The sequence below is a fragment of the Mustela nivalis genome (assembly GCF_964662115.1).
Source record: "Mustela nivalis genome assembly, chromosome: 11".
NCBI lineage: Eukaryota > Metazoa > Chordata > Mammalia > Carnivora > Mustelidae > Mustela > Mustela nivalis.
The window spans coordinates 17,006,036-17,150,214 of record NC_139030.1 but is presented as its reverse complement, the minus strand read 5'-3'; the positions used below and the strand labels follow the sequence as shown (position 1 = coordinate 17,150,214).

The 144,179-nt window shown below is 38.3% G+C and overlaps 2 long non-coding RNA genes across 5 annotated transcripts; one reads left to right on the top strand and one right to left on the bottom strand.

The window, feature by feature from the left end:
- Positions 1–60,258: 60,258 nt before the first annotated feature.
- On the bottom strand, positions 60,259–64,858 carry LOC309843864. Of its 3 annotated transcripts, none has more exons than XR_014300383.1 (4): positions 64,788–64,858; positions 62,661–62,751; positions 60,796–60,993; positions 60,259–60,281 (listed from the first exon to the last, which is right to left on the bottom strand). It is a non-coding gene; the product is annotated as an uncharacterized lncRNA (long non-coding RNA). The 3 variants fall into 3 exon arrangements; XR_014300384.1 differs by lacking the exon at positions 64,788–64,858 and adding an exon at positions 64,385–64,539 and having other exon boundaries at positions 60,796–61,002; XR_014300385.1 differs by lacking the exon at positions 64,788–64,858 and adding an exon at positions 64,385–64,539.
- A 173-nt stretch (positions 64,859–65,031) lies between these two features.
- Positions 65,032–132,745, top strand: LOC309844214. 2 transcript variants are annotated; one of them, XR_014300549.1, is made up of 4 exons: positions 65,032–65,277; positions 119,484–119,775; positions 128,653–128,765; positions 132,404–132,745. It is a non-coding gene; the product is annotated as an uncharacterized lncRNA (long non-coding RNA). The 2 variants fall into 2 exon arrangements; XR_014300548.1 differs by lacking the exon at positions 119,484–119,775.
- The last annotated feature ends 11,434 nt before the right edge of the window (positions 132,746–144,179 follow it).

Genomic DNA, 144,179 nt, shown 5'->3' with positions numbered 1-144,179 from the left:
GGGTCAGAATATAGAGCCAAAGACTGACAGAGCAGCTAGAAATGTGGGGAGTCCTTAGAAGCAGGGGAACTACAAAAGGGTGAACTCTGCTTCTATTCAAATCCTTGGCCGACTGTCAAATTTCAGAGGCAACGGAGTACCCATGGGATTCAGGCTCAAAAAGCAGCAGTGGGAGGACATAAGAAGAGAAAATAGGCATACACAACTGAATGTGTGGGAGAACATGACGTATGCTGCAACATTCCAGGCAAAATAACTTCCTAACGATAGAAATCCAATAATTTTCTGAAGAACATGGCCAAATCCAGAGCTGTTACAGTGTATTATCTGTAATGCCCAGTTTCCAACCAACATTTCTAGACATCTGTTGCTGTGTAACCAATTTCCTCAAAATGAGATGACTTAAATAATAAAATATTCTTTAGCACCCAGGCCTCGATCTGAAAGAGGCTCTGGTGGGAGCCCAGGCTCTCGTACTGTTGCTGGCGACATATTTTCTGGGGGCTGCGGTCATCTGAAGTCATGATGGGCTGCAGGATTCACTTCCTGAATTAATTGCACGGTTGCTGGAATGTCTTAGTCTCATCTCTTCTCCAGTAACTTCAGATGGTGGTAGTTTCAGACGTCAAAGCACAGACTGTGCATGAAGCCTGCCTATTGGATATGTAAGACCAGAACTTAGAGTCTCTAGTGAGCATCAGAAAGCCTCTGTCCACTTCTTTATAAAACGTAAAATCCCATGTTGTAACTTTACTTATTTATTTATTTTTAGAATTTTGTTTATTTATTTGACAGAGAGAGACACACAGTGAGAGAGGGAACACAAGCAGGGGGAAGTGAGAGAGGGAGAAGCAGGCTTCGCGCTGAGCAGGGAGCCCGATGTGCGGCTCAATCCCAGGATGCTGGGATCATGACCTGAGCCACAGGCAGGCATTTAACAACAAAGCCACACAGGTGCCCTGTAACTTTATTTATTTATTTATTTTTAAAGATTTGTTTATCTGAACGAGAGAGAGAAGATGGGAGGGAAGAGGGAGGGAGAGAGAGAGAGAGAGAGAGAGGGAATGCATGAGTTGGGAGGGGCAGAGGGGGAGAGAGAGAGAGAATCCTAAGCAGAAACCTGCACAGAATCCAAAGCAGGGCTGGATCCCGGGACCCTGAGATCAGGACCTGAGTTGAAACCAGGAGTCAGATGCTTAACTGACCGAGCCACCCAGGTGTCCCCATGTGTTATATTTTTAAGCAGATCAAATTCATATAAAATAAGAATTTGTGTGTGTTGTAATCTTTGTTGGGATAATAGAATAGAGTGACGTTTTGTTTTTTAAAGATTTTTAAAAAATATTTTATATAGTTATTTGACCAGAGAGCGAGTACAAGCAGGGGGAGCAGCAAAGGAGAAGAAGCAGGCTTCGCACTCAGCAGGGAGCCCATCATGGGGCTCAACCCCAGGACTCTGGGATCATGACTCACACCAAAGGCAGACACTTAACTGACTGAGCCACCCAGGCATCCCTTAAAGATTTTTTTAAAAAGTTATTGAATGAATATATTGCCAACATTTAATCTAGAAATTGATTTGTGAGTCATACAGTTTAATTTTATAATTTGAATCCCAATAATGCTGGAAATTAATCCCTTGAGTCTGAGATTATGATCTCTTTATTTCAATATATTTTGAAGAGAAGATCTCTGCTCTTTATTCTGTGGCTATATATAATTTCTCTGAGTCCCAATTTCTACTTCTGTAATATTGAGATAATGGTATGCACTCATGGGATTGATACGGAGTTTCAAGGAGCTATCATGTGAAGTATCAGTATGTGTGAAATGTACCAGCCTACACAGGTAATGACTCAACCAACATTAGTCTCGTTTTTCAGTCTCCAGATTCTTTTCATAGCTTTTTATCCCTAGTAGAGCTTCTCCCGTTTCTCAGATGTTATGCAGCAATACAAAATAATTTTGGAGAATCACCGATCCTTTTATTTCACAACTGAATTATGTGTCCTTGAAATTATCCAGAATTCCTTTCCTGGGAAGCAAGTGGTATTAATGGAGATTGTTACTAAAAGGGAGAAACAGTGAGTGTTTATTCATTGGAGTATTTAAAGAAATTGCTAGTAGGTGCAAAGTGAATGTTAATTAATTAACTCCTAAAAATGGTGGTTTCTCTGCATGGTACCACCAATCTTCATTACTGTATATTTGGTATTAGATACCTAGTCCCTGAAAAAATGTTGATGCTATCAGACTTAACTGTTTTTTCTTATTTCTCCTCACCAAAGATGGTTGATTGGTTACAATCAGATCAGATTAGCCATCCTCCCCTATCCCCGCCCCACGGCCCCTGCACCCCCAAGATGGCTTACATATTGTTTTCTCTTCTCAATTTCCTGAATCCTGTTGCCTCTAGTTCTTTTCTGAGATTAAGGCATGGGCAACTAGATGTTTAGAAAAGATGTATTTTTTCCTATTATGCAAGGGGTGCTCTTTTTTTTTTTTTTCCTCCATGGAAAATGCTTTCTTTATCCACTAACCCTTTGTCCTGGCACGCCATGCATGCACACATAAAAGCTCGATCCTCTGATTTCCCCCAAAAATGAAGAAGAAGAAAATATAAGGCAAGTGCCATGAATGAAATTGAAACTCAGCTAGAAGGACAAGAAATCATGAAGCTGGTTTCCTAAAACCAATTCCCTGCCCTGATGATGATGATGGTGATGTAAACACGAATAAAGGAAACAAAAATGCTATCAGTGCCTCTCCAGTACTCAGAATCTTGGGTGAAGATAGACCGTGAAGCTGAGTCTAGAATTACCTCGCAATTGTCTTCCTCTTGTTTCCTTCCTGATTTTAGTTTTTTAGAAGAACTGATATATGGATGCAATAAACTCTTATACTGTTAGAACTGTATGGCAAATTTGTACTTCAAATGTGATCCCGACTGGCTGGCTGATGAGTCAGGGTACTGACAGAATGACGTTTATTCAGGGGACTTCACCAGCGCTAATGATCTAACTTCCCAGCCCTCTATGGGCTCAGCAGGCAGCTTTTGTTTCCGCACTGGAAATAGGTGGAATGATAATAACCAACTTGGTACGTAATGACGAATGGACTTTTTGTGGAAAAGATTCATGAATACGAGGGAAACCTAATAAAAAATGAAAGTGTCGGGCGCCTGGGTGGCTCAGTGGGTTAAGCCACTGCCTTCGGCTCAGGTCATGATCTCAGGGTCCTGCGATCGAGGCCCCCATCGGGCTCTCTGCTCAGCAGGGAGTCTGCTTCCCTCTCTCTCTCTCTGCCTGCCTCTCCATCTACTTGTGATTTCTCTCTGTCAAATAAATAAATAAAATCTTTAAAAAAAAAATGAAAGTGTTACATTTCAAGAATCAAGAAAAAATTCCAAATACATCATGGCATTAAAACAATAATAACAATCAACTAACCAACAATTAAAACAGGTATATAAAAAGGAAAGGAAAATCTGAATGGCCCTCAGATTTCTTTGTAACGTTAGATGCCAGAAGATAATGAAGCAATGATTAGAGCAGTTCCATGGAAAAGGTGATGCCCCCAATTCTATCCCTAGCCAATTTGTCATTCATTTGGAAGCATGCAAGAATTCAAGAATATAGCACTTACACACATTAAAAAAAATTCTTTAAGAAGGAAGAAAATAAATGAATCATCAAGATAAATGGAAAAGAACAGAAAAACAAATACAAAGGAATAAGAAAAACTTAACAAAGATTAAAAGACAATTTTATAAAGTAGAAAACAGAGTAGGGGCTCTTGGGTGGCTCGGCAGGTTGAGGGTCTGACTCTTTGTTTTGGCTCCGGTCATAATATCAGGGTTGTGGGATCAAAACCCACCTCAGGTTCCATGCTTAGTATGGAGTGTACTTGTTCCTCTCTTTTGCCTGTGTCCTTTTCCCCAATAAATAAATAAACAAAATCTTAAAAAAAAAGATACCCTGATCTTTAAAAAAAAAAAAGAAAAGAAAAAGAAAACTGATATATATTAAATTCCAAGAGCTTATTTTGCAAAAAACAAGAGTATAGAGAAAAGATTATGTAATCTAATTAGATTAAAAAATAAACATGTGCAAATTAAGCAAGGACAAGTATAAACAACTTAAACCAATTATACAAAAATACTTCGTAAGATTCTAGGCTATTAAACTTCAAAGTCTCATTAAAATATATAATTTTGTGACAAATTACCAAATTGACACATAAAAGGATAGAAGATGTCAATAACAGTAACTCTAAATCAAGAGATTGTCTGAAGAATGAGCCCCAGGAAAATTGTCAGCCTGAATGGTTTCATCAGTGCTTTATGGTCCTTCAAGAGATAAATAATGCTGATATTATTTAAACTTTACAGAAAGCAGGAACAAGAAGACCCTTGCAGTAGTTTTATTTATTTTTACATGGATAGTTTAAGCCTCATAAGCAAAACTTGAAAGAGATGGCACAGAATAAAAACAAACAAAAATCTTAAATTCTTTTATACATAAAGCAAAGATCTTAAATAATATATTAGGGATACAAATCCAGCAGTATATTTGATGAATAATTCACCATGACTAAGTAGAATTTATTCTAGGAAAGCAAGTATGGTACAACATTAGGAAATCTGTTAATATAATTCATGATATTAGTAGGTTAAAGAGAAAATGTTATTTTCATAGTTGTCAAATTTGTATTTGATAAAATTCAACATTATGATTAAAAAAAAACAAAATCTTAAACTTTACGAATAGATGAATCCATATTAAACATGAGTGAGGTTGGGTGGTTGATCTCCAGCAAACACTAGTCCCCAGTTTACCAAAGACACACTGGATTAGAAGTAGTCAGATGAAGTAAAACGATACCTAATGTCATTCTTCCTATTTAACGTAGTTTTGGAAATGCTTGTTCATGAAAATAGAAATGAAAATAACAATAACAAAAAAAAAAAGAAATGAAAATAACAGCAAATAAAAGAAGCACGAAAATTGGAAAGGAGGAAATCATTACTTATGGGAAATATAATGAGATCCGAATGAAAAACTAATACAATCAACTGAAACCAGGTATTGGAAATAATGAGTTCAAAAGACTTCAATAATTGTGTCTTTTTAAAAATAATTGTTTTACTATATAACAACAATAATTAACTAGAAAATAAATTGGAAAGCAAATCTCACTTATAGTAGCACCAAAAATTTAACAAATTACCTGGGAAAAGTTTAACATGTCCTGAAGCCAAAGAGGAATTTGACTATGTGCTCGTGTCCAGCTTTGGAAAAAGATCTGGTGCAACTTGAGTTTTTCCCCTTTACTCCTGACGTGACCAGTTAACTATCCTCAGTTGCATCCTCTTAAATAAAACCAAGAGACTATCTCACTGGGGTTTCATAAAGGTCAAATGAGACTAAGCACCCAAATATGCTCAATAAAATGTTGGCACATAGATTATTATTGAGAAAATTCTAGAACTGTACTGGCATATGGTAACAATCCATACTGGGCAAAGCTTATCAGTGGCAAAGATACGTATGCCTAAGGGGTATGCATAAGTTTGTTCTTTGTGCTTTTTGCTTTAATAGAGAAAAACTTTAATAGAGAAAAACAATTATACATCAAAAATAGAGGGTAGATGAAATACATTTTGTATATATTTAATATATTTAATAGAGATATATTTTATATATATTTAATATATTTTACATATAAATCATGTAACATTTACATTCATTAAAAAGTATGATATGGTAGTACATCCATTGAGAATGTGAATGTGAAGATTGTCAGTGAAAGGACAAATACAGAATTTATTATCCTACTTTGGTAAAAATTCTATATATAATCATATGCATTTAAGTGTAAAATAAAAAGTACAAAGATATATACCAAAATATTAGTAATGATTCTCTATGGATTTTCAGATTTCAGGGTCTTGATTTTTTGTTTTTATTATCTGTTATTTATTATCCCATAATTCTATCAAAAAATTAATTCTTCATCTTAGTAAGAAACAGATTGCTTGAGGGCTTCTTTTGTACACCACAATAGTTTGTTAAATCCTACAGGTCAACTCCCTCTTTCCTGACTGCTTAGGTAAGAATCTACTTGTCAGTCTTCCTCTGTGTGGTGTTTTTTGTTTTGTTTTGTTTTTAATCTACATTGGTGAATTAAAGCCCACCCCTCCAAGACTGACACATTTCTTTACATTGTCAGGAATTGCTCTGACTTGGGAACCAACGTCTCTTTGATGTGATTTGTACATTTCGGCTCTCATCACTCATTTAATAAATATCGACGGAGCACCCCGTTTTTCTGCTAAGGTGCTTACTATGAGCGGCTTGCTGGAGGTTCTAGAGGGATCTGTTAAATAACCCCGCTCTTTCGCCACGAAGTTTCTGAGCCAACTGAGAAATAAGACAAAAGGAGAGCAGATGGAGAAACAAAACGTGTTTGCTAACTTGTTATCAGCCCACAGCCTAGCGGAGGGTAGCTGGAACCTGACCCGCAAGCACACTTCCCCACTGTCTGGGAGGGGAGAGGAAAGTGGGGTCCACATCGCGCATGTGCAGGAGTGTGCAGTCGTTCCTCCCAGTTGAGACCCACAGATTAAAAATTCCCTTTAGGTGACATGTTCTGCCTCTCCTGAAGAAAAGCGAGGAAGGGTGTGGAGAGAAACCAGGTGTGTGATGCTAACATCTTTTGGTTTGCTTTTCCTGTGTAAGAAAAATACCAGGGGTGTGGATACACTCTCCAGGGAGATGTGGTTGTCTAAAAGAAAGTCGGCTTCTAGCAGAGTTATTCCGCCCCTTCTAACCACTATTCTTTTGGGTATCTTCCTGGGATCCCTAGGAAGGGGATCCCTAGTGATCTGTGCAGATTATGCCCCTGGAAGACTCTGAAAGGAGGCAGAAGAGTATATTAATTAAATGAACTCTGAGGCCACTCATTGCTCAAGGCTGAATATTCATTGATTCCCAGTTCTATTTCCCATTCCAAATTATATCTAGCCATATTTTCCAATATGGCCCACCAGAGATACTACTATAAAATTAAATGACAACATTGAGATATTCCCAATAATAAAATGTCAAGAACATAGAAATGCCCCAAATTGAATATAAACACTCTCCTACTATCAAATTCCTGGGGAGAAATTAGTCTAAAAATTAAATTGCTTTGCAAGTTCAAGTGCAAAGGAATTAAAGTCAGAAATCAAATTTGCTTGCCCTTGTGAATTAAAAGACTTAATGAAATCAAAATTCTCCCCTGTTTCTTATTTTGTTCCCTTTTAGCCAAAGATTGTCTTTTGGGTAGCATTGAGGTTCTTTTAGCAGATTTTACTAGAATGATTATGATCTCTTCAGGAGCTCAGAAGATGAATTAGTCCAATGCCAAATCTGTGGTGAACCTCAATTTTTTTAAAAGATTCCAAGCTGCTTATAAGATACTGATGATTATTAGCACTGGCTGCATCGTCACTGTATTCGGAAAGTGAGGCAATAGTTATAGGCAAAGCTTTGCTTCTAGCGCACAGCCGTTGGTGCTGTCCAAGTCCATGGCAGAGACTCAGTGGTTGCTGACAAGGACCATATGCCCCAATCTCCCTGGCAGCCCCCATTTTGCCAAAGTGGGGCAAAATTTCATCATCCTATTTGGAAAAATAAATTATATGACCATCCTATTGATGAAGGAGATCTAGATTTTAACTTTATCTGGAAGTCACTCAGTTTATGCCAGTTTTCTGAAGTCTACCACTTGTTAATTAAACTCAACTGGGAGAAAAATCTTGAAGTGAGAGATTAACTTCAGTAATATGCTGCCATCATCATATTCAAGGGAAGAAATCCACCTCCTTCCTCTGTGTCCTCTTACTTTATTCAGTTTAGAAATTTGTCATGGTGGTATAGCCAAGAACTGGGGTTCTTTTTTCTTTCCCCTGAAGTATTTTTTCCAGTTTTTTTTAAAGATAAGTTTTTTAGAGGAGTTTTAGGTTTACCATAAAAATTGAAAGGAAGTTACACTTCTCTAATAAACATAAATACTAGGCATCTTTTCATGTGCTTATTTATCACCTGTATCTCTATTGAAAGCTTTGTTCAAATCATTTGCTTATCTATTTTATTTTATTTGTTCATTTGACAGACAGAGATCACAAGTAGGCAGAGGGGCAGGCAGAGAGAGCGAGAGGAAGAAGCAGGATCCCCGCTGAACAGAGAGCCCGATGCGGGGCTCGATCCCAGGACTCTGGGATCTTGACCTGAGCCGAAGGCAGAGGCTTAACACACTGAGCCACCCAGGCACCCCCATTTGCTTATTTTTTATTGGATTGTTTGTTCTCTTATTATTGAATTTTGAGAGTTCATTATGTATTTCAGATACAAATTCTTTTTTTCAGACCTAATGTTTTGCAAATACTTTCTCCTGGTCTATAGCCTATTTGTTTGTTTGAAGCTTTTTTTTTTGTTTTCCACTTGCTTAAGAGATTTATTTGAATAGCAGGCATTTTTATTTGTGATGAATGAAATTATGTGTCTATAGTTCATGATTTTTGTGGCTTTGCCTGAACTAAGGTAACCAAAACTTTTGTATTTTCTCCTAGATTTCTCTTTTTTTCTCTTCTTTTCTTTTCTGAATTGCTTTTGGATGTTCAGATTCCAGCACCATTTGTTAAAAAGACTATTTTTTCCTTATTGATTTACTTTGTACTTTTTTCAAAATCAATATATGCATGGGTCTACTTCTGGGCATGCTATTCTGTTACATTGATCTATACATCCATCCTTATGCCAACACCTCACTCTTGCGACTACTGTAGCTTTATAGTAAATACTGAGATCAGTATGAAAGTAGTATGAGTTCTTTCTTTTTTTTTTTTTTTTAAAGATTTTATTTATTTATTTTACAGACAGAGATCACAGGTAGGCAGAGAGGCAGGCAGAGAGAGAGGAAGGGAAGCAGGCTTCCCTCCAAGCAGAGAGCCCAATGTGGGGCTCGATCCCAGGACCCTGGGATCATGACCTGAGCCGAAGGCAGAGGCTTTAAACTACTGAGCCACCCAGGGGCCCCATGAAAGTAGTATGAGTTCTTTAAATTTGTCCATGTCCTTCAAAATAGTTTAGACTCTTCTAGATCCTTTGTTTCCCTACATAACTTTAGAATCTTCTTGTCTTTGGTTCTCCTTTTTAGTTTCCCAGATTCCCTCCTCAACATCCCAGAAGCTAGAGTTTGAACTCATCTCCTGCTACAACACCAGACAGACAAGGGCTGGTCTTCTGATTTATTACCAGGAGGAGAATAATTGTGATCACATGCTCTGTATGAGTAGACAGGCTCCCGAGAAGAAAATAGAGGGAAAGGAAAGGTTGGTGTGTAAATCAAATGGACTTCTAAAACCAAATCCTAGAATTAGGCAGATTTTCACCTGAGCAATGGATCAGACAGGCCTCCCTCCACTCCTAGAGCAGAGAGGAATTCATTTTATAGCAAGGAGATAGTGAGTCAGAAAGAGCTTCAGCTATGCGTGTTTTTGCCATTTCCCCAAACTAATCATTGATCACCTGGGGGAATGAAGAATGGGTGAAGGCTTGAAGAGAGAGCAGTAAAGGATGATAATGCAGCTGCAACGGCATGAGACTGGGAAGAGAAGCTGTATACTCCCCACCAATGCTAACTTAACCCATTAGCATTGAGTGGGCAATCTTATTTTCCATTTCCATGGACATGGGGGAGACTAACACTTGTCTTTATGTATCTCATGAAATAAAGACTCATGTGTGTTGAGAGAGTGGCATTGTCATTTAAGAAACAAGCGAAGTTAGTCATAGTTTGTAGACAACAACTCCAGAGAAATTTATCTGAATTCAGTTGACATCTTCATAAGTCACTGTCACACAGAGGGACCTTCATAATTTTTAACGAGTTTTGTTTTTATTTTTGTTTTAAATAAAGCTTAGCTATAGGATACTGAAATTGATTTTGGAAAAAAAGGACACTCACTTCTACTTACAAAAGTAGTCATGGTAGGTTTATCCTCTCATCCCAATCAGTTTCATTCCTCAAAACACAGATTTTCCCAAAATATCTTCCCCAGTTATTTCTGGCTTTGGATGGATGTCTGGTATGTTACTGTCTCTGCCACATTGATCCTTTGCTGTGGATCTGTGGCTGAATTCTTCTGTACAGATCCCAAGACCTGGGCCAAGGGTATCGTCCATGAGTGCCCCACAGCTGGTCATCACAGTGCTCAGTTCTCCCCAGGATAAAGGCAATGCTTGCCCTGAACTTTGTCTTCTTGGCCCTGAGGAAGTCTTTCTCTTGTAGATTTCCTAGAGGTTTGTGTGTTTGTCTAATGAAAGCTATTCTTTCTATTCCAGAAGCTACCTATCTTTTATGAAAGCTCCCCGTGAACTTACCTCTTCTATCACTTCTACTCTGCTCCCCTCAACAAACTCCCTAATGTATACACGCTTGTCATATAGACCTGGAGAGCTCACAGCCTGCCAGTTTCTAAAAAGATTTACTCAAGGCTTGGATGAGATACTCTTTTATAGTTAATTTCTCTTGTCATTCTACTCTCAAAATAGGAAACAACTAATGAGGCTTAAGTGTGTTGATTTGCTTAAAACTTCTACAGCAACTCACTCTCACTACAGATATCATCTCAACAAGGTATTTGCGTTAATCCTCATCATGAACTGAAATGAGAGACCATTTTTTGTTGTTATGTTTGTGAGTAACCTATGGGTATAGCTGTTTGCCAGAAAGGCCTGAAAAGACTCATTCTCTGTTGACGTCGTTTTTGGCTTCAACTTCTTCTTGAAACATGAGAAATTTAGGGGAACTCCGAGGAATGAAAAAGAATACATGATAGTATTTTGGAAGGTCCTTACTAGAGACTGAGAAACAACAGTGTATAGTTGGTATTTACCAAGTGCCAGGTAAAGAGCTAAAGTCTTAACATTTAATTTCTCCTTTCCTGTTCGATTTTTTTCTCCATTGAATTTATTGTTTTCTCAAGTAATACTGTAAAAGGTTTTTCATTTATTTTGTTTGTTGTTGGCCCTCCTTTACTAGAGTGTAAGCTCAATGAGGGCAGTTACTCTTGTTACTGCCCTATTACTAGTTCCTAGATCATGAGAATCACTGAAAAGTTGTCTTAGTAAGCGTTTCATGTGACACAGTGAATACTGTGATTCTGTGTATGTTACACATTAGAAAATAGAGGTTTAGGTAGTTCATGTACCTTGTGTAAGGCCATACTTTGTAAATAGTAGAATCAGGAATCAAAGTCATGTTTGATTTCTGAATCCATGGTTGGACCACTTGTCTACACTGCCTCCCATCTCTCTCAATCCTGACAATGATAAGTCTGTGAGACAGGATTGCCCTTACTTTATAGTTGAGAAAGTTGAATCCTAGAGAGGTCAAGTAATCTAATGTGGGTCACACAGCTGACATATAGGGAAGACTGGTCTTAAACTCAGATAATTTTGACTCTAAAGACCATGCCCTTTTCCCCATGGAGTATTGGTGGGAGACTTTGAAAATTAGTATGGTTGTCCATTTTAGGCTTAGGATATGATGCTATTGAGAATAATATACGCTCCTCTGTGGCAGAAAAGAGAAGCTAAACGTAGTTTAAGTCAGAGTTATGGGATTGTCAGGTTTTATGCCTCAGGTTCTAGATTTCCTAGGGGTTCACCTCTTGCCATGTAGTGTCTCAGGTAACAGGGAGGCTGTAAGCCCCGCTTGTGTGCTTACCACCTCTTGCAGCAGAAATACACCCCTCCTCCTCCAGCTAGTGCCACTAAGACAGATTTGTTTGCTGTCCATTTACTATGGTAAGTCACCGATCTGAGTCCAGCTGGGAAGGCTGTACATTAACCAGCTAGTGTTGTGAAGGGTGTCGTAAAAATGATGAGGGAAGTTACTGGAGGCCCTCTCCATGCCCTGAAGGTACTAAGGATGAACTCTCTGTATTCTGTTTTTGTACGTTGTAGGCATGGGAAGATATCAAGTGCCTCTGAAATCCACCTGTCCAGATTCTAGCAGACACAAGCTCTTTAGGGAATATGGTACATAAGAAGTTAATAATGTTTGAAAATTCCTGAGCTTGTCAGAATAATGAATGTAGCTAATAAACATTCTAATTAGTTAACCTGGAGAAAAATCTTTGCCACTCTAAAGTAGACATTTTCATATTATCCTGAATGTAAACATTACCTTATCATAGACTGCTGTTTAAATGTTACTCTATATCTTTTCTTGGGTTCAGACGCTGCTATTGACTATGCAAAAAGCAACAGAAAAAGACTTAATAAAAAGTGACAGCAGGCAGCTCTCCCTGCCGGCAGAGATTAAGTGCTTAGCTCTTGGCATTTCAATTACCTAAAACTAATGGAATAAATATTTTACAATATTATTGCCTTTTGGGGGGTAAAGCACTCAAAGGGAAAAACATACATGAAATGGGATTTTGTTCTTTTCTTAATGAAATAATTGAAAATGGATTTAGTATCTGAATGTGATCATTAAGAAAATAAAGATACTAGAACCAGTATCAGCGTGAAGAGATCAGGACATAATTTTTTGTACGTGTGGCCTTCACCACTGTCATTTTGCCTCCAGCATAACTTTAAAATAATGCCCTCTAACCATATCCATAAAACCATTTTAGCTGAGCTCAGATGATTTTATGATGGCATAAATTTATTAGAGGGTAATTTTTTTTTTAAACACGAGGTTAGTCAAGAATTTCCATCTTCAGAGAATATTGCGTTTTGGGGTTGAGGTACGATTAAGTTTACTTTACTTGGCTCTCAGTGACCCTGCTTTTGCGCTCTTCCTTGTCCCCTGGCACATTTCAGGCAGGAAACACAAAGAAGCAACAGCTGCCTGGAGAATGTGTTTTCTCAATGAAATGATACTGCTTTATTGCCTGTAGGGAAGTGCAGGGGCTTCCCTACAAAGATAATAATGGATCTTCCTCATTGGTGTGAAATATAGGGCCCAAAGATAAATCACACACTGCTAATTTCAATGCTTGATGTCTTTGGAGATAGGAAAATGGCCTATTTTCCCTTTAGATAGGCCATCATTTTCACAAGTTAATAAAATAATGTCAAATCTGAATTTGCAAATGGGTGGCATACTCCATAATGTCACAGTGTATCTGATAAAGACCATCAGTTTATAGGAATTGTTTATAGAATTTATCACTAGTGTGTGTTTCTGTGTGTGCGTGTATTAGTAGGAAAGCTGATGGAATTAAAATTCAAAAATCCCCTTCACCTTTTAATAGACCTCTCCCTACGTGGTTGACTTGCTCGATGCTCATGGCGTTCCCTGGAGACATCCTGGCAGAGACGTAGATTTTACATGTTTTTGATATTTGTTATATCAGTGATAACAGCCGATGATTAGGTTATTAAGGTTATATTTACATATGTGGAGAATACGGCTTCAAAAGAGGGCTCTTGATATTTCATCCATTTTTTTAAAAAAGATTTTATTTGTTTATTTGACAGAGATCACAAGTAGGCAGAGAGGCAGGCAGAGAGAGAGAGAGGGAAGCAGGCTCCCTGCTGAGCAGAGAGCCCAATGCGGGACTCGATCCCAGGACCCTGAGATCATGACCTGAGCCGAAGGCAGCGGGCTTAACCCACTGAGCCACCCAGGCGCCCTCATCCATTTTTTTTTTAAACTGAGGATTTGTGTATATTGGCCAATATGCATGGAATGAGAATTATCTTTGAAATCAATTATTGGAAAAGATTATTTGAGCCCTTAGGAAAAAAAAAATGTATACTGGAAGAAAGAAGGGAAGCTGGTGGATTCTGAAAAACTGAGCAAAAATATTCTTGCCAAAGAATATATTAAATCTTGCAAGTTAATATAAATTATTATATATTTTTTATTATATAATTTTTATTCTATAAACTAAAAGCAAAAGATCCAATTGTGGCTCAGTTACATTAAGGAATCTCCTAAAATCTGTACCAGAATCCAGACCTTAATGACCTGGAGGTCTAATCTATGAGTGTGTCTGCTGAATCTGTTCTCTCCGTCTGTCCACCTGTTTGCAACTTGACTTCTATTAATCTAAACCAAACAGCATTCTCTCTCTCCTAAAGTCACTGCAATAAATAATCTTGGCTACTGTTCTTCTAGAATCATTTCTCAACTCAGCATCCAAAGTGATCAATTAAAGATGTAAATCCAGGGGCGCCTGGGTGGCTCAGTGGGTTAAAGCCTCTGCCTTCAGTTCAGGTCATGATTCCAGGGTTCTGGGATCGAGCCCCGCATCGGGCTCTCTGCTCAGCAGGGAGCCTGCTTCTTTCCTCTCTCTCTGCCTGACTCTCTGCCTACTTGTGATCTCTGTATGTCAAATAAATAAATAAAATCTTAAAAAAAAAAAGATGTAAATCCAATTCGTTGATTCCACTGCTCAGACTTTCCAGTGGCTTCTCATTACTCAAAAAAATTAAATCCAACCCCAACAGGTCCTGCCTGATTTGGTCCTGCTATCCCCATCACCTTGACCCCTACCACTGTCTAGTGCATTTTCTCCAAGGTTCTGGCCTCCCTGCTTCCTCTATCTGGAATGCTCCTGCTCTAGACCTTGGAAGGTCATGCTCATACTCCCTCTCTTCCCCGTGTTCTCAGTTCAAGTCCCATCTCCTCTCAGAGATCTGCTTGACACAAACCATCTTCACATGTTTCTTTGTAGAACTTTTTAGTATCTGATATTTGATTAGTTCATTTTTTTATTTTCCAATTTCTCACTACCTATAGGCTCTGAGAAAGGCTCTTATTCACTAGTCTATCCTCAGTTCCTGGAATAGTGCCTGGTACTCTGTATTCTCAATGCATATTTCTGAATGAATGAATAAATGGTCCTCAAAATTTTCCTAGGAACTTGAAAATTTTTTTCCCTACCTGAATACAGTACAACCTATTTTAACTCTTATCACTAGACTATACTCTCTTCACCAGTATGTTGATCTGAATGCTTAACTGGGAAACAATTTCATCCAATTTAGAGTGGCTAACAATAAAATAGAAAAACGTGCTATGAAAACTTGTAGTGTTAAAATCAGTAACATTTGTTTGTTTGTAATGAAACGATGAACTAAGAATTCTCAATGGGCTATGGCTTGTCCCTGGCAGTAATTATCCCATGAGCAGGGGGCCTCTGATGGGTTTTGATTTTGAAGCTTCACGTTGGGCCTCATGACCATCTATTGAATTCAGGGTTTATTGACCCACATTATTTGGCAGACCAGTAGAATGAAAATTATGGCCAAGAGTCTGTTCCCGCACCACCCTGGGTGCACCCTCACCCAAGGAGCAGCCCTACCTTATGTACATCCCCATCCTACATTCAGACACATTTCTCCTAGTTTATTACATTTTTCTTGTTCATATTTATAACTTAGGAACTTAAGCACTGAGATATCTATTCTTTCTTTCATTTTTTCAAGGTCAAGACTATCTTCCTAGGATTTCTTTCCTACTCTTTGCTTAAGGCTCAAATTACTTCCATCTATTTCCAGAAATCTCCTTCACATGTGTTTCCACACCTGTGACACTTGCTAGCTTTTAAAACTGATGTTTCTTATTCTGTACTGAGCATGTGGGTTTGAGTGCCCTAAAATGTTGAATGTCTTTGTTCTTAGACATTCTAGGAACTCTGTTATATAAGGCAGAGACCCAGATTCTCATGAAGAATGAAGGAAATAAAAAGGATCTGATATAAATTGTAGGGCAGGTCTGCCATCGCATGGATGGGTTTACACCAGCTGCATTTATTGACACCCAAACATTCTTTAAGATTCTCCCTCCCCCTGCAAATTTCCTGAGTAATAAATTCTCTATCTCTAAATGGCTTTGTTTACATGGTCATTTGGAACTGTGATTTCCGTTGGGTGTTCTCTACATCAGTTCATGTCAGTAGTATTCCATTTTCATTTCAAACCCCTGAATCTCACAGGATTTGTTAAAATTTCTTGAATATTTCTAAAGGATTTATTGACATTGGATCATATTTATACTATTGGTAAACAAACCATGTGGTATGGAAAAGTAATGAACTAATAGGTAAGTGAAACAAAATACAGAATCTAGAAAAGTTTCCAAGAATATTTGAGGATTTAGCATTTTAAGCGAGTAGAGAAAAGATGGATTATCCAATAAATAATTATTCAAAAATTTATGTTGAAATAAGTGACTAGGCACTGAAACAAGCTGAGGGCCTAAAATAGTTCTAGGTGAATCAATAACTTAAATGTAAAAATTATATGTAAATACAAGATGAAAATATGGTATTTTGGTTATTTTGAGGCTGAATAAAAGCTTCTAAAGTATAAACCACAAAAGACAAAGATGATATATTTGACTACTTAGATGATAAACTCTCATATGGAAAAAAATGTCATGAAGCAGTTTAAAGAATGAAAAAATGAGGAAAATATTTCTAATGTGGATCAGGATTAATTTCTATAAAATATTTAAAAACTCACAACTCTTATAAAGCATTTAAGAAATAAATTACTATCCTCCTTGGAAAAAAATATACAAAGAACCTAAACAGGTAATTCACAACAAGAAAAATAAAAATGACCAAGAAATGTAGAAAATGCATTCAATATTTTACAAAAACAACAGCTCCCCCCCACCATGTGTTAGATTTGTATATCAAAAAGGTTGATAACACAACATGTAAATAGAATACAGGAAAATGTACATTGTCATGCTCTGTTAGTAGAGTACAAATTACTACAGTATTTCTCAAGGGCTGTTTGTCAGATGGCAACAAAAAGAGAAAACTTGAATCCTTTTTGAAACAGTAATTCCTTGTCCCTGGCAGCAATTATCCCATGAGCAGGGGGCCTCTGATGGGTTTTGATTTTGAAGCTTCACGTTGGGCCTCATGATCATCTGTTGAATTCAGGGTCAAGATGGCAGAGAAGTAGTAGGCTGAGACTACTTCAGCTAGCAGGAGATCAGCTAGATAGCTTATTTAAAGATTGCAAACACCTGCAAATCCATCGGCAGATCGAAGAGAAGAACAGCAATTCTAGAAACAGAAAAACAAACACTTTCTAAAAGGTAGGACTGGCGGAGAAGTGAATCCAAAGCGACGGGAAGATAGACCCCGGGGGGAGGGGCCGGGTCCCGGCAAGCGGCGGAGCAACGGAGCACAAAATCAGGACTTTTAAAAGTCTGTTCCGCTGAGGGACATCGCTCCAGAGGCTAAACTGGGGCGAAGCCCACGGGGGGGTCAGCGTGGCCTCAGGTCCCGCAGGGTCACAGAAGGATTGGGGGTTCTGAGTGTCGCAGAGCTTGTGGGTATTGGAACGGGAAAGCCGGCTACAGAGACAGAGCCGACAGTAAGCTCACAGCTCGGTGTTATCCTTGAACCGGCCGCAGGCTTGGTAAGCTCGGAGCGCGGCCGGAGGTCAGGCAGACGGGAGTAACTGGGCGCTGTTCTCTGCAGGTGCACTGAGGAGTGGGGCACTGGGCTCTCGGCTCCTCCAGGCCGGAGACCAGGAGGCTGCCATTTGTATTCCCCGTCCTCCAGAACTCTATGGAAAGCACTCAGGGAACAAAAGCTCCTGAAAGCAAACCCAAGCGGATTACTCAGCCCGGCCCCTGGTAAGGGCGGTGCACTTCCGCCTGGGGCAAAGACACTTGAGAATCACTACAACAGGCCCCTCCTCCAGAAGATCAACAAGAAATCCCCCCAAGACCAAGTTCACATACCAAGGAGTGCAGTTTCAATACCAAGGAGAGCAGCAGAATTCCAGAGGAGGAGAAAGCAAAGCACGGAACTCATGGCTTTTTCTCCCTTTGATTCTTAGTCTTGCAGTTACTTAATTTTTTTTTCTTTTTCATTTTTTTTCTCTTCTTCTGCTAAAATTTTTTTTACTTTTACCCTTTTCTTTTTTAACGTTTTTTAACTACTGTACCTAATATATATATATATATATATATATATATATATATATATATATATTTTATACTTTTCTTTATTCGTTTTCTTTTTTAAATTCTTTTTGTTTTGTTTTGGTTTGGTTTTGTTTTATTTTCTTTCTTTCTTCTGAACCTCTTTTTATCCCCTTTCTCCACCCTCACGATTTGGGATCTCTTCTGATTTGGTTAAAGCATATTTTCCTGGGGTTGTTGCCACCCTTTTAGTATTTTACTTGCTCCCTCATATACTCTTATCTGGACAAAATGACAAGGCGGAAAAATTCATCACAAAAAAAAAAAAGAACAAAAAGCAGTACTGAAGGCTAGGGACCTAATCAATACAGACATTGGTAATATGTCAGATCTAGAGTTCAGAATGAGAATTCTCAAGGTTCTAGACAGGCTCAAAAAAGGCATGGAAGGTATTAGAGAAACCCTCTTGGGAGATATAAAAGCCCTTTCGGGAGAAATAAAAGAACTAAAATCTAACCAAGTTGAAATCAAAAAAGCTATTAATGAGGTGCAATCAAAAATGGAGGCTCTCACTGCTAGGATAAATGAGGCAGAAGAGAGAATTAGTGATATAGAAGACCAAGTGACAGAGAATAAAGAAGCTGAGCAAAAGAGGGACAAACAGGTACTCTTTGTACTGACCACGAGGGGGGAATTCGAGAGATAAGTGAAAACATAGATGAAACAACATTAGAATAATTGGGATTCCAGAAGAAGAAGAAAGAGAGAGGGGAGCAGAAGGTATACTAGAGAAAATTATTGGGGAGAATTTCCCCAATATGGCAAAGGGAACGAGCATCAAAATTCAGGAGGTTCAGAGAATGCCCCTCAAAATCAATAATAGGCCCACACCCCATCACCTAATAGTAAAATTTACAAGTCTTAGTGACAAAGAGAAAATCCTGAAAGCAGCCCGGGAAAAGAAGTCTGTAACATACAATGGTAAAAATATTAGATTGGCAGCAGATTTATCCACAGAGTCCTGGGGCCAGAAAGAGCTGGCATGATATATTCAGAGCACTAAATGAGAAAAACATGCAGCCAAGAGTACTATATCAGGCTAGGCTATCATTGAAAATAGAAGGAGGGATTAAAAGCTTCCAGGACAAACAAAAACTGAAATAATTTGCGAACACCAAACCAGCTCTACAGGAAATATTGAAAGGGGTCCTCTAAGCAAAGAGAGAGCCCACAAGTGGTAGATCAGAAAGGAACAGAGACAATATACAGTAACAGTCACCTTACAGACAATACAATGGCACTAAATTCATATCTCTCAATAGTTACCCGGAATGTGAATGGGCTAAATGCCCCAATCTAAAGACACAGGGTATCAGAATGGATAAAAAAACAAAACCCATCTATATGTTGCCTCCAAGAAACTCATTTTAAGCCCGAAGACACCTCCAGATTTAAAGTGAGGGGGTGGAAAACAATGTACCATGCTAACGGACATCAGAAAAAAGCAGGAGTGGCAATCCTTAGATCAATTAGATTTTAAGCCAAAGACTATAATAAGAGATGAGGAAGGACACTATATCATACTCAAAGGGTCTGTCCAACAAGAAGATCTAACAATTTTAAATATCTATGCCCCCAACGTGGGAGCAGCCAACTATATATAAACCAATTAATAACAAAATCAAAGAAACACATGAACAATAAGGGGACTTTAACACTCCCCTCACTGAAATGGACAGATCATCCAAGCAAAAGATCAACAAGGAAATAGAGGACTTAAACGACACACTGGACCAGATGGACATCACAGATATATTCAGAACATTTCATCCCAAAGCAACAGAATACACATTCTTCTCTAGTGCACATGGAACATTCTCCAGAATAGATCACATCCTCGGTCCTAAATCAGGACTCAACCGGTATCAAAAGATTGGGATCATTCCCTGCATATTTTCAGATCACAATGCTCTGAAGCTAGAACTCAACCACAAGAGGAAGTTTGGAAAGAACCCAAATACATGGAGACTAAACAGCATCCTTCTAAAGAATGAATGGGTCAACCGGGAAATTAAAGAAGAATTGAAAAAAATCATGGAAACAAATGATAATGATAATACAACGGTTCAGAATCTGTGGGACACAACAAAGGCAGTGCTGAGAGGAAAATATATAGTGGTATAAGCCTTTCTCAAGGAACAAGAAGGGTCTCAGGTACACAACCTAACCCTACACCTAAAGGAGCTGGAGAAAGAACAAGAAAGAAACCCTAAACCCAGCAGGAGAAGAGAAATCATAAAGATCAGAGCAGAAATCAATGAAATAGAAACCAAAAAAACAATAGAACAAACCAACAAAACTAGGAGCTGGTTCTTTGAAAGAATTAATAAAATTGATAAACCCCTGGCCAGACTTATCAAAAAGAAAAGAGAAAGGACCCAAATAAATAAAATCATGAATGAAAGAGGAGAGATCACAACTAACACCAAGGAAATACAAACTATTATAAGAACATACTATGAGCAACTCTATGCCAACAAATTTGACAATCTGGAAGAAATGGATGCATCCCCAGAAACATATAAACTACCACAACTGAACCAGGAAGAAATAGAAAGGCTGAACAGACCCATAACCAGTAAGGAGATTGAAACAGTCATTAAAAATCTCCAAACAAACAAAAGCCCAGGGCCAGACGGCTTCCCGGGGGAATTCTACCAAACATTTAAAGAAGAATTAATTCCTATTCTCCTGAAACTGTTCCAAAAAATAGAAATGGAAGGAAAACTTCCAAACTCATTTTATGAGGCCAGCATCACCTCGATCCCAAAACCAGACAAGGATCCCAAAAAAGAGAGCTATAGAACAATATCCTTGATAAACACAGATGAAAAAATTCTCACCAAATTACTAGCCAATAGGATTCAACAGTACATTAAAAGGATTATTCACCACGACCAAGTGGGATTTATTCCAGGGCTGCAAGGTTGGTTCAACATCCACAAATCAATCAATGTGATACAACACATCAATAAACGAAAGAACAAGAACCATATGACACTCTCAGTAGATGTTGAAATAGCATTTGACAAAGTACAGCATCCCTTCCTGATCAAAACTCTTCAAAGTATGGGGATAGAGGACACATACCTCAATTTTATCAAAGCCACTTATGAAAAACCCACCGCAAATATCATTCTCAATGGAAAAAAACTGAAAGCTTTTCCGCTAAGGTCAGGAACACAGCAGGGATGTCCATTATCACCACTGCTATTCAACATAGTACTAGAAGTTCTAGCCTCAGAAATCAGACAACAAAAGGAAATTAAAGGCATCCAAATCTCCAAAGAAGAAGTCAAACTATCACTCTTCACAGATGATATGTTACTATATGTGGAAAACCCAAAAGACTCCACTCCAAAACTGCTAGAACTGGTACAGGAATTCAGTAAAGTGTCAGGATATAAAATCAATGCACAGAAATCAGTTGCATTTCTCTACACCAACAACAAGACAGAAGAAAGAGAAATTAAGGAGTCAATCCCATTTACAATTGCACCCAAAACCATAAGATACCTAGGAATAAACCTAACCAAAGAGGCACAGAATCTATACTCAGAAAACTATAAAGTACTCATGAAAGAAATTGAGGAGGACACAAAGAAATGGAAAAATGTTCCATGCTCCTGGATTGGAAGAATAAATGTTGTGAAAAAGTCTATGCTACCTAAAGCAATCTACACATTTAATGCAATTCCTATCAAAGTACCATCCATCTTTTTCAAAGAAATGGAACAAATAATTCTAAAATTTATATGGAACCAGAAAAGACCTCGAATAGCCAAAGGGATATTGAAAACAAAGGCCAACGTTGGTGGCATCACAATTCCGGACTTCAAGCTCTATTACAAAGCTGTCATCATCAAGACAGCATGGTACTGGCACAAAAACAGACCCATAGATCAATGGAACAGAATAAAGAATAGACCCTCAACTCTATGGTCAACTAATCTTTTACAAAGCAGGAAAGAATGTCCAATGCAATAAAGATAGCCTCTTCAATAAATGGTGTTGGGAAAATTGGACAGCCACATGCAGAAAAATGAAATTGGACCATTTCCTTACACCACACATGAAAATAGACTCAAAATGAATGAAGGACCTCAATGTGAGAAAGGCATCCATCAAGATCCTTGAGGAGAACACAGACAGCAACCTCTTCGACCTCAGCCACAGCAACATCTTCCTATGAACATTGCCAAAGGCAAGGGAAGCAAGGGCAAAAATGAACTATTGGGATTTCATCAAGATCAAAAGCTTTTGCACAGCAAAGGAAACAGTTAACAAAACCCAAAGACAACTGACAGAATGGGAGAAGATATTCGCAAACGACATATCAGATAAAGGACTAGTGTTCAAAATCTATAAAGAGCTTAGCAAACTCAACACCTAAAAAACAAAGAATCCAATCAAGAAATGCGCAGAGGACATGAACAGACATTTCTGCAAAGAAGACATCCAGATGGCCAACAGACACATGAAAAAGTGCTCCATATCACTGGACATCAGGGAAATACAAATTAAAACCACAATGAGATATCACCTCACACCAGTCAAAATGGCTAAAATCAACAAGTCAGGAAATGACAGATGCTGGTGAGGATGCGGAGAAAGGGGAACCCTCCTACACTGTTGGTGGGAATGCAAGCTGGTGCAACCACTCTGGAAAACAGCATGGAGGCTCCTCAAAATGTTGAAAATAGAACTGTCCTATGACCCAGCAATTGTACTACTGGGTATTTACCCTAAAGATACAAACGTAGTGATCCAAAGGGGCACGTGCACCCGAATATTTATAGCAGCAATGTCCACAATAGCCAAACTATGGAAAGAACCTAGATGTCCATCAACAGAGGAATGGATCAAGAAGATGTGGTATATATACACAATGGAATACTATGCAGTCATCAAAAGAAATGAAATCTTGCCATTTGTGACAACGTGAATGGAACTAGAGAGTATCATGCTTAGCGAAATAAGTCAAGCGGAGAAAGACAACTATCATATGATCTCCCTGATATGAGGAAGTGGTGACACAACATGGGGGCTTAGGTGGGTAGGAGAAGAATAAATGAAACAAGATGGGATTGGGAGGGAGACAAACCATAAGTGACTCTTAACCTCACAAAACAAACTGAGCGTTGCTGGGGGGAGGGGGATTGGGAGAAGGGGGGTGGGGTTATGGACATTAGGGAGGGCATGTGCTTTGGTGAGAGCTGTGAAGTGTGTAAACCTGGCGATTCACAGACCTGTACCCCTGGGGATAAAAATATATGTTTAAAAAAAAAATTAAAAAAAAGGTAAATGTTTAATAATGATCATTATAGCACTGCTTATAATGCTATACAAAAAAGAAGTTTCAAGTTCAATGTCCATGAATAAACAATTAAATTAGATGTACCTCATATATAGTATGCAGCTATTAATAAGGATGTCAGCCTACATTATATAACATAGAATGGCAGCCATAATATAGCACTGAATGACAAAGTTGGATGCCCAATGACACGTATAATATGGTACCATTTATTTAAAAGTATGACATATATATGTAATCAATATGCTCCATTTTATGTGCTTATTCTTCAAAATAAGATGTTATATTTCCTTATAAATTCTTAAAATAAAATGCCCAAGTGTCCAGTTGGCCTCTAACCAGGGGGTCTTTTCCTCTTGTTGGGCCTCCCTCCCTTTCCTATGATGACCTCAGTAGGTAAACTTTTTCTTACCCATAGGATTAGTTCAGGCTACTTCTGGCTCACAGCCATGTTCCCTTGAGGCTGGAGATGCCCACAAATACAACTAAATACTGATTCCTTTGGGTAGGGCCATCAGTTACCAAGCCAAAGACTTGAGGGTTGTAACTTTTTCTGGATGGTTGATATTGTCAGATCCACAGCTGGGAATATATCTTAATTCCTTTCAGTCTGATGTGACCAAGACTAAATCTCTAGTTTTGATCACTGCTCCTGACCCTAGAGAAGATTCCTTCAAAAAAACACAGGTGAACCTCTGTTGAGTAAAGGAGGAATATTCCCACTGACACAGCTCTGGATACCTCTTTATCCTGATCCCCCACAGCCACTTGGGGAGCAAGTCAGGTTTGGTGGGTTCCAGTGTTCATCAGTTGTTGGCTCAATCCTTGGTGCCTGGAAGCACCCACTGGTCTTGTTTTTCTCTATCCTTGCAGGGATTTCTTCACAGTGGTCTTGCTGATCAGACTGGATTAACCCAATGTTTCTGTATCTTTCAATATATTTTTTTAAGATTTTATTTATTTATTTGACAGAGATGTCACAAGAGGCAGAGAGGCAGGCAGATAGAGAGGGGGAAGCAGGCTCCCCACTGAGCAGAGAGCCCAATGCGGGGCTTGATCCTAGGACGCTGGGACCATGACCTGAGCCAAAGGCAGAGGCTTAACCCACTGAGTCACCCAGGTGCCCCTGTATCTTACAATCTTAACAAAAATTGTTGAGCTTTGAAATTTCCCCTCCAGGGAGCTCTATTTATAGCATGTGTTCTTCACATATCTGAGCAGTGTTCAAACTCTGGGTACTAGTAGAATGTTTGGCAAAGAAAATATCAAAACTAAAGCTTTGCTTGACACCTTTGTCATCCAATGGGAGAGACAGGATGTTGCACACATAGTGAGAGAGAAAGAGAGTTATTTAAGGATATATTTTCATCCGAATTTCTGTTGTATTTTTTCTAGGTGATAAGATTTCCAGTGATTCTTTTGTAATATTTTTCCCTACATTTTGGTTTAAACAATGAGCATGTGTAACATTTAAAAAATAAACTATATGCAGTTTCTTAAACCTCTTCATGCAAGTTCTTGGTACCAGCATTTAGACAAGTAGTTCAATGCTCCTAGATATCAGTTAGCCCATATATAAAGTAGAAGGGTGTGATTATTTGTGGCTCAAGAAAATGTCCTATTTCCCTAAGAGAAATATTCCATAACAGTATCAATATGTCAGGGCATTCAGAGACATATCATATTTTAAAGTGTTCACTTTACAGAGAAGGGGACAGAGCTCCAGTGAAGTTGAGCAACTTCCTTAAGGTAACAAAGGTCATCAGGTTAGAGTTAGGACTACACCCAAGTCTTCTGATAAGACCCAGCAAGTGACACCGCATGCCACCACTCTCCATGCCTGTATATTTTTTGCTTTCAAAATAAGTAGTCTGCAAGATAGTCTTCGAGGTCTATCTCTGCTTTAAAAGTCAAAGACCCTTGAAAAAGTTAATGACCTAGAAGACACACAAGACAGCTTGGAATATGTTGGCATCACTAGTTCTTATTGACTTGAATGATCACACTTAGTCTGACCTACTTCAAAATAAGATCTTTTGTTTACCACTTACGAGATTTATTTCCTTTTTCTTTCCTTCTGTTTAGTTAAAAGGCATTGGAAAAAATGAGGCTAGTTCCTCACTGTTCAGCAGAGCTCCTATTTCCCTGCACTGACTATTAGACTGCGGATGGCTGTAAGGCTCTTTCTCGGCTGTCACTTAGGATGCATTTGGAAAGCGTATTTTACCTAGATTGCTTCAGCAAAGTCTTCAGCCCTCTCAGTAGTCATTAGCTTATTCTGCTCTTTTGCTTGTCTTGTCCTTTTCTACCCTACCTTCCTGAGACCACATTCAACTGAGGGGATTTGATATGTCTGGCTGCTCTGGTTTCACTCATATGCTCTCCAGAACCTTCTTTTCAGAATGGTTATTTTCTTTTGTAGATTTCAACAAAAGTCATTCAACAAAAGTCATTCAAACTCTGTTTCATCTTGATACTGGATTTCTCTCAAATATATATATCATTATAATACTAAAACATAGTGGCCAAACTTTCCAAAAGCAAAAGCTTTCAGGACTCACTTCAGTAAGTACTAGGATTGGAGCTAAGGGGGAACCACATGGCATGGCTGGACAGTTGGTCATCCTACCAGGATTCAGAAATCGTGAAATCCGGAACCCAATCTTCTGTTCTGCCCTTCTCCACCCTTTCTCCTCACTCTCTACCTTTTCTTCCTTTAACTTTTTTTATTAAGAAATTCAAGTTGTACAAGAATAATTGGAATAAATGTGAAATCAAACTTCCAAGGGTCTTCCATACTCCCCTCTTCAGCTGTAAACACTAATATTTTGATAGATATCTTAGCAACTATTTATCTATTTAATGTCATCTCTATATGGATATAAATGTATATGGAGATTTTTTTGTATTCAAGTAAATTGTGGTAAGTGTGTAATTCTATGACTCATTTTTTTCATTTAATAAGCCTTGGGTTTTTTGGATAAGTAGATCTCAGTCATTATTTTTATAATGATATTTATAATGATATAATTATTTTTATAATGATAATAATATAATAACATTATATTATGATTTTATGACATTAATTATACCTGTATTATAGTGGTACAGGTATACTATAATATATTTAACCATTTCCCTAAGAATAGCTATTCAGCCTCTTTTCAGTTTCTTGATACAAAATAATGTCCATTAAGATCATGGGCGAGTATTTCCTTGCAAATGTGCTGGATCAAGTTTATGTTCCTCATCAGATTTTCTTGGCTGTAGTTTTCACTGGGATGCTGTTGGGTGACCTCGCAGTTAGCTTGGCACTAATTGTATTCTTACAAATTGAGAAGGGAGCCTTGATCACTGCCAAATAGGGAACATTATGGAGCCGGTGGATAATTATTCTCCCTTTTTCCACCTGATGGGTTGTTGCCAGGTATAGTGTTTTCACATGCCCTCTCGGGAGATGTGTGGTCTGACAGAGCAACCAGGTGTGCTCTCTGGTAAGGCTGTGCTGTGGCCAAGTTCATAATACACCACTCTGTATTTGTTTTCCCTTATTCCTCATCTCATTTCTTTATTCCCTCTTCTAGTTTCCTTGAGATTGTATCCTCGATAGAACATTATATGTATATTTTGCCTCAGGATTTTCTTCTGAAAACTTGGGCTTAGAGAAATATATATCATAAAAAAATAGAATTTCTAGATCAAAGGTACGTGGATTTGTACTCATTTCATTACACCACCCTACTTTTAAATCAGATTTATCCAGATTTATAAACGTACATGTGTTTTTGCTTTCATGTTTCATTGATTGTTACCATTTCCATCATAAAAAGAATTATGTTATTATTATACATTGTAAAAAAAAAACTATATTATTACTTTTTGAGCATTCAGTGTGATAAAGAACCTCTCTGTGTATCTTTAGATGTAATGTTACCTGAAATTCTTTAAGTGATGTGTTTCAGTACTTTAATTTTGTAGCTAAATAAAATGAAGCCTGAATTAGTTCCTTATTCTTCTCTGAATTACACTATAAAATAGTTATTGCTCTCCACAGAAGTCATCTTTCAGAAAATATGAAGTAGCTCAAAAGAATGTCATTAGGATGCTCTATGTTGGATTTCTGTTGCTGGAAAGATGTTTGGTTATGTATACCTTCCCACCTTCATGATGGAGAGAGAACTTCATTAGCTTTTGCTCCAGTTTTAGTATATTGTGCATAGAGGAGAAGGAATTAAAGGATGTCTTTCTTCTTATCAGGTGTTCCAAGTGGAGTGGGTGTAAGCAAGTTGAGAAGTGGTTAGAATCTGGAATAACTAGAATCTCTCAAAACTGGGCAGCCAAGGCTGATCTCTGGCTTGTCAACTCACCATGGTCATTTTAGCACCATCTCCCTAGCAGTCCTGATCCACATCCACTTTTGTAGCTGCTGGCAACTTCCTGGCAACATGGAACATGGCACTCACTCCACCATATTGTTTACATAGTCTTGCAGGGGCTAGCAGTCCCTCTGTAAATATATTTTCAAATGAGCATATATGATTCAGAATATTTCCTTTTCTGTGTGAATTTCAGGAGCAGCAGATAACACTGAAGTTATGGGCCTAGATCTAGAGTGTGACAGGCTAGATCAGGTACACCCATCATACACTCATCCTGTATGGAGATCAGTTCATAAAGCAAATTTCTATTGCACTGTAAAGGCCAATTTTATAACTTCTCATCCATTCGCCCTGTGGCTGCTCTTCCAAGTTGGCCTCACGGTCGAGACTCTGAGACTTAGCTGGGCAGAGGGCAGGAATAAGAGCCTGGATTTCTGGGAGAGTCTCCAAGGGAGATTTATTTAGATGAGGAGAGTAGGCATTAAATTAAATGGATAAATGGAAATTAGATTGGATTTCCATAGTTGCCTAAACTGGGAAAATGGATTATATGCTGCTTTGGTTGACTCCTGAAACCGGTGCACTTGGCCAACTACAAGTGGGGGTCTTAACACAGATGCGGAAGGAAGGGAAATTTTTAATGGAGTAGAAATATATCAAGACTGCTTATCATTGCCAGAAAGCCAGATACACCTGTGTTGGCTTAGAATGAGATCTGCATGGATTTGCAAAATGGGAACCTCATTTAAATTCTAACCAAGGCTTAATGACACTGATGAAGCCAGGCCAGTTTTATCCTGTAATTGGGAAAACCAGGGCTCTCTTCAGCAGTTACCGATGAAGCACATCACTTTGCCATGCTTTACTGAAGAAACAGCAGCATCTATCTAACTGCTATCATCCTGGAAACCACATCTTCCCTCCAGAGAGTTGTCACTTCTCAAATTGCAGCTTCTTGCTGTTGACTTAGCCAGGCAGGTCATATAGCAAAGGAGAGAGAAAACGAAAAGTGCAAAGCACACTTTCCATGATTCAGCATTCTCTCTGACCACTTCTGATTTCTGACATAAACAGAAACTTTATGGTAAAATTGGAAGAAGATGTCTTTATTTCTTCTTAAAATACCTCATGTACATAGTTACAGAAAATAGTATGGAATGGAAGGGCTTATAAAGGAAAACAACGTTTTTCTTTGCGATATTAGCATCTGTGACTATTCTGGAATAAGTATATATGATACGTAACTGGAACGCATGTAATTTTGGCATTCTATTTTAGGAAATGTGATAAATTAAAGATGATTGTTTGAAACTGGTATGGGGGTCTATAGCTATATAGACCTTTCCTTTAAATCTGGGTGGGCTTTGTGACCCCTCTGAATAATTAAATGAGGTAGAAATGATTCTGTGCCAGTTTCAGGGCCTATGTCATGGGAGATTATAAGCTACTATTTCCTCTCTTTCTTTCTTTTTTTTTTTTTTTAAGATTTTATTTATTTATTTGACAGAGATCACAAGTAGGCAGAGAAGCAGGCAGAGAGAGAGGAGGAAGCAGGCTCCCTCTGAGCAGAGAGCCCGATGTGGGGTTTGATCCCAGGACTCTGGGATCATGACCTGAGCCGAAGGCAGAGGCTTTAACCCACTGAGCCACCCAGGCTCACCCTATTTCCTATCTCTTGGCATCCTTATCTTGGAGCCCAGTTTCCATGCTGGGAGAAAACTCAATCATCACAATGTAGGGATTCATGTGGAAGAAAAGTAAGACCACCCCCCCCCCGCCGCCAATGGATGGCCCTAGATGAATTTCCAGTCAATAGCTAACATTATCTTGCAATCGTGTGAATAAGCTACCTTGGACTTGGATACTTCACCTTTACATGAACTGCCCCAGCTAATGCCATGTGGAGAAAAAGAATGTCCTAGCCCCCAAACTGGGAGATATAATGAAAACAGTGGCTCTTTTGAGCCATTGGATTTGGGGGTAACTCATTTGTAGCAGTAGATATCGAGGGCAGGAGTTCTGGTATAGTGGAAGAGCACAGACATTGGGGACTTACAGATCTGGTTTCAAATAAGGACTTCAACATTTAATAGCTTTCTGACTTTGGGGACAACTATGAAGTGCCTCTCAGCCTTCGTTTCCTAGTCTGTAAAATGGCAATAATAATAATAATAATAATACATCTTTTAAAGGCTGTGCTGAGAATTAAAATGTAAAGTGGCTCTTAAATTTCCTGGAAAATAATAATAACTCAACACAGAAGCAATTATCTATTATTCATCAAATGGTTAACCAACTTCTTTGTACCTTCTTTTTCCTAAGCAATTCTTCCAGATCAGGGTACTGCTGAAGGGAATATAATTTTTGAAAGTCAATTTGGCAGTGTGATTTGAAACTTTAAAATGTTTATATATCTCTCATTAAGTAGTTCCAATTTATGACCCTATTCTAAGGAAATATTCCTAAATACTGGCTATAATATATCCATCCATGAAATAAGATGCTTAGGTAGTTTCCTGATCTCTGCATAGCACTTAAGGAAATTAATCCTGTGTATACATTTTTTTTTTTTTTTATTCCAAATGAAGTTCTGGACAGCAATGGTTGGGCATCTCTTCTCAAGGTAACACCATCACCAACAGACTCATTAGGAAAACGTCAGTAACTATAAGGAAAGTTAAAAACATATAAAATATTTTAGTAAGACGTGTTACTTTTATGAAGTGCCTTTCATTCAACAAATATTTATTCAATACCAACAAAGTGTTAGGTTGTGGGAGGATCCTAGGTGAAGAGATGAAACCAGAGCTTCTGCCCTCTCCTGGAGAGTCTGGTGAGTGGTCATTCTGGGCAGTCAGTTCTGGTGCTCAGTTTTTCTATAAATGTCTTCATCTTGATGGCTTCCTTGTCACAGTCTTTCTACTTAGGATGCTCTCTCCATCCATCCTGCATGACTCAGCTTGACCTCTACCTCCTCCAAATAGTTTTTGCAGGATCTGTGCTGCACACTTTTTAGTTCCCATGTCTTCCCATAGAGCTGACTTCTTGCTGCACTCAATGTTTACTTATCTATGGCTTGTCTCTGTGGTTACTTTTCTTTGTAAAATTCTGTGTGCTATTTTCACAGTTAGATTGAAAATTCTTCATTACTGCATCCCAAATATAATGTTTATATACATATGAAACACCTAGGTTTCTTAAAATACGGATTCCTTTTCAGTAGGTTTGGGATGAAATCCTAGATACTTCATAGCTAACAAGCTCCCAGGTGATGTTTTTGCTGTTAGACCTCAGACCACACATGAGAAACAGGTAGCAAAGTTATAGAGGGTAGGAGCCACCGTACTGCTCTATTTCTCCAGCACCTTGAACAGTGCCTTGGACATCAAAGATACTCAATAAGTATTGATGGTGGTGTGGGATGAAAGAATGAATGCAGACCTTAGAACAGTACTGGTCTAGGTTATGATATCAGTTCTACCATTTAACACTCTGAACAATCATGGGCACTGTACCTATTCATAAAACAACCTTGCAGAGTTTGAAGAGTCAAAACCAAATGATGAATTTTCAATCACTTGGCATAGTAATGGTATACAGCTAGGGGCTAACAAGTTTCTATTAATGGTGATGGAGGAGATTTGTGCTTTTCTAGACTTAGAAAGATTTCTGCAAATTTTATATCTTTGACTACAAACAAATCATATATCTTTGACAAAGATTTGGTCTTGTTCTTGTTATTATATACAAGCAAATAAATATCTTCAGGATAGAGAAGGTACTAATGTAAGTTTTGGCATGATTTTTAAAGATTGTTGCATGTCTATTTTATCAGTTCTGACATATATCCTAAGAATTAAAGAATAAGAAATCAAGCTAAGTGACAGAGTGCCAAGTGGGCTACTACATGTTGCTTCCAGTCCCTCAGAATAGAAAGCTACCTCAAAGACAGTCAAACCCTATCTGTAATACCAATGTCGACAGTGTCACTGTCCTTTTCCCGCTTCGTCGGTTTCTACACAGCCTGCTTGGCACAGATAGTGTCTTCATATTCTCCAGATGAAGTCCTGGCAAATGCCCTCAGAAGGATCTCAGAGGGTGAAGATGAGGGCGGTTGGCATGAGGCATTCAGTGCTCAACTAATTGCATTGGAAAAGAAATCGCATGCTGAAGAAATCCCCATGTTGTACTTACTGAGTCAGCTTCCCTCATCCACTGGCAGAGGAAGGTTGCAGTGTCTCCCAGATTCTTAGTTTGTATTCCAGATAAGAAAGTCAGTTGTCTTTCTTGCATGAAAAGTATTTCAGAGCAGGAAAATAATTAGCAAAGTCAAGTTTTGTGTTGTCTTTTTTTTTTTTTTTTAAGAATCATGGGTGAAAAATGAGAAGAAATGATAGAAATAGAAAAACACATTTACAAACCTTAATAGATCTAGATAATGGTCATCAATAGTTGCTAAAACCATTAGATAAGAAACATTAGATGGGAAACTTTGTAACAGATGGATCAGGCTGTCATGACCTGAATCCACTAATTAAATCTCTGTGTCGCTAAAAGAGGAGCAAACAGGACATTACTTTTTTTTTGGGTGTAAGGCAATAGGAAGTGTACAGAAACATTGTGAAGTATTGTTAACAAAGGAAAAAATCCATATCTGATCTGGCCTTTAGATTTAACTCCTAGTTTAGAGAAAATTTGGAGAATGTAGGCCATGTTAAATGACATCATAAGAATTTAATCAGCCAAATCCAGATATTCTGTAAGACAAATTATTTACCTTTAAAAAAAAAAATAGCACAAGGGGGAGGGAGAGTTCTTCCATATTAAGAGAGACTTTTGATATATATAATCTAAATGCAATGTGTAGACCTTGTTTGGATCCTGATCCAAGCAAATCAACTTTTCAAAGATATTTTAGATAACATGAATTTTATTGAATAAAAAAATAATTCAATGAGAACATTGAATTTGGACTAGTTATTAAGATGTCACAAAGAAATTGTAGGTCTCCCCCACTTTTCAAAAGTTCGCATTATATTACTTTGCATTTACAGAAGATCTACATTATTATTACCTGTTTTTGCTAACAGAAAGAGATCCAAAAAATCTTTGCTTTTACAAAAAAAAAAATAAAATATGAACAATAAAAGTAGCAGTTAGCATTTGTTTTGCAGTGAGCTGTTGTCAGGGAGGTGAACACCCGAAGCAGCGAGAGTGGCCCTGACCACTCCTTCCTTGGGAATGACAACATCTCAGCATCAAGCTGCCAGAGCTTTGAACTCTGTGAGCATCCGGGCTTTATCTTGATTTATTTTGTGCATCTGTTAGCAAGATGTGCCCTGAAAGGTATCAGAAAAACCTAGGAGATTATTTTTTGAATCTAGGAACATAAAAACAAATTCATATCAATTAACAGTAATTGCTTATTTGCTCTATCCTCTTCGAGTTTGCACGATTTTCTAATAGCAGAGGAAACCTGTATTGTTAATTTCATGGTAATATTATTGGAGTCAGATTTTTTTTACATAAGTCCTTATCTGTGGAAATGCTGACTGAAGTATTTACTGGTAAAAGATGTCCATCTTTATTAGAGATTAGCAACATACAAGTTCAGGGAAGTAAAAACTTCACTGGTTAAATTAGCAAAAATTGAAGCTTTTGTATTGCAAAGTGGTAGCAAAAAAGGGAGTAGACAGAAACTCATGCATTCGGTGGGAGTTTAAATAGTAAAGCCACTTTGGGGAGCAATTTGGCAATATTTAGCAAAATTGAGGTTGTATGTCCTCTATTTTAGGAATTCCAATAATTTTCAGAATTTCCTTTCCATCTGTGAGTCAGGTCATCTGGGCTGTGTGGAAGCTCTGCTTCCTGCTATGGGTCTGGCTGGACTTTGTTCCTCATTTTTCTACAGGGTTAGATCTGTCCCATGTTTTTAACTTTTTTTTAAATGAATAGGCTCTAATTTTTTAAAGCTATTTTAGATTTATAGTAATAGTACTGAAAGCCTATATAGCACTCCCCACACAGTTCCCCCGATTTTTTTTTTTTTTGAAGTTAACATATAGAATATTATTTGCTTCAGGAGTATAGGTCTGTGGTTCATCATCTTCTGTAATACCCAGTGCCCATTCCCGCACATACTCTCCCCAGGGTCCATCACCCAGTTTACCCATCCCTCTAACCCCCTCCCCTATAGCAAACCTCAGTTTTATTCCTATGATTACAAGTCTTTTATGGTTTTTCTCTCTCTCTGGTTTCATCTTGTTTCATTTTTTCCTCTTTTCCCCTATGATCTTCTGTCTTGTTTCTGAAATTCCACATATCAGATCATATGACAATTGTCTTTCTCTGATTGACTTATTTCACTCAGCATAATACCCTCTAGTTCCATCCACATAGTTGCAAATGGCAAGATTTCATTTTTAGTGGCTGTGTAATATTACTTTGGAATATATACACGTGTATGTGTGTGTGTGTGTGTGTGTGTGTGTGTGTGTGTCTGTGTGTATCACATCTTCTTTATCCATTCTTCTATCGATGGACATCTGTGCTCTTTCCACAGTTTGGCTATTATGGATATTGCTGCTATAAACATTGGGGTGCAGGTGCTCCTTTGGATTACTACATTTGTATCTTTGGGGTAAATACCAAATAGTCCAATTGCTGGATTGTAAGGTAGCTCTGTTTTTGACTTTTTGAGGAACCTTCGTATTGTTTTCCAGAGTGGCTGCACCAGCTTGCATTCCCACCACCAGTGTAAGAGGGTTCCCCTTTCTACATGTCCTCAGCAACATCTATTGTTCCCTGACTTAGTAATTTAAGCCATCCTGACTGGTGTAAGGTGGTATCTCATGGTGGTTTTGATTTGTACTTCCCTGATACCAAGTGATGTTGGGCATTTTTTCATGTGTCTGCTAGCCATTTGTATGTCTTCTTGGGAGAAATGGCCATGTCTTCTGCCCATTTCTTGATTGGATTATTTGTTCTTGGGTGTTGAGTTTGATAAGTTCTTTATAGATTTTGGATACTAGCCCTTTATCTGATATTGTCATTTGTAAATATATTCTCCCATTCTATTTATTGTCTTTTGGTTTTGTTGACTGTTGCCTTTTCTGTGTAAAATGTGTTTATCTTGATGAAGTCCCAATAGTTCATGTTTACCTTTGTTTCCCTTGCCTTTGGAGGTGTGTCTAGCAAGAAGTTGCTGCAACTGAGGTCAAAGAGGTTGCTTCCTGTGTTCTTCTCTAGGATTTTGATGGATTCCTATCTCACATTTAGGTTTTTCATCCATTTTGAGTCTATCCTTGGGTATGGTGTAAGGAAATGGTCCAATTTCATTCTTCTGCATGTGGCTGTCCAATTTTCCCTGTACTATTTATTGAAGAGACTGTCTTTTCCCCATAGGATATTCTTTCTTGTTTTGTCGAAGATTAGTTAACCATAGAGTTGAGGGTCCATTTCTGGGTTTTCTATTCTGTTCCATTGATCTATGTGTCTGTTTATGAGCAGTAGCATACTGTCTTGATGATTACAGCTTTGTAACAGAGCTTGAAGTCTGGAATTGTGATGCTGCCAACTTTGGTTTTCTTTTTCAACTTTCATTTGTCTATTCAGGGTCTTTTCTGGTTCCATACAAATTTTAGGATTATTTATTCCAGCTCTCTGAAGAAAATTGTTAATATTTTGATAGGGATTGCATTGAAAATGTATAGATTTCTCTAGGTATCATAGTCATTTTAACAATATTTATTCTTCCAATCTACGAGCATGGAATGTTTTTCCGTTTCTTTGTGTCTTCCTTAATTTCTTTCATGAGTATTCTGTAGTTGGCTGAGTACAGATCCTTTGCCTCCTTGGTTAGTTTTATTCCCAAGGTATTTTATGGTTTTGGGTGCAAGTGTAAATTAACTTGACTCCTTAATTTCTCCATCTTCTCTCTCATTGTTGGTGTATCGAAATGCAACTCATTTCTGTGCATTGATTTTTTATCTTGCCACTTTACTGAATTCCTGTATGAGTTCTAGCAATTTTGGTGTGGAGGCTCTTGGGTTTTCCACATAGAATATCATATCATCTACAAAGAGTGAGAGTTTAACTTCCTCTTTTCTGATTTAGATGCCTTTTATTTCTTTCTTGTTGTCTGATTGCTGAGTCTAGGACTTCTAGTACTATGTTGAGCAGCAGTGGTGATAGTGGACATCCCTGCTGCATTCATGACCTTAGGGGAAAAGCTCTTAGTTTTTCCCCATTGAGAATGATATTTGCTGTGGGCTTTTCATAGATGGATTTTATGATATTGAGTTATGTTCCCTCTATCCCTAAATTGTGAAAAGTTTTAATCAAGAAAAGGATACTGTGCTCTGTCAAATGCTTTTTCTGCATCTATTGAGAGGATCATATGGTTCTTGTCCTTTCTTTTATTTATGTAGTTTATCGCACTGGTTGATTTGAGGATGTTGAACCAAACTTGAAACCCAGGAATAAATTCTACTTGGTTGTGGTGAGTAATCCTTTTAAGGTACTGTTGGATCCTACTGGCTAGTACTTGGGTGAGAATTTTTGTATCCATGTTCATCAGGGATATTGGTCTGTAATTCTCCTTTTTGATGGGGTCTTTCTGGTTTTGGAATCAGGTAATGCTGGCTTCATAGAAAGAGTTAAAAAGTTTTCCTTCCCTGGGGGAATTCTTTTTTTTTTTTTTTAAGATTTTATTTATTTATTTGACAGAGAGAGATCACAAGTAGGCAGAGAGGCAGGCAGAGAGAGAGAGGAAGAAGCAGGCTCCCTGCGGAGCAAGGAGCCCGATGTGGGACTCGATCCCAGGACGCTGGGATCATGACCTGAGCCGAAGGCAGCTGCTTAACCAAATGAGCCACCCAGGCGCCCCCCTGGGGGAATTCTACCAAACATTTAAAGAAGAATCAATGCCTATTCTTCTGAAGCTATTTCAAAAATTGAAATGGAAGTTCCCCCTATTTTTAATATCCCATATTTATTTATTTATTTATTTATTATTTATTTATTTATTATCATTAGTGTATTTATTATCATTAGTAAGCCAATACTGATACATGGTTATTAGCTTAAGTCCGTAGTTTATCCATATTTCCTTAATTCTTCGCCTAGAGTCCGCTAACTCTTCCAGAGTCCTATCTGGATTACCATTATCCTTTTAGTTGTCCTGTCTCTTTGGGTTCATGGCTGTGACAGTTTAACTTCCCTTGTCTTCAGTGACCTTGACAGTTTCAAGGAGTTTTGGTCAGGTATATTATAGGATGTATTTCTCCTGGAATTTTTCAGTTTTTTTTTTAATGATTAGATTGAGGTTATTGATTTTGAGGAAGGAGTTCACAGAAATAAAGTGACATTTTCACTGCTATTTAAATTGTTTAAGCTGTGGCTGTCGGGAGCTCTTTCACTTATCTATTTTGCCCCTTTGATATATTCTCATCAGTATACTTGTATAATTTTTTCCCTTCAAGCACTTCCTTACCTTCTGAGTTGTAAGATGCTCCAGGAACATCTTAAATATTTCCTGCCTCAGTCCTAGAAACTGCCATTTATCCAGTATGCCTTGGTCCCTTCTTGGAAAATGATATTAGAAACTAAGGTATGGCTATGAGGTGTGTTCATTTCTACTGGGGTAGAATTTCTACCCTGTTTCTTGTAGCCCCTCTTATCTGCTAGAGCAAAAATACATGTGTATATACTAACCAATATTTATCCATACATATATAAATATTTTTATATGTAATGAAGTATATCTTAGGTTATACCTGAGTTCTTACTGAGGTCTCTAACCCCAGTGGTAATTCATTACCACATGGTCATGCTAGCTATTTCCCCTTGCTGGGAGGTAACCTCCCACTGCAAAAGTGAGAAACCTGGCTCTCACCACCCACCATCTCTTTGATATTCATTTCCAGTGGACATGCACAGCAGCTCAGAATTAATAACCCATAACTCATGGGACACAATTTTATGAACTAGAGTACAGTGCTTACATACATTTCCTTTTGCCTTTAGTCTTACAGATTCTACCCATTTCCAAGTTTACTTTGGCTAAACACATATCCCGCTTAACTTTTTCAGGAAGTTTGTTTCATGTATTTTTAATGCAATTAAATTGTCTTGTCACACTCTACATTGTTTCTTGGGATCCCCAACCTCCCAAATGAAGTGTTAAAATTTGCATTAATTAAGGTTCATTATTTTGTGTATTGTAAAGTTTTTTGGATTTTGATGAATATGTAATGTCATGAGCTGTCATTACTGTATTACACAAACAGTTTCACCGCCCTAAAAATGCTCTCTGTTTCACTGCTTTATCCCTTCCTCTCTTCTTCTAAACCTTAGTAACAATTGAACATTTCACTCTCCCTATATTACTTTTTCCTTTTCCGGAATGTCATATAATTAGAATCTTATAGTATGCAGCTTTTTGTAACTGGCCTCTTTCCCTTAGCAATAGGCTTTTAAGTTTCCTCCATGTCTTTGTCACTGGACAGTTTGTTTATTTTTGTCACTGAATAGTATTGTCCCTATGATGTATCAGTTTGTTTATATATTCAGCTATTGAAGGATATCTTGGTTGTTTCCAGTTTTGGGTGATTATGCATAAAACTGCTTTAAACTTTTTTGTTTAGGATTTTCTGCAGACATGTTTTCAACTCATTTGGGGAAGCAACTCGGAGCACAACTGCAGAATTATATGGCAAGACTATAATTATCTTTGTAAGAAAGTGTCATACTTGCTTCTAAAATGACTGTAGCAGTTTACATCCCTTCGAACAACTAATGAGAACTCCTAGTACTCTGCATCCTTGCCAACATTTCCTATTGTTGTTGCTGTTCTTCTTCTTATTTTTTTTTTTGTACTTTAGGTACTCTAATAAGTGTATAGAGGTATTACATTTTAATTTTCAATTTCCTAATGAGAAATGATGTAGAGAATTTTTTAATGTGCTTACTTGCCATTTGTGCTTCTTCCTGAGGTGTTTGTACAAATCTTTAGCTTATTTTAAAGTTGAGTTGTTTATTTTCTTATTATTGAGTGTTTAGAGTCCTTTGTATAGTTTGGAGTACACCAAACTACACCAAAAGTAGACTTTTGGTCAGATAAGTGTTTTGCAAATATTTTCTCCTCGTCCATGGCTTATCTTTTTAGTCTGTAAGCACCCATTTATTTTTACTTCTGGGACTACGTGATATATGATACAGTTACCTAATGGCAATGTCAGAGCCTCGAGAGAATATACCCAATCGTGCAATCTCATTAGAAACCCCAGATTATGCCAATTTGCTAACGTTGCACTGAGTAAAGGAAGTCATGTGGTCGAATTCTGCATTAATGAATAGGGGCAGTACACCACGCGGATGGAGGATGGGGAAGAATGAATACTTGTCGACAATAATATCATCTGCTATATCGTCTGTGGACCTGCAATAGCTTTCTATTACTTCATTCTATGTTTTATTTAATGATGAGCAATTCTTCACTCCGCCTGGAAGATCCTTATCTGAGAAAGCAATACAGTCTTTTCTTACTTATTTTGCATAATTTTCATTCCTAGACATTGTTCTCATTGCTCTCTCTCTCTCTCCTGAATGTTCTAAGTGTTTCTTTAATTTCTTCTTTTTATCTGATTATAAGAAGCAGCTGCAAAACAGAACCCTTACACGGCCACACCAGAACCTGGCTTCTTGAGAAGACAGCATGCCTCTGATTTCCTCCTTTGTCCTCATATCCCTCAGAGGAACAAGAATTTGGTGCCACATCAATAGCCTCTCAATCCCCTAACCTTGTTGCCCTAAATAAGGGAGCTGTACTTTGGGCTTTTCAAGGCCTTGCCATATAACACGGGACATTTCCTGGCATGTGAGAACAAAAAGGTACCTGCGATAGTTTTGACTATTCCACATATTTGATAAAAACTTAATGTATGGGTTATGGGTATTTTCTAACTTTAGTGAGGGTAGGATTTGCCTTGTCTCTCACATCTCTCTCTCCCTCTCACTCATTGTGTGGTTTTTGCTTGATGGTAGACATATCTTGGTTTCACCATTCCTAACTAGATGTCTCCCTGTTTAAGTATTATTAATGCATGCTTTTTTTTTCTAGAGTTTAGGAGTAAAAAGAAAAATTCTACGTAAGAAACTTAGGAAAAATGTCAAAGCTCAGAGAGAAATAAATAAGCTCATTACTTCTACCTAGAGATAACAGTGCTCATATAACTTTTCATACTTTAGTGGCCTCATAGGTTATAAATAGCCCTATAGACATGAAACCTACTTAATTTAGTTTAACCAAATATTTAGTTGTTCACCTGATGACAACAAAAACAAAATGATACAAAATAACAAAATGGTTAAGTGGTAAGTCAAGAAATATATATTAGAAAATTGCTGAACAACAAAAACACATTAGAAAGACAAAAAAGGTTTCTTCAGGTAGAGAAAAGGGAGAGAGAGGTCAGATAGGACTTGTGTTTTATCTTAAGATTTTCTGTATTATTTGATGTTGTAACCAAGTAAATGAGTTACTTATCATTTTGTGTGTGTGTGCAAAATCCTTTACATTTTTTGGAATACTTCTGTTATTGCAGACTTCAGCTTTTAAACATTACATTAAGTTATATAATGGAAATTAAATAAGGAATAATGCCTAAGTCTCTATTTTGGTTCTATATTTAAACAACAGCATTTCTTGGCACCTCTTGATACACTTTATCTTATTCCCCCCATTCTTCCTGATTCCCTCGGTTCTGGATCACAAGCCTCAGGTCTTATGCCTACGGCTGTGTTGGCTTCAGTACGTGTATTTGTCATTACCGTCATGTACGTCTTGTTTTCTGTTTCTCATAGACACTGTGTGGGGAACACGGACAGACTCCTTCACACCCTGGGATGTTCACGTCTCTGGATTACTACCACTAGGTTTCCCACGGTCTTCTGCCACTTCTTTCAGCAGCCTACAGTGAAGCGCTTCCCTCACTAGGTTCCTCATCACCCAGAGGAGGGGTCCTGAGAGAAAAAGAGGGCCAGTGTAAATGAAACTTTTTCCAGGTGCCAATTTCAGGCAAGTTTTGAGCCTTCTTGGGCCAAATTTTCTTCATTGACACATACACTGGGTAATCAGGAAGGTCCACTGGGAAATCTAAAATATTCAGGTTCTATGAGAAGGTGGGAGCAATGTTATCTATGTCATCTACTCTGAATTACCCAGACAGTGATGTCAGGTGATTTAAGGCCTGTATCTCACATCCGTCTCTGACAAGGACCTGCAGGGATTACACAGGTGTACTTCTAAAGAAGGCTTGAAATGAGAGGGGAAAGCACACACAGTTGTCACTGAAAAGGGAAAACACAGAAGCAAGATGGTTTGGCTACTATCAATTTCTGAACTTTAAAGATGTGAAGAGTGCATGGATGTTGCTGGGATTTGAGAAATAATTGGGAGGTTTATCCCACAAGTCCAATCTCTTTAAACATCTGGAGAGACTCCAAGATTCCTGGCAGGGGGGTGGGTAACAAAACCACTTGCTTAACCTTCCCTTCATTTCAGGAGCTTCTTAATTAGATCAAGGAATAACTAGTGAGGAGCTCTGCAAAGGGCACATCAATCATAAAAGCAGGATATATTCAGTCCCCCGCCCCCTCCCCTGCAAAATCCTGTATCCATTTAGGCTGAGGCCATGTCTCTGTAGGTTTAGAGAATTCATCTATCCCTTTGATCAGTATTCTAAGTTCAAAGGATTCCAAAAGCAAAACAAAACAAAACAAAACAAAGCAAAAGCTTGTGGCATTTGTGTTGTTTGTTTCGTATCCTTTGCTATATTATGTGGTCTTCTCCGAAACCATCCGAGGTAGGCATGGCACAGGCCTTGGGAGAGAGCAGGTGCTCCATAGTGCTAGCTGCTCCTTCAGGTTTAGCCACTCTCTTACCAGCTCCACTCCCTGGAATGCAGACTCTCATAGGCAGGACTTTTTCTCAATGATCCCTGCAGTGAGACAGAATTTTTAAAAAAAGGACTTGCTAGACACTTTATGTGGGAAAATGTATACTACGGGGCATGCACAATTTTGCTGCTGAGGCTGGCAAAACTAACCCCATTCTTATTTTGCCTGCCTTTTGCCCTTGGCTTTCAGGTCTTCCTACTTCACCAGTGCTCTCATCAAACATATGCAAACAAGATAGAACTATTAGCATTAACATTAGCAAAATGTAAGTTTTGCTTTCCTAAGTAAACGAGAGGACTCCAGCCAGCATACACTTTACTTGTTGTTATTTTTCCATCCACTTCCAATCATGCATTGTCTACATGGATGCCAGAGATTTGTTTTATTTTCCTTTTTTTCTTCCGTTATTTTATGTTGGCTTTGAGGCTCAGAAGTCATAACGCTATTGCGTGATTAATTTTGCTCCTCTATTACAATGGAGTTTTCATGAAATTAACTATGCTGTTTTCTTCCCAGTAATGTCCTTTGATGAATATTTTATTTTTCTCAATTGCTGTGTGGTCAACCTTGCTTGATGTTTTATGGTACCTTTTCAAATAACAAGATGTTTCTGAGACCTTTCAGGTCCTCTGTTGCAGCGGAGCAGAGCTTTGTGCCTTCTTAGGAAATCCAGAGGTCAACCAAAGAAGCTCTTCCCTCTAAAAGAAAATGCCCAATTTGGGGCCCATGGAGCGAAAACAAGTTTCACCTGGCCTTGAAAGGGTTACACTATAGAAGTCACCAGCATAGAGAAGAGGAAGTAAATGCATCTCCCAGTTGTGGAAGTGGGATACCAGCCCAGTGGAGGTCTATGTCCCGAGACTACAGAGAACTACAGGGGTTTCCTATTCATTCTCCCATGAGCACAGAGATAGCTCTAGAATATTTGCTGTAGAATCTCCCACTGGCTACTTTAAGGGCTGTGTCGTTGCCTCATTCTCTGCCTGGGCACAAGTTCAGCCACAAGAAAGACTATGTTGAAAATTGGCAAGGGCGAGTGGAAGGCAAGAGAAAGGAAAACAGAGCAGCTACTGATTGCCAGGCACTGTGTTTGGTACTTTAAAATTATATCTCATTAAATTGTGAAAGTCACCTTGCAATGGGATTATGATCCCCAATGTACAAGTGAGAACTAGGGCCCTCCGATAGGTCAAACAAGTTGTCTAAGGAGCCTAGTGTCTGGCATTTGAACCTTTGCTGAGTGAGTAATGAATGCATGAATGCTACACAACCAATACAGGGAACTGACAAAGAGAGCTTATCTTCTCTCTGATTTAAAGGAATCAGTATCTGTGGCAGAGCAGAAGACTTAGCAGACTGGGAAGGGGAGCTTATTAAACCAAGCTATTAGCATGAATAGCTGGCATGATGAGACGGGGGTCATATCTCTGATTTCTGGGTAGTACACTCTGTAGTATGCCCTCCATGAAGTCCAGAGGGTGTGGCCCTGCCCACCGTCCTTCCCACCCCACCCGGCTATGCCAGGTGCCTCTGGGAACTCACAGCACTCAGCTGAGATGCTTCTTGTGAGCCAATTGTACCCACTTCTGTGTCTGGCCAAGAACTGGGCTCAGGAATCAAGGCCCTAAGTGTTTTTTGCCTTGGGGCACCTAGAGGTGAGGGGAAGAGTCAGGAACTTTAGACCTTAAGTGACAAGTCAGGGTGTCCCATTTAAATGACATGGACTGTGCCCCGCAAATAGTCCTGCTCAGAAGCCCTCATTTCCTTTTCCGGCCTGTTTCCACTGAACCTTGTGGTTTTCCAAATTGTGTTGAGAGCAAATCCCACATCCCCTTTGAAATGATTCAATTTCTGCACTCAAAACTTCTACTTTTGTGCCAACGGTCTGGAGGGCAAACCACTGAGGAAGCTTCTTCCCCATGAATTAAATGCTCTGGGGCAGGGAAAAGAGAGTGTAAAGTTGTCATGCTTGGTGGAAAGCAGGCAGGTATCTCCAGCGTCCATATCAAAGCCTTCCATGCCCATGGTGACATTAATAATAAATGATGAATTTCTTGCAGGTTTGCAACTAAGCAACCTTGCTTTTCCTGTGGTTAGGTCTGTTCTACGTGTTTGGATCTCATATTTCAGACAACTCCTGCCAAACAGATGCAAAAAAATTGGCAGGCAGTGGGGTTCTTTTGCTCACCTTAAACAGTCTTTCAATCTAACAAAATGGTTTTCAAGTGAATCTTGGTTATGAAAAGCTTTTTGGGGGGATTACTGATCCAGATAACTACTGGAGTGGTCTGGAGTTCTTTTCTCTGATGCTGTTGGGCCCATTAGATGCAACTGGATGATGTCAATTGGGATGGATGCCCCAGTGGGGACTGAAAGTGGAGGTTGGGTGCCTCTCTGCCAGAGCAGAGGACAGCTGAAGCATGAATCCCCTCTAGTTTCTCTCTATCCCTGCAGACCAACCGGAGCCCAATCACTGGCTCTCTGACCACTGTAGCCACCTCCAGACTACTCTTTTGGCTTCCACTTTCTCCCTGCTCCCATTCAGAAAGCCAAGGTGAGCTTTTTAGATACTTTTCAGTAGTAACCACTTAACAAGCCTGGTTGAAGCCTTTTTTTTTTTTCTTTAAAGATTTTATTTATTTATCAGAGAGAGGGGGGGGGGAGAGAGCGAGCACAGGCAGACAGAATGGCAGGCAGAGGCAGAGGGAGAAGCAGGCTCCCTGCTGAGCAAGGAGCCCGATGTGGGACTCGATCCCAGGACGCCGGGATCATGACCTGAGCCGAAGGCAGCTGCTTAACCCACTGAGCCACCCAGGCGTCCCTGGTTGGAGCTTTTTAATGGCCTTCCATTTCCCTTGGCATAAAATCCCAAATCCTATCATGACCGTCAGTTCCCTGCAGGAGCCCAGCCTCCTGCTCATTGCTCTCCCCTCCCTTCTGTGCTGCAGTAGAGACGGACTTCTATCACAGCCTGGAGCCAGTGAGGTCTTCCATCTTCACAACCCCTGCACCTGTTTTCTTACCTCTACCTGAGCTCTCTTCCTCCCTCCTTTAGTCTGTCTGACATCTACCAGTCCTCCATGTCTCAGTTGAAAGTTGGTTCCTCAGAAAGTCTTCCCTGAGTCCAAAATAAAAATATATCCTCATACTGTTTTTTGTGTTTTCCTTTCATAGCACTTAAGGCTAGGGCTACTTTTTTAGTGTATATTTTGCATGTGTGATGATTAAAAAAAAAAAAAAAAGTCTGCTTTCCCACTGGTTTATAAACTCAGGCAGGAACCAAATCTGCCTTATTCATCACTATATCCTTAGCACCTAGCAGAGTGCCTGACACAAAAGAGGTGCTGTAAATATTTATTGAATGAATAAAAACTGTCTTCTCATGCCATCTGTCAAGTTTATCTACCCATTTTTAAAACCACTTCATGGGATGTTTGGTCTCAGCCCTTGGATCAGTGGGCACAGCCTTATTGTGTGTCCTTATGTGACTGCTTCCTCTGTGCTGGTCTTGGGAGGCATGCTGCCTGCACTCTCTCTGTTGGGTACCTGCTTCGTGTCTTGATCCAAGCTGAGCTCTTGGAATCTGACCTCATACTGATTGCTCAAAACCTGATATCTGACAGTCCCTACTTGGTGGTCTGAGCCTTTGCTCAAAGTCTGTTTAAATGGAAGTCTTCGGGGCACCTGGGTGGCTCAGTGGGTTAAACCCTCTGCCTTCAGCTTGGGTCATGATCTCAGGGTTCTGGGATCGAGCCCCATATCAGGCTCTCTGCTCAGCGGGGACCCTGCTTCCCCTTCTCTCTCTGCCTACTTGTCTCTGTCTCTCTCTGTCAAATCAATATAAAATCTTTTAAAAAGATATTAAATGGAAGTCTTCAAAATCTTTGTATTTTTAAAGCTGTAGTGTTCTGATAGACCCCCCCCCACACCAAAAAATAGCTGTAATTCTTAATATATAGCACCATGAGAGTTAAGCCACACCTCACTCAACTTCCTCTCTTGGCATATATAAGTAGGAAGTCCAAGTAGAAATATTTGTAAATTGATCTGCTTTGAAAATATGGTTGTTGCAATTTATAAGAAGTCAGGTTTTGGGGATTCTTCAATGCCATGAAACTTAAGAATATAAATGATACAGTTTGGGAATAAAAGTATAAATAGAAGCATGATAGATGTACCAACTGTACATTTACCTAACATTCCCCTTACCACGAGAAATCCTTTTTTCACAAAGTCGTTGTGATATCTTGACTTATGAGAAACACATATTTGACCATTAAGATGACCAAAATGTACATCTCATGTATATTTGGTCTTCATCCATATTCCTGGCTCACAGCTCCCAAAACCTTGGGGTTATAAGAAGAAGGGGAGCATATGTAGTCTTTTGTTTCCACTTCCTGAAATCGCTTTAAAATCACAACAACTTCTTTCAAGACATGTCTCCAAAGGCAAAGGAAATAAAAGCAAAAATGAACTTTTGGGACTTTGTCAAGATCAAAAGCTTCTGCACAGGAAAGGAAATAGTCAACAAAACAAAGAGGCAACCCAAGGAATGGGAGAAGATATTTTCAAATGATATTACAGACAAAGGGCTGATATCCAAGATCTATAAAGAACTCCTCAAACTAAACACTCAAAAACCAGATAATCGTGTCAAAATATGGGCAGAAGACATGAACAGACAATTCTCCAAAGAAAACATACAAATGGCTAACAGTCACATGAAAAGATATTCATCATCATTAGCCATCAGGGAAATTCAAATCAAAACCACATTTAGATACCACCTTACACCAGTTATAATGGCCAAAATCAATAGGATAGGAAACAACTAATGTCAGAGAGGATGTGGAGAAAGGGGAACCCTCTTACACTGTTGGTGGGAAAGCAAGTTGGTTCAGCCACTTTGGAAAACAGTGTGGAGATTCCTTAAGAAATTAAAAATAGAGCTACCCTATGACCCTGCGATTGCACTACAGGGTATTTACCCCAAAGATACGACTGTAGTGAAAAGAAGGACCATCTGTATCCCAATGTTCATAGCAGCAATGGCCACAATCACCAAACTATGGAAAGAGCCAAGATGCCCTTCAACAGATTAATGGATATAGAAGATATGGTCCCTATGTAAAATGGAATATTACTCAGCCATCAGAAAGGATGAATACCCATCTTTTGTATCAATGTGGATAGGACTGGAGGAGATTATGCTAAGTGAAATAAGTCAAGCACAGAAAGTGAATTACCATAAGGTTCTACTTACTTGTGGAATAGAGAATAACATAGAGGACATTGGGTAAAGAATAGGAGAAGTGAGTTGGGGGAATCGGAGGGGGAGATGAACCATGAGAGACTGTGGACTCTGAGAAACAAACTGAGAGTTTTGGAGGGAAGAGCGATAAGGGGTTGGGTGAGCCTGGTGGTGGATATTACAGAGGGCATGTATTGCATGAAGCACTGTGTTTATGCACACTGGGTGTGCATAAACAATGAATCTTGGAAAACTGAAAAAAAATTAAATTAAAAAAAAAAAACACATAAAGGTGAAATGGATGTGTTGTTATTCACCACAGGTTCCTATCCATGACAACTGGGTTTATTTAAATGAGGTGACTTTCAGCAGGCACCTAAGGAAGGGTGGTGGTTACCCAGGGAACCAACCCAGAATAGAGGGGTTCCCTGATTCCCTGGGAGAGGGGCTAGAACTTGAAACAATAACCTAGTGCCAATGATTTAAGCACTCATGCTTCTATAATGATGCCTCCATAAACCCCAAAAGACTGGGTTCAGAGAACTCCCGGGTTGGGGAAATTAAATGTTTCCATGTGCCACCATGCCAGGCCCCATACTCCACAAAGGATGAAAGCTCTTTTGCTCAGGACTTTGCCCTTTGTATCTCTTCCATCTGGCTGTTGATTCATATATTAAAAAAAAAAATCCTTAGCAATAAATTGGTAATTCAGTGAATAAATACAATGTTTCTGTGAGTGTAGTGAGCTGTTTTAGCAAAGTAATTGATCTCAAGGAAGGGGTGGTAGGAACTCATGATTTGTAACCAGAGACATAGGTTAACAATCTGAGTTTCTTTCTTTCTTTTTTAGATTTTATTTATTTATTTGTTAGACAGACCACAAGTAGGCAGAGAAGCAGGCAAAGAGAGAGGAGGAAGCAGGCTCCCTGCTGAGCAGAGAGCCCTCGGATATGGGGCTTCATCCCAGGACCCTGGGATCATGACCTGAGCTGAAGGCAGAGGCTTTAAGCCACTGAACCACCCAGCTACCCACAACCTGAGTTTCTGATTGGTATCAGAAATGGAGGAAAGTCTTGTGAGACTGAACACTTAGTGGTAGAATCTGCTGTTATCCCTGGGTAGGTAGTGTCAGAATTGAGTTGAATTGTAGGACACTCAGCTGGGAGAGTTACTTGCATGTGGTTGGAAAGCAAAACAAAATAATACAAAACAAAAAAACCCACACTAGAATGGGAGTAACTTTAGTTCTGATTCTAGAAACTGTAGTCTTGATTCTAAATTTTATGAAGCCTTAAATTGTTTTACCTTTGATTTTCCACACTTCTCACTTGAAGCCGACCCACTCGCAGAGCGCAATTACATTTTATTCTTCAAGTATTGTGCAAGCACTGCAGTGTGTTTAATACCTCCAACACTCAATATACTGATTCTGTTATGAAGAATTCATCATCACCTCAATGCATCATGAGTAAAAGGCAATGATACAGAACATCTAAAAATGCTACAACACATTTTTCATTTTTTTGAAACAAAATAATCCTCAACTTCTTATTAATAAATGTTACGCTCCTGTTAGAAAAGAGCTTTCTGGCTCAAATTTATCTGATGGCATTTTCTATCACTGTAAACAAAATATCAGTGAAAAGTTGAGCTTCCTTCTGCCTCGCCTTCTACTAATTTACAAAATAAACATTTACTGATTTGGCCATTAGAGTCTCAACTGTTGAACTGAAGACAGACGTTCTTTGCACAAAGATTGAAAAGAGAAGAGTGATCAGAAATTCTCCCAAGGCCGGAACTTAAAACACTGATGACTATAACTTCTCTTACTTGTCACCAGAGTCTTTTGGGGAAAAATATGGCTCTAGATTTTTTGGAAGAGGCATACATTTTACACCGTCCAACAGATTTTGGAAAACCTTTTTCTTATTTTGTTGTAGTAAAAAGAAAAATCATTTCTGAGTTTTGCTTTGTAAACTGAACTTTGGCAAATAGGTATATGAAACTGAAGCATAACTGAATGCCCAAGTCCCTGTTCATTTTAGGGATTCAGCAGGCATGACTTAGAAAACACATCAACTCCATGAATGTCAGCACCACCAATAAAAAGAGAATATAATAAAATCAAATTCTCTTTCTCCTCCCCCCCGTCCCTTCCCCCTCCTTCTTCTCCCCCTCCCCCTCTTCTTCCTCCTCCTCCTTCTTCTTCCTTCAATCTGCATGAATAAAGATTTGATTATTAGGAGAAAAAAAATCGCTGCAGGGAATGACAGATTTTTTGCTGTAGTCCTTCCTAGAAAGTCACAAACAGTTATGTAGGGTTGGAGAGAGTAGGAGACGGAAACTGAGGTGGGAAAAGGGGAGGTAAAACTGGAGCCATAGTAGAGGTGAGAAGGCATGAAGAAGGACCATGATGGTGAGGTCCATGCTTCTGAGGGGAGAGATGGAGGATGGGGACACACCAATCACAAGGCCTAAATCCTCCTCGGTTTTATAAAACCAAGGTCACTTATCTGGGTGAGGCAGGAAATTAATATTATCCCTTTGGCTTCCTTAGAAATGCTCTGGACGACTGGCCTGAAAATGTTGGGAGAAGACACAGAAAGGAGAGGTAATTCAAATGTAGCATAACTGAATTTCTTGTTTAGCAGAGAGCTTTATACAAAATTTTACCATACATTTGATGAGAAATCTACATTGCGTGATAGCACTTTCCGCTGAGGCCAAGGAGTTCTTGGGGACATCTGCTGGCCGTATGTCGAACACCTCCAAAGCCCTGGAAGAGGCACCGTGGGAAGAGAGGGAGGTGCAGTTAGAGGGGACACCACGGAAGGGCCTATGCCTCTGTGCGGGATTGTCTGACCTAAGAGAAGAGAGGACGATTTGGAAAGAACATCCACATCCCAGAGCTAAGACAAAATGGGAATTTTTGTAAGTTCCTTCTACTCTTCCTCTTTTACTTCTGTATTTACAGAAAATTACAATCCTGTTCTGTATTTTGAGAGAGAATGTAAATCTACCAGCTCCCAACGTGTCACAGCCGCCATTTGCCACTGCCAGCCACCTATGGATTTCCTATAAGCAGGGTTCATTCATTGTGAAAATTAGATAATTGAAACAATCTATCTGCTTCAGGCTGCTGGCTTTGGGGATGACGCTTGCCTGTTGCCATGACAAGTAATTTTCAGAGTGAGATTGTAGCCACAATAACTCATTGAGCAGCATGTTGTTGTCCTGTTCTGTGTATCAGGAGGACAGGAGCATTTTAAAGATAAAATTCTTTCTTTCTTTCTTTATGTTTATTGGCTCCTAGAGATGATAAAGCACCCTCCTGCCAATTAGTATTCTAGCCATCCCCCTCTCTTCTGCATTATGATCATCTCCCTTGCTGCAGTAGAGGATATGATGAAAGAGTGTGGTTCTGTGGTGGTGGTCATCTGGGATTCCTTAGTCATACCTTCTAGATGGAGGGTATTGATTATAGGACAGGTCCTGAAGGGATGGAGCTGGAGTAGGGAAATCCACAGCTTGTGTTCCTTCCCAGATTTACATGTGGATTCTTCATCGGGCGATTAATAATTATATTTCAGTATCTTTCTAATCAGAAAGAAGTGTCATAAAATAGCAGTGACACAGGCTTGGAACACTTTTTTTTTCTTTGCATTTTATAGGATTAAAAGCATTCAGCAAAACCAGAGAAATCAGTAGAAGATGTGAACTTGCTGAGACCTGGTGCCTCCACCTCTTTGGTCTCTGCCTTTTCCTGGGTCTAGAAAAGTTTGTGGCCCATTGGATGCACTTGATAAATATTTTCCAAACAAACAAAGGAATGAACGAATGAATTAGTGAGTGAGTGAATTGCTCCCTCCCACTTCACCTAAGACATGTTGGATTTGGGTGTCCTTCCCTTTTTCTTTCTCATCAAAATCTACTCTTCCAACTCCATTTCTATTTTTTTTTTCTTGTGTTTTTTTTTTTTTTTTTTAACTTTTTATTTTTTATAAAACATATATTTTTATCCCCAGGGGTACAGGTCTGTGAATCACCAGGTTTACACACTTCACAGCACTCACCAAAGCACATACCCTCCCCAATGTCCATAATCCCACCCCCTTCTCCCAAACCCCCTCCCCCCAGCAACCCTCAGTTTGTTTTGTGAGATTAAGAGTCACTTATGGTTTGTCTCCCTCCCAATCCCATCTTGTTTCATTTATTCTTCTCCTACCCACTTAAGCCTCCATGTTGCATCACCACTTCCCCATTTAAGCACAATTCTCTGCGACCTGTTCCATGAAAGAAGGGTTCTATGTTCACAGAAGTTTGGGAAACTGCATGCTAGATTCTGTTCTTGGTAAAAGAAAATACACATCTGAATATTAAAAGCTCTTTCTCTTGCAACTAAAAAATCTGGTTAACTTTGTCTAATTCAACTTTTCCAAAACTGTATTCATTTACTTCATTTTATTTGGTAAATATGGATTGAACATCGACTATGGCCAGGAAATGGTCTAGGCGCAGGGAGTGAACAATCAGAAAGAGCCCCCGTCCTGTGGAATTCCCATTCGAGTGGGAAGAGAGAGACAGAAATACACAAAACAGCCTATCAAATCATGGTAAGTACAATGGAGAAGAGTAGAGGCAAGAGAGGTAGGGAGGAAAATGATGGGGAGTTGCAGTTTTCAGTTAAGTGGTTATCGTTGAGGAGATAGATGGTTAAGCAAAAGACCTGAAGGAGGTGAGGGAACCAGCTACTAGGAGGAAGGCATTCCAAGTAGGGGAAGCAGTAAATGCAAAGGTCCTGAGAAAGAGCATATCTAGAATGTGTGAGGAAACCAGGATGGCCAGGGATGCTGAGTGAATCTAGGGTTGGAAGAGCAGTTAGAGGAAAGGCCGTGGAGTTAAGAAGAATGAGGATGGGGGTCAGGTTATATAGATCAAATCTAACCACAAGAGTGTTGTTCCGGCTTTTAAGTGGTATCTCTTAAAGTGCTGACTAAGAAGTATTACCTGTGCTCAGAGTCCTCTTTGGTGTTTTCACACATAAGTAAACACACACACACACACACACACACACACGTATTAAAAAACAAACAAACAAACAAACAAACAAACAAACAAACTAGGATTTGTTTCCTCATCTGTAAAATGGGGAAAATAACATTACCTTCCTTTCAAAGTTATTTGAGGAGTTAAAAAAACAATTTTATTTAGCTGCTGGTATATGGTTAAGGCTCAGTAAGTGTTAGAATGCTGCCTTCTATCTCTTTCTTACTGTCTCCCACACACCGTTCTGTTGGCCCATCCTATTATCATGCTGCCACAGTGTGAAGACAACAAACACGGAGTGTAGACTCAGTCACAGGACAGCAAGCATTGAAGGTAGACATATATAAACTAAGACTGTCAGAGGCAAAATGTAGATTTCACAACTGAAAAAGATGAGGAGAAACTAATAGTTCTCACACCAAAGGACTGAGAAAGCAGACTAGGCAGCAGGAAAGGGGATTCTGGGCTATAAATCCTGGGCTCTTCTTCTTTTCTATGTTAAGACATAGAAAACCAGAACGAGCGTTCTCATCTGGGACCAAACCTGTCAAAACCTTGATCTTGGCCATCTCAGCCTCTGGAACCATGAGAAATGAATTTATTTCTTTTGTTTAAGCCACTCTGTCTATGGTATTTTGCTGTAAGAGGCCAAATGGACTTTGGTACTGAGAAGTGGGGTGCTGCTATAACAAATACTGAAAAATGTAGAAGCAGCTTTAGAACTAAGTAATGGGTAGAGGCTGGAGGAACTTGAGTAACCCGCTAGAAATAGAAATGTGAAGGGGGATTCTGCTGGAGACTCAGAGGCGAGGAAGGAACATGCTGTTGGAAAATGAAGAAAAAGAGATTTGTGTCAAAAAGTGGCAAATAGGTTCTAGTGTTCTGTGGAACGTAATGAGTGATGCGATTGAATGTTGAGATCTAAGCAAAATGTTGAAGGAGTGCCTTTTGTCCTTCTGACTGCATAGTGAGATTCAAGAAGAGAGAGATGAATTGAAGAAGGACTTGTTAAATGAAAAGAATTCAGGACTTAGAGATTTAGGAAATTCTCAGCTTCTCCATATTTCAACACTTGAGAAGCTTGCTCTAAAGAGAACACCAAGGATGTGGCTGAGCAACCATTTGTGATTGTTATTAGTGTGAACCCATGGATCTAATCAGCCACAGCAGAGGAAACATTGGGCTGAAGGGGGTGGAGATGGAACCAAATGAGGAAAGGCTTTCAGATTTCAGAGAGCATATAGGACTAGAGCAGAGAGCTATCTGGCTATGAACATGACAGTTCTTCAAGATAAGGAAACAATGAACCCAAAAGCAATTCAGAAATCATCAGAAATGCTTCCTTGGTTTCAAAGGGGAAGACCATTGCTTTGGTTTCAACAAGCCAGACAGTGGTCTTCTGGAGCCTTGGGGGTGCAATTCCCATTCGGCAGAGCCACAGAAGTGGAGACATGGCCCCATTGGTTCCAAAAGGTAGATTATTGAACCAAACAGGATTATTCTCAGCCCTTAAAAATCTAGTGGTGATTTTCTTGCTAGGTTTTAGACTTGGTTGGTAGCTGTTATCCCCTTGTGCCTCCCAGTTTCTTCCTTTTAAAATGATAATGTCTGTCCTGTGCCTGTCCCACCATTGTACTTCAGATGTGCAGAACTTGTCTGGTTTCACAGATTCACAGGTGGAGGAGTTTTGTTTCTGAATGAATTAGACCTTGAGTGTCACTTGTATTTAGTTTAACGACTTAGTCTTTAGAATTGGTGTCAAGAAGTTGGGCTGATGGGGTGGAATGACTGCATTTTGTATGGGAGGACATGAATTTGGGGGGCCAAGGACAGAATGTTATAGGGCAGATGTTAGTGTCACCCTTGAATTAATATGTTGAAATTCTAATTCTCACTATGATAGTTTGAAGATAAGGCCTTTGGAAAATAACTGGGTTTAGAGGGGAGTATCAGGTTAGTGTCTTTACTCAAAGAAGGAACACCAGAGCCTTCCTTTTCTCCACCTTGTGAGGGTACAGTGGAAAGACTGCTGACTGCAGCCAGAAAGAATACCCTCACTGAGAACTGAATCTACCAAAACCTTGATCTTGGACTTCCCAGACTCTAGAACTGTGAGAAATAACTCTGCTGTGAAACCAGTCTATAGTTTCACGTAGTCTATGATATTCATCACAGTTTATGATAGCCTAACTTGACTAATAGCCTAACCTGACTAATACAGAGGGTGTAATATTAGGTTTGTGTGTGTGTGTTTTTTTTTTTAATTAAGATTTTATTTATTCGTTTGACAGAGATCACAAGTAGGCAGAGAGGCAGGCGGGGAGTGGGGGGTGGGAAAGCAGTACTCCTACCAAGCAGAGAGCCCGATGTGGGGCTCGATCCCAGGACCCCAAGACCATTACCTGAGCCGAAGGTAGAGGCCTAACCCACTTAGCCACCCAGTTGCCCCAGGTTTGTGTTTTTAATCCACTGTCTTAACCTGGAACTTCCTTGACATGTCAGTCTTGGGAAAGAGAAAAAATTGGGTAAGGTCCAGAAGCTAAGATGCTGTTGAGAGCAGAAAGCTAGAGTGTGGTTAGAGTAGGGGGTTCTGGATAGCCTGAAGGAGGCATGGTGACCCTTGGTATCCTTCAGGTCCCAGAAAAGAGCTGTGGGACTCACTGAAATCAAACCTCACCTGCTTCATATTTAATCTGATGGTATTCCTCCTTAACCCAGGCAATGCTCTGAACATTCAGAAAACTGAGAGAGATGGGATGTTTTCTGCTGGGAGTGAATACATACCAAAGAAGGGTCCATTGTTGTTGTTAAGAGAAAGTGTCTACATTCAAAAATGGGACTTGTCTGATGTAGGTCTGGTGATAGGTAATGAATGGTTCAACATGTAATATCACAGCTCCTTGTGGCATATTTTTAAGTACTGTACTTGCAGATGACCTTTTACAGAGGTAAATTGCATATAAGGGGCTGTAAGTGCCACATTTAATAATGCTTTAGGGACATTAGGAGGAAAGTAACAGTTATTATTCAGTGATAGGGTCCCATTATTAACTTACAGGCTGCTTGCGGAGCAGTGAATCCCGCTTCAGCAACAGATGTCTCCTTCTCGGGCTTTAAGAATTGATCCCAACTGGCAGAGCTATGCTCAATAAGTTAAGAAGGGAAAAAAGTAGAAAAAACAAGGTGTGAAAGGAAAAATGCTTGGATGAAGAAAATCAAAATGCTTCACTTTTATGGAGAAGCAGTAATCTTTGGACTAGAATGGGGTATAAGGGAATCCTAGGTTTTACTTGAGCTGGTCCATTTACAGTTTTCTCTTTGATGCATCCTGAAGGTAATTTTCCTGGAGATTTCCTGTTTAGTTCATTATGCTCATAAAAGACCCTTCCAGTGGCTTTCTTTTTCCTACCTATAGAAAGAAGTGAAAATTCTTTGATTTGATCATCAAGAAACCATAATAGAACGTGGACTTTCTAAACTGACACTCTCCTTCCCCCACTCTGTCTTGCTGAGAGCAGATTGTCTTCTCTCTGCCCTCTCATGTATTATGATTATTCATAACTTCCTGCTTTTGTTGTGATATTCTTTCCTTCCTCATGAATGACTGTAGTTCAGAGATCAGTAGACTTTTCCTGTCAAAGGCAGATAACAAATATTTTCAGCTTCATGGGCCATATGTTGCAACCCCTGTATTCAGTTCTGTTGTAGTTGCAAGCAAGCAGTCATAGATGGCATGGAAACAAATGAGTGTGTGTGTGTGTGTCGGGGGGGGGTACCAAGAAGATGACATAGAGGATCTTGAACTTCCCTCTTTTCATGGAGGCACTGAATGTATACCTATCCATGCAGCAATTCCCTTGGAAAGAAATCCAGAAACTAGAGGAGTGATTCCTACACCTCTGGCAAATGAGAAGATACCCACCTCAACATGTGTAGGAGAAGGATGAGAACGCACTCATCATAAGCCTTACCCCTAAAATAGCACTATATAGTCAGGAGGGAACACCTAATTCCCAGTTCTCCCCAAGGAACGAAGGGAAGGATTTGGACATGTTGTGCCCTAACTTAAGATTGCCACCTGAGGGATGGGCACCCAAAATAGTTTGCTCTCAAAGCCAAGGTAGATTTCAGGATCAAGACCCACAGAACTATAGTAAATGAAAAAGTTTTTAATGGGCACTTGAGTATTCAGGAGATAGCCTCAGAATGGATGGAGAGAGCAGACCAAAATGTCCATTGTCCAATCTTTCTGTAAAAGCAGTTTGAACGCATACTTTATAAGCAAAAAAAAAAAAAAAAAAAAAAAAAAGTCCTCAAATAAACAACCTAACTTTATATATGCATCAAGGAGTTAGAAAAAGAATAAACCAAGCCCCAAGTTAGCAGCAGAAGAGAAATAAAAGAGAGCAGAGTGGAAATAAATGATATAGAGACTAAAAGGACAATAGGAAAGAAATCAGTAAAACTAAGAGCTGTTTTTTTCTTTGTCTGGATTTGTTTTGTTTTGAGAGAGAGAGAGAGAGAGAGAGAGAATGCGTACAAGCATTCCTGCACAGATGGGGAAAAGGGAGAGGGAGAAAGAGAATTTTCAGCAGGGTCCATGCCTGGCTCAACCTCAGAACCCTTCGATCATAACCTGAGCCGAAATTAAGAGTCAGACCTTAACCAACTGAGCCATCCAGGCGCCTCCAAGAGCTGGCTTTTTTGAAAAGATGAACAAAATTGACAAACCTTTAGGTAGACTAAGAAAAGAAGGAAGACTCAGATAAATCAGAAATAAATAAGGAGTCATTAGAACTGATAACAGAAATACTAAGGATAATAAGAAACTTCTAGGAACAATTATAACTAATTAGATAGCCTAAAAGAAATGGATACATTCCTAGAAACACACAGTCCGTCAAGGTGGAATCATTTAGACTTAGAAAACCTGAACTGACCAATTACTTACAGAAAGATTCAATCAGTAATCAAAAACCTTCCAACAAAGAAAAATCTCAGAGCCAGGTGAATTCAGTGATGGATTCCACTAAACACTTAACATCACTTGAGGAAACAAGCAAAACATTTAAAGAATTGATACTGTAACTTAGTAAAGTTGATACATCAGTAGACTCATCAGGTATGAATATGCAACGCTCTGTTTGGATAATGGCACAGGTGATTCCTTACAAGGTCCTGATAATGTCCAAGGCCATTTTATTTTGGAAAACTCCTGGTGGAAAATACTGTTACTGATTTTGGATATCATTGTTTAAACTTGTGTTTTCTATTCCATCTGTGTCCTGTGCAGCCAGATAGGGCCAGAGGAGCCAACTCCAGTCTAGTAAAACCCCTTGCGGGCCACTTGTGGCAAACTGGGAGGGCGCGGGACATGAGATTGTAAGAACAGGTCAGGACCAGTGGAGTGTGGAGAAAGATCATGGAGAGGTTGAGCACTGCCCCTTGACTCCAGAGCTGAGATCTGAGAAATTAGGAATTCCTCCCTCTTCCTCTGTTCAGAGAATGTGGGCTCTGCTTACTTTCTCCACGCCCACAGGCTGCTCGGAGGACATGGTCTTGAGACCCCGATGTGGTGTTGAGGCTCTATGGACAGATACAGGACTGAACCCAGATAAGGCCTCTGTATAAACTTTAAAATTTAGCAGGCAGTGTGGAGGTCATGTTTTTGCCTCTGCACAACATAAAACTCATAAGTTCCAGCTTCATAGAGCTGCTGCCCACCAATTTGAAATAGCCTGGTTCTGCAATTGCAGGGTCACAGGGAAGCTCTATTTTTAATTTCTTGAGGAATCTCCACACTGTTCTCCAAAGTGGCTGCACCAGCTTGTATTCCCACCAACAGTGTAGGAGGGTTCCCCTTTCTCCACATTCTCTCCAACACATGTTGTCTCCTGTCTTGTTAATTTTGGCCATTCTAACTGGTGTAAGGTGGTATCTCAATGTGGTTTTAATTTGAATCTGCCTGATGGCTAATGATGATGAACATTTTTTCATGTGTCTGATAGCCATTTGTATGTCTTCGTTGGAGAAGTGTCTGTTCCTATCTTCTGCCCATTTTTTTATATGGTTGTCTGTTTTGTGTGTGTTGAGTTTGATGAATTCTTTATAGATCCTGGATATCAACCTTTTGTCTGCACTGTCATTTGCAAATATCTTCTCCCAATCCGTGGGTTGCCTCTTTGTTTTCTTGACTGTTTCCTTTGCTGTGCAGAAGCTTTTGATCTTGATGAAGTCCCAAAAGTTCATCTTTACTTTTGTCTCCTTTGCCTTTGGAGACATATCTTGAAAGAAGTTGCTGTGGCTGATATCGAAGAGCTTACTACCTATGTTTTCCTCTAGGGTTCTGATGGATTCCTGTCTCACGTTGAGGTCTTTTATCCATTTCGAGTTTATCTTTGTGTATGGTGTAAGAGAATGGTCGAGTTTCATTTTTCTACATATAGCTGTCCAGTTTTTCCAGCACCATTTATTGAAGAGACTGTCTTTTTTCCACTGTATATTTTTTCCTGTTTTGTCGAAGATTATTTGACCATAGAGTTGAGGGTCCATATCTGGGCTCTCTACTCTGTTCCACTGGTCTATGTGTCTGTTTTTATGCCAGTACCATGTTGTCTTGATGATCACAGCTTTGTAGTAAAGCTTGAAATCAGGTAATGTGATGTCCCAAGTTTTGTTTTTTAACATTTCCTTAGCGATTTGGGGTCTCTTCTGATTCCATTCAAATTTTTGGATTATTTGCTCTAGCTCTTTGAAAAATACTGGTGGAATTTTGATCGGAATGAGCTTCCCTATGACCCTGCAATTGCACTCCTGGGTATTTACCCCAAAGATACAGATGTAGTGAAAAGAAGGGTTATCTGTACCCCAATGCTTATAGCAGCAATGGCCACGGTCGCCAAACTGTGGAAAGAACCAAGATGCCCTTCAACGGATGAATGGATAAGGAAGATGTGGTCCATATACACTATGGAGTATTATGCTTCCATCAGAAAGGACGAATACCCAACTTTTGTAGCAACATGGACGGGACTGGAAGAGATTATGCTGAGTGAAATAAATCAAGCAGAGAGAGTCAACTATCATATGGTTTCATTTATTTGTGGAGGATAACAAATAGCACAGAGGACAAGGGGAGATGGAGAGGAGAAGGGAGCTGAGGGAAATTGGAAGGGGAGGTGAACCATGAGAGACTATGGACTCTGAAAAACAATCTGAGGGTTTTGAAGGGGCGGGGAGTGGGAGGTTGGGGGAATCAGGAGGTGGGTATTAGAGAGGGCATGGATTGCATGGAACACTGGGTGTGGTGCAAAAACAATGAATACTGTTATGCTGAGAAAAATAAATAAATTAAAATTAAAAAAAAAAAAAAAGAAAAAGAAATAGCCTGGTTCTTTCTTTGTTCTCTCCCTGCCTTCCACTTGGGATGGGGGAGGGCAGCGATCACAGCGGAGCCCCCAAGGAAGTTGCAAACTAACAGTGGAATCTAAAAAATATATCAAACACATAGAAGTAGATAGTACAGGTAATTGCCAGGGGCTGGGGTGGGGGATGGGGGAAATAGGGAGAGGCTGGTAAATGGCTACAAACTCCGTTGTAACTGAGGTCTGAGGATATAATGCATAATATGGTGACTATAGTTGATGATACTGTATTGTATAATTGAAGCTTGCTAATAGAGTAAAACCAAGCGTTCTCCTACAAAACCGTTTTGTACATGTGATTGGTGGTGGATGTGTTAATTATAACTCAAAGGTGGGAATTCTTTTGCAATGTATACGTCCATCAAATCATGGCATTGGGGGCGCCTGGGTGGCTCAGTGGGTTAAAGCCTCTGCCTTCGGCTCAGGTCATGATTTCAGGGTCCTGGGATTGAGCCCCACATCGATCGGGCTCTCTGCTCAGCAGGGAGCCTGCCTCCCCCTCTCTGCCTGCCCCTCTGCCTACTTGTGATTTCTAAAAAAAAAAAAAAAAATGACATGGCACACTTGAAATAAGATTTTATTGTTCAATAACACTTCAGCAGAGCTGAAACAACAAAAAAAACCCCAAACAATCCAAATGCGTGTGTGGCTGAAATTGGCCCTCTGGGTGTGGTTTACTTGCGCTCTAGACTCTGGCATCCTCCCATTTTATCAATGATGAACCCCAGCCCAGTGCTCTCTAGGAGACCGCGGTCTCCCAGGGTGCCAGGATTTCCACGTCAGTGTCTGTACAGTTGCTGCTGGATGTCGAACCTGGGGGGGGGGCGGCGGGCAGGGGGACTGCGCTTCTCTCGCTTTTGTATGGTATGGTCTTTCTCCTGCCAGAAGTGGAAACAGAACCTGAATGGAGGTGTTTTTTTATTCATATTTTGTTCATGTTCCCCTCATGCTGTTGCTTACATATGTTGAGCTGAATCAGATCAAAGGAAATTGAAGAGCTCCAGTCCATTTTCTTAGTTCTAAGCTCAACGTTCTTTCCTGACTTAACATTATTCACTGAGACCCGGAAATAGAATCTCAGAGGGGTTCCCCAGGTCCGACCCCAGATCAAGTCAGGGATAGAGGTCCAGACAAATGCAGGTTAAAAAAAAAAAAAAAAAAAGGCAAAATCAACTCTCTCCTCCCCCATCTTCCAACTAAACAGAAACAACTAAATGGTCATGAAAGACACAAGAAAACCCTCACTAAATCTACTTTTAAAAGAATACTTTTCTTTTCTTTCTACTTTTGAAAGAATACTTTTCTTCAGTGCTTTTGTCTGTCACCCAAGAGATAGAATTCTTGACTTAATTATTGACCAGTGGTAATTGTTGTGGATGCACTTAGCCAAACCTGGGTTCTGGGGTTCCGATAGAGCATTTAGCCTTCTAGTTCTCTGCGTTGGTTCTGTTCTTCTATGATAGCCCGGGGATGTGGCCTCAGGTAGCCACACATGTTATATTTGCTGGGGGAGACGTTGGACTTCAGAGTGGGAAACACTTAGGAAATGTTAGCTTTATATTATTCCATTGAGAAAGTTTTCCAGGTATTCTATGAGAACTCAGAGAAAAAATAAATTTTTTATTTATTTATTTTTAATTTTAATTTAAAAAAAATAAATTTCAATCAAGACATATACACCTTCAAGGCTTAAAAATTTAAAATATAAACATATGAGAGTCAAAATGATTTACTCATCATTTCTGCTCTTAGGTAAAACATGAATGTAAAATTAGCAAATTAAAACAGATTGATATCTCATCTGGTTAGTAACATAGTATTAATAGCTCAGTCAAGTCCATTAATTATTTTTACGCCCCATATGACTAGTTCTTGTTTATAAGATGGCCTCTAAGGGAAGAAAATACAGAGCCATCCATTACCACCAGGCAGAGATTCTGTGACTTTTTAAGCACCGAGTGGAGTCTATGAGCCACATTAACATCTGATCAGGAGAGTTTTGGGTCATAATTAAAGTCACTGAAACAGGGTGTGCTCTACAAGAAGGACAGCCTGTTATAATAATAGTTTAGAACAAGGCATAAAAATCCCTCATCTGACTTCCTCCTGGGTGTTTTCTATCAAAACTCCCACCTGCTGCCTCACTTTTTATCATACCATTACTCAGAAAAATGACTGTAGTGTGACTTGAGGTGAAGCCTTTTGAATTTTCATTAAAAGAAAAAAATAGGTATGAAAGGAAAAAAAATCATTATATTGTCAGTAATATCGCTTTCACTTTTTCTTACTTAAAAAGGATTTGAATAATTTGGGAGAAATTGCCTGATTGTGTCATACTGGGATTTCAATATTAAATTACATCACGTTGGAACTGAATGGAATTGCCATTTTTGAAAGTCAAAAAGAGTAGAATAGCAGCAATTTCATATTATTCAACTTAATAATGAGAACAGTTGTGCATTGATTTTTTTTTATGTCGGGCACTCTGCTATGTAAAATCCATATTTTATTATTAATCTTCATAATAATCATATGAGAAGCAGTAGTAATCTCCATCTGTCCCTTCCCCCCATTTTTGCCAAAGCCACCTCAGATGGATTTTGCCAGGCAAATGAAGTTTCCAGATCAATCCCCTTTCCAATCCCTGACCTTGCATCTCCTACCCTTACCTCTGATCTCTTTTTAGAAATGTTTGTAATCCTACTGCTTAAGATAATAGGCATTGTTATGGTCATACCTACTTGAGAGGTAGAGAAATGGAAGCTCAGGGTTTGAGGAAGGAAGAAAGTTGGAACATAACTGAGGCAGGATTTCAATTCCAGTCTTCTGGACTGAAAATATTGAGTGCCTTCACCAATATCTTATCTTTCTCTCTCTCTCTTTTTTTTTTTTTTGGTGACACAAATTTACTATTTATTCTTTGAGGGAAAATTTACACAAACTGAAATGCATTCATGTTAGCAGCATTATTCAATGAGTTTCTGAAACGCATGTTTCTGTATAATGCAGCCCCCCCATCAAAATATAAAGTATTATCACTCAGAAAGTACCCTTGTGCTCCTTCAATTTCCCCCTCTCCCTCCCCCTCAACAGTGTTCTCTTTTTTTCCCCACCATTGATGAGTTCTGCCTGCTTTAGAACTTCATGTAAATGTAATCATATGGTATGTACTCTTTTGTCTGTTTTATAACCTAATTACTTGATACCAAATACGATGGAGGTGACCTAACCCATTCTGGCCAAATTGCTGAATTTACCTTGTTTGTGCAGTCAGTTGAGATGCATGGAGATTGGTTGCTCTGTCCTTGTTTTTGAATGATATCCAAGATAGAAGGAATTGCCAACTACCTGAAACAAGTGGTTCTCAAATATTACTATGTTTCAGTGTCCCCGTGGGGAAATCTGCTATAGGTGAAGTATTCTGGTTCTCTTCCCCAAAGATTCCAAACTGAAGTCTGGGTTGCATTCATAAAGTTCTGCTTTTCAATAAGCACCCCAGGTGGGGCCAGTTAGAAACTTCAGGAAAAAGCTTGGATAAACATTAACATAGTCTAACTACCTTATTTTATTTGTAGATGAACACAGGTAAATCACTCTGGAGATGTAAACTTACTTCTCTGCTAATAGTATTGGTGCAGGAACTAGAACCTGGGTCTTCATACTTACTATTTTTTTTTAAAGAATTTATTTATTTATTTGACAGAGAGAGATCACAAGTAGGCAGAGAGGCAGGCAGAGAGAGAGAGGAGGAAGCAGGCTCCCCGCTGAGCAGAGAGCCTGATGCGGGACTCCCAGGACCCTGGGATCATGACCTGAGCCAAAATTAAGGGTGAGACAACATTTAATGGACTGAGCCACCCACGCTCCCTTTTACTCATAATGAAGTATAATGCTTCCTAAGCTTTAGTCACAGACCCCAGAAATACACACACACACACACACACACACACACACACACACACACGTGTGTGTGTATAGCTTTACTGTAGATTTAATACACTTAGATTTAATAAACAGATGTATGAACATATAATATTACAAGGTACATGAATGCTTTTTAGCTCAAAAAGCATATTTGAAAGCATGGCTGAATTCAGAATCATGTTTTCTTTCATCAGCCTACAGAGTTTAAGTGTTAAATAAGGTTCCTCATAACCTGAGTAGAGTAGGAGCCATGGCTAGGGTCCTATCATCTCTGGCAGCTGCTACATCATTTATAATAGTCAAAAGTAGTTGCTGTAATTAGGCCTTTACTTTCCAGCTTAACTTAGATCAGCTGGGGACATTAGAAATCAGCTAAGGCCTGAAAGCAATCACAGTGAAGATTGGATGAGACTTCTAATGATATCTTCAAACAGAATGTTTCCCAGAAGTCACCATTTCCAGACTAGCCAGGATTGGAAACCCCAACTTCAGCTTTTTAACATATATACATACATTACATCCTCTGTAAGAATGGACCGAAGTGGCCCAGGTGGCTCAGTCATTAAGTGTCTGCCTTTGGCTCAGGTCATGATCCTGAGGTCCTGGGATTGAGCCTCACATCGGGCTCCCTGCTCTGTGGGAAGCCTGCTTCTCCCTCTCCCACTCCCTGTGCTTGTGTTCCCTCTCTCTCTGTGTCTCTCTGTCAAGTAAGTAAACAAAATCTTTAAAAAAAAAAAAAAAAAAGAATGGACCTAAAACAAGCCTGATTCTTGGACCTCTTATGACAAGCTGTATGTTGATAAAGACTTTGGAGGATTCACCCAAGGACCTACTGGGATGGTTTAGTAGCAATTCCATGCATATGGTGAATAGGCAGACTGAGCAAGAATCTCCAGATGAGGAATATGGAAAGAGGGATATGGGAGTTGGATGGGGGAGTATACAAAATCTCCCTCTCCCCATCGCTCTCTACACCAATGCCATGGGAGTGGAAAATGTGAACTTCTTGTACTTGGTACAATGTTGACATTGTATGTAGGGCTGTACCTGCGCTTACATGGGAGATTTGCAGAGCTTCCCCTTCTGTCTGGGAGCATGACGTATAGTCCTCTGTCAATGCAGCTATCTCTGTCAGTTGTCATGGGTGAGTTCATAACCTACTTTTGTATCCTTTAACTGTGCCGGTTGGTGTCTTTCCATCAATCATGTCGCATGGTCCTGTGGTGGCAACCATGTACTCATATGCTCTGGTCAGACCAGGCAGGATAGGAGGGAGTACAGTTAACAATAATGGTAGCTATTTGGACAAGTCACATCTACCTACTTCTGCAAGTCTCTAAAAAATTAAGTCAGGGTCTTAGGATGTCTACTGGTGCCCAGTAGCAGCCTTTTCTGAAGCCAGTCCTTCAGCCCCCAAATCTGTTTACTCTCTATTTTTCTTCTATCCTCTTGATACTCACTTTCTTGATCAGCATTTGGTTTGTTCATCTATATTTTGTGGACATCTGTTTGGGATTCTAAGCCTCGCCGGGAAGCCCTTTTCTTTTAATGTGGTGTGAATGGTTTAGATGACCTTCACAATGCTTTATACCAGGCAATCAGAGTTACAAAATACAGAGATATTGTGATGTCAGGAAGGGAGCTTGCAATTTGGGTCAAGATGACCTGGGTTCAACTCTTGCCTCCGTTATGTTTAAACTCTGTTGTCCTCAAATCTCTGAGCTTGCATTTCTCCATCTGTCAGGACCTGAAGTGTGGCACGCCTCTCTGCCACTGCCTGCTCTCAGCGACAGAGCTCAACAGGACTTCCTTTTTCAAGCTGGTGCCTCCCTTCCCTGCTTCCTTGGTTAATTGTGCTTCAAGGGCCCCGCCAGGAAGCGCCCCAGTGTGCCTTGAGATCTTCACATTCTCTTTCTACCAAGACTTCAACACAGCATGAAGAGTTTTGAGGTACAGTTGCAACCAGAAAGAAAAAAGAGTTGCTCCTTGAATTGAAATTGAGAGATTCTATGCAAAAAATCTGCCTTTTCAAATTTTCATATGTTAGATTTCTGTCAAATTAGTTATTAGGAAATGAAGGACTGCATTTTGGTCGGACCTTAGAAATGACTCTCATTTTCATGCGGGAAATTGCCTGAAGGCCTAAACTAACCATTTACCACTCATTACAACCCAAACATAAATTCAGAAATAAGGGTTATCCACTTGAAAACAAATAAAAAAACAGTAAAGCTCTGTGGTGCTTAGCACTTTAGTTGCTTCTAGGCACTAATGTAAAGAAATAACTTTTTTCTTTTTTCTTTTGTTACTGCTGATCATCTCTTTACCTCAATATTGCTCTTAAGACCCATTTCTCCCTCTGATGTATTTATTTCAGAATATTTTACAAGACTTTTCATATTTTCTCACCCTGATCCTGCCCTCACCTTATGTGGCTGGCTATTAGGTAGGAAAAAAAAAATTATATTGAAGTGTATTGAGGACAAATGACTTACCCACATACCAGAGGTTTGTTATGAAATCAAGTCAGACCATATAGATTAACATAAAATAAGGTCTAATAGTCCTAGAAGGATTTTGAAATAATTTTGAATTTTAAGTGTCCTGAAAATATTATTCTAAGCATTAATGACCATTTTTTGAATATTGGACAACAGTGTGATTGCTTGATTCTTTTGTTTTGTTTTGTTGCATGCAGCCTAGACAGACCCCTTGAAAAGAAAAACCACACAAAGTGGATCAGACAGTTTGCAAGTATAAAAAGAAAGAAACATTAATGAGGCTGGAAATATCCCAACTAAAGCACTTATTTCTGAGAGTTGGGTTAGAATTTTTAAGAAGAAATTTCTTTGAAAAACCAAATTGTGCTAGGGAGGAGAGCTATCAGATCGTCTTGAGTTTTTGGAATCCTATAAATTGAGTGATCTAAATATAGGGAAAGTTGCTTTGTAAATGGAATAGGGTCTTTTACTCCCATTCCCATGGGAGTGTATTGTTTGGGACATACATATTTGGGCCCATTTTTTTGTTTGGTTTGAAAGGAGCTTGAAGACTAAAGAGCAGAGTTGATTCTGCTTTGATCGTTGTAATGCCAACATACTTTTATTTGATGCAAGTCTAGTGACTCCTACTAATCAGGAGGCAAATGTGCTTCAGTAATGAGAGATTTTTCTAGATGAAAAAATCTCTAGATGAAAAATTTCTAGATGAAAAATGGGAGTCTTAGGTTTTCTGCCATATCTTGAAATGGATGTAAAAATCTCCTTTCTAGGATGCTACGCTGACTCTGTGGGTTTAAATGCAGTTTAGAGAAGAGCCTCCAAGTGTCAGGGAACTTCCAGAATGCATTACACCTTAACTTATATATTAATTTAAGAATTACATTCTTAATTTAATTCAGGGTACCACCAGCAGGAAGGGGGAAGAAAAAATAGATGGATCTCAAAATTGCCCAAATGGAGGACTGTGATATTGAAGGAAATGTCTTTATTATAGTTTAGGGAGATGCATTTGAGCTAATGACACATTCCAGTTCTGTGGAACTATAAATGCCATTTGATTTTTCTCAGAGGATCAATTAAAGTTTCCCAACAGGAAATGAAAAGGAAAAGATTCTGAAGTTTGTCTGGGGGACAGAATTATATAATTTCAGGACTGGAAGGAAAAAGGGGGGGAACACATTGATGAGACAGGCACCTAGCATAGGTCAGGAAGTAAGCTCTGTGCTCAGAACCAACCCTTGTGGTTACTTCTCCTGGCCACCTTACCAGCTTCATGTTGTGATTCTCATTTACTGATGAGCTGAAGGTCAGAGTAACCTTCCCAGAGTCACAGAGTTAATAAGCATGTAAGAACACCCTTCACTCCTTACTACCTTTGTCTAAGAAGGCACAGAAGTCCGTCAAGCCCCAGGCTCAGGGTCGAGTGGTTGAAACAAACAAACTGGGTTTTCATGGGCAAACAGACCTGGATGCTCAGGAATGAGTCCTTGTATGTGTGTGTCCCAAGCTCCTGTCTTTCTTTCCTGGGTGGCCCACTCCACAGGACAAAGCTTCGGTGAGATCCCGCCCACTAAATTAAGTTCGTTAGCCTTATCTAGTGCTTTAATTCCACCCTGTGGACTACTGATGGAGTACTGGTTCCCCATCTAGCTCTTTTTCCTATTTCCTCTCCTAATTGTCCTAGGGCTATTCTGCCCGTTTCCACCCCAGGTTTCCTCTGAAAAGCTGATAATAGCTTGAGCCCTTCCCAGTGTCCCAGTCTCCAATGTCTGAATGTTTCCCAAAGAAAATGTCCATCGTCCGAGTCTACTGTGCATGAGAACCTCCAGTAAATAATTGCCTTTGGAAAGTGAGACCATTTGTGTTGATTGATCTTCAGCAATGCTTCCTTATATTGGGCCCCAATATATCAAGCTTCCTAGAGCTCTCCCCAAGCAGACTTGGTTCTCAGAGAGGCTAACTGGTTTTTTCCCCCCAAAGTCTCCCAGCAAATAAATGACATAGTTAACCACCATTGCTCAGTGTTGCTAATGAGCAGGATTGTAACTAAGTTCCCAGACTGACATTCATTCATTCATTTATTCACTCAAAATATACCTTTTGAATTCCTACATGTGCCAGGAGTTAGTTCTAATTGCTTGGTATGTATCAGTGGACGGAAGCCATAAGCCATTAGCTAAGTCTAATCCATATTCCATAGGAAAAGCCTTTAAGTCTTTGAAGACCGTTATCTTTTTACCATCACGTCATCTCTAGGCTTACAGGCTTAATATATCCAGTTCTTTCTGTATAACATGTGATGTCCTCATCCCTTAGAGGGAGCTTCATTAGAATATATGTGCCAAAGAGAATGTGCTGTATTGTTTTGATCATTTTTACATCCCGGTGTCTAACAAATAGCGATACAATATATAGTCAAAAAATAATATGAATACATCTTATTTCTGAAACTCTTCTAGTTGGGCTGGTATTTGGTCTGCATCACTTTCAGCTAAAATTGGTAGATTTCCTGAGTAATGCTAGGATAACTTTTACATTATGGGAAAAGATTGATGATAATGTGTTGTTTTAAGAAGACGACTTAAGAGTGTAAGTGGACTAGCCAGGTCAAAGGTAGTCATTGCCAGAAAAATTAAGCTTAAAACTGCAGGTGAATCAGAGATCCTAGAACCAGGGAAAAAGAACTACAACATATCAAAAAAAGGGTTGCTGATATTTGGAACTTTAGGTTTATATGCCCTATTGAGGAATTTTCCAAAGGAATAAACTCCATTATAAATGATTTCATTACCAGCACTAGATTTTGATATGTAACTCTCACCAGAAGAACCTATTATTTCTGCATGGATATATTTTAAATACACATTTTAAATAAATATTTTTTCTCTTTTGAATGCTTGACATTTATTGCCAATGCCAATTATTTGTTAGTTTACTATTATACTGTCCTCTAGCCACTCTTAAAATAAGATACGGTTACATATCATTGTATAATTTTACTTTGTATGTTTTGTCTCCCTAAGCAGAGGAATGTTACCTTTTTTAAAAGCACAAGTTTTTTCACGTCTTTATGGGTCTCACAAAGTCTACGAGAATGTTATTGTATTAGTCAGGCTGGGTCAAAATGCTGTAGCAAACAGACCCGCAGATCTATAATGGCTTAAACATACTGCATCTTATGTCTTATATCTTATCCATTTAACCAAGCCCGGTGTGGCTGTTCATGAACAAGTGAATTCAGCACCAGAACTTTCAATGTTTTGTTCCTCCCTTCCCTGGGGTTTGATTGCTTCCTGCATCAAGCTTGCAGAAGCTGAAAGAGTTTAGAGGAGCCACATCCCATTCTTAAAACCTGGCACCCAAACATAACTTCCAGTCAGTGTTATTGGAGAGATGAGTCACGTGGCCACATCAGCCTCCTCGGGGACCGGGGAATGTAGTCCTTTCTTGACCAGCCACTTCCCAGACAAGCCGGAACTCTTGTCAAGATGAGGCAAGAATGGATTTTGATGGGCAGCTAGCTGTCTCTGCTAAGTGCAAAGTGGGGTTTAACAAATATTTGTTGATGTATTTATATCAGCAGTAAAGATTAAATCGCTCTTATTTCTCCTTGGAACAGTGCTATTAAACATCTCATAGAAATTTGACAATCTTATAGCAGTGTGCACTACATTATATGCATTTCTTCAACAATGATTTGAAAGATTGCTGATGTTTATCTAGGGAGATGGGAAGCAATTTAATATTATTAATTGCTAACAAACGGATAAGATTTACCAGAATTGTCAAAGCTTAAAGCTCCAAATAATCATTCCTCACACAAGAAAATTTATTATGCCATTATGCTTATTTCTATCAGGGTTCCTATAGTGCAATCACTGTTTGCTATTAAATTTTTATTGCACATTTAATTTATCTTTCCCTCTAGTTGGGAAATGTATTAAAGAATTCATTTGACACCAGTATCTTCTCCCCTTCTCTTTTTCTCACTTCTACTCCCCCTGAAATAGATAGGAATATATTTGTATCTTAGTATTAATTATACAGGAGCTGAGGAGAACAATGCTTGCTGTTGCCTGAAGGGAATTAGCCAGCCAGAATTAGCTTTATGGAGAACCAAGTGGACTTCCATTATACACATCCATTTTCAGTGGTTTATAAAGAATTCTGGAAACAATCCATTTATATGTGAAAGCTTGCTTTTTCATCGATTAAAGTAGAAAGTAATTTTGGTTTCTGAATATTAAAGGCAGACTGCTTGATAAAGGTTGGAGTTGGGGGCTATTTAGTTTATAAAGTACTGCACTGAAAATGAAGTTTTCGGTTTCTGAAGGTATAGCTTTTATGTGCAAAGCTTAACAATCTCGTTCCCTACCCCTCTGCCTGCCCCAGGAATTACTTAGTTGGATCAAGAGGAAAACTGATATAGGACACAGAAAACACTTTTTCCATCACTAGGGCTTTTTTCTTAATAGGGCCGGATTTGGTAAAAACTCCCTCAGTCTTGGTACAGTGAAATCTTTGTCTTGACTTTCAGAAAGATTTCTAGCTCTTGGGCCTAATTCACTAAGACAGAAGTCATCTTGTATTATTGATTCATCTGAAGCTTCGGTCTCTCACAGGATTTGATAATACACCACAACTATTTTTCTCATGTTGAACAACTACCAAAGTTTTGTGTTTTGGGTAAGAGGCTGAGCATGACAAAATATCAGCAAACCTATTTCTAATGTCTAAGTGAGGCTCTATGTATACTTTTATATATACCTTGCTCTTTTGACTGAATACTGGGGCTTTCTGAACTCAGAAGGGAATATAAAGCTGTCCCTCCTCTCCCAGGAAGAATTTCTGAACCCTGGTTATGACTTCAACATGCCTCTGTTGACTTTCCACTGAGAGCACTTTCCCCCTGATGACACTGAATGTATTTAATTTACGTATTTACCAATGACTGTGGTTGTCCTGTTTCCTTATAGACTTGGACATTAATGCCCTGAGGACAGTGTAATCAGTGCCCCAGAAGAAAGAGGATTTAAGGCTGACATTTATGGGGTTTTGATACAGGACAGTAGCTTGGGACTTAATAGTTTCTGAGTAATTTTTCCGTCTTTCCCTTAATACCTGAATGTAACATCCAGTCAAGAAAGAGTGAGCACGCTGCCAAAATTGAACTGCCTTCCCCATCCATCCTCTGAGGGCACTCCTCTGGAACCTCATAAATTGTGTTGAGCCTCGGCATACCATCCAGTGGGGCTTCTTCTGTAGTCATGGTATATTCCTGTAGACCCATGTCCATGGGAAGACCCAAGTCTTCCCGTCGATTCTCAGATTTTGTTTTTTGTGTTACTGATTGCTGTTACGTAGAATACCAGTCCTTTGGCATCATTGCTCACATTGTGTGCAACCAACCAATGCTTATAGGGTGTTCAAATGTATTTGTCTCTGTGTTAACACCTGGCTTTATTCCAAAGACCTAAGAGACCCATCTGACTACCTTTTTCCTTGAACTGATTCCATCATCCCCCCTCTGAGAACCTCCCTCCTCCCCAACCCCCAAACCCTCCACCCCTCCCCTAACTGGTTTTAAGGCTCTCCACTGGGTATAAGTAATTGAAGCCTGCTCAAACTAGTCCGTGGGGAAGGATGTGATTGTTTCCAGATTAGAAGAAGCTGGAGAGGTATAGGAAATGGCCGGTCTGGAACCATGCCTCATCCTCCCATCTTTCCTGGGCTTCTAGGAGCTCCCATCGGAGGCTTTCTCTGCATATCTGCTTCATTTTCTTCATTTTTTGTCTACAGAACAGCCTTCTCAAGATCACATTTTTCATTTTACAAATGAACTTAACTTGCAAGTAACTTGGTTTGCATGGTTCTGACCGCAGCCCTGACTCTACACGAATATTTGCTTTAATCACCCACCCTCAATGGCATTTGGTCTTGATGTCCTATTGTGTTGTTCAAATTCTGAAGTGCAAGTAATCTGTAGCCTGTCGCCTACAGTCTTCTTGTGGTTAGAGACTATTAAAGGTAGTTGACCTCATTGACTAGGGCTAGGTGATTTACTTTATAATTTCCAGCCATGAGTACTTTCATTATTGGGGGATTTTTAAAAGAAAATCTACAGACAAGCAGGAAAGGTTTTGCCAAATGTTTTTAGGTAGAAATGAAATAAAGGAGGACTTTTTGTTTGTTTGTTTCTCGTGTTCTGAAAAATTCTCTGGGTACAATCTAATTTGTATTCTGAATTTAAATTAATGATGTAATTTGTATCATAGAAGCCCCACCCCCACCCCTTTCACTAAATACATGTTGGATAAATATTTAAATAATAGTGGCTTGACAGACTATTTAATGCTAAATCTGCCCAGGGTCCCTGTATTTTTCAGGGTGGCCACGGTTGCATTTGGCTCTCCCAGCAAGCTCCAGCCCCACATTATCCCTAGAAGCTATGTTAACAATTGGCTCAGCTTCCTGCATAAGGGGATTTAACCCGGGCTACCCTGAATGGCTGGCCATGTCTCTCCCCTGGTGAGGGAAGGACACGGGGTGGGAGGAAGGGGAGCCGCAGCAGCAGGGGACCACCTTTTGCCTCAGCGGGGATGGCAACTGCCACCCTCCCCCAGTCACAGGAGAACAGACCCCTGGACTGAACAGAGGTTGGTCCTCTGCCAGGCTCTTCTGTTGTTTCAGTGTGATTTCTTCGCAGCAGGACGCCTTCCTGTGGAGCCACATGATGCTTTTTTGATTTGGTTAGCATTAATTTGGGCAGCATTAATCTAAAGAGCATGTTTAATAGCTTGAGCATGGTTATTTATATGGATGTATCTTTCTTTTCTTTTCTTCTTCTTCTTCTTTTTATTTATTTATTTATTTTTTTTTTCTGTAGCTGCTGAATTTTAATGCTGGAGGCCTTGAGTTTGTTCTAGCCTTGGTTAAGCCTGCGGCCCAGACTCTCGTCCCAGAGGCTCTGTATCTGGAGTTGCATCTCGCTTGATGCTGCTCTCAGGCATTTTAGCCCAGAACAACTGCCTGCTGTCGGTGTGGAAGGAATGCATGTGGCCCAGAGGGGAAAGCAGACAGCAGCACCTCTAGGCAGCCAGGCTCCTTTGTTAACTAATGGCTGCCACATGGGGTCAGACGTCTCTGTTCCCTAGAACAGTACCTTTCCAGGAGGGGCAGGTGGTCTCGATATGCCAGTGACGGGTTGCACCGTGGGAGAATTCCTGGCCGAAGTGGCTGTCAAGTGCACCGAGAGCCTCTGTCATCCATGCAGGGAGAGTGAACAAAGGGCTGACCTTAGAAACCCTGCACAGTTTTTCCCAGACTTGATGTCACTTGCTATTAGCATCGACAGCACATGGTGGTAGACCTTTGCTGCTTCTGACGTTCCTATTCCATCCAAGCTTACCCAAGCTCTTCTCCCAGCCAGCATTTCAGACTCAAGTCTCAATGCCCTCTGATTCCTCCCCCTCCCACAGACTTCATCCCCACAGTCACCCTCATTCCTCCTGACACAACATTACATTGTGGACAACACCCTTCCCCAAGACAGAGTCCTCTTCATCTCAGCCAGCAAGGACTGAGAAGCAACTATAGGGAGCCAGTAAGAGGAGATTTTTATCTAAGAAGTCAATTTCTGTCCTTCATTCTCAGATGACTCTGGAATAAGGCTTTGTACGTAAGGGAAGTGCTCAAAGCCTTATTGCTTCTGGTCTTTTTCTGATGATTTGCATGGTGGTTTGGTGAGGCTTTGTTGTCTGGTACAGAATTTCTTATCTCTTGTAACTCCCCTACCCCCCAAATTGAAGGGTTTTGTATTAGAAGTGGAGTTCAATCAAAAACAAAATAAAACAGACAATAGGAAAATAATTGTGGGATGTAAATTCCAGCCATTCTACAAAATTCATTTTGTTTCATCTCCATGAAACTCTTTTTCTAGCTTTATACACTGATGCTATCTTCTCTACCAGCCATAGATCCTACCATTGTACTGTTAATATGTGATTTAAATTATTGTGTAGCCTTAAGCTCGTTACGAGGTCCTTAATGACTGCAAACCTCCCCCACCCCCACCGCCACCTCTAAGTTGGGGCATAAGGGCTTTGGAGGCAAAGGCTGTATTTTATTTTATTTTATTATTTATTTATTTATAATGACTTTATTTATTTATTTATTTGACTGACATCACAAGTAGGCAGAGAGGCCAGAGAGAAAGGAAGGGAAGCAGGCTTCCTGCCGAGCAGAGAGCCTGATGTGGGGGCTGGATTCCAGGACCTGAGCTGAAGGCAGAGGCTTAACCCATTGAACCACCCAGGTACCTCAAAAGGTTGTATTTTACCTGGAAGAACCTGAGGATGGAGTGGATGGAGATCTGAGTGATTTTTCAGAGCCTCAATTATAAGCCCTAAGGCTAGCACGAGAGAAAGCGTATTATTGGAGTGTTAGTGATGTTATGAAAAACATTATTGATTTATTTATGCCTCCATACCATTTTAAGAAAGTGATTGGAAACGGCTCATCTCTATCCTTCTATCTGCATGAATATAATGGGATAGATTTAAAAAAAAAATAAAGGTGAGGAAAGGACAGCAAAGGGACAATGAAATCGGAAAAAATAGGATATAGAGAGAGAAGGTTTGATAACACATAATGGATATCATAAGACACTATTCAGCTGCTGGAGATGAGCTTCAAATTTGGCTGTAAATTAACCAGCATCCACAACAAAGGGGAAACACAATCTGTTGCAAAAATTATGGTGCCCATTAAAATGAAAACTGAACACAGTCAGGAAAAAGCAGCTCTTTCTGGTTCTGAGTTCCCAGTGACCTGCAACTCATGACTCCTGAGAAGAGGCACTGACTTCGATGCTGTCATTACCAACATTTTATCATTGTCAACGTTTTCAAAAAGTGGCACGTTTCTCAGTGTCCCCCAATGCATGCTAGTAGCTTAGAGTTCACTAGAAATAGTTGTATGAGGGCTCAAAACTGTATGCTGAATGGCAGTATTTTTCTTGCTGAAACTAGGAGGACAGTAATTTTATGTAGTTTGTATATCAATAAGCATTGGTAATCAAGCTGGTGGAGGACAGGTTTGACAGTCACTAAACTTATGGATGTATACTTGAGTACAAAACCATAAAATCTCTTCAAGAGAGGAAGCCTGAATGTGGGTGTAAATATACAGGTAGGAAAAGGATCCTATTTGAAATAAGTGCAAATAATTATAATGTAAACATTTCTGACCAGGTGCCATACCAGCAAATGAAGGAAAACATGGTCAAATCTTAGTTTATACGCACAACTAAAATCACCTCAAAGGAAAGAATAAAGAGTAGAGAACGTTGGATTATAGGTGTTGATGAATCCACACTTAGGAAATTGGATTGGTCCTTTATTTTGGCAGGCGGACTGGGTGGTCTTCTAAGCTTTCAGAATGTGGTAGGAAGCTGGGGAGAGAAAGCCATAACATGGAAAATATTGACCAAATTATAGTAGGCTAAGGGAAAAGAGGCATTTGCTAAGGAAAAGGGGCAATAAGCCTGATGATGGGAGAGAGGAACAAAGAAGGACAGAGTGCGGGGCAAGGAGAAAGAGAGGGAAGGAGACAGACACAGGAGAGATTGAGAGAGGGAACCCAGGGAAGAGAAAAGACATTCTAACCCTTCGGCAGAGGGCAGCAACTTACCTTTCATGCGGAAAGCTGTCAAGAATAACAAAGCTTCCTCTTCAGAGAACAGGAGGTAAAGAGAAAGGAGACTTTACCTTCATCAATCTACTCTCTGCCTTTTAGATTTGGTCACGCTCCCGGGCTAAGTGGAATACTACAGGTGGAGGCCAGTCCTATCCAAAGGAAGAGCGGGAGACCAGAGTATGTGTTCCAGAACAGTGGAGACAGGGCCCAGAGGTACTAGATGACCCATGGCCTCATGAGCTCTGATAGAGTCTGGATTTTGTTTTATAGTTTATGAGGTACCTATGTAGGGGAGCAATGGAATCACATTTGTATTTTAGAGATATTACTTTGGCAGCATTATGAGAGGTTGGAGAGGGCAATTATCAAGTCATGTCTTGCCCCAAAACTTTAAGTTCCCGGTTCCTCATAGAAGGCTAACTCATTAGCCCAACATCTGCAGACTCCTCACGGCGATGTCTCCCTGTGCCTGAGGTATTTCCAACCCAGCTTTCCCTAACTCGGCTCTCACAAAATTAGTCTACTTATTCCTCAAATAGGTCTGCTGTATTGATGCTCTTTTCTCTTTTGGGGAGGCTCCTTCCACTTGACTTTTCTAAGCTAAGCACTACCCAAATTTTAAAGCCATGTCAAATGCTTTTACCTTTAAGGAAGCAAAATAAATTGGGAGATACAATCTGATCCCTGAGAACCACTGTATCTGGATGCCGTACCAGCTTTACTGTTTGTCAGCTAATAGTACAGTGTTACCCACCAGGATGTTGACATGGATACAGTCGAAATAGAGAACATTTTCATCACCACAGGGATCTCCTGTTGCTATTTTATAGCTACATTCATCAGTTAATGAATGGATAAAGAAGATGTAGCACATATATACAATGGAACATTACTAGCCATGAAAAAGAATAAAATCTTGCCATTGGCAATGATGTGGATGGGGCTGGAGCATATTATGCTAAGCCAAATAAGTCAGTCAGAGAAAGACAAATGCCATATGATTTCACCCATATGTGCAATTTAAGCAACAAAACAGATGAACATATGGGAAGGGAAAAAAAAAAAGAAGGAAGCAAACCATAAGAGACTCTTAACAATAGAGAACAAACTGAGGAATGGTTGGGCAATGGGCTAGGTGGGTGGTGAGTATTAAGAAAGACACTTGTTATGATGAGCACTGGGTGTTATGTATATAAGTGATGAATCACCAAATTCTACTCCTGCAACAAATACTATATTATATATTAACTAACCAAAATTTAAATAAACATTTGAAGGAGGAATAAAAAGCTTTCCCGCCCTTGGTATTTTTTTATTAAAATTTTGTTTAATTTTACAATTTAAAGGGTTACATAAGGTCTGTTTATGTTTATAAGCTGTTTATACCTATGTGTTTATGTATAAATACAGATTTATTTTTATTAGTAAACTTTGTAAACTTATTAAACTAGTAAACTTTGATTTCTAGAGCAGTTTAAGGTTCACAGAAAAATTGAGTGGAGAATATAGATCCCATGTCCTCAAACATGTACAACCTCCTCACTATGAGCATCTCACAACAGACTGGTACATTTGTGAAAGTGGATGGACCTACATTAACACATTTTTAGCACCTGTATACATAGTTTACCTTAAGATGACCCTTGGAGTTGTACATTTTATGGTATGGACACATGTATTATGAAAAGTATCCACATTGCAGTTTGTACTGAAAAGTTCATGGCCCTACAAAATCCTCTATGCTCTGCCTGTTCATTGTTTTCTCCCAACCTTTGGCTAAACCACACTTTTATATAGTTTTGCCTTTTACAGAATGTCCTAAAACTGAAGTCATACAGGATGTAGGCTTTTCAGTTCGGCTTTTCACTTGGTAATTTGAATTTAAGTTTCTTTCATGTCTTTTCTGGGATTGATAGTTCATTTTTTGATAGAGTTCATTTTCTTACTGAGTTTTAAGAGATCTTTGTATTTTTTGGATGATAGCCCTCTATTAGGTATGTTTTTGCAAATATTTCTCATACTCTATGACTTGTCTTTTGATTCTCTTGACATTGCCTTTCACAGAGTCTAAGTTTTAAATTTTAATGAAATCGAACTTATCAATTATTTCCTTCACAGGATATACCTTTGGCTTTGTATCTAAAAAGTTATCACCATATCCAAGATCATACAGGTTTTCTCCTCAGTTACTGTGTTTTTTTTTCAAATCCAGAATTTCTATTTAGGTCATCTTTATATCCTTTCTTTGTGGTGACTTTCTATATCTTTGCTGAGGTTTTGTATCTTTTGGTTTGTTTGTTTGAAGCATGTATATAATAGTTCGTTGAAGCATTTTTTATCATGGCTGATTTGAGAGTTTTGTCTTAAGATCTCTGTCATCTCAATATTACCTATTATCTTTGGTCATTCCTTTTGAGAGCTACCTAAGTTAGTGGTGTGATGAGTGATTATTGATTGCAATTTGAACATTTTCATATTTTGTTTTAAGGCTGGGTTTTATTTAAGCTTTTGGGTTTAGCAGGCTTTCTTTATCTATACTGTAGGGAAAAGGGAGTGGTGCTGCCTGGTTACTGCCATGTCAGGTAGAAGTACACTTCCCTATTTGTTTCTGTTTACACTTGATGGGGTGAACTCCTTCCCACCACTAGTTAAGACTAGAAGTTCTGGGTCTCTCTATAGTCTCTGCTCTGTTGTCAGTGTGGTGGCCTTGTTACTGCTGGGTGATGGTGAGGAACCTGATTTTCCAGTAGGCCTCTGATGAAACTATCTCATTATTGCCAGGTGGAGATGAAGTTTAGGCCCCTTATAAGGTCTGTACGGATATCCTAGTGGGGGTGACTTAATACAAGCTGGTGGAGATAAAAGTTCAGAGTCCTGATGGCTTTCCTGCTGTCACCCTCGTGGGTATTGGAGTGTTGTGTTACTACCTAATGAGGGTGGAAGTCTAGTCTCCCTATTCAGTCATTGTTGGTACATGTGGGTGACACCATGGTTTTCTCTAAGGGATTTGGCTGGGAGAGAGTAACTATTGCTTGAAGTTTGACTGTCTTGCTTGGCCACACTTTCACTCTCACTTTCATTTGGGACTTGGCAAGGGACTTTTGTTTGTTGGTGCTTTTTTCATCTGAGTATGTTGGTGTTTTTGGGTTGCTGACCTCATGTGGGCTAGAGGATACTGGAGGAAAACCTAGAGATTTCACCAGTGTGATGTTCTGTAGATCTCAAAATCCTCAGGTGGTCTGCCTTATTCTCTCAATGTCTTCTGTTTTATATAAAATACCTAGGGTTATACTTATATTTGGTGGGTAGACTAGATAGAAGTATGCCTATTCCATCTTCCTGGAAATGCAAATTTTGTATGATAATTTTTATGAAGTGTCTATAAAACAGATTGAGCTAAATAAAAGTGTGCCAGGATCATTTATTAAAACATTAACTTGTATTTCTCCTTCCTTTGTTCTCTTATCTTCCTCATTTCAATGGGATTCTCTTTTTGTCATATCTCTGGGGACCTCACAAGCATTTTATTTTATGAATGAACCATGATGCTAAAGGTAGGATCCATAAAGGAGTTTTTAGAGTCTGAAGATAAACAACAAAAACTAGAGCAAATGATCAGAATGTAGCTTGATTTTGTGAGTCATATTTTAAAAAATGGGTTTATTTGGATAACAAAAGTTGGGGAAACTGGCCATTGGTTTGCTTGTTCAGCTTTTTTTTTTTTTTAATTACTACCAATTTTCTCTTCTTTCTTCTGTTTTCACAGTTTCTCTTGACAGCCTTTCTGAATTTTTAGAAAATGCTTTTCTGTTTTCTTTAATGTAGCTTACATAAATGTTATCTGTACTGCTGCTAATATTGTAGTTTTCTAAAAATTAATCTCCCAATCCAATGATCAAACCTGAAAGTGGTCACAGTATTAGAAACATACCAGAAAGGGATAAAAAGTATAAGTCAGGTAACCATGGGACTTTTTTAAAACTTATTTTTGTTGAGGTCTTTTTTTTTTTTTCAGTAGAATAGCAACAATTATGCAAAGCATTACTTACATAAAAACATTGTATAAGCAGCATGTACTTTTATGTGTTTTCATTCTATTTCAATTCCTGCAATTTAAAAATAAAATGTATTCTTTCTCTTAAAATTAAAGACATGCCTGTGTTCATTGTGTGGAGTATGAAAACTGTAAAAAGGTACAAAAAGCACACACAACAAAAACTGTAAAAAGGTACAAAAAGCACACACAACAAAAACCTTTGATAATTTCACCCATTTGCTCCACAGATAGAAAAAAAAAAGTTTGTGTGAGAAGGCAAATATCACTATGGGGTTTCTGTGGAGAATGTCTGATAAATCTACCCTTTATAAAGGGTAGATGTCTGATAAATCTACCAGTCTGATAAATCTACCCTTTCTATGTATGTATACCTGCAAAGTGGTAAGAAAAAGCAGTCCTTCTGTGGTCGATTTTTTTTTTTCTGTATGGACAATATTTCTGTGCTTTCTTTTCCTCTAAATATTTAAAAAAACAAAACATCATCTTGGGTGCCTGGGTGGCTCAGTCGGTTAAGGTCTGCCTTCAGCTCAGGTCATAATCCGAGGGTCCTGGTATCCAGCCCCACATCGGGCTCCCTGCTCAGTGGGGAGTCTGCTTCTCCCCCCGTCCCCACCTGCTGCTCCCCCTGCTTGTGTTCTCTCTCTCTCTGACAAATAGATAAATAAAATCTTTTTAAAAATATCTTAATTTAGGGGCACCTTGGTGGCTCAGTCATGAAGCATCTGCCTTTGACTCAGGTCATGATTCTAGGGTCCTGGGATGGAGGCCTACACCAGGCTCCCTGCTCAGTGGGGAGTCTGCTTCTCCCTCTCCTACTCCCCCTGCTTGTATTCCCTCTCTCACTGTGTGTCTCTCTCTCTGTCAAATAAATAAATACAAATCTTTAAAAAAATCATCTTAATTTATATTTTATTTATAAGTTTTTTATTTAAAAAACAGGCTTCTGGTTTAAGATAGTGTATTAAAAGTACATACTTTTCTTCCCTTCTTTCTGCTACTCCCGTTAGAATTAGAGTAAATAATAAAAAGGCATAAAGCCAGAAGATCAAAGAGGTCCATCTGCTTATACGAGAACTTAATATAATTGCTAGAAGACAGAAAAAGTGTTCTCTGCTGATGAAGTGGAGAAAGATGACGTTGGAAAACATGTAGGAGTTTGCCTCAGAGGAAAGTGTCTGTCTTCCTGGCAGATTTCCAAGAAAGGACGAGGTCTGAGACTCCGGAGGTAAAGAGAAGTGAGTGTTGTCAAGTGGTTTGACAACATGGGACTCAAAGGTCAATATACATAATTTAAAAATTGGCATCCCTCATTTGTACCTGATATTTAGAGTGTGGAGGCAACCCTGGCACTTCCCCAGGACATAGTTCTCCAGTGACCAAACGACCCACTTCCCACCATCTCACTGTGAAACTTCTGGTGACCCACAGCCAAGTGCTGGATGCCAGTCCACTCACCTCCTCCCCTGTGAGTGCAGATCCCAAAGATGGAAGGGAACTGAAGAAAGCTTAAAGCCTGAAAGAAAAAAGGGGACAGACAGATTTTAGAAAATCCTGTGAACGAGCTACATTTTTCTCGTCTACAGCATAAACAAATGCTATCAAATATTGAAAAATGAAGCATTAAAACATTTAATCGAAGACATTGACATTTACATAGAAAATATGTAACTAAAATTTAGGAAAACAAAACTGAAATCATTAAAATGAAGTGCTTCTCGGTACTGAAATGAGGGTGAGTTGAGGTGATGAGATATTTTTGATTAAAATCTCTCTATGCTGTTTGAATTTTAAAAAAAAGGAGACCTTATTTTGGATAAAAACTGACTAAAGTATTTAATCTGCAGAACAGACTTATAAACAACAGTCTACCAGAAAAAAAAATACTGCCACTTAAATTTCTCTAATATTTGAAGCTTAAAGATAAACCACAGTTTGTAAGAGGAGCATCTAACAAAATATCTGGCATTTAGTAGATCTTCAAAATGTATTTATTAAATGAATGATGTTAACATTTTTAAACTTTTTCTGTCCTCATCGTGTATTTCTTAGCTTTGTTTAAATAAGTTGGAATTTAGATCTGGATTATTTATATTTTCATTCTGGTGGTTTCTTTTTAACCTTATAAATTCAGCAGTTAACTCGTTTTAGTGCTCATAGTTCATCTTTTTAAAATCACAATAAAAAAAACACAACTTCTTTATTCTTGAATGTCAATTTTGAATAATGCTTCTGCCAGCTGGTGTATGTCTTTCAGTAATTTCTCAGAAAGGATACTTAAGTATTAGAATTTTTGATTCCTTATATATCTGAAAATAAAAATTTGTAGCATTTCTACACAAATGACAACTCAAATAAATACAGATATTTTTAGGTAAGAGCTTTTACCTAAAATTCTACACTGTTTTGTTTTCATGTTGTGAAAGGGAAGTCTGAATTTAGCTAAAATTTGCTTCTGTCATGGTCTTTCTGTTGATCCTTGAATATCTATAGGATTCTTTTTATTACTTAAATTTAATTAGTCAGCATATAGTACATCATTAGTTTCAGATGTAGAGTTTGATAATTCATTGTTGCATACAACACCCACTGCTTATCACATCACATCCCTGTAGGATTCTTTCTCTAGATCTGTAGATAAAACTTTTCTAAGTAACTCTATTTTCATTAAATTTTCCATATTCTTGGTGAACACCTTTTGCTTTGCCAAAATGAGGTAGAACAAATCTCAAATTGAATTACCACCAGCTGTTCATCTTCTCAGCCTAGAAGGGCCTTGTTTTTACTCTTAAGAGAAAGAAGGCATGGCCACTTTATGTTCCCATGCCTAATTAACTGGATAATTTTCCTTTAGCTAAAGACCCATAGGGGAAACAAATACATACAGGAAGACTGTGATTCTAGTCTAGGAAATTTGATCAAGGTATGCCAGAAAATTTGATAACATGTCAGCAAGTGGAAACCCAGAACTCAAGTACAGTTCCACAGGGCTGTGTGTAGTTGCATACTCTATTTTTAGCCCGAGTGTCCCTGGTGTTCTTGATACTTGCAGTATCTTGCTGCCTCTCACTGAGTCAAAAATAAATTCAAGAAAGGCAGAGACAATACCTACTAATTGTCTGCAGCCCACATAGTGGGACACATAGAGGGTGCTCAATTAGTTTTGACTGACAGATATGCTAATCATTCACTTAGATGGGTATAGTTTTGAAGAGTATCCCAGTGTGAACTTCAGCTGTATTACCTATAATTCAGGCATGGTTTGAAATGTTATGTGGATAGATAACGTTGAGCCTCCAATGCCTCTTAACATGAAATTCCTAGGACTTTGTTCGTCATGGTGTGGTTTGGGGATCAGCATCGAGGTCAACTGGGAGATTGTTAACAGTGGAGAATCACATTTCTCCTCACATTCTACTGGATCAGAAGCTACCCATTAGATTTTGACAAATACCACTTGGAGATTTCTGTAACAAAGGCATCCTGAAGAAAGAAATGACTGAGTATTGTCAAAACTTTGGAGTCTCCAGCTTTCTTTTCCTGGATTGGATATGATGGGCTCAATAAAACACTGGGGGAAGTTAAAATCCGTGTGGGATTTGAATTCAGCGGTCTCTGGCAGCTTTGGTGCATGAGGCTTTGACACCTACAGGAGACAGCTCCAGAGCTCTTGGCAAGAGCTTGGATGCCCATGACATTGGCATTGGTGGACACGTTGGCATCTACACTGAGCATCATTTGCATAGCTGCTGCTCTTGGCTTTGCAGTGATGAGAGGCTTCAACCCAGTAAGCTGGAGCAGGGAAGAGGAAAAGTACAGTCAGCTTTCTTTTTGCCAAGAAGGCTAGTTTTTGGAGCACCATCTCATTTCCTACCTTACAGAGAAAATGGAGCCATCAGATGAGTGGCCTGTCATTTACAAAATTGCTTTCATCTGCATCCATTCTTTCCTTCTCTTATGTCTACCTTCTGATTCTATTACTTTTTGCTTTCTGAAGAATCACATGATTACTTCCTTACTGCACCTTCTGATAACAAATATAAATATAGTCATGTATTTTCTTAAAAAAATGGTTCCTTTGACTCCATCTTCCACACTAGTTAGTCTTTTTCTTCCTTTTTTTTAATTAAATGCATTATTATTTTGAAGTGGGCATATGAATGTTCTTAGCCTTTTGTTACTTATAGTGGGTTTCTTTTAGCTTTATTGAAATATAACTGATACATAATATTGTGTAAGCTTAATGTGCACAGCATAATGATTTGATACATTTTTCCTATTAAAAGTCGTTGCAATCATTACTTTTATTGTTACTGATTTTAAGTGCTGCAAAATATATCAATATAGAAAAATCACATAATCAATTATATATGTATCACTAATTAATATACTTTAGGTTTTTATTTTTTCAGTTTTATAAAAGTAGAATCAAATATATATGTTAAGGTCTTCTTTTACTTGACATTTTGTTAATGAGATCCATCCATAATGTTGAATGTCAGTGTAGTTCACCTTTACTGCTGTTATGGTATAATGTTGTAGGCATATACTGCAATCCACTTATCTATCCTCTAAGTGGACTTTTCCAGTTTAGAATTACTACGAATTATGCTTCTATTAACATATCTGTACAAGTACCATGGTACACATATGTAAGAGTTTCTGTAGAGTATATTCCTAGAAATGGAATGGCTGAGTCATAGGTTATATATTTTTCATTTACAAGATAATGCCAAACATTTTCCATTCTTCCAACCACATTTGGTGTGTTAATTTTCTCAGCATCCTCGCCAACATCTGATAGCATCAAACTTTTAACCCTTTGCCAAGCTAGTGAGTGTGCAGTGGTATTTAATTACAGTTTTTGTATTTCCCCGATATTACATGAAACTCTACTTTTCATTTATATTAGTCTGCTTTGATACAAGTGAGTGTACAAATTATTTGTTCATTAGAAATTGGATAGTGTCGTTTTTACTAATCCATAGAAATTTTTTTATACATCCTGGATATTCTTCAAGTTGTTTTTGCTGCAAATGGCTTCTGCATATCTGAACTTTTTTTATTGTCTTATGAACAAAAGTTTTTAATATTAATGCAATTGAAAGTATCAGTATTTTTCTTAATGGATAGTACTTCTGCATCTTGTCTAAGAAACTATGTTTTTTAACTCATAAAATCTTTATTATTTCACCTTTTGCATTTAGATATTTACCTGGACCTGCTAGTTATGTATGAAATGAGGAAAGGCTTCAATTTCACTGTATGACTATCTACTTGTCTAAGAATTATTCATTGTAATGTCTGTTATCTTCTTACTTACCTGAAATGCCATCTCTGTTATATATCAGATATCCATTATGGATAAATCTGTTTCTCTGCTCTTTGTTACCTTGCTGTATGTGTCCATACATATTTTATTACCAAGTTTAAAAATAAACTTAAGATATGGTAGAGGAAACCTTCCCGGCCCATTTTCTTATTTATGTGTCTTGGTTGTCCTTGGTCCCTTTGCATTTCAAAATACTTTATTATTTTTTTTTAACTGACATACTACATCATATTAATTTCAGGTATAAAACATAATGATTAAATGTTTGTATATATTGTAAAATGGTCCTCATAATTAGTCTTAATATCCCTCACCATACAGTTACAGAATTTTTCTTGATATGAGAAATTTTAAGGTCTACTCTTCAAAGCCTTCAAATATGCAGTACATTATTATTAAATATAACCACTATACTGTATATTATATCCCCATGACTTATTTTATAACTGGAAGTTCACCTGTTTTATTGACTCGAGCCTCCTTCTGATAATCACCATCTGTTCTCTACATCTATGCAGTTGATTTTTTTTTTTTTAGATACCACATATAAGTGAGTTCATATGGTATTAGTCTTTCTGTCTGACTTATTTTACTTAGCGTAATGTTCTCAAGGTCCATCCATGTTGTTACAAATGGCAAGATTTCATTTTTTATGACTGAATAGTATCCTAGTGTGTGTATGTATGTGTGTGTATCTCACATTTTCTTTACCCATTCATCCACTGATGAAAATTTAGAATTTAGGTTGTCTCCACACCTTAGCTATTGTAAATAAAGCTTCAGCGAACACAGAGGATACATATATCTTCTCAAGTTAGCATTTTTTGTTTTGTTGGATAAATACCCGAAGGGAAACTGCTGGATCATATCTATTTTTAATTTTTAATTTTTTGAGGAAAAATTGTAGCTGTACCAACTTATATTCCCACAAACAGTTCACAATCATTCCCTTTTCTCCACATCCTTGCCAACACTTGTTGCTTCTTGTCTCTTTGATACTAGCCATTCTGACAGTGGTGAGGTGATAATCCGATTGTTGTTTTAATTTGCATTTCTCTGATCAGTGATGTTAAGCATCTTTTCATGGGTCTGTTGGTCAGCTGTATTGTCTTAGGAAAATTGTCTATTCAGATACTCTGCCTTTTTATAACTGGATTGGTTTTGCTTTGCTATTGTAGGACCTCTTTATATATTTTGGATATTAACCTCTTATCAGATATATGATTTTCAAATATTTTCTCCTACTGAGTAGGTTGCTTTCTCATTTTGTTAATGATTTTTTTCCTCTGCAAAAACTTTTTAGTTTGATGTAGTCCCATTTGTTTATTTTCTCCTTTGCTGCTTTTGCTTTTCATGTTGTATCCAAAATAAAATCAATCCCAAAGACCGTTTCAAGGAGCTTACCACCTATGTTTTTTCCTAGGAGTTTAATAGCATCAGGTCTTAAGTTTAAGTCTTTAATTCAGTTTGAGTTAATTTTTATGTATGGCATAAGACATGAATCCCAGTTAATTCTTTGCATTTGGCTGTTGAGCTTTCCCAACACCATTTGTTGAAGAGAGTATTCCTTCCCCACGGTATATTCTTGGCTCCTTTGTTGCATATTAATTGACCATAATGTGTAGGTTTATTTCTGGGCTCTCTATTCTGTTCTATTGACCTATGTATTGGTTTCTGTGCCAGTACCATACTATATTAACTACCATAGCTTGTAGTATGTTTTGAAATCAGAGAGTATGATACCTCCAGGTTAGTTCTCTCTCAAGGTTGCTTTATCTAACACAGGCTTATCCTGTGTTTTTTGTGGTTTCATGCCAATTTTAGAATTATTTTTTATTCCTGTGAAAAATGCCTTTGGTATTTTGATAGTGACTGCACTCATTTTGTAGATTAATAATTTTAATTCTTCCAGATTTTCTCAGCACAGAATGCCTTTCCATTTGTTTGTATCTTCCACTTCTTTCATCAGTATCTTGTAGTTTATATTGCACAGCTCTTTCAGCTCCCTCTGGGTATTGTATTCCTTTTGGTACAAGGGTAAATGGGATTATTGCCTTAATTTCTCAGAATTAAAAGATAAGGAGAAGCCAAACTGTGATGCAGGCTGAATAAGCCTGAGCCAACTTGGTGGGAAACTCCGGAGAATGCAGTCCTCACTTGGTTTTCAGCATTGGACTGGACTGTTAAACCCCTTCTTCACATAGTTATTAGATGTGGTCATGGCCTTAGGGTAGGCAGCTCTCTGTGACTGAGGCAGATAGTGATGGAGTTAACTGATAAAGATTGTCTACTGACTGTACTGTCCACAGCTGGGCAGCAAGTCTTTCTGTGAAGAAGGATCTGGGTCAGAGGAACATCTGTTGATTTTCACACACTATTTTCAAATACATGCATCAAATCCGGAAATTTTTCTTGAATTTCTGCTTCATCTGTATCCCACATATTTTGCAATGAATTTTTTTTTGCTACTATTCAGTACAAACATATTTTAAAATTTTCAGTATGATTTCTTCTTTGACATATTGATATAACTAGAGATATTTCCTTAATTTTCAAAATTTGTGTGTTGCTAGCTATATTTTTTGTTGCTATCTAATTACAGCATGGTTGTAAGTACAATCTGTATGATTTCATTCCATTAAAATTTCCTGCTTGCTTTATGACCCAATATTGGTCATTTTGGCAAATGACACCCTTAAAAAGAACATATATTCTATAGTTGTTATGTGCTTTAAATTTGGGAGACTATAAGAATCTCCAGTTATCAAAAAGCATGGCTATCTGCTAGTTGATACTGTGGATTCCTTCCCTCAGTATCCTTTAAAATGGAGCCATCCTTTGGAGTGTTGAGTCAAGGTTTGGATACAAGAATGAGCTAATTACTAAGGTGATGGAATTTGTGCTAAAGGAAGTAGCACTGACATGTGGTACAGACTCAGAAGGGAAAATGTGTATAAATTGTGTATAAATGTCTGTGAAGATTGAAAAAGCAAATGCCTGAATCAAAGAAGAAAGAAGTTTCCAGGATATGAAAAAGAATACAAAGTGGGACCTCTGGGGGAGAGACAGGAGTACTGAAAAGGCAAAGTGCTTACAGTCAGTCTACTTTCTTCTTTCTTCCCAGAAAATTCCATGTTCTCCAATTCTGTAACAGTTGTGACTTTTACTTGGCAGTGATCTTATAAAAATAGGGTTTCCTGGGCTGCCTGAGTGGCTCAGTGGGTTAAAGCCTCTGCCTTCTGCTCAGATCATGATCCTAGGGTCCTGTGATCGAGCCCTGCATTGGGCTCTCTGTTCAGTGGGGAGCCTGCCTCCCTCCCACCCCCTCTGCCTGCTTCTCTGCCTACTTGTGATTTCTGTCTGTCAAATAAAGAAATAAAATCTTTTTTAAAAAAAATGAGGGTTGCTGGGGGGAGGGGGGCTGGGAGAAGGGGGATGGGGTTATGGACATTGGGGAGGGTGTGTGCTTTGGTGAGTGCTGTGAAGTGTGTAAACCTGGTGATTCACAGATCTGTACCCCTGGGGATAAAAATATATGTTTATAAAAAATAAAAAATTAAAAAAGAAAAAAGAAAAGAAATTACTAGATTTAAAGAAAAAAAAGTTTCCTATTTGGGACACTCTTCCCTAAGGAATATGGAGAAAGCATTCAGAAAATAGCTAAAGCATTAAAGTATCAAAAGTACTTTGTCCGTTTCCATCTGCTATTGAACTAGTAATAATGCCCCTTGCTGGGTGGCTTCTCCTCCTAGTGTTTTCCCTTTGCTTTCATTTTACCTGTATCCTTGCTTCTGTCCTCCAGCTCCACAACTGCAGGAGGAAAGCATGAAATAGAAGAAAAAAAGGGGGGTTTTCCTGGCTTGGGTGGTCAATGTCCAGGGCCCTTAAGGATTCTGAGAGGACTTGAGGTAAAGGCAGTTACTTGGGAGACTTGACTTTGTGAAGAATAGGACTGTTTCACTATACAGAGAAAAATCCCACAGGTTGGGGAGAGGGTGAGGGTAGGGGAGATCCTGAGAGCAGAGTTTGGTGGATTACAAGAGGACACAGTGTACTTACTGTTCGTCTGACAGGAACTTGGGGAGAGACAAAACTCAATCAATTGAAGATGTTCTGTATTTTCTTCAGGCAAAAATATTCCAGAAAGGGAATGGTTGACAGGACCATAGATGGTGTCACCAAGATTTCTTTGCCAGTCGGGCACAGAGTTAGCAGAGAGCTGAGAGAATTAGGGAGTTGAGAAGATTGGAACCAGGAGACTGTCAGCAATGACCTGCTGGCAAATGTCCAGCTATTTCAGTGCCTACCCGTGAAACACACACCTCTATCCAACTCTGTACCCTGAAACTCCATAAATGACTTCCTAAGTTAGAGACCCCACACTAGCTGAGATTAGGCTTCCATCACCCAGCATGACAAGGAGTTCGAAATACAATTCCACCCACATATATAACTGTTTATTAAAGTCTTATCTCTATGCAAGTTTAATATTTTTACATACTTTATTTCCCTTAATCCCCATAATGACTCTGAGAGAACAGCATTATTCCCACCTTGTAAATAAGGAACAGAGAGGCAAAGAGCTGAAAAAGCCTGCCAAGATTTGGATATTGGAAAGCTAAGTAATGGCAGAATCACTTATTCTTTAAGGTAACATTTTGAAAATTAACAGTTAACCACTTATCAAAAGTCTGCTTTTCATAAAGTATGATGAATATAAGTTTATAAGTTTAAAGATAAGGGAAGCAGTCTCTTACACCAAAGGGACTTTAACTTAGCAGTGGAGTTGGGGGAGAGACAGGTGCAAAGACAGAGCAAAGTCATGAAGATAGGGGGCTGGCCGTGCAGTTAGCCACCTTTCAGGGTGTCCCAGGAGGGGGCTCCTGCCAGGATGTGGACATTTTCTGTCACAGCTGGGCAGTTGATCATAGAGAATCCTATCAGAGTGTGAGGAGAGGAGGAGTCATAGAGGGGCCCATGTTAAACTTTTTGTAACCAGAATATTGATACTAGACTATGGTGAATGAATGAAAAGTTCAAACACAGGGTCTGAAGAAGACAGCCATATTTTGTAATGGTTGCTTAAAACAATGAATCAAGATTCCAGTAAGCTAGCCCCCCCCCCCCCCCCCCCCCAGTTTCACAGCAACGGGTCAGAGGAGAGAACAGGACCTCATTGTTGGACATACATTCAGGTCCCTCTGAGCTGCAGGGAAGGGCTTTCTGAAACGTTGATTGGGGACAGAGCTTACACTCAGAGCACTTCTCGGCTCTCCAGTCTCGTCGTTCTGGTTGCATCATTGTCCTTTATTGACTGTTTTATAAACTCAGGTTACCTCAGCTTGGTTAAGGAAAGCAGTCTTTAAACCTGGCAGAAAAGATAAGGACTATTAAACTCCGGGTCGGCTTGCTGAGACAGATGATGGGGTTTCTTCCTGGAACCTCCTGCCAACCTTATGGATTTTGCCGTCACTCGTTCTGTTTAGAAAGTGTTAGGACAGCCGGCATGACCTTAATGTCCCTCTCAGGTACGAGTTTCTTTCGTTCTGAACAAAATGACCAGCTCGATTCTTTCAGGGATAGAATTGAGATCTGGCTCTGTGGTGTCAGGGAGGGTAGGTGCGAGTCCATGAAACTTCCCTTGGTTCTTCTGTTAGAAATAACTATTCCCTTTTTCTGTGAATCCGCAGTACTTTGTTCTTGTTTTTTTTTTTTTTTTTTTTTTTTTTATGAACGCCCTTAATCAGTGTGTGACCTATTTTATGTCTGGTTTCAGTCCACCCAGCACGACTTAATCCAATTCTGATTTCAGCACTATTTTCATTTGGAAATTGTCACCTTCTCCATGCCATTCCAGGGGGGCTCCCGATTACAGTACCAGATTTCTTTGATTATAGGATTGGGTAGAAGGTCAAGGCTTAACCAGTCACCACACACCATGAGGTAGGCCTCAGTGATTGGCTCATGGATGAAATAATGAACCTGAAGTAGCCAATCAGAGCTCTTTCTCAGGACTTTTTTTTTTTTTTTTTTTAAGATATTGTGAAAACAGATGGTCTACTTTCTCCCTGAAGTAAAAACAGAAATATTGTGACTGACAAGTTAATTGTGGTAATGTCCTCTAACTTACGGAATGGTCTGGGGGGAAAAAAAAAAGACTAAACTACAACTTTTAAGCCAGGTGAGAGATAAAGAGGAGGAGACAGAATTGTGATGCTGTCCCTGGGTGCGCTCTTTCCTGAGGCAAGATTCCCTTTATTCTTACAACTGCTGAAAAGATTCCTCATTTCAAACATAAACTAGACTCTAAGCTCCTTAAATCAGAGCAGCCATTTTTCTTTTGCTTCGCTGATTGAATTCCAGATGCCTAACACTATGCCTGTCACAAAGTAGGTTCTCAGCTAATGTGTGTTTACTGAATATTTGGAATTGAATGCGGTGTGAAAAGTAAAGTGTATATGTCTTTCCAACCATTTTATGTGACTGTGGGCAATTATATAGGTTTGTGGGGATTGAACCTAGAGTGTGGACTGTGATATAAAATTTTGGTTCTGTAAATCTTAATTTTTTTTTAGTGCAATTTGACACACAATGCTATGTAAGTTTCAGGTATGACTGCACATTGATTCAATATTTCCATACATTAGGTTACAGTCATCACACAAGTATAGCTACCATCTGTCACCTTACAACACTATTACAATACCACTGGCTGTGTTCTCTGAGCTCTACCCTTTACTGTGACTTAATTCATTCCATAACTGGAAGCCTGTATCGCCCACTCCCTTTCACCCATTTTGCCCATTCCCTCACCCCCTTCCCTTTGTCAACCATGAGTATATTCTCTGTATTCACAGTTCTGATTCTACTTCTTGTGTGTTTATTCATTTGTTTTGTTTCCTGGATTCCACATTTAAGAAAAATTCATATGGTATTATCTTTCTCAGTGTGACTTATTTCACTTAACATAATCTTTTATTTTTAAATGTAACACACAGGAAAAGTGTATAAACCTAAACCTGTGTAATGGGATGATTTATAAAGTAAAACCCATAAACTACCATACAGGTCAAGAAATAAAGTATTGTCACTTTTCCTGAAGCTCTTGTGTATTCATTCTGCACTACTCCCACCTATCTTTACTTGCTAGTGGCTGAAATTTTATGGTGATCATTTCTTTGCTTTGCTTTTTGAATTTAGCTTCAATATATGTGTCCATTGACATTGCTTTTTGTTTGTGTTTTGTGAACCGAATATAAACAGTATACTATAGCATATGTGTATATGTCTATATTTATACTCCATTGTGCTGTGCTTCTTTTCACTCAATATTATGTTTATATAATTCATCCAAGTTGATGCACCTTGCTTTAGTTTATTTTCATTACTGTTTTATAAGTGTAACATATTCTGCTACTGAAGTGTTCCCTAGATTTTTGGCTATAAAATCTATGCTGCTATTTAATTATTGTACATGTATCTTGGTGCCTATGTATCTATGGTTTCTATGGTGTATTTACCTAAGAGTTAAATTGCCGAACCATAGCATATGTCTATTTTTTTAACTTTAATAGCTAATGCTTTACATTGTCACCAGTCCTAGGTCTTCTCAGATTTAACCCCCCACACAAATCTTCAAGCAGTTTTCAAGTACAGTTCTTAGAGATGTATTTATCATCATTTTTTATTGTTGTTTTGTTTTGTTTTTGTTTCTGTTTTATACTGAAGAATAATTGACACGTATTAGTTTCAGGTGTACAATATAGTGAATTGATATTTATATGCATTATTAAGTCTGGTTGCCATTTGTCTCCATATAAAGTTATTGCAATATTATTGAACATATTCTCTATGCTAGACATGTCTTATTTTATAATTGGAAGACTGTACTTCTAATCTCCTTCACCTGTTTCATCTACCCACCCACCCCCTCCTCTGTCAACCATCAATTCCATGTATTTATGAATCTGTTCTACCCTGTTTTGTTTGTTCATTTATTTTTAGGTTCCACATATAAATGAAATCATATAGGATTTTTTTTCTCTTAGTGTACTTAGCATAATGCCCTCTGTGTCCATCCATGTTGTCATAAATGGCAAATTTTCATTCTTACGGCTGACTAATATTCCATAATATGTATGTGTGTGTATACACACACACACACACACACACACACACACACACACACATGCTACTTCTTTATCCATTATCTATCAGTAGACGTTTTAGTTGTTTTCATATCTTGGCTATTATAAATTATTGTAAGTAATGTATGATGAACGCAGGGGTGCATACATCTTTCAAATTCATGTTTTTGTCTTCTTCAGATAAATACCTTTAAGTGGAATTGATAGATTCTATGGTAGTTTTATTTTTAATTTTTTGAGGAAACTCCATGCTGTTTTCCCCAGGGGCTACAACAGTTTACATTCCCACCAGCAGTGTGTGGGGGTTCCTTTTGCTTCACGTCCTTGTCAACACTTGTTATTTTATTTTAATAATAGCCATTTTGACAGATAAAAGGTGATTTCTCATGGTTTTGATTAGTATTTTCCTGATGCATAGTAATGCTGAGATTTTTTTGATGTGCTTGTTGGCCTTTTGTACGTCATCATTGGAAAAACATCTACTCCCATCCTGTCCCCGTCTTTTTTTTTTTTAAATTGGAGTTTTCATATTGAATTGTAAAAGTTATTTGTATCCTTTAGATGTTAATCCCTTATTGGATATATCATTTGTGACTATATTTTTACATTCAGTAAGTTGCCTTTTTGTTTTGTTGGTAGTATCTTTTAAATTTCACGTAGTCCCATTAATTGAGTTTTGTTTTTATTATCCTTCCCTCATGATGATGAGACACATCAAAAAAAAAAATTACTAGGGCACCTGGGTGGCTCGGTGGGTTAAGCCGCTGCCTTCGGCTCGGGTCATGATCTCAGAGTCCTGGGATCGAGTCCCGCATCGGGCTCTCTGCTCAGCAGGGAGCCTGCTTCCCTCTCTCTCTCTGCCTGCCTCTCTGCCTACTTGTGATTTCTCTCTGTCAAATAAATAAATAAAATCTTTAAAAAAAATTACTAATATCCATGTCAAAGGCTTACTGATTATGTTTTCTTCTAAGGGTTTTGGGGTTTCAAGTCTTACATTCAAATCTTAATATATTTTAATTTTTAAGAATCTGATCTAGTTTCATTCTTTTGCATGTAACTGTCTAGCTTTCTCAACACTGTTTATTGAAGAGAGCATCTTTTCCCCATTGTATTTTCTTGCCTCCTTTGTTGTGGGTTAATTGACCAACTAAGCCTGTGTTCTTTTTGGGCTTTCTATTCCATTCCTTTGATCTATGTTCTATTTTTGTGCTAGAATCATATTGTTTTGATTACTACAACCTTGTAGTATAGTTTGAAATCAGGAGTGTGATACTGCAGCTTTGCTGTTGTTGTTTTTTTTCTCCAAGTTTGTCTTGTCCATTTGGGGTCCTCTGTGGTTTTACAAACTCTAGGATTATTTGTCCTCGCTCTGTGAAAAATGCCATTGGTATTTTGATAGGGACTTCATTAAAACTGTGGATTGTTTTGGGTAGTATGGACATTTAAAAAATATTCCTCCAACTCATGGACACTAGATATCTTTCCATTTTTTGAGTTCTCTTCTATTTCTTTCATCAGTGTCTTCTAGTTGTCAGAGTACAAGTCTTTCACCTCTTTGGTTAGATTTGTTGTTAATTATTTTATTCTTTTTTTGGTGAAATTGTAGATGGAATGGTTTTATTTTTCTCCTAGTCCATTTTTAATGTATAGAAACACAACAGATACCTACAGATTTATTTTGCATACTGCAAATTTCCTGAATTCTTTTATTCTAACAATGCTTTGGTAGAGGCTTTGGGATTTTTTAAGCATTGTATCATGTTATCTGCAAATAAAATTTTCCTTTTTCTTACCAATTTGTGTGGCTTTTCTTTTTCTTGCCTAATTTCTGTGACTAAGACTTAAAATACTATATAATATAATATAAAAGTTGGGATCGTGAGCATCTTTGTCTTACTCTCATCTTAGAGGAAAAGCTTTCAGCTTTTCACTGAGTATGAGGTTAGCTGTAGGTTGGTTATATTTGGCTTTTAGCTTTTATGATGTTGAGGTACATTCCCTCTAACCCACTTTGTTGAGTGTTTTGTTTCTTTTTAAACTTAACTTTTTAAAAATTTTGTTTTGAGATTTTATTTATTTACCAGAGAGAGAGAGTGAAAGAGAGAGAAAACAAGCAGGGGGAATGGCAGGAAGAGGGAGAAGAAGACTCCCTGATGAATAGAGAGCCACATACAGGACTCAATCCCAGGACCCTGGGATTATGACCTGAGATGAAGGTAGACACTTAACCAACTGAGCCACCCAGGTACCCCCTTGCTGAGTGTTTTTATCATAAATGGATGTTGAACTTTGTCAAATGCCTTTTCTGCATCCAGATGATTGATTATATGATCTTTGTCTTGCATTTAGTTAATGTGATGGATCATGTTGATTGATTTTGTGGATATTGAACCATTTTCGCATCCATAGGATAACTGCCACTTGGTCATGTGTATGATCTTGTTAATGCATTACTAAATTTGATTTGCTAATATTTGTTGATATTTTTGCATCAGTGTTCATCAGAGATATTATCCTGTAATTTTCTTTTTTGTAGTGTCTTTGTCTTTGGTTCAGGCTTTAGGGTAATACTGGCTTTGTAGAGTGAGTTTAGAAGTATTCCTTCTCTATTAATTCTATGAAATAGTTTGAGAAAGGTAAGTATTAACTATTCTTTAAATGTTTGGTAGAATTTACTTACGGGACCATCTGATCCTGGCTTTTTGTTTATTAGGAGCTTTTGGTTACTGATTTAATTTGATTACTAATAAATAGTCTGTTCAGTTTTGTTATTTCTTCCTGATTTACTCTTGGGAGATTGTATAATCCTAGAAATTTATCCATTCTTCCATGTTGTCCAGTTTGTTGGTTTGTAGTTGTTCATAGTAGTCTGTTATGATTCTTTGCGTTTCTAAGGTATCCGTTATAGTTTCCTCTTTCATTTCTGATTCTATTTATTTGCGCCCTTCCTTTTTTAGTTTTCTCTTTCATTTATTTCCACTCTGATCTTTATTATTTCCTTTTACTAACTTTGAGGGTTTTTGTTTGTTTGTTTGTTTGTTTTAGTTCCTTTGGGTGTAGGCTAGATTGTTTAGTTAAAATTTTTCTTATTTCTTGAGATGGCTTTGCAACACTATAAACTTCCCTCTTAGGACTACTATTTCTGTTCCATGATTTTGGAATGCTGTGTTTTTGCTTTTATTTGTCTCTTTGCTTCTTTTTTATTTCTTCATTTAGTCATTGGCTGTTTAGTGTCATGTTGTTTAGTATCCATGTGTTTGTGTTTTTTACTAATTTAAAAGATGCTTGATATGATTTCAGTCTTCTTAAATTTATTGATACATTTTTGTGGCCTAACATATGAGGTCTCCTGGAGAATCATCCATGATCATTTGAGAAGAATGTGTATTTTGCTGGTTTTTGAATGGAATGTTCTCTATGTATCTCTTAAATACATCTCATCTAATGTATTATTGAAGGCCAGTGTGTCTTTATTTTCTGTCTGGATGATCTATCCATTTGTGTAAATGAAATATAAAGTTCCCCTGCTGTCACTGTATTACTCTGTTTCCCCCTTTGTGTCTGTTAATATTTGCTTCATCTATTTTGGTGTTCTATGTTGAGTGTATAAATATTTACAAGTGTTATATCTTCTTATTGGATTGAACCCTTTTTCATTATGTAATTCCCTTTTTTGTCATACATTAATCTTTTGTTTTGAAGTTTTATGGCTTTAAAGTCTTAAAGTTTATTTTCTTCTTATTTCTATTTGCATGGAATGTCTTTTTCTGTCCCTCGCTTTCAGTTCCTTTATGTCTTCAGATCTGAGGTGAGTCTCTGGTAGGCTGCATATAAATGGGTTTTATTTTTTTATTCATTCAATCACTCAGTGTCTTTTGATTGGAGCATTTAGGAACATTCATTCCATTTACATTTAAAGTAATTATAGGTTTTTACTTATTGTAAATTTTCTTATTTTCTGTTACTACTTATTTCTGTTATTACTTATTTTGTTACTTTCTGTTTTTTTTTATTATTTTGTAATTCTATGTTCATTTCTTTGTTTTTTGTTTTCTTCCCTTGTGATTTGATGACTTTCTTTAGTGTTATATTTGGATTTTTTTCTTTTTTGTTTATTAATTACAAGTGTCTGGTTACCATGAAGCTCATATATAACTGCCATGTAATATATGTAGCAGTCTATTTAAGTTTGTTGTCGCTTAAGTGTGAACACATTCTGAAAGTTCTATTTTTGACTTACTTACCCCCATGTTTTATGTTTTTGATGTCATATTTTACATTTTTATTTTGTGTATCACCTAATTATTCTAGATATAGCTAATTTTACTATTTTTGTTTTTTAATCTTCATGCTACCTTTATAAGTGGTTGACAGATTACCTTTGCTATATGTTTGCCTTTACCAAGATATTATTTTTCTTTCATATATTTATATTCTTATTTGTAGTTATGGCCTTCTTTTCCATTTAAAGAAGTTTCTTGAATATTGTTTTGTAAAGCTGGTTTAGTGGTGATGGCTTTTGCTTGTCGGGGTACTCTTTACTTCCCCTTCAGTTCTGAAAGAGAATCCTGATGAGCAGAGAAATCTTGGTTGTAAGTTTTGTTTTTCCTTTCAGTGCTTTAAATATCTTGTACTATGTTCTTCTGACCTGCAAAGTTTCTGTTGGAAATTCAGTTGCGAGTTTTATGAGTTTTATGAGGATTCCCCTCTATGTAACTGTTTTCCCCTTGCTGCTTTTTTAAAAATTTTTAATTTTAAAATTTTTTATAAACATATAATATATTTTTATCCCCAGGGGTACAGGTCTGTGAATCGCCAGGTTTACACACTTCACAGCACTCACCAAAGCACATACCCTCCCCAATGTCCATAACCCCACCCCCTTCTCCCAAACCCCTTCCCCCCAGCAACCCTCAGTTTGTTTTGTGAGATTAAGAGTCACTAATGGTTTGTCTCCCTCCCAATCCCATCTTGTTTCATTGATTCTCCCCTTGCTGCTTTTAAGGTTCTCTGTTTATCTTTAATTTTTGCCATTTAAATTATACATGTTTTGGTGTGGATCTCTTTGGGCTCATCTTGTTAAGGGCTTTCTGTGCTTCCTGGATCTAGATACCTGTTCCTCAGATCGATTCTCAGATCTGTCTCTGTCTCTCTCTTCTAAGATTCCTGTAATGTGAATGTTTTCATTCTTGATGTTGTCTCAGAGGTCCCTTGAACTGTTCGCATTTTAAAAATTCCTTTTTTTCTTTTTGGTGTTCTGTTTGGATGAATTCCATTACCCTGTCTTTCAGATCTCTGACCCATTCTTCTGTATCACCTAATCTGCTCTTTATTCCCTCTAGTGTATTTTTCCTTTCTCTTGTATTCTTCAGCTCTGATTGGTGTTTTCTCATATTTTCTCTCCTTGTTGAAAATCTCACTATGTTCATCCATTGTTTTCTCAACTATGGCAAGCATCTTTATTATCATGATATTTAACTTATTCTCAGTCTGATTGCTTATCTCTATTCCATGTAGCTTTTTTTTCTAAAGATTGGCCTTCTTCATTTATTTGTAACATAGTCTCTTAATACTCATTTCCTCATTCTCTGTGTTTGTTTCAGTGTATTAGGTAGTTAAGCTATGTCTTCTGGTCATGAAGAAATAGCATCTTGTAAGGAGCTGATTCTGTGGTACTCAGGAGGGCAGGTCTCCCTGGCCACCAGAGGCAGGTGTCCCAGGTATGTCCCTTGTGGCTCCATGTAAGCTCCTGTTGTAATGGAGCTATCATAGCTTCAGGTTCACTGGTGGGTAGGGATGGCTCTGGCGTAGCTTCTCATATTTTTATTTTAGCCAGTTTGATTGGTATATAGTTATAGTTTGCTTATAGTTTTCATTTGCATTTCCCTGATTATTAAAGAAGTCTGTCTTATTTTTTAATGGTCATTTGGAATTTTTTCTTTTGTAAAATATCCAGTTAAATCTTCAGCTTACTGTTTTTATTGACTTGTCTAACACATTCTTATCTATTTGTAGTTCCTTGTGTATTCTGTATAGAAGTCCTTTGATGGTGATATGATTAAAATTGTATTCTCCCATTCTATGCCTTTTTTTCTCACATTGTGAATGTATGTTCTGATTAATAGAAACTCATAATTTTATTTTTAAGTACATCAATATATTTCTTTATGTATAATATTTTTTTCAATTAATTTTTTATTTTTTATGAACATATATATATTTTTTTTTACTTCTACCACATTTTTTTAAATTTATTTTTTATTTATTTTTTTTTCTTTTTTTTTTTTAATTTTTATTTTTTATAACCCTGGGGATAAAAATATATGGTTATAAAAAAATGAACATATATTTTTATCCCCAGAGGTACAGGTCTGTGAATCACCAGGTTTACACACTTCACAGCACTCACCCAAGCACATACCCTCCCCAATGTCCATAATCCCACCCCCTTCTCCCAAACCCCCTCCCCCCAGCAACCCTCAGTTTGTTTTGTGAGATTAAGAGTCACTTATGGTTTGTCTCCCTCCCAATCCCATCTTGTTTCATTTATTCTTCTCGTACCCACTTAAGCCCCTATGTTGCATCACCACTTCCTCATATCAGGGAGATCATATGATAGTTGTCTTTCTCTGCTTGACTTATTTCGCTAAGCATGATATGCTCTAGTTCCATCCATGTTGTCGCAAATGGCAAGATTTCATTTCTTTTGATGGCTGCATAGTATTCCATTGTGTATATATACCACATCTTCTTGATCCATTCATCTGTTGATGGACATCTAGGTTCTTTCCATAGTTTGGCTATTGTGGACATTGCTGCTATAAACATTCGGGTGCACGTGCCCCTTTGGATCACTACGTTTGTATCTTTAGGGTAAATACCCAATAGTGCAATTGCTGGGTCATAGGGCAGTTCTATTTTCAACATTTTGAGGAAACTCCATGTTGTTTTCCAGAGTGGCTGCACCAGCTTGCATTCCCACCAACAGTGTAGGAGGGTTCCCCTTTCTCCGCATCCTCGCCAGCATCTGTCATTTCCTGACTTGTTGATTTTAGCCATTCTGACTGGTGTGAGGTGATATCGCATTGTGGTTTTGATTTGTATTTCCCTGATGCCGAGTGATACAGATGATATGATACTATATGTGGAAAACCCAAAAGACTCCACTCCAAATCTGCTAGAACTTATACAGGAATTCAGTAAAGTGTCAGGATATAAAATCAATGCACAGAAATCAGTTGCATTTCTCTACACCAACAGCAAGACAGAAGAAAGAGAAATTAAGGAGTCAATCCCATTTACAATTGCATCCAAAACCATAAGATACCTAGGAATAAACCTAACCAAAGAGACACAGAATCTATACTCAGAAAACTATAAAGTACTCATGAAAGAAATTGAGGAAGACACAAAGAAATGGAAAAATGTTCCATGCTCCTGGATTGGAAGAATAAATATTGTGAAAATGTCTATGCTACCTAAAGCAATCTACACATTTAACGCAATTCCTATCAAAGTACCATCCATCTTTTTCAAAGAAATGGAACAAATAATGCTAAAATTTATATGGAACCAGAAAAGACCTCGAATAGCCAAAGGGATATTGAAAAAGAAAGCCAACGTTGGTGGCATCACAATTCTGGACTTCAAGCTCTATTAGAAAGCTGTCATCATCAAGACAGCATGGTACTGGCACAAAAACAGACACATAGATCAATGGAACTTTTTTTCAATTTTTATGGCCTGTTCTCTGAAGGGAGGCATTGGCATTTTTGTAATATTGATGGAAGCATCTCTGTGTACTACCCATGATTAATGGGAAAGGAGTTAGGCTCCACCTTTTCATGAGAATTTCAAAGAATTTTTAAACATCTTTTAAAATCATCACCCATGATAAAATCAAGTGAAAGATTTTAGAGAAAGCAGGCTAGAATACATTTGAAGGGAGAAAAGTTGAGGTTGAAAGAAGAAAGAAGAAAGAAGAAAGAAGGAAGAAAAAGAACAAAAGAAAGAAAGATAAAGGTTGTAGAGAGGAGAGGTCAGAATATGCATGCTTTCTCTTTCATAGTTGTTATCTTTTCCTTTTGTGCCCCTATAGGGCAAAGGCTGTGTCTAGCAGATATGGACTCATAATTGGTGTTTAGTAAGGACTTAATTGTAGCTGTTTTTTTTTTTTTAATAATAAATGATTTCTCCACTCCAGAACAAATTTCTATGGTAGTTCTTCCAGTTGATCTCATTAATTTAAAATATTGATTGAATACTGAATATTGAATACTACCCTGAATACTGAATTTAGGGTCCCATCTTAACCAAAATGCCAAGTAAAATGAATTAATTTCTGGTGAAATTTGATCATAGTCAGAATGATTAGAAGCCCCTATTACTATCTAACATCCTCCAAACTTTCTCCCCTATTTCAAAATCAGTCATTTTATTTTTCTATTCTCGTTCCATTTGTCCTACCAGAGGAGATCTGTCCAATATATCCATGATGAAGAATTACTCTTAATAGCTTAATCAAAAATGGTTATGTAATTATGTCTAGCTTTTTTTTTTTGCATTTTGATAAGATATTTTGGAGATATAAACCTTTAAACTGATAACTTTCCTGTGAGTATGGTAACATAATATCCATTAATTTATATCCATGCTAATGTCCAAAGATTGGGAACAAATGCCATTAAAATACATGAGCTGTTCTGTTTATGGACAAGGATTCTGCCGTCTAACTAATATTCTGCTTTCCCTGCTATATTCATTTGTCCTTGAATGTATCCATACCCAAACCAGCAGCATATTTGGTTTTGCACTTGTGTTTTCATGCAGTCTGTGACTTTTCCTCTCTTCCCAATTAGCTACTTCTCTAATCAATTTAATCTATCTTTGACAGCAAGCCATATTTTCCTACCTTGTTGATGAGCATGTCATGTGGAACAGAGTCAGAAGCCTCCCTGAAGTCAAAATATATTATGCCTGTTCCTTCCTCCCTGCATACAAGGTCTGCTACTCTGTCAGAGGAGGCAATTGAATTGGTCTAACATGATTTGTTGGTCACAAAGTCATGCTGGTTATTACCCATCATTCTGAGCCTTTCCATGTGCTTGCAAATTGATTAGGCATCTTGATCTTGTGGTTAATGTACTTTTTGTCATTGTTTAGAGCTGGGGACACTCCACTGCAATCTTGGGCTACAGTAAGCATTCATTTACCATCTATTTCCTATCCTTTAAAGATAAGAAGCTCGTTTGTTTTTACAGCCCAGATATTCTCAAAAAGAAAAGTTAATGGTTCCAAGGACTCCTGGGATATTTTATTTATAACTTCAATTTGGTATCCAAAGAATTAAAAGAAATTAGGTTTTTATCCTTATCAACTGGAAATGCAACAATTATTTGAGTCCCTGCTATGTGAAAGGCATTAGGTTGCTACGTTTTGTATGAGGTACAGTGATATTTAAGATGGTCTCTAATCTTGTGTATAAAAAACATGAACAGACAATTGACAATGGTATTTTGTGTAGAGTATGGAGAAAATAAAGAATAGATTGTTAGTATGCTGTATGTCACTAGTTATCACAATTTCTTTGTTCCTGATTATCTAGCTAAATTATTTGAAATAATAGCCTATAAGTACAGTATGTATATATCATTTGAGTTGGCCGCCCTTTACATTTTTACTCATTTTTAAAAAGATTTATTTATTTATTTGAGAGTGAGAGTGTGAGTCAGGGAGGGACAGAGCCCCAAAGTGGGGTTTGATCCCACCACCCTGAGATCACGACCTGAGCAGAAATCAACAGTTGGATGCTTAACCAGCTATGCCTCTGAGGTGTCCCAATTTTTACTCATTATTTACCTACATTCTCAAAATTTTTAGCGGAGGTGAGGTTGATTTCATTATATTCTCACTGTCACTACATATATTCCCTGTTGTTGTCTTTATCTCTCTGTTTTCTGTCTTCAACCTTTCCTTCTTTATTTATTCCTCTGCCCAGTTATGTGTTTGTGGGTATATTCTTCCAAGATGAGAGGCTGTCGCTAAGATTGTTAATTTTTAGGGCCTCTGAGGAACTCTCACTGTACTGTTTAAATAAAGGCTTTATAATACCATATTATCATCATTAACAAAATATGAAAAGTAATCTAGATCTTTATAGTTATGAAGATCTAACACTTATGAAAAAACAATGTAAATAATAGGCAAAAAATACCCAGTGACCACCTTTTTTTTTTTTTTTACTTGAGGGAGAGTGAGAGCAGGACAGGGGAAGAGAGAGAGAGAGAGAATCTCAAGCAGACTCCTCCGCTGAGCATGGAGCCCAGTGCAGGGTTCAGTGTCACCACCCTGAGATCATGATCTGAGCTAAAACCAAGAGTCAGACGTTTAGCTGACTGAGCCACTCAGGTGCCCCCAAACACCTTTTTTTTTTTTTTTTTTTTAAATAAATTTATTTTAAAATGTAATTTAGAATTGGAGACTACAACATTTCTTAGTTGTACCCAATTATTATCAACTGCTTTTTAACTAAATTTATAAAATAAACTTGAAGGAAATATGCTTTATATTACTTATTAATAGGGTTTCTGCCATTAAAATTTCTAAATCTTGACTGTTGGAAAGGTTATTAGATGATATTTGGTAATTATTGTTAGGTGTGGTAATAAAATTATAGTTAGGGAACTATAGTTTTGGGAGAAGGATGTTTTGGGAAAAGGATGTTGATCTACTTAAGGGTAAAATGTAGTAATATATGTAAATTTTTTGGAAATGTTTTGACAGTATATAATATACGCATATGAATTTATGTAATCATACATATATATGTATATACCTATAATGTATGAAGTCTCAAGTTGTAGGCTCAGAGGGGGCTTTTATCCCTCTGCGTTATCTTATCACTGGCTTCTTTCATGCCTTCATCACACCCCAGTCTCCTTCAGTTTTTCACTTACATGTCATTGGTTTGTCTCCCACTACTGGCTCCAGTTACTTTTTTCAGTGCATTAAAGGAGAACCTCGACTGCAGATCCTATTGTCCAACCCATGATTGGAGCCTCACCTTGTCCTTTTGACTACCTTGTCTTCTTATAGCCAGGTGGAAGAAAGAAGGAGAGGGAGAGAGAGAGAAAGAAAGAAATAAGGAAAAGGAGGCAATAGGGAAACTGATGGGTTCACGTGAAAACTGGTAAAACATCCATACTTTTACCTTCTGCTTCTGTCCTCTCTTCAGATACAAATGGGGTATGACAATGAATATTTGGTAAACAAACTAGTAAAAAAATAAAATCAATGAATGCTTCAAACAGATATGTGGCCCTCAGTACAAGTTTATTGAATCTATAATATAGGTATTTAAAAAATCTGCCCAAGTTCTTTCTTGCTAAAGCCATCTTGTAAAAGGATTTCTTGAAAAGGCTTTTTTTCCCCTCTCCAGACATAAACATTAAAAGAAAGCCCTGCATTGAGATAGCACCTGGCACTTATCTTGGCATAGACAATATTTTCTAGAAGATAAAGGGTTAAAGTAGATCACGTAACCTTACAATTTTATTTCAATAAAGCAAAATCAATTAGTATGATGTATGCTGTTGAAACCGAAGCAAATGCTAGCATAGTGTAATTGCACAAAAGTGTCTGTGAAGAAAGAATGCCGATCAATAATTGATTTTCTCTCATTTAAATTTTTTATTCTCTGTTGGTCAGGATACAGACTAGAGGGAGTGAAGACCTTTTTAAACTCCCTGCTTATTTGAAGTATGCGATGGATGGATAAAAGCAAGCTTCTTCCAAACATAGTTCTTTTGCTCTCTCATCATTTTAAATCTGTGAACGTGAAGTATATAGAGGAGCAATTTTTGAAGTACATTAAAAATAACAACTGCAAAAAAGATCAGACTTCAGTTAATTAAGGGAAAGTATGGGCTAGAGTATAGACTTGCTGCACAAAGCACATAAAATACACTTTTTCTGATTATCATTCATTCATTTATTCAAAATGTTATAGCAGCTTAAAGATGCAAAAACTTTAGAGGTCTTTTAATTTTACTTCCCATTTTTAGGACTTCTAAGTCATGGCCGTCTTGCTTTCAGGTACTGTGAGATCCCCACCTTGGGAAAGCTAGACCTTTCTATTATAGGACTAGTTAAATTCTAAGAAATCTTGTAGTTATATTCAACTGCAATCTGTTTTGGTAATTTTTGCTGATAGGTTCTGACTTTATCTTTTGGGGCTCCAAAAGATAGCTGCCTAGGGAAGCATTATATTATAGAAAACTGGGTATCAAGTGTGGTCCTTCCACCACCACATCAGCTTCACCTGGGAACTTGTTTTAACGCAGTTTTGAAGTCCCACCCTGGAAATACCAAATTAAAAACTCTGGGGGTAAGGAGTGGGGCCCAATAATCGTGGCTCAAAAATAACTGTCTTACAAATATCAAATTGTTTATTTGATTAATCAGTGTAGACAGAACGATCAAGAAAAAGTTTACAGTAGTTGCTCTTTCCCCACCAAAGAGTGGAAAAGGTAGGAAGAGCTATCATAATCCAGAGAAAAGAGAGAAGACAGATGGTTTAGAATGGGAAGCAAAATGGATGATGTAGAATTTGAACTGAATGTGGGAATAAAGAAAATGACTTCTAGGCTGCAGAGAATGAATCAGAGCTTCTAGTTCAGAAGGACCGATGAGACACCTGGGGTCTTTGAGATGAAGGCATTATTCTTCCATCATTGTAACTTGGGGTCCTTGAGTATCTCTGAACTGCAGCATCTAAAAATATTACACAACTGGATTTTTTTGAACTTCCAGAGAAGTGGCATAGAAATTTCAGTTCCTAGATAATGGGAGTATTTGTTTTGGAAAGAGTTTATAATATTTGATATTTATAAAATTATTATGATATTTGCCAAGGCTCCTTTATGCCAAAACATGTGGCTTTCTGATTTTCTTTCCTGTGCACTACCCAGTGTGTTTCTCTGTGAAACAGTCATCAACGGTCATTTGCTGAGCAACTATGATAGGCAGGAAAGGATGTGCTTAGGACAAGAGACAGTGAAAATGTAAAACCCGTTGACTAAATTAGCTTCCAGGCTTCACTTCTATGACAGTACCCATCTCTGTTTCCAAATGTTCTATGGTAATTAGATACACGTTGCTAGATTACAGAGAGCAAATTTAAATGTTCATGGGACCAGGCAGGTAGAACAAGTGACTGAAGCAGGTGTAGGTACATATGCTTGCATTGAGCAGCTGGAGGTTTGCCTTTTCTAAGAAGGCAGCTGCTACGGAAACACAACTATTTCCTGCTAAAATGGAATGTCAGCCCGGTTGCCATACAATGACTTTTTCAAAAGAAGCTAGGTATATGGATTCTATGTGAAATCACCCGATTTTAAAATATGTCTACATTTATAAAACAGCCACCCGAAACATGACTGCAGCCCTCACTTAGATCTAGACTTCAGTCTGTAAACTTTGAGGCTAGATGAATGTCGGGCACTTCCAGGAAGCAAGTCTTTGGAGGAATACCTGGGCATTTGTTCTGGGACTCTGTGATTTTTCCCATGCATTATAACCAGCATCTGACTCCCCAAGAGCTCTGTTGTGCTCAGTACTGTACCAAGTGAGATTAGCAAAATTTATGTCCACTGAGCCTCCTGTTAGGGAATTTGATTTGGCATATGTCTCCTTCCAAACCTCAAATTGTGTTTCCAGCCAGACAATATAATAATCATTCCCAAGATGTCCCCAAATGCTGCTAAAAATTGCAAGAATCCAGTGACGTTTGAATAAAAATGCTAAGCCCGTTTTTATGGATTGGAAGTGTTCACTACCTCCCATCCATATAATAAAATGAAACAATTAGGTATTTAGAAAAATGCCTGCACAGCAATACATTGTAGCATCAGCTGGATGGACCTTGTATAGTGGTGTATTCTGCAGCTTCTGGAGACAGTGTGGAAATCACAGAAGGTGAATTTATTTTGTATATTTACTATGTCTTTGTGACTTCAGTTGAGACCGATTATAAAGACCATGATCTTCTGCATTACAAAATGATCATTTGTTGCAATTTCTCAAGAGAGTGTTTCTGGATTGTTTGGACCATCACCAAGTCTGAAATTCATTTTTCCTTCCTATCTAGTGTGCATGGACATACACACACACACACATACACACACACACACAACTAGAACTTCAAGAAATTATTTTTATTTTTACTATATAAAATGCGCTGTGGTATTTTACTTTTTTTCTAGACCAGCCAAGTGTAAACTGTTCCATTCTGTTATATTAATAAATCATGAAAAAGATGTTACAATCCACTAATGAGTTATAACCCACGACCTCAAAATAATTGGTCTAAAATATGTCCGTGATTGTAGTGATTCTTGGTCAATATGACTGCTCAAGGTCAATGCTGTAAAAATCTTTACAACAACAATGACCAAGGGAGGAAAAAATTTAAAAAAGGAAGAAAAAGAGACAAGTGAGAGATGGGAAAAGAGGGAGATGGAAAAGCAAATCCAATGGATGGCCCTAATTCTTTAGTTAGTTCTTTCATTTATTATTCTAATACCTACTATTACTTGAACACTAACAGAGCATTTGAGTCCCAAATGAGTCTGGAATTAGAGAAGATTCAGTGAGGAGCCTAGGGTGTGATATTGAAGGAAACACTCATTTTATTGTATTATGTTTTTAAATTTTATTTAACGATTTTATTTATTTTGACAGAGGACGAGCGCACAAGTAGGCAGAGTGGCAGGACTAGAGGGAGAGGGAGAAGCAGGCTCCCCACTGAGCAGAGAGCCCAAGGTGGGGTGACCACAGGACCCTGGGATCATGACCCAAGCCAGAAGCAGATGCTTAACTCACCAAGCCACCCAGGCTCTCCAGTTATTAAATTTTTTAAATTAAAGAAAAAAATTCCTTGAGAAAGGGAGCAGCATGGGTTGGGGGTGGAGAGCATCTCAAGCAGGCTCCATGTCCAGCACATGGGGCTTAATCTCATGACCCTGAGATCATGACCTGAACCAAAATCAAGAAGTGGATACTTAAGTGACTGAGCTACCTAGGTGCCCCAACACTTTTCTTATTTTAGATTGTTCAAAGAACCTGTCCTAATCAGTCTAACATATCAATAGAGCTGAGACTTTAAGCAAAAATCAGAGTGAAAAAATGCAATTCTATTTCTGTGAAGGGGATACAGCATAAATAATATCAAAGGTATCAGAATAAGTGTAGGGTATTTAGAGACAGAATATCATACTGGGATTTGGTTCGGAGTAAGAAGGTCTTGTCTGGTGCTTGGGAATCTTGAAAATCTCTGTCATATTGCGGTTCATTTCTCTTTTTGTAAGAGTTGCTAGATCAGTAACTAGATCAGTCCTGGATAATGCTGATGTTTTTGTTGTTGATGACAAGAATGATAAATGGGTAGCATTTACAGCATCAGACTAAGTGATTTACCTACATTAGGTCGTTTAATAGCTGTATCTTGATTCTTCTCTTCTGGCTAGACTTTCCTTCCCTCCCATGCAGATAGTTCTCCTTCCATTCCTCCCATCTGGTCCTGCATGCTTCCAGGACTTGCTGCTCTACAGCTGTCTTTGCTAAGTGCTCAGGGAAGGCTTGTTGATGGGGATGCAGTGAGTGGTACCAGATTGTGCTTGCTTTATTTGTATTCATGGACAATCGATTACCTTCCAGGCTTGTATGAGGCCCTATAGGGAAGTAAAAAGCCAAGGATATGGGTTAAGTATGCCTGAATTATTTCAGAATTATTTCAGAATAAGTAGTGTGGATTATCTATAAACATCAAAACATAACCCAGTCATCATTTTTCACTCCTCATCTTGAGTTGTATGTTATTAAATAATCTATTCATGTTGCTTCCAGGATGACTTAATTTCCTGCTTCTCTTATCTTTCTATTTTTACTTACTACTTGTCAGTTTTTTGCTTGTTTGCTTTGTTTTTCTATGCTCCTACCCCTTGCCTTTTTCCCATTTGTATCTTCTTGTCTCTCTGATCTCCAAATGTTAGAAACCCCAGAGCTCAGTACGGGGCCTTTGTTGTTTTGCTTCCTAAGGGACCTTGTCTAGTCTCATTACTTTAAATACCATCTTTATGTTGATGATTCCCAAATTTGTATCTTCAGGTCAGAATTTTTCTCTGAACTCAAGATCTATATAGACCTCTTCCTACCTGACATCTACACTAAGAAATCTAAAGGCTATTGTGCACCAAAGAGGTCTGACAATGGAATTAACACAGCAAGGCAAGGACTGTTGTCCTTAGAGAAGTGTTTATGAGGTTGGCCATTGGCTGACATCTGGGAACTTGACCCTTGCAGTCTTCCTAGCCATTATTAACTGATAAGAGTGGTTCCCTATGTCCAAAATGTGCAGACAATGAGGTTTACGTTGAAAACGGACATTTCTTCTGGAAATCTGGGATTTGGGCGAATGCTAGGCAGAAGATGTGTATGTACATTAATAGCCTTTAGTACAAATGTTGGTCACTGAGTCACTAAAGAGCTTTCTTCAAACACAACATTTTGCATGTGTTGCTACTACTTGTTGCTGGAGAAATTAAGCCGGCCATGTATGTTTTCATAGGGAGAGAACTCTTGGAAACTTGTACCCTGGAACTATTTTCCCCCTAAACTATGGGAGGGACCAGGTGATATTTGTTGAATGAACAAATAAATGGTGAGTAATCACTCCTTGTTTGCCCTGTTCTTTTCATCTCTGCATCATCGTGGCAGATTCATTGCAAACATTGTCCTAACTCTTCACACCTCCTTACATGCTCTTTGCAGTGTGATTTTCCTGCTTTTCCTATCAAGAGGTGGAATCTGTTTCTTCATCTGTTGAATCTGAATTGACTTTTTGACCTGACTTGGCTAACAAAATGTTATGGAAGTGTCAGTATGATAGCTCTGGACCTAGGTCTCCAGAGGCCCTTCTTGCTTCCATTCTTCTTTCTTAGAACTGTTTGTGTGATGGGAGCAAGCCCATTGGAAGATAAATGTGGAAGAGAGACAAATCATGTCAGCAGAGAACTTCCCAGATTAGCAATCCTCAGCTGCCCCACTAACTCACCACAAGACGTATAAGCAATACTAGGTTTAGTTGGCCAAAATGTACCAAGATCATCAGAGCTTCTCAGCTGATCATAGATTAGTGGACAACAATAATTTTATTATTTTATGCCAACAAGGTATTAACATTTTGGTGATTACAGCACTGAAGTGGCAGTGGATAATTATGCATCTGACAGTAACCTTAGGAAGTATTTTTTTATGTCAGAGATGTCTTTTATCTCTCAGAGACAGCCTAGCTTAAAGCTCATGGGCTCTGGAATCAGATCACATTGGGATCAAATCCCAGCTCCCTCACTTCTGTTGTGACCTAGTACAATTTACTTAATCTTTTAAGCTTCTCCTCATAAATTGTAAATTAAAGATAAGAATACCTGCTCACAGAGGTTTTGTGAAAATTAAGTGAAAAACTTACATGTCAAGCACCCAGCACAACCTGCTGTTTTTTTTTTTTTTAAGATTCTATTTATTTATTTGACAGAGAGAGAGATAACAAGTAGGCAGAGAGACAGACAGAAAGAGGGGGAAGCAGGCTCTCTGCTGAGCAGAGAGCCCGATGCGGGGCTCGATCCCAGGACCCTGGGATCATGACCTGAGCTGAAGGCAGTGGCTTTAACCGACTGAGCTACCCAGGTGCCCCCAACCTGCTGTTTTTTAATAAAATAATATCACTAACTCGTTGAAAACTACTTATGGCTAAATTGCCCATAAATTAATCGACATGCTTGTAGAAATTATTTATAATTATTTTCTTATTAAGATACACCAGCTTGGCATACTTGTTATTGACTCTTCAAAACTGTGTTTCCTTTTGGCCATCCTAACTGACATTTTTCAGCTTCAAGGGGTTGACCTTATAGCTGATAGTTCAAGGTTGAATGACATGGCTCATTTTTACTTCATTTGTGCCCTTCATGGTCTTATTGACTCAGGCCAAATACTTCTTCATTGTTCTGTTTCTGAACTAAAGACACTAATTTCCAAACATCAGCCTGGAGGAAACTGAATGCTTCTGATTCAGTGCCTTATACCTGGAAACTGACTGAGGTATTCCCAGCAATTGGTTATCTCCGATAAGTCTAAGTGAAATATGGTCTTCTCAGTGCAAGGCCAGAGGTCCTGGACCAGTCCATTCACAGTCCCACAAATCTGCGTGTTAATGCTTAGGTGCTATTTTTGAATATTTATCCTTGTATTTTATGAACCCTCTTCAATAAAATTTGATGTAATGTCTTGGGCCTTAGATTTAATTTAGAGAAATAAGTGATAAAGAGAAACAAGTTTTTAAAAAATTTTTCTTAAATAAAAAGTTAGCTTAAGCACTACTTTCAGGTGAAAGCATTCTATAACTGACATCATTTTTAAGTGCTCTGTATTGATTAAACACTTGAGCTGGATTTGTAAGTCTGATCAGAAAATATGAGTTGTAAATCAAGATGTAATTTTATTCCTTTGATCCCATTTTAGTTTTCTCTTTCTCCTTTGGGTCAGAGTATGTATAAAGAATGGTGATAACTTCTGACAAAATTTTGGAAATGAAAATCAATTTGATTGATAATGATCTCTCTTGTAGAAAAGCTTAACATACAATTTTTTGTTAAAATGCATGAACAGAGATTCATTGATACTTGTTTTCTCAAGAATAAAATTGATTTTCCCATATTAATCATCTCTTCAATAAACTGTCACTTTTCTGGTCAAGTCATTAAAATGATTCCATCTCAGACACTTTGATATCTAAATTATAAACTGTCATTTTAGAAAGAAAACTTCAAATAGATTAAAATTGTTTTGAAAACAAGGACCTGATATCTCCTTTATACTTTACTAGTAGAATATCGCTTCCATTAGGGTCCTAAGGTGGTTTCCATATTTACACAGTATTATTTATTATATTTTCTACACTTGGATACATCTGAGCATGCAAGTTTAAAACCCTTTAGTCACATGTAACAGGAACATTCAGTATTTGGAATACATATCAAAGTTTATTGTGGCAATGAGGACACTGGAATGATCTGGGTCTCCAACTCTCCAGGCCAAGTGGAGAGTTGAGAATGGGAATGCCGTTTTGTGATGCTATTTGGTGTTGGCCTGGCATGGCAATCTACGTCATTTCCACCTTTTGGGTCTGGGTTTTATAAAGCCACTGTTTTTAAGTAAGTTGAACTTGAGAATACATTAGTATCATAAAGATTAATATTTTGCTAAATAGAAGCACTATCCAGAGATGTCAAACATAGCTAAAAAGCTGGCATTTTTCCTTTTGGTCTTCCTCCTTTCACAGATGGAGTGGACGACTGTGCATTAAATATAGCAGTAGATCCCAGGTGTTCTTACTGCCTGGGCGGTGCTCTTTCCTCCATATGAAATGAAATTGCTTTCTTGCTGGCAGGTGGTTGGAACAAGGGTTGCTTCTGAGTGGAGGAGTAAGTGTGGAGGGGGTGGGAAGGGAGACTCGGCAATTTCCTCTTTTCTTATCCTTAATAACCCCCACATTTCTGCTCTGGGGATGTATGTTTAAAGAGAACATCAAAGGTGAACCTGATCAATAGAAGGGAGAGTTTCAAGTTCTGTAGAGCTTTGGCAACCAGAGGGAGCTACATAAAGAAGGGTTTGCAAACTAATGCAAATTTATTTTATTCTTATTATCTTCCCTCACAGCAGTCATAGAATTCTTTCTAGCCCCTCCGTGAACCCCACACACATGCAGGAGAATTGTAAAGACCTGAGCGTTTCTATTACTCTACCCCCGGCAGTGTGCTCTAAACGGCAGTTTTCCACGGCACAGTCTTAACCCATTTGGACACTTCTGACCTTGCAAGGTCAGATCCTGGTGTCAGGTGAAAGTATTGGGGTCTATTGTTAATTAGCAGAGCTTCTTTTAGGTATGTGTAATGAATGAAGAGTGAGAAAATAATCCTGATTATTTTTATCAGTGACAGAAGCAACAAATGGCTTGAGTTGGGGAAGCATGGTAGGAAATAAAAAAATGATCCTCACTAAGATCAGGAGTACTATGCCTCTATTATTTAAATAGTATTTTAAAAATCAGGTTAATATTCACTTAGTGAAAATGAAAGAAAAGTCCAACTGAGTGTACAATTACATGATAAAAATAAGTTTATCTTTAACCCCATATTCCAAAGGTAACTATCAACTACTTTTTTGGGCATCTTGGACCAAATTTTCCATGCATGTTTACACATTTATCCTTCATTCTGTCCATCTTTCTATACATGGTGAACTTACTGTCATCTTTCTGCACCTCAGCTCAATGTCTGACACGCAGAAAATACCTGATGATGCTCTCCATTACTATTACTTGTGAATTTTAACTATGTTCTCTCTGAATCTTCCTTTCTTCCATTCTAAGACAGCAGCTAGGTCTGTATTGTATCATTTTTCTCTCAATCACCTGCCTACCACTGCTGATAGTCACGGCATCTGACCTTTATTAGAGTGAACTTTGGCATGATCTAAGATAGTGGTCTCGACCCTGACTATGTTTTAGAATCGCCGGGGGAACGTTTAAAAACTATTGATGCCTGGGCCTTGACCCACACTAATTAAATTAGAATCTCTGTGCATAGATCTCAGGCCTGGCTGGTTTTGAAAGCTCCCCAGCTGCTGCCGACAGGCAGCCAGAGTTGAGAACCACTGGTGCAGAGTTTCAGCTTGTCAGAGCCACTTTGGATTCCAGTTCTGTTACATACAATTTTAGCTTTTGTTCCTAGCTTTGGAATATGCATTCATTTCATAAACATACCTTCTGATTTCCTTATTCTTGTTACTGGCAGACAATCTCTGCTGAGTGTTCCTTTCTGTTTTTATATTTTGTGAGATATCCAGCTCTTCTTCTCTAAACTCAAACATAGAAAAGTTCCTGATGGATTGGAAGTTGTGGGGTTAATTTCATCCTGAATAACTGAGGTTTTATCTCTTAAGAAAGTAACATAACCCCAGGTGGTGAATTCACTTTTATAGCTCTAACATCAGTTTTGCTTACACTGATTCCTCTTGACCTCTTTCTCTCCCTCTTGTTGCAAATTTCCAAGCTAGGTGTTCATCTTTCCTCCATTAGAAAGAGATATATACCAGTATGAACATCATCCAGCGTTGGTAACTAAATTCATGAAGTTTTTATCAAGGCTTTGCTCATTGGTCATATTTTCTAGAACTAATGGATTACCTGTAGCTTCTATTGTTTATGTTACATAAAGCAGACTTTCCTTGGGCATAGTTATTTAAAGTGAGTTAAGATGATCTAACGTGTACTTTTAAGAAAGTGAAAGTGTTTTGGCAAGGTTGTTGCTGGTGGAGAGTCATGTGGAAGATTTAAAGGCCATATGTCACCTCTATCTTTGATCTCTCGGGACAAGTGCTGAGATTGTAAAAGAGAAAGTTTCTGCTTTTACAAAATGCTGTATCTAAAGAGATACCTTTTTTTTTTTTTTCCCAGCATGAGAGAAGATGTTAAAAATAGGTGTTTCAAGTCATATTGCCGAGTAGGTAAGGATGACCATTACTCCCTATTATAGAGGAGCTACTGAGATAAAGCTCCTATCCATACAGTGCTATGTGATCTAGAATGCACAGAAAGGATGGCAAGTGTGGCAGAGAACCCTGGGCCTGAAAATGGATGAAGGAGCTGGGTGTCGGGACTTAGACTAGATTTTTTATTTTTTTCTCCCTCCAGAAAACACTGATTCACAGGATTTCCTTGGCTGCCTTAGTTTTTCCCTCCATTTCTTTACCCCCAAATGATTTATAATTCTAAGGCACAGTTTTAATGGTTAGAGCAGTTCTCAACCCTGTCAAACCAGTACATTGTTTTAATAAGAAATATTTTATGAAGTCATCTTTACTATTGTGAAATATAAAGTATCCATTTAATAACCGCCCACTAATTAAAAGTATCATTCTAATGTTCTTATTATAATATAAAGAACAATAAGGAAAATAATTTGATTAAATAATACGTATTTCAATATAGAAATGCTCAGGTATGCACAGGAATAAACACTGGCACACATACACACAATAGTCTCTTCTCTACTCCTTTTTCTTCTACATGGAAGCATTGTGAATGTGGCACCTAGAAATGCAAAGGAATGCACCACTGTTGGTTTTATTATAGACTCAAGGACCACAAGTCATATTGCCATTGATGATAGGATTTTCTGATAGAATGAACATCTTTTGGCAAAGTTTAAAACAAAATAGGATATAGTCTTCCCCACAGGTATGTAATAGTTGAATTTCAGGAAAAAAATTCAGTTATTATTAAAACCTTGCAAATACTCTACTGTTTATAAGTAAATAGCATCTAGGCTCAGATGTCTGAACTTAGATATATCCACTCATAAAAACAGTTTAATAAAAGACCCAAGTTGGGGCACCTGGGTGGCTCAGTGGGTTAAGCCTCTGCCTTAGGCTCAGGTCATGATCCCAGGGTCCTGGGATTGAGCCCTGCATCGGAGCTTTCTGCTCTGCAAGGAGCCTGCTTCCCTTCCTCTTTCTTCCTGCCTGCCTCTCTGCCTAATTGTGATCTCTGTCAAATAAATAAATAAATAAATAAAAATAAATAAAGACCCAAGTCTGACAATACCAAATGAGAATATAGCGCATGGAACTTTCATACAATGCTGATGGGATCATAAACTTGTCAAATCATTTTGGAAATTGTATAGGGAGGGCTGCTCAAGCTGAACATGCTCCTACTGTATGACCCAACAGAACTACCCCCAGGTATATATAGTAAACAGAAAACAACATGTGTATTCACAAGAGACAAGTACAGGAGTATTCATAGTAGCCCTAAATGAAAACAAGCCATATGTCTATGGCTGGTAGAAGGTAATTTACCATATATTTATACAATAGACCGTACTATTGCAATAAAAGTGAACAAACCACTGCTTTACACGGTAACATGGATGAATCCCACAAACATAAAATTAAATAAAAGAAGCTAATCATGGGATAGTGTGTAATGAATTATTTTATTGATATGAAGCTCAAAAGAGGCTAAAACTAATCTGTGGAAAGAACAGTTAACTTGGGAAGGTGGTGGAGAGGGCCTGGGAGAACATGAAGGAAATTTCTGGGAGAGTAGTCATGTTCTATATATTGTTCTAAGTAGTGGTTACACAAGTGTGTTCCTTTGTAAAATTGTATTAGGCTGCATAATTAAAGTACATGAATTTTATTTAAAAAATTTACAAAGACAAAATAGATGGTTCCCCTATATAAATGTCTAGGGGAACATTTTGGGGTGGAAATATCACGTGTATCTTAGAGCTTCTAGCAATCTTGGTTCTTGTCAACCAAACTGCTGTAGTATTATATTAAAATATTCACACAGAATTTCAAATTGTGTCTTGGAAGACATATCTACTGAGAGCCATACTGGGTTGGAGATGTATTCTAATCAAGGTTTCTCAGTAATTTCCATACCACCTAAATTATTTCTTAAAATTTTTCTCTTGACTTACCATTATGATTTAAATAAATGTATTTTAAGAGAAATGTTCTAGGGGCACCTGGGTGTCTCAGTGAGTTAAAGCCTCTGCCTTCAGCTCTGGTCATGATCCCAGAGTCCTGGGATCGAGTCCCACGTCAGGCTCTCTGTTCAGCGGGGAGTCTGCTTCCCGCCCACCCCTTGCCTGCCTCTATGCCTACTTGTGATCTCTCTCTGTCAAATAAATAAATAAAATCTTTAAAAAAGGGAGAAATGTTCTACTATTTATGTAAGTAGAAAAATCATTTTTATTTGGCACAGATAAAAAGTAATTATACAAGTGAAATGATGCTATCATATTCTAAGCCAGAACTCTTGCCCACAGAACTTCAGGATAAAGCCTGCTTTCTTTTGATTGGTGTTACTCATACTAGACTGATGTGAAAAGCAGAAGAGCATCAAATTGAGACACAGTAACATAATCAAAGTTTGAAAAATAATTGTAATAATTCCCCCTCCAATACTCTTTGTTACCAATTGTTATGTGGGTTGTGAGCTAGTAGACCTTCATACACATTCAGTTGTCTTGCTTCTTTCCCTGAGTCTCTCATGGCAATAAAAAAGAAAGAGAAAATCCACATTGGTGTCTCCTCCTAGGTGAATAGACTTATTTATACTCCCCTCAGTTTTGCAGAAAATAGTTTGATTTTTTAAAGAATGAACAGACCTGAGATTTAGTATGTAAGGAAAGGGTTAGGTATTACATTTCACCTGGTTAGCTGTGAATAAATGTTAGGTGGGTGAATGATTTAAGCCCAGCTATGTCTACCAATGCAACACTTCAAAAAATGATAGGAGGGGCAACTGGGTAGCTCAGTCAGTTAGGCAGCAGGTCTTGATTTCAGCTCAGGTCATGATCTCAGGGTACTGGGATCAAGCCTCACAGCAGGCTCTGTGCTCAGCAGGGGAGTCTGCTTGAGGATTTCTTTCCCTCTCCCTTTGCAGCCCCCCCCACATTCTTTCTTTCTCTCTCTTTAAAATAAATCCTTTAAAAAAAAGATAAATAAGAATAAGAAGAAATGAATAAAAGAAAGAAGAAGAAGAAGAAATAAAGAATAAGAAGAAATAAGAATAAGAAGAAATCTGTTAATTCTGTGTTGATTTTAGGTAAGAAATTATAATCAGGATTACCCTCCACAGGGCAGTTGGTATAAATGACATATATCACACTGATACTCTTAACACTCTGAATTTCAGAGATGTATTCCAACATACTGACATAATTCAATGTTATTTAATCTTATTTATGAGTACCATAGAAATAATAACATGAATCATCCAAATCATGTACAGTATGCTTTGCATGTTGAAAAGCATTGACTCCATGGAAAATTGTTCTAAACTCCAAAACACATGGGAAAAATGACTACAGTATTAGGTTAAACTATATTCAATTGAGGTTTTTGAAAGTAAAAAATGGTCAAGTATTGGAAATTTCCTATGTTTCAAAGTACTACCTGGTAGTAATTATGAAGTTCTTCGTTATAACCATGGTGCAGTGTGGTCCTGTTCGGTGGAAAGAAGAACAAACTGAGCCAGCATCCAGTAGTAAGCTCTGCCATTAAATAGTGTAATAGTGGGTCAATTACTTCTCCTTGTGTAGAATTTGCTCTTGCATATGGAAAAAACATTAACTGATTTGTAGTTCCTAAAATGTGTACCTTGGCCTCTGTGAGTCTGTGGATAATGAAATATGTTCTTGAGTCCATGTTCTCATCAAGCATATTCTGCAGAAGGGATAAATTATTTCTTGCACATGTATGTGTGATTCTATGGTGGTGAATGTAGTATATATTAATTCAATTGATTCATAATAGAATTTTACGATGTAATTATATGTTTTATAAATTATAAGATTACAAGATAACCATTACATTTAGAGAATGTTCCTAATTGTTTGGGGTTTATTATCAATGTCGAAAGGTGGGATTATTTCCCATCACCAACCAGTAGAGGATAACATTGAGAAATGTTTTAAGCACAATTAATACCCAGAGCCAATTAATACCCAGACCAGAGGCAAAGAACAAGTCAAGGATGAGGGCATTGATCTCTTTGTTTATTAAAGTAATGCCTAGTAAATATTTTTGTTTGTTCAAAAGAGCTTAAGGAAAAGAGACTTAGGATATACTCTCTCATAGAAGCTGGATATGCCCATGTCTGAAATTAAGTCTTGAAAAAGATAGAAGCTAGTCTGAAAAATCATGAGTGCCACTCTTTGCACTGGAGCTGAAGGGACTCAAATGGATAAAAAGCCCACTTGAATTTTGAGAAGGTTATAGGGCTCAAAGAATCCTCAACTTAGATTAAAGTAATCTTGAATATTCAAGACTTAACATGATTTTAGGGCTTCAAAATTCTTCAAATAGTAGACTGGGAAAGCTTTTCAACCTTGTATGGGAGATTGAATATTGTCTTTATATGGGGTCAAGAAGGATAATGGGAAATTTAGGGGTTCTAGAGGGCAGAGCCAAGAACTACAATTGGGATCTAATCAGAGTCTTAGAGTCTTCATTCCATAGTCTTAGAGGAGTGGGATGTTGTAACACCTGCCCCAGCAGGATTTTAGAATTGCTATAGTCTGATGATTCTTTGAGCCTACAATTCTCCTTTCTGTATAGAATTGTATGTTTGATTACCCCTCTTTGGCCATTGTTTGCTGGATGTAAGGGGGCTTATAACTAGTGTTTTTAGTTCATGGGATTCTTGATCTGGACTGGAGGTACTTTAAAGAAGTCTCAGGATAGTGGTCTTACATTCTAATTATATGAGACATTTATGACTTTTTTCCAAGGGAGGATGAATGTATTTTGGCGTCCATAAAAGAAGAAACAAGAGGACAATTTACATTTGAACAAGAGGACAATTTGTGCAGATGTATATTTTTCTCAATTATTTGCTGCTCTACTGTGGGAGAATTATACTTCCTGCTTTTTTCAAGTCAGGCTTTGTTGTATGGCTTGATTTTTCTCCCTGCTGCAACAGTACGGCATGCCCAAATGGGGACTGCACATTAAGCATGGGTCTCGGAATGAAGAAGAGTGAGAACAGAGGTGCCATCTAACCTCATCTGATATGAAACACAAGTGAGAAATACATGTTTGTTGTAAGCCATTGGGATTTGGAGGTTGTAATTTCCTGAAGCATAATGTAGTAAAAACAGGTTAAAACCATGACAAAACTATCTAGAGCAGAGCCAAAAGCAGAACAAGGTCTGTTGATGCCCACTTAGAAGGTTCTCTTCATGGCATCTCAACTCTTTCCATGAGTGAAGAGTATTTTTTGAAAGTTTCAAGGATGGTCACAATTTATAAAATACCGTTCAAACACACACGAGTATTAGAACATTTAAAATACTTGCCTAGTCCATCAAACTACACTTAGGACACATCTACTCGGCCAACTTAAGTAGAAAATGGAGGCAATTGCATAACTAATTTAAGTTCTGGTATCCCTTATTTCAGTTATCTATGTATTTAAAGGAAAAGATATTTAAAAATCACTCATTTTTTCAATTCTCATGGGTTTTGGGCTTAGGTATAGATGCAGTGGTAAAATTTTCAGATTTCCACTAAAGCCAGTTTGAAGTATGGTAACTCTTGGAATGGAACACTCGATAAAAATGGCCTCTTTCTTTTCCCACTTGAAAACTGGGTCCAATAAAATCCTGACTCAATTAACTAGAAATCTTTGCACCAGGGTCCAAAGCCACAAAAAATTATTGCATGGAACAGTCTTGAATTATCATACATCACTGCTAACTGCTGAAAGTAATATCCACAGCACTATCATATTTTAGTGTCTATCGTGGAGATATTGTTGAATCACTTTTATCTCACATTTGGATTGTCTTGTTTTATAGGATTGCCTTAGCCACCTTTTCCCTCCTCTATGAGCAAATGAGCCTAATGTACCACTTTCTGTGTTCTTAGGTAACTGCTGCTTAAATATATTCAGCCTCAATTGTCCTTTATTAAGGCAGAAGGTCTCTGCTCCATAGCTTAATCTGAAAACTCTTTTGGATGATACTATATCTTTCTAATAAACCTGCTGTGGACAGGCTGCTACTTGACTCATAGGATGTTTTAATGCAGCAAAAGTAGCTGAATATATTCACTTTATTTTCCATCATCTTTATCCCTTCTCCTCTTAGTTTAGATGGTTTTGTTGTTGTGGCTCAAAGGTAATTTTATTTTTCTTTGCTCTTTCATGTCTTAAATTGTAGCAAAATCTATTCAAGAATCCCTGGATGTCAAGAGAGGAGAGATTTTATGAATCACTTTCTAAATGAGCAGGGGAAAAAAAAAAAAAAGGTGGGGGGTGGGGGGGGTGTATAAAAGAAAGGAAGGAGGGAAGGAAGGTAGGTAGGTAGGTAGATTGTGTCTCAACAGCAGAAGGAGTTTGCCCTGGTGCTTGAGTATCGTATTTTAATGATAATGGTAAAAAGTCTACCACACTGAGTCTCAGAGGTCCAGGTTCTTCTTTGAGGTTCTTGACTGGCTGTGAACATGACCAGGGACAAATATTTTTACCCTTCAATTCCCTTATCTACAAATTGAAGCCATTAGACCAGGGTACAGTTATCTCAATTTTCATTTGTGACTTACAATTCTAAAGGAATCACTTTAGGGAGAGGAGCTATTTGGTCTAAACAGGGGTCTTATCCAGTGCATGTTTGAAGACACACATACATGGTCTTTGTGTGTATCAACAGTGTTGCTGTCAAAAGTGCCTAAAAGTTGAGGAGATGAAAAAGAAAATTTAACTACTTTCTAAGAGCAGAGCAATGTTTAATGTCCAAATGCTGCTGGCAGTACATTGCTACTCTTATTCTGTAACAGTTCAGCAACCCTTGTTGGGAATCTCTAAAATGACCTTTTCCTGGTTTCGTTTTTATTTTGTTTTTCTCAGACCTTGACTTGTCAGCCACCCAGCATGAAATGTAAGTTTTTTTCCATAAAACACTTTAAAGGAAATATACCCATTCTGAACATTTCTTGAAGAAAATGACCTCTTGCCTACAGAATTGCCAAGGCATTTGTGTTAAAGAAGTGTGCTTTTTACCGGGAGGCAATTTGGTGTATTTTGATTTATGCCCTTGACATGTTTTAAAGGTTAAGAAAATGTTCAGTGTATTTCTTCTTCTGGTGTTAGAAGAGTTGCTTCCTCAGATATGGCTGCTTAACGTTTAATATTCTTTAAAAATGATTAGAAAGCTAGGAACAGTAAAGGAACAGGTTTAGTTTTTGCACAAAGTATAATATGAAGAGAGCTGCTGCTGGCTCATATTCAGTGTTATTTGAAGCAAATTTTAGGGGAAACGGGGGAACGTGGGAGGTGCTTGAAAAGTAATTTCTCTTGTGGCTCTCTTTCTGGGGGGCTGAATATCTTGTTCAGCACTCAGGAGATGTGAAATAAGGAGTTAAAATAAGCATGCTCTAAGCCACAGCTTTATCAGGAATTTACACCTTTTGCTTGTACAAATGAGAGCTGAAAGCTCCAAGAACAAAGGAGATTAAGTGAAAGCACTGCTCCTGTGTTTTAGCAGTAAATTATGAGTTTGATTGAAGTGATGTTGTTAAATTAACTGGCATCTTGGATTCTAGGTCAAAGGTATTGTAAAGGTGAGGAGAGAGAAGGTAGACTACACTCTGTCCCCTCAGGCTAACCCACTTCACAGAAGTGAACATGCTTTTCTATTTCTTCTTCCTTGGCCCTCATTTCTGTATCATGTAAAATGAAGGTGTTAGACTAGATGATTTTTAGGGTGACTTTTGTTACACTTCTCAGTTTTTGTTGTTGTTGTTGTTTTGATTTCCCTATTTTTTCAGTTCTTTCAACCTCTAGAACTTTCTTGATATCCTACTTATTCATATCGGGGAAAGGGATCTAGTGAGTAGCACTTAACGTGCTGCTTTCCAGAGACATTTAATTACTTTTGGTCATTATTGTTGTATATTTTATCTTTAATTTGACTTTGAGTACCACAGAATTTTATCATTATTGATTTATATCAACATTCATTTAGATTTAATAACATTTTTATGATCAAAATAATAAAATGATAAAATGTAAATATTCAACCCTTTTAAATAAGGGTCCTCTGAACAGGACTAGCACTCCTAGTACTTCAGGCTTTCCATCTGTGATTATATTTCTTCTGACTAAATTCCATCCTTCTTTGTAATTCCCATTAGCTAGGTTTTGCCTCAAATTTTAGTTGGAACATAGCTATTTATTTATTTATTTAATATTTGTTTACTTATTTGACCCAGAGAGAGAGGGAGAGAGAGACAGTGAGAGAGAGAACATAGGTAGGAGGAGTGAGACAGAGAGAAGCAGGTCTCTGGCTGAGCAGGGAGCCCGATGTGGGGCTTGACCCCAGGACCTGGGATCATGACCTAAGCCGAAGGCAGACACTCAATGACAGCCACCCAGGGATCCTGGAACGTAGATTTTAGTTGGAACATAGTGAGTAGTCTGTTAAGATAAGCCATATTATTATCCAAATGTACATGATTTGTTTACTCATTTGCTTATTATCTATTGACTCCACTAAAATGTAAGCCTTAACAGGGTAGGAGCTCAAATTGCCATATTCCTCATTTTCCTCCATTGTCCGAGCAGTTGTGCAGCCTGTTGGCGGTGCTCATTAAAGACTGAATGCCTGAATGAATTCACTTATCCACTCACTCATTCTTTCATTCCACACATGTTGAATGAGTATTGATTGTGGGTCAGACATTATGCTAAGCTTTGGGATTGCAAAGATAAATCAGCCTCCATATCTGTACTCCCAGAGGCAACCTTCACGGAAAAAAGTTAAGCAAAGTTAGAAGGGCAGCACTTGAGGCACGAGCTCCATCATGAAATGTCATTGATAATTCCTGGGGACTGGTGATATGGAACAGAAAGATGCTTTTGAATAAGGGTCCTCTAAACAGTACTTCGTATTGCTGGTGTGTAAGATTGACCCAGGAATTTGGCTTTTGGAAGTGGTCTTGCATAGGTGATACTGAGAAGGAGAAACCTGGTCATTGAGTTGTCCTAGATCTCATCAAATTTCTACAGTGCAAGGAAAGTGAATTTGTGAATCAACAGGCATATTCCACTGAAACTAATGAGTTGGAAAAAATAGCCCAGAACAAAAAGAACTACTTTGTTGAAAGTGGCCATATTACACTCCACGGAGTAATGATCGTAGATGGCCATTACTTCGGTTATGATGAAGGTACTTAGTGTTACCATGGGCCTACAGAGACAGAGCAGTATCCTTGAGAGTTTTCCTTTAAGGGCAGAGCACCTTACTGAACTTCCAACAGAAGGACCTCAAAAAATATTTTAAGTCAGGGTAGGGAAATAGGCATCATGGTCTAACAAAACAAGTAGTCTTTAGAATAAAGCAATTTGAATTCTAGATTCTCTCCTTCATAGCTCTGTGATACTGGGTAAAAGACTTAACCTCTCTGGGAATGTTTTCTTATCTTTAAGATGGGGATAAAAATACCTACTAGATTGTATTAAAACAGTGTGCATAAAATAGTACATAGTAGGCCTTCATATTAATGCTAATTGGTGGTGGCAGTAAATGTACACAGTTATGTAAAGGTATATGAAAATTAGCTTGTAACTCTTTTTTGCTTCCATATTTATCATTGTTGATGACTTCTGCCTCACATGCTAGCAGCTTTGGCTGCTTTAAAAGTTATCAGCTCAGGTAGGTCTGTAAACAAGCTACTCTACCCTGTTTATACTTAGGTTAATATATTGCTCCTCATGTGATTTTGTGTGAATGGATTTCAGGAATCATGGAAAAATCTCATCCATTGTCAAATCCTATCTTGGAGTTTGAAATACTTTCCCAAGGGTAAAAAACTCCCAACCTATCAGTCCCCAAAGTAAAGATAAGGCTTAAATATTATAATCTTCCCAGAAATGTTTCTTTCCTCTCCTTTTTCCCCATTTGTCAGTCCACCATTTCCCCTGTACAGCTTCCAGACAAAATTAGCCAAGCCTCTCTTTGTAGTTTGTCCACATTTCTTACTTACTTTACTATGATTTATGGAAAATAAAATGTTATCTATTATAAAATGCATGTAGATGTTACAGATATTGTTATGTGAAAAAATGTGAAATTGTTGAAATGTGATAAATTCTACACTAGGCTGCAAAGTCTTTTTAGGAAGAAACTATATTCAAAGAAACTGGCAAAACTCCAGGTTCATTGGGTATAAATAATCAATTTCAAAGTTTTCCCTATAGGCTGATTTAGATAGCTGTAAAGTTTAGGAGAGGTTGGAGAAATCATGAGGACATTTGAGAGTATGTGATTGGTGGCTGGTGGGAATGAAAGGAGAGAGAAAAATTGTGCAAGGAAAGGACATAGCCATAACAGAAGACAAACATCACCAATATCCAGATTTGATGAGGACCTTTCTTCCTAAGAACATATTTACAATATTAATTTTGCAACATCTTCAAGATATATAGTTATTTCCATACTTACCCCCCCCTGCCAATAGCTTGTTGGAATATTTTATGCACATAAAAATGTAGTTTTAGGTGGAAGAATCCCAATGCATTTAAAACCCAAAAGCAAGAAAGCATGTTCCCATGCCAATGAATTCATTTCGTAAATAGATGCTTATAATGACTTACAAGTAATTATAAAGTAGTCGTATAAATTATTAAGTGATAATGAGTTAATATGGCATATATTTATAAGGGATGAATTATTATTGAGCTTTTAAGAATACCAATGTTAATTACTGAAGGCTGTTTTAGAGTTAAAATGGCTTTATTAATACATGCCTGAGGATATCAGCAGCAAGCAAATAGTATTAATCTGAAACCCATTTGTGTCAGATACATGGTATTTACCCTGATATACTGACCTTTTCTAAAAGGTAAATTAGGTTAGTTCAGCATAGTTTGTTATTTGGGCCAATTGATGACTGGGTTTCTTTTGGTGGGAGAGGGCAGAAATCTGGCAGGCATTATCAGTCACTGTATGAAACTGACCCCCGAATACTTTTTCTCAACCATGAAAACCATGACCACACTTACCCACCTATGGGCTGCTCTCATTTCTCATGATTCTCTCAGTTCTCAAAGATTACTGACCTTTATTTTATGATCAGTTTCCTGTGTTTTTATTGTCCTGGATGGAATTATTACAGATTTGTACTTACGAATTCTTTAAAAATAGCTACCTACTTTTATTCCACTTATATTTACCAAAATTTGTACTCCAGTCCCAAATCCTTTATCTGACTTTGGAGACCTCCCAACACTCATAAGCAAATTTGATGCACTTTTCCCATCTTTAACCATGATTCCTAAGTCTCAAGGAGGTTCCTCCCAAAGGAGATGCATCAGATCTAATACTCTAATAACTATTGCTTGTAAGACCATCTATAAGCTTTCTTGAATCAGGAGTTAAAGTCTGGGAAAATAGATTCACAACTAGCAGTAAGGGCAATGCACATAACTAAAAAGCTTGTTTTAATTCAGTAGAAGCTTTTGTGCTAATGAAGGGAAAAGGTTGAGGAGCTCTAGCCAAAACTGGATTTATAATTCACATATATTCATTTTGTTTTCTCGCCCTCTATATCTGTGCTTATACAAAACTTCCCTGAACAATGGTAATTGAGATATAATTGAAAGATGAGTAGGAGTCAGGTGTCAACTAGGTGAGAAGTTGGAGAAGGCCATTTCAGGCAGGTGAAACCACATACACAACCCATATGAAGTCCTAGTTGAGAGTGCCATTTTGTATTGGAGGCATCTAAAGGATAACAGGCTAGTACAGACAGAAGGGAAGACTGTTGTGACTGATGGAGATGTTCAGGGAAGAGTGATGATGGAAGAATATGGGGCAAGGATTCTGCTGGGCTGCGAGGGGCTGTGTGTAAAACGCCAATGGACTTAGATTTTGTCCAAAAGTCTTGATAAGCATTATGCTCCCAGGCAGAGCACTCTTATTTTAGAATGATCACCCTGGGGATAGCATGAAGGAGCTGGAGACAGGAGAAAACCAAGGTCAGGGATGTTCATTAGAAGGCAACTATAAGTGTCCGGAGGAAAGATGATACGAGCCTGATCCACTGTGGGGAAATGAGGAGAATGTGCTCTTGTGGGGCTCTGGAAAGTTCTAGGTAACCAAAGAAAATAGCTGTTGTATTTAGCCTAAAAGAGTAGAAATAAGTCACAGAAAGAAAGAAAGAAAGGAGTATATATTTTTCTCTAAATTCCTTCTTTTATTTGGATATCTTACTTTTTCTTCCCAAATTCCTGTGTCCACTCATAATGGCACCTAGTGGGGCTGTAGTGACAATTGACACCTCTCCTTCAGTGCAGAAGACCACCTTCTACAGGGAGTCTTTTTGTCTATGGACACAACAATTTAGAGCATAATTGTTTCACATGCCTGTCTGGGACTATTTTGAATGGTAGTCTTTAATTACTTGCAGAATAAAAGTGACCCAAAGGGTTTGGGAGGTAGGAAAAGAATAAATGAAACAAGATGGGATCGGGAGGGAGACAAACCATATGAGACTCTTAATCTCACAAAACAAACTGAGGGTGGCCGGAGGTGAGAGGGGTAAGGAGAGGGTGTTTGGGTTATGGACATTGGTGAAGGTATGTACTATGGTGAGTGCTGTGAAGTGTGTAAACCTGGTGATTCACAGATCTGTACCCCTGGGGCTAATAATATATTATATGCTTATAAAAAATTTTTTTATTAAAAAAAAAAGTGACCCAAACAAAGTGAGTGAGAATAAATGTGTTCAGGCATTGTAAGTCTTGTTACTTAATTCTCAGACCACACAAAGCTGGATTGGGCAGTTAAAGTCTATAAAGGCACAAGTAGAGGGTAATTAGTAAGTGTTAGAAAAAACACTGAGACCATCCAAAGACAGAATCCTGACTTCCTTGACTGGTGTGGGAGCCCCAGGAAGAGGAGCATGTACCTTTTAGTGAAAAGAATGAAATATCTCCTTGAAGACACCAGGGGTAGGAACATGACCTTGCTTTCACCTTTCATCTCACCCAAAGGAGTGAAGGGAATCCACAGGAGGTGAGAGGAGCTTAAGGGCCAGCCTAAGATCAGGCCAGAAGTCCTCCACAGCCAGACTGTTCTCAGGAGAGGGGAAGTAGGGATGTTTTAAAGTCCATAGAAAAGATAAAACCCACTTTTAAAATTCCCGTTTCAGAAAATTAAAAACCTGGCGGGCACGTGTATTAGCTGTGCATCTTTATCATTTGCAATAGTATCTTTATAATTCAGTAACTTTCTCCATGCTGATATTCTAGTATTCTGTTTTTTAGGGTGTTCTATAAAAGGGCGTGTGATTTTACATATACATAAACAACGCTGTGCCAATACAAACGGCATCAGGGCCTCAAATGGGCCTACAGGCACCACAAGCCGTGTCATCTGAAGTGTTCGTGAGGGACAGAAGCCCAGAGCTTAGACCCGGGAACTATGTCAGTGCCAAGTACCATGATGCAACAAATTAAAATATGTTTAGAAGGGGAATATTGAGATGATTTGAAGGGAATGTTTTCAGATGGAGCCTATGAAAGAAGTGTCATGTTAGGAGAATTTTCTTATGAATGCTGGGTTTATGGACAGGGGTGACCTACAGTTGACAGGCACAGGGTATGTTTGAAGTGCAGTGGCAATTGTCCCTGTTTGGCAGGAATAAACATTTAGGATAGCAGTTTTCCAAGTGTGGTCTCTGGACCGGCAGCATCAGCATCACCTGGAAACATATTAGAAATGCAAATTATTGGACCTTTTTCCACATCTATTGAGTCAGAAACTAGGGGATGGGAACTAGAAATGTATTTTAATAAGACTTCCCAATGTAAGAGGGTACAGAAATGTGTGCATATGAGAAGTATGAAAGGGGACAGAGGAAGGTATGGGCTGAGAAAAGTTGTTTTGTCTCTTGTAGGTGTAAGTGGCAACCACTAGGTGTCTTAAAGGAATAAGTGACATTGACTTCCCTTCTAATTCCATGAAGGCTGGAAGAGGATTTAGTAGGAATCCTAGCCCACCAATCCCAAGGTTGGTAAAATAGTATAATGGAATGTCTTCCTTAAATCAAGATGTACCTACTCTGTTACTTTCTTCCTACAGTTCTAATGCTAACCATGACTAATTGAACAAAAACCTGTTACACTGATTTAGTTAGAGCTCAACCACCACTGTCTAGAATGATTACTTTGGATGTGGAGGCCACAGAACTCTGAGGGATGAGACACCTTTCAAATCTTCTTGGCCAAAGAAACCTAATAGTTGTTCCCAACTCTTGCCCCCTTGCCCTTCTGAAGCTGTTCAAATAGCATATGGGGCTTAAGTAAGATTTTTCAAATTACTATTTGAATGATATTAACTTGGAATATTTTCTTCTAGCCCCCAAAGATTTAATTTTTAAAGATGCTGCTTGATCATTAGCACAATTGGTGTCCTCATTAATAATCTGAGCTGCCAACATCCACGTCCTGGTTACCTCTGTGCTCTGCTATTACAAGCTGTTTGCAAGGAGCTCTTGCAAGTCATTGCATAATAATCAATTTGCTTTGCTTTCCTTCTAGATTCATTAAATTGTCTTGATGCCCATTAAGCATGCATTTCTCATCAACTAAGTGGTTTAAAATGAGGACCTTTGAAACACTTCTAATTAGCTGTGTAAAGTTTAGAACAAAGTTAACAGAGACCCCAAAAGGCTGTTGTTTGGAGTTTCAGGCCACGAATTGCTAGCTGCCAAGTAATGTAAAATCAAGAGTACAGTTTTTCTTCCCTGAAGATCTCTTTGAAAAACCAAGATAAAAGAAAGTGCACTATTTACAGTAGTTGTCACATTTGTGGCTAATAATTGTTAATTAGGTTAACTCAGTTGCATAAGAAATGTGTTGCTTCACTTGGAGAGTGATGAGTGGGTTGCAAACCTTGTAGACCTTTTCTGAGACTTGAGTCAAGGAGGGCTAACATCTAAAAGATTATTCAAGTACTCTAGAGTGGAAAAGATTTTTTTTCCCCCCTTGGAAGATATCAACTGTAAAATTAACACTTACTTAGCTCTAGGAATGGAAGGGTCTTAGCAAGGCCACTTTAAAGGTCTTCACGGGGCATGTTGAGAAAATAGATGACCTCCTAGAGGGGTCATCTTATATTAGCAGAGGTTGTCCAACCTTAGCTGTGCATTGAAATCACTTGGAGAACTTTGAATAAATGGTGATAGCCGGACCCCACCCTATATTGTTAAATAGACACCTATGCTGGTAGTTTAGTCAAAGCGTGCCTATCTTTAAAAAGCTCCTCAGATGATTTAATGGACAGTGGTTGTTGAGCACTACTGTCTTAGAATCTGCTAGTCATCATTCTGGTTCCCAAGAAAGAAATATTGGGCCTATTTGAAATAAAAGGATGCCCCCTCTACTTCCTACTCATTAGAGAATAACTCTTCCTTTATTTCTTTTCCAGAGCAGTAGCACAGATTATCCAAAAGTCACTTATGTGTTTTATTGATTGCTTTATTAAATCTTCAAAAATGTCATTGAGTTGAACTTTGCATTAATAAATAATAAAGTTTGTTTGCATTCAGACTAATCCCATAAGCATTCATGGACTAAGCATAGAGATGCATTTTTGGGGGGAGGAGAGGTAGAAGCTGCTGACCTAAAAATAGACCTTCAAAACATAGAACAGCTAGAGAGTTGAGAGTTGGCTCAAAGATAAATTTTGAGCCCCATAGATTTTCTTTAGTACCTTTGGGCTCTGGAGAGTTCATGTTGAAGCATGTCCCATACAGGTGAATTAGACAGAGGCCAACACATGACACATCAGGGCTCTACATGGTTTTCAGCTATGGCCTCAGGTACTACATACTATGATAAGTCCAGTGGAATTCCCTAACCTTGATAGACTGGACTTGGAATTAAATATTTCATATCATTTCTTCATATACTATAAATGTAAAAAAAAAAAGTCAGGAGTTTCAAACTGCTCTATACTTGACCATCTTAGAGTTTTAAAATCTTACATTAATGAGATTCTTTGAGTGTCAGGGTCCTGTGAAACAAGAGCCGAAGAAGATTTGATATTCATCTATTTTGGACAAAGTGATTTATGGGGAATCGGTCTTACAATCACATTTCCTCCTTGACAGGGCAAACAGAGCAACATCTCAGGCTCTGTCTCCCTTTCAAATCTACCAGATGTATTTATTAAGACTTGGACAAATTCATCATTAATAAATACTTGGGGCATGTTTTTATGTCTTCTTAAAGACAATTAAATATTACTTGTCTCCTCATTTAGGTTACAAGTCCGGGTAGAGAAGAACCACTTATTCTTCTTTGATATGTCCCTCATTACATGCAGTACCTTATTAGACATATCATGGTGTTTAAACAGATGCAGGGGGCAAGGGGTACTATTGGAAGACACATAGAGTGTGTGTGTTACACATACATAAACATGTGATCTATACATACATAAATGGAGGGGTGTTGAGGAGAAGAACTTCAGGTCCTTTTTAGCATTTTATGAATGTGACCATTGCCCTTGCTAGAAGATATGTCATCAAGTGCAGAAACAAATACCATGGACGGAAGAATATGGATGTTCTCAGTGCTTCAGATGACATAACTTCACACATTTACTGCCAGACGGCAAGTGAGTGCCCCAAACTAACATCTGGTAATGAATATTTTAAAAAAAGAATGAGATAAAAGTTAGCAAAGGCAATTTAAAAAAAATTTTTTTTCTTGCTTTAGGCCTTGGTTCAAACTAATTTCACTGTGTCCTCTATAGCTTCTTATGATGTAGAATTTTATTTTCTGGGGAATTACAGACTCTCTAGAAGAGCATATTAAACAATTATTCTTATCACTGAAGGCTGTTCTTTGACAGGTATGCTCAGAGGCTAAAGAGAAACACCCTTCCCTGGAGGAAATGGGAAATAAGGGGAACAAATTCAAGATATAATTCTAATGTGCTACATACAATCTACCTACACTAGAAAAAGGTGATGAATAATTCAGGAAAAAATAAAGTACAAATTTGAAACCCTTTCTGAGCACACTAGCAATCTTAGAAAAAGAGATAAGTAGACTTGGACAAGGCTTTAAAGCTAGATCATTGGACGTCGGCTGAGAATTCAGTATTATTTTTTCTGAGTAGTTTGGCTGGTTCCAGTCTAGACTGTGCATGGCTGAAAAATGAGGGGAGAATGGGTACATGATGAGATACAGTGACCTATAGCAGTGCAAGGCACATCTCTTCCTTTGTGCACTAACAGGGGAATTTCTGATTACCGTTTCTATTTTAGTCATGTAGTATTTACTAGAGACCTCTGGTAGGATCGTATACTTAGCTTCCAGACTTGTCTAAACCTGACTGATCAGGTGGAAAAGATAATAACCAGATAGGTCCAGCATCAGATATCAATTCTGCTGGTTCTGTTGGTGCTTTAACATTCCAGTTTCTAGTCTCTGCTTGTATGCGAGGCTTTGGAACTGGTGTGGTTTCTGTCTTAGCAATGGATCATGCCTACCAGAGAAAGCCCACTAATATTCATTAAACTCCTCCTACTTCGCTTTATTATAACTCATATATTCCCCAATCAGAAATTATTATTCTCTACCCATGACCAAACATGACTTTTATTTTTTATTTTTTGTCTTTTTCCTCAAATTCAGTGATCTGTGAGAAACTCAGGCTACCTTCATTCTCTTGGATTTTTCCAGATTTGTGATGGTTTGAGACTTCCCCTCTTCCTCCATCATCATTTGGGCAGGTTGGAATTATTAAGAAGTTGCCTGGGACTCTGTGAGTCAGAAAGTTGAAGGTTTGGGGAACGTGTTGGCTGTCTTCTCCAATCCTAACCTCTATTAGCCAATTGGAAATTGCATTTCAGATGTCTTGGCCGAGGTGACTTCAGAAATCACTATCACTCAAGTTCATATTTCAGCTACCATAAAATAGGCAACTGAGACAGAAGTATTCTCCCAGAATACCTCTGTCATGAAATCATGTGCCAAAATTGTTTGCCTTTAATAAAAATTTAAAATGATCTGTGTGTGTTTGGAAAGCCATTTTAATGACTCTTTCCTGGACAGATTATATTTTTCTGAGGTTGGGAGAGGAGAGTCTGTATGCAGGGATGAACAAACTGGTTGCCATCTTATGCTAAATCTCCTTGAGAGTGGGTTCATATTTTAAGGAGAAAAATACTAAAATTAAAATTTAAAGAACCAATAAAAACAAATGTGGTCTCCTTTGTATCTTAGAGAAATATGTATCTTGGTGCTATGGGGAAACACCCTCTTACTATTGTGATTTTAAAGAAGCCCTCTACTGTCTGATGAGCTGTGCTCTGAGAGCTGATTTGTAACTTGGATTTTGATGTTTGATGAATATAACAGTTGTGTAAATAACAGGTCCCCTGGCCTATCCACGTGAGTCCATTGAATTCACAGAGTAGTCGAAATATTGCATACTTGCAACACATTAAAATCTTCAGTGTTGGTTTTTGAGAAGAGTAAATTTAATTTAAAACCAAACTGGGAAATAGATGTAGACTTTTTAAATACTCTAGAAGGGCTTAAGCTCAAGAGAACTTAGAGCTCCCTCTTTTTTTTTTTTTTAAAGTAATTTTCATATGACTTCTCTTTTCTTTATTCTGATATTTTTCTACTTTTTTTTTTCAGATAAGATATGATTAAGATCATTTCTTGTTTTCGGTTTCCTTTGGAAGAATGTGGGGAGGAGAGGAGGTAGAGAATTGGAAGAAAGATTTTTCTGTAGTAACTTTAAAGTATTAAAGAAATTATTAAAAATAGTAAGAACAAATAGGTAAGAAAAGGAATTTTTGAGATTTTATCTATATTGGCAAAAGGGGAAAAAAAAAAGCTAAGCTGGCGGTACAGGTCTTGCTTTGTGTGGCTCTGATATGCATGGATTAAAGTTACCGCACTGGTGTTTAGTAACACCAGTACTGAAAATACAGTTCAAGTATTAATTACCCCAAGGTATTAACTGTACATAATTGTGTAAAGAACAAACTTTGCTGGTTCAGTGCACAGATTACTAACTAAATAACAGAGGACCTCATGGTAAGTGGCCAATTACTCATTTCTTTCAAATTCCGTGGTGGTTGTCACCACACACCTATTATTCATCTATGCACAGACAGCAAGGCCTGTGGTCATGTTGTGTCTCTGTCTTCCAGTGATAAATCCACTTGCCATTTCACAAAAATAGATAATCAGAAGAAAAAAGTAGCCCACAAGGTGACGGTGCAGTAAACAAAGAGAAAGTGATAGTGCTGGAAGAGAAATTCAAATTGAACGTACATGGAGTTATAGAACAGAGAGCTGACTTCGGGACTGTTGACACTGCAGTCATGTGAAAGACTGAACATACAGCCCGGGAAACTGAGTGAGGGCAGACTTACTGATGTAACGCGGTTGCAAGGAAAAGGAGAAGGTGTCCTAAACAAAGTAATTCCAGTAAAAACCTGGAAATTAAAGGAAATCTCAGAGATATTTCATAGCATTGAAAGTGAAGAGGGTAAGACGTCAGAAGCCAATCTAAACTTAAGAATATGACAATTTGTCAAGATAAAAGGACGTTTACTCTGTATTGTAAGTTACACAGTGAGAGAGGGAAGCCCTGTTCAAAGGACTCTTCATAAGTTTTTTAAAAAGAAATAAATGCTGTCATTCTCAGTGTCTCTAATGTTTTAAATTACAGTGTGCTAGATAAGTACTAGTTTTACTGTTTTTTTCATCACTTTATACATTTATAATTGACAGTACGTTTCTTAATATTATGACAAAAAATTTTAAGGATCACAGAACAATTCCAATTTTCTTAAATATTGAAGATCTGTTTGCTCAGTTGTTTTTATGGTCCTGGACTACCATGCAAAGCTAGGACTGCCAGTATTCTCATTAAAGAAAAAGAGATATTCAGTCAGATCTTTTACTGTGCACAAATGAAATGGGAACATTGGTTCAAGACAATTTGACTGGTAGTCTTGAGTACCCTGGAAACCTTTGCATAGAGCGAGACAGGAAAAAATCTTTTTGTTCCTTTTTCTGCTTTTATTCTTGCCAGGTTATATACTCCCACCCTATTTTACACATTAAAACACATTTTACACATTCCTCAGAATGTTGTCCTTGTAAAAGACAAGGAATTAATGATTTCTTTTGAACAGATAAAATCTAAGGAAGGGCTAGGTAAGAATGACCAGATGAAGCTATCATGTGCATATTTCAGACCACTGGCACTAGACATCTTGGTTCCAAGGCCCTTTGGTCTAAGGAGTAACCCCTGGGCCCTTGTCTTTGCTCTCACTGGTTCCTGGATGTCTGAGAAGACACATACACTGGATCACCATCTTCAATAACCGCCCCCTGCCCCAGAACCTGAACAAAAATGAGTTTCTCTCCTTTCCTTTGAGTCTCCAAGACACTCTTTACCTGCACTTTATGCTTTCAGTAAACTCGGCCTTCACCTCCTGCTGGCCTACATTTGATTTCTGTCCTATGCAATGAAGCCATGGACCCTCTTGGCTGGTCCTATGGGATCCCCTCTGGGTTCTTGAACTTGACCTGTAGAAATCAAGAGGACATAAACAAATTAGAGTCCTGGAGTTGGACTCTACTCGGAACCAACAGAAAAAAAAAAAAGACAGTCTAACTTTAGTCAAGTTTTTAGTGCCTTGGAATCATAGACACTTAGATTGGAAAAAGGGTATTATCTGGTTGCAGTTTACAGATGTTGAAACTAGGGCTTACACAGGTTTTAAGTGCAGTGTTATACCTGAACCCACATATTTGGTTAGTTACAAGGGTTAGAAAGAACTAGGATCTTTTGATTTCTGGTCTACCTCTTTCTTTGGTGAAATAAAAGCAGAGTATGTCCTTTATGAGACCACCATGGAAGATTTGGGGGAGATATCTTCCGGTTCACTGCATATTTCCTATAGATAAAAATAATAACTATATTGAAAGTGCAAGTTCCCAGTGAATTCCTCTGTTTCCTTTTAATTCTTTAGTGATGTGTGTGTGTGTGTGTGTGTGTGTGTGTGTGTGTACTCACCTAGAAGAGTGCCTCAGAAGAGCAGTTGAAGTAGGACTGGCTTTACTTTGACATTGTTAAATCAAGATCTTTTTCAAGGTAATTTCTTAAAAGCTATTTAAGTTTCTCACTAGATAAATACCATCTATTCACCCACTAATTCCTGAGCCTTTCCTTTGCTTGATTGCCTATTTAGTTTGTGTAATTTAATATTTTGGTGTCATATTTGTCTTAACTTTTCACTTTTCTTCTTACTAGAGGTAAGCGGATAAAGAAGAAAGATTTGTAAATCTTTCTAGCTTGAAATTGTTGTACCTTTCTGTTTCTCTTTGAAATGAAATGATTTGAGGTGAATACGGGTTGTTCATACATATTTGGAGTTTGACTTTTTTGAAATTCAGTGCCAAATCACATGTTGAAATTTCTCATGAATTCAATAATACAGTTCAACAAACACATATCCTATTACCCTCTTTTGTTCTTTGTAGTGTGTATCACTCTGTGAAGTTACTCTTTATAATGGCTATTTACTTGGTTGTTTTGGTTTTCTTTACTAATATCTAAACTCATCTTGTTTCTCTTGTTCACATGATCTTAGGTTAGCGCCCAGGATATAGTGGGGCATCCAAAAATACAATACTTATGGAATAATTGATAGGTAATAGAAGTACCAATTACAATATAAATAATACTTAAGAACATACATAAATAGGGACGCCTGGGTGGCTCAGTTGGTTGGACGACTGCCTTCGGCTCAGGTCATGATCCTGGAGTCCCGGGATCGAGTCCCGCATCGGACTCCCAGCTCCATGGGGAGTCTGCATCTCTCTCTGACCTTCTCCTCGTTCATGCTCTCTCTCACTGTCTCTGTCTCAAGTAAATAAATAAAATCTTTAAAAAAAAATAACATACATAAATAATAAGGACTGTGAAAAGTATTGGGGGACACAATGATGAATAGAAAAAATAATAAGGATCATGACCAGTATTGGGGCATACAATGATGAAGCTTACTTACTTGAGCTGCAGGGGCTCCAATCTAGTCAAAGGTGAGAGTCACATATGAAATAATCTGCATTGCAGTAAACAAGAAAAATAGAAGAGCATGTTAAAAAAGCAAAGAAACTGCAGTGGGGTGGGGGAAAGGACCAGCAAGGTGTGAACTTCAATTTGAAGGAGGGCCAGTGGCTCACTCAGCAAAGGAGAGGAGAGAAGAAAGAAAACCCCCAAGAAAGGGAAGAGCAAGTGTGAAGACAAAAACACAAAAGAACAAGACATTCCCAGAGAACTAGCAGTGCCATGTGGCAGTGCCTGAGCAGGGGGTGGGAAATGGCTGCAAATGCCAACAAAACAAAGGGCAGTTCAGCCAATGAAAGAGCAAGTCCGAGTATCAGCTAATAACTTCCCACTTTCTTCTCCTACATGCAAGTGTTATGGTCATAAAGAAGTATAAGGCACGAATTTTGCAACAACAGTTTAGCTGGGAGACCTGAGATGAAGCTAAAAAATATAAATAACAGTACAAATTAGCATATTCAGTGTGTTAAAGGGTCTTCTCTCCATGCCTGTGCTTTTCTCTCTGCTTGCTCATGTGTCTCTGCCTAGCCCATTCCCCTTTTTTTTCAAGACTCAGCTGGGCCCTTTCCTCCTTTGGGAACCCACTTGTCCACATTGACTGAATATCCCGTCTCTGCCCCAGTAGTGCCCCATTCGTCTTTACTTACCACGGCACTCCTTGGGCTTTACTCCCGGAAGTAGTTTCACATACACCCTTCTCCAACCATGGAGATGTCTTCCTGAAAGAGTCACTTCAGCACCTCAGCTATATGGGTTCATAAAGCAAAATCTCTAAGGACTACATTCTCAGTATTTTGTGAGGGAAATTTTGCTGTTGTTTTGTTCTCTTCAGATTCTCTCAAATCATTACTTCAAGTGTCTTAGACATGTTTCTTTCCACTTACTAAATGTACAGTGAGTTCTTCCAAGTCATGGGTAGAACTTTGATGGATCTTATAGTATCATTAGTATCAAAACCCCTTTGCCTGCTACTCTGTGTCTGTTCTCTGGACTGTTTCCTAGAAAGCACTTCTTTGAAGACATTTCAGTGGGGCATTTTTCTGTGTGTGTGTGTGTGTGTGTGTACACTTAAGTGTGACTGATTTAGTGCCATTACTTGTATAACTGTGGTCAACCATTATGGGTTAAATCTGTTGTGTGTTACAAAAAAGTAAATGATAAAAAGAAGTCTCAGTGGTGCGAATAGCACGCTGTAAAACAAACTCACTCGGGATAGCAAAATAGAGTTCTCTGACTGAGAGCAGAGATAGTATGGTTTGTTTATGTTTATTGGTCTAGGATTAGGCAGTTTTGTCTCCCTAGTTCTCATTGGCTGAGAATATTCAGTAATACTCAGGTATTATAACCCTATAAAAAGTGTTTTATGATACCTTACAGAATAAATACTTTTATTGTAGGGAAATAATTGAGTTAAATGGTATTAGGCATTAAGCTATATATCTGGCATATTAGTTTTATTTTGCTATTATAACAAATTATGGCAAACTTAGTGGCTGAAAACAAAAAAGATTTATTCTCTTATAGTTTTGGAGGATGGAAGTCCGAAATGGATCTCGGTTGATTAAAACTAAGATGTCATCAGGGCTGCATTTTTTGGAAGCTCTAGGGAAGACTATTTCCTTGACTGGCTTTTTCAGTTTCTAGTTGCTGCTTTTATTCATTAGCTTGTTGGTCTCTTTTTCAAATCAAGCAGCACAGCATCTTCACATCTTTCTTGGACCCTGACTTCCTCTTCCACTTTAAAGAATACCTGTAATTACATTGGGTCATCTAAATAATCCAAGATAATATCTTTAAGTTTGGTTTATTAGCAATTCTCGCAGCCTTAATTCTCTCTTGTCATGTAGCATAACATGTTCATCAGTTTTGGGGGGTTACAATGTGGGCAGGCTTAGTGAGGGAGCACTTTACCACATCTAGTTACTCATTTGTCTCTCCATTAGAGAGTGGCTGAGGGCTGTGATTTCCCTGCTTCCGCTTTGCATATTGGCTCACTCTCTTAGAAGGTACCAAGAAGTAGGCTGCACGAATTCAGAGGAGGGAGCCATCCCTCAGAATGTGTGTAGTATGGAAGAAGACATCTTCAAGTAAATGAGGTTTCATTTGGGCCTTGAAGAACACACATGATTATGAGAACAAGGATGCAGTCTATCTAAGGAGGGAGGACAGAGGGAGAAGAGGTACAGAGGAAAAATCTGAAAGGCCTGTTTCTAGAACTGTGAGCAGAGTGGGGAGAGAAATTTATTTGCTAATGAAGCAGGGCTTTCACTAAAGAAGCAATGTTGTAGTATGTAAATGACATTTGTAATTACTTTTCTATTTCTTTTTCATGGCTGATTGAGTCTCGATACTATTGGGGTTATGGTGCTAGGGAATGAAGCATATTCTGGCTCAACAACTGAGCCTTTATGAATCCCTTATTTCACAGGGGTGTGGTGAGGTAGGGAAAGGCAGAGTCGGGGAAAGTTTGTCCTTAGCCAAGGACTCCACTAGGAGTCTAAAGGTTGGCATTTTTTGGTTGCCATTTTTTCTTTCCCCAACTTCTGGAACAGTCACCGATGAACATCCATTTTCATCTCCAACCAATCTGTGATCAGTAGGGCATGACACATAGCCTGATGCATGCTCATGCACCATGGTGGAGGCTACTGACAAGATAGTCCTGTGTTTGCTAAAGAAGAGACAGAACCTTCAGAATATGGGGTCTTTTAAGTAAAAACTCAAGGTCAGTGTGGGAACCTGGGGACCTTTGCTTGTGGTCCCTAATGCTGCGGAATACCCATGTGTTACTTATTGGCCTGGTAAAGACCACTTTGGTTGGAGACTTGGCTAAGGCTTGACTCAGGCAGAATGTACCTTACTCAGTGAACAGGTCCAGAGCGTTATTTTTAGGAGCAGCCATGAAGGGAAGAAATGTCATCAGAAGAGCAGATGGCTTGTGTAATTGTGCCTGGATCAGCTATAACCTCTGTCTTGATGATCCTGGTCATGTCTTCGGCTACTAAACCCTGGTTCCAAGCCAGTTACAGAATTCTAGGTTGGCTCTGACATTTTTTTCCCCTATCTTAGAGTCCGAGTCCCTGAACATCTTCTTTCTGTTCAGTGTTCTTTCATGAATCTGGAAGCTTCAACTTTAGGGCACTTAAAACACAGAATATCTGAGTATGATTTTTGAACACTAAACATAATTCCCTATGCTGGTAGGGCACATGATCCTTCCAAATCTCTCCACATCCTCCTGTGGAGTGGAACTTTATTTAAAGTCTAAATACCAATATGATTGCTCACCTAAGAGTTACTTCCCAGGGTGATGTTTTGGCACTGATCTTTCTTGAACAGGTGGAAATATGAGCCTACTCACCTTGGCTGATCTGAGCCACATAAGTATTTCCTAACTCATATCCACACAAAGGGGCATTCAGAGGCTGCAGTAGTTTGAGCTTGGCCAGACCTATTAATGTGGTCAGGTTATTTGTTCTGATGGTTTGTCTTGGCTTCCTTCCTTAAAGAGGGAATTTCTTTATAATTTTTATAATCTTTCTTTGCCTCCTCATTAATCTGATATCTCCAGACTCAGCAACCCTTCAGTAAGTGTGACTTCTGCGACCACCCTCCCTGCAACTTTGCAGATCATCTGGCAATTGACAAGTTTGAAGGAAGATACTAAGTTTAGTATCCTTTGACACCTGCCTTTCCCATTAGGCAGGTGTCAAATGAGCTGGCAGACTGGGTTCTCTCCATTGAGGGTAGTCTTCCAATAAGGGCAGTCAGGATTCTTTCTGTTGAACTTCTGCAGGTGTAAGTGAGGGCTGGCAGTCCTCTCTCAACCAAAATAAAGGGAATCATTTGAGATTTTCTGGGTAGGTTTCCTCCAGGGTTCCTGGCATGGACAAGATTAGGTCTAGCCACAACTAGGAGCATGGTCAGTTCCTCCTTGTATAAAGTATCTATAGCAGGTGCCTAATATTTTTCCTGAATGCATCTCCCTTCTTGTAATAACAAATTTGATCATTCTTTAAGGAATCACATGGCTGCACAATTTCAATACAAGTAGGCATGCAAAACTCAACATCCATCCCAAACATTCTTTATTATCCAAACAGTGTATTTATGACACTAAACCCTATGCTCTATCATTGACACATGTGGATTGATGTTTCTTTCACTAGATAGGTTCTACCAATCATACTGTGTTACTGAACCCCAGCATGGGGATCTGGAATTTCTTAAGCATCTGCACTGGGAGTTACTTGCTCCTGCTGGGACAGAATGAAGCTTGCAGTTGCTGGAGGCCAGCTAAGGATGGCGGGCAATACCAACATTGCTAACAACAGCTATCACTCAAGTGGTCAGCTGGATTAATGTAGTGTATATAGCTATGGGTTATAAAGACTGTATTTGGTTATGAATAATTTAAAACATTTCCTAGAACTTGAGGTAGATTTTTGGCCCAAGCCATTGCAATACAACTTTTATGAATGTTCTTCCATATGCAAAAAATAGTTCATGCTCTCCTCAAAGGGCTGTATAGCCTGGTAAGACAAAGCCTACTTTATTACTGAATGCAGCTAATTTTTTTTTATCAGTGGCCTGCCGTATGGAGAACATTAGATAGCTTTTGCATAAATCTTCATTTTTCCTAATGGAGGTTGAATATCAGCCTTGGGGATCCTGAAAAATAAGGCATCATCTGTTTATACCATTCTTCTGAATAGAACCCTTGGACTTGAGCTGTTTGGCTCCATAATAAATTGCAGGTGTTTAAAGAGATTGGCATAGCTCTCCTTAATTGCTTGTCACACAGCTAATCTGATGAGGGGACGTCAGTGCCAGGGAGATGGGTTTTAAGCAGCAGCAGCTGGTAGTTTTCTCACTCACGAACTGAAGCAGATTCTTGGACTAAGCAGTCAGGAGACAAAAATGTTAAGGATTCCTCTCTTTTCTTATAAATAGTTCTAAGAATGTTAGTTAAGGTTTGGCCTTAAGTTTGTGAATAAATGAAAATAAGAACTATATATTTAAAAGAACGTAGACTTCAGTGTGAGAGAGTCCTAGGTGAGAATCCTAGCTTGTCCCAATCAGCTATGTGTCCCTCAGCAAGCTATTTAATTTTCTGAGTGTCTGTTTCTCCATTAATAAAATGGGGATAAAAATATCTAACGTTATAGTGTTCTTACAAGTAGTACTAACCTAAACACCATACCTAGCATAATGGAGGCTAGTGATTCTCAAAATGTGGGCCCTGGACCTGGTAGCATCAGGATCACTGGGAGCTTTCTAGAAAAGCATTTTTTTTTAACTTCTTCCTATTCTCTCCCAAACCTGTTGTAAGAAAAACTCCATGGACCAGTAATCTGGTTTAACAAGGTCTCCAGATAATTCTGATACAAGCTAAAGTTTGAGAATATTGGTATAGGCAGGCCTTCAAAAAGTGATTGTTAAAATGAAAAAAAAAAAATGGAGCCAGGATTCAAAATATAAAGTAAACATAAGAAGTGAGAATTTGAAGTTTAATTTCCAGAATGAGGGAGAAGAGAGGTGAGCAAGGAACACCATGTAAAACCCACCCTAAATGGAACACAGTGGGACTCTAAGTCCATAGTTGTGTACCCTTTGTAGGATAGTCTCTGGAGACCCACAGGAATTGATGGTCAGCCTGTGAACACAATGTTCCCCTTGCTAAGTCCTCAGCAGATGCCCGAGTTACTTCTTTTTCATATCTGACTGCTCTCAGATCAATTCTTCTAGAGTCTTTTTCTCCCCCTAAAATATCAATATTTAGATTTATATTTGGAATTTAAATATAAACTTTTATAATGAATTAAATTTATAAAGACCCTATTTAAAATAATGTAAAATGTTTTATATTGAGAAAATTATGGCGTAACTTATCTCTGAAGGAGAGTAATTGCTGTGTAATAATTATAGGTTTTTCCAATAGTCCTTTTTTTATGTTTCCAATGAAGATTCTGAATATATTTGACCTATTAAGAGAAACTGTCACATGAACAACCTTTCAGTATTAGTAACAACACATAAATTTTATGTAGCTTTTTTGTTGTCTTTTTTGTGGACCAATATGTCTTCCTATGTATTCACTCAAAGTGATTCCTACCAAAAAGTGTGAATTCAGCATTAACCAGGATTTTGAGGATATGTCATTATCCATGTGGGAAGCTGAGGCTACCAGCGTTTGGGCATCAGTTGAGAGTGCACGGTGCTATGTCCTGAGATGAAGGTCCATGGCACCTGTGAGGAGGGCAGGATGGCAGAGACCATCTGCACAGGCTCAGTCAGAGAATTTCAGCTCTAGTCAGCTGGGGTGCCATCCACACCTCCTGGAAGTGCTCCCACCTGGTGACTGTATTCTTCCTCTTAAAATCGTGCCTCATCTTTCTAATGGAATAATGCTCCTCCATTTCATCGTGCTGATTTTAAGTACTTTCTCTTCACATTTTCAGAGTTCCTGAGTTAAACAACAGACATCTATCACAGCTCTGAGAGGAGGCATATGAAGAAGAGCAGCTCTCTAGAAGTAGGTCCCACCCCTGGAGGCATCCCCCAGCTAACAGGCTAAGACACTCTTAGGGTTTCTCATTACCTCCTCTGTGCCCACAGACCCCAGCTTCTCTCATGTGCATGCAATCAGAAGACTGACTGGCCTGAAGGTTAGCACCATCCCATGGGACCGTGGTTTGCTGATGAGGAGAGAAGGAACTGCTTTTGCCAGATTTTCTTTTCAGCTTCATTACAGAAACCTCATTTAGCTCCTCAGCTGCTTTAAGCAATATTTCTGAAGGAAGAAACTCTATTATTTAGGAAATTTGTTAGTTGATCCTCACATGCTGCCTTCGGCTGTTATCCCTTCTCAGTGGCTGTGAGAAAATACAAAAGAAATAATAGACTTAGTTCTTCTCACCACTCATTGAATTAATAACTCTTAAGTAATTAGTCTGTACAGGCAATTAGATTATGGAGTGGTGGATCATATCTGGACTCTAAGGAACAAGGAATATAAAATAGGCTGTGTTTATTAGTCTGATGGCAAGTCCTCCCTGGAACCACAGTCTATGTCATGTAAAATCAATGTGGAGGTCAAGAATCTGAAGTGGTATAGAGTCAGGACAGGAGGCTATAGAGATGACACTTAGGATAGAGGTGCTTCCACTGAACAATGTCTATTACTGTTAGAAGAGTTCCATGAGAGAACTGTCTGTCTAAAAGACATTTCTAACTCAAATGCTTTGAAATAAATAGGGAAAAAAAAGTTCCAAATTTTAGAAATACATCCATTTTAAGTTGACCATA